The 144,179-nt window shown below is 35.3% G+C and overlaps 9 protein-coding genes across 14 annotated transcripts; 5 read left to right on the forward strand and 4 right to left on the reverse strand.

Annotated features, from left to right (window-relative positions):
- Window positions 1–3,205: 3,205 nt before the first annotated feature.
- On the reverse strand, window positions 3,206–8,696 carry LOC132062651 (carotenoid cleavage dioxygenase 7, chloroplastic). The gene is given in 7 exon segments (XM_059455184.1): window positions 3,206–4,015; window positions 4,533–4,850; window positions 5,425–5,510; window positions 5,644–5,922; window positions 6,266–6,397; window positions 7,382–7,510; window positions 7,895–8,696. Coding segments are annotated over 7 exon segments (1,983 nt in total). The 3' UTR covers window positions 3,206–3,778.
- A 4,410-nt stretch (window positions 8,697–13,106) lies between these two features.
- Window positions 13,107–13,628, forward strand: LOC132062072 (uncharacterized). The gene has a single exon (XM_059454718.1). The coding sequence runs from the start codon at window positions 13,107–13,109 to the stop codon at window positions 13,626–13,628; it is 522 nt and encodes a 173-aa protein (XP_059310701.1).
- Window positions 13,629–43,902: 30,274 nt separating this feature from the next.
- On the forward strand, window positions 43,903–58,256 carry LOC132064110 (probable helicase CHR10). Of its 4 annotated transcripts, none has more exons than XM_059456992.1 (17): window positions 43,909–44,077; window positions 44,681–44,688; window positions 45,217–45,295; window positions 45,393–45,550; window positions 45,756–45,887; window positions 47,452–47,629; window positions 48,780–48,918; window positions 49,092–49,209; window positions 50,371–50,460; window positions 50,699–50,806; window positions 50,892–51,095; window positions 51,805–51,930; window positions 52,001–52,662; window positions 52,957–53,102; window positions 54,050–54,214; window positions 56,518–56,632; window positions 56,984–58,256. In XM_059456992.1, exons 1-17 carry the CDS (start codon window positions 43,909–43,911, stop codon window positions 57,012–57,014), a joined length of 2,628 nt encoding a protein of 875 aa, XP_059312975.1. In that variant the 3' UTR covers window positions 57,015–58,256. The 4 variants fall into 4 exon arrangements, with proteins under 4 accessions (XP_059312973.1, XP_059312975.1, XP_059312972.1 ...); XM_059456989.1 differs by having other exon boundaries at window positions 43,939–44,077; window positions 44,681–45,123; window positions 45,216–45,295; window positions 48,783–48,918; XM_059456990.1 differs by lacking the exon at window positions 44,681–44,688 and having other exon boundaries at window positions 43,903–44,077; window positions 48,783–48,918.
- An 818-nt stretch (window positions 58,257–59,074) lies between these two features.
- Window positions 59,075–63,863, reverse strand: LOC132064111 (2-oxoglutarate-dependent dioxygenase AOP2-like). Its single transcript, XM_059456993.1, has 3 exons — window positions 63,344–63,863; window positions 60,285–60,621; window positions 59,075–59,442 (listed from the first exon to the last, which is right to left on the reverse strand). The coding sequence occupies exons 1-3, from the start codon at window positions 63,715–63,717 to the stop codon at window positions 59,191–59,193; spliced, it is 963 nt and encodes a 320-aa protein (XP_059312976.1). The 5' UTR covers window positions 63,718–63,863; the 3' UTR covers window positions 59,075–59,190.
- A 13,775-nt stretch (window positions 63,864–77,638) lies between these two features.
- Window positions 77,639–78,580, forward strand: LOC132062073 (uncharacterized). Its single transcript, XM_059454719.1, has 2 exons — window positions 77,639–78,081; window positions 78,179–78,580. Exons 1-2 carry the CDS (start codon window positions 77,950–77,952, stop codon window positions 78,578–78,580), a joined length of 534 nt encoding a protein of 177 aa, XP_059310702.1. The 5' UTR covers window positions 77,639–77,949.
- Window positions 78,581–82,221: 3,641 nt separating this feature from the next.
- On the reverse strand, window positions 82,222–83,126 carry LOC132062074 (uncharacterized). Its single transcript, XM_059454720.1, has 2 exons — window positions 82,819–83,126; window positions 82,222–82,737 (listed from the first exon to the last, which is right to left on the reverse strand). The coding sequence occupies exons 1-2, from the start codon at window positions 82,993–82,995 to the stop codon at window positions 82,222–82,224; spliced, it is 693 nt and encodes a 230-aa protein (XP_059310703.1). The 5' UTR covers window positions 82,996–83,126.
- A 1,337-nt stretch (window positions 83,127–84,463) lies between these two features.
- LOC132062652 (type III polyketide synthase A) lies at window positions 84,464–86,414 on the forward strand. The gene is made up of 2 exons (XM_059455185.1): window positions 84,464–84,880; window positions 85,176–86,414. Exons 1-2 carry the CDS (start codon window positions 84,583–84,585, stop codon window positions 86,159–86,161), a joined length of 1,284 nt encoding a protein of 427 aa, XP_059311168.1. The 5' UTR covers window positions 84,464–84,582; the 3' UTR covers window positions 86,162–86,414.
- A 720-nt stretch (window positions 86,415–87,134) lies between these two features.
- LOC132064112 (uncharacterized) lies at window positions 87,135–95,639 on the forward strand. 3 transcript variants are annotated; one of them, XM_059456995.1, is made up of 9 exons: window positions 87,135–87,359; window positions 87,568–87,628; window positions 90,870–91,002; window positions 91,702–91,972; window positions 92,261–92,389; window positions 92,472–92,521; window positions 92,859–92,956; window positions 93,036–93,323; window positions 95,010–95,639. In XM_059456995.1, exons 2-9 carry the CDS (start codon window positions 87,581–87,583, stop codon window positions 95,490–95,492), a joined length of 1,500 nt encoding a protein of 499 aa, XP_059312978.1. In that variant the 5' UTR covers window positions 87,135–87,359; window positions 87,568–87,580; the 3' UTR covers window positions 95,493–95,639. The 3 variants fall into 3 exon arrangements, with proteins under 3 accessions (XP_059312978.1, XP_059312977.1, XP_059312979.1); XM_059456994.1 differs by having other exon boundaries at window positions 87,136–87,359; window positions 87,565–87,628; XM_059456996.1 differs by lacking the exons at window positions 87,135–87,359; window positions 87,568–87,628 and adding an exon at window positions 87,674–87,720.
- Window positions 95,640–118,175: 22,536 nt separating this feature from the next.
- Window positions 118,176–119,212, reverse strand: LOC132062653 (ethylene-responsive transcription factor ERF039-like). The gene has a single exon (XM_059455186.1). The coding sequence runs from the start codon at window positions 119,075–119,077 to the stop codon at window positions 118,235–118,237; it is 843 nt and encodes a 280-aa protein (XP_059311169.1). The 5' UTR covers window positions 119,078–119,212; the 3' UTR covers window positions 118,176–118,234.
- Between the last annotated feature and the right edge of the window lie 24,967 nt (window positions 119,213–144,179).

Below are 144,179 nucleotides of genomic sequence, written 5' to 3' on the forward strand. Positions count from 1 at the left end.
GTATTTTGCTCTTGGTTTAAGCATCTAGTATTTGAACTCATGCACGTCACTTATGACTTAGTTAATAGGGAAGTGATTCCTACTAAAATTTCTTCATTATTGAATCAAGACATCTCTCTCTCTTTCTCTCTATATATAATATAAAGCAGGGCACTAGACCCATCACGCGGCATGTCTCTTTGACCTCAAATGCTATTTATCTTTTTTGTCATTTTTTTGGCCTTTTCCTTTCAAATTTTCTATTAAAAAAATATTTTTTTCCATTCAATGCAAACAATCCGTTGCAACAAAAACTAAACGGTGTCTCCCTTGAACAATGAAACGCATGGGACAGTTGATTGAATTAAAACTCTTCAGTTACAATTACACAATTTTTCATTTCCTAATAACGTTACATAATACATATCAGTGACAAAATAATTCACTGCCCAACACATCTTTCCTTTTTTTCCAGCTCCTCTCCTCTTAAATTCTTCGTCAACCTATTTTTTCTTCTAAACTTTTTCGCTTCAAAAGCGGCAATAGCAATTACGCACAAAATAACTTCTCACCCCAATCCTTATCTTATTAAATCATCACTCTCATCGATCACCCTTCGTACGAAAAAAATAATAATCTATCACTCTTTGTTTCGCATCTCAGTCCACAATCCCGTTTCTTATGCCAAATTAATGTAATAATTACCCAGATTAAAAAAAAAAAAAAAAAAAGACAAATTTAGTAAATTCAAAGTTTTAAACCTCTTCAACAATTCATTTTTACCTTTGAATTTTTCTCTATATTTAGTTAAAACTTTTATTATCGATTTGATTGCTTTAATTCTCTTCTTCTGAAGATTTTTGATGTATGGTGATTGACTTATTTTTAGGAATATGATATTATTATGGAGAAATATTTTAGAAGAATTTTATTGTTTGTTAGAAATTTTTCAGAAGTTTGTTTTGATTTTGGAGCAAGGTGTTTCATCCGTGTTATAATTTATCCACGACGGTTGCCGATCAGTATTGAATTTATATTTATCTATATATATAGCACCTGTGTTGTAGATTGTCCCTAACTTTTTCTCCAGTTATTATTGATTTATTTTTTTACATTCATCCATACATAAATTCAACTGATATTCTTCAAGTTTATGCGCTGTTGCTTTTTACCAGAATGTCAAGTAACTTCCTCAAAACTACTTCATGGATTTAGGTATGAAGATTTCTACATTTTTCTTGATTTCTTATCTTTTGGGTGTTTAAAAATATATCTTAACAACCTTTTGTTTAATTTTGTTTGTAATTGGACTATTTTGAGGGGAAAAGACATTAACTGCATTTGACATTTTTTGCTTTTTTTTTTTGTTGTGTCATCGCGATGTCTTCTTTTTGTTTCCTTAAGATTATGTTTAGAAATTTAAGTTTCTCAAAGTACTTTTCTGTTGTGTTATGAACTTGTGTGGATTGTTCAAAAAAAATGAAAATATATTCTATTTTTGCACCAAAAAAAAAAAAAACTATTTTATGGTTAGTTTAAGATTAGAATATTAGAAAAATAGCATTTCATAAATTAAATTTGTAAGATTCTTAAATTGGTATCACTATGTTGTTATTTCTGATACTTTTTCGTTTTCCAATTCAAACTTGTATAACATGACAAGTATTTTTTTACAACAACATTAATTTCCTTTTTACTCGCAGAATAGTTGAGGTAAAGGATTGATGTAGAAATTGCAAATATAGTGCTTGGTTCCCGCGTCACTTGTGTAAAAATTAATAGAGAAAATGACGTTTTCAGAAGAACCTTTTGTAGTCTTTCTTTTTAATAAAACAATTAACCATTATAGTTTCAACGGGGAAATAACAATTTTTTGTTTGTTTGTATCGTATTAGATATCTTTTATAAGATTTTTTAAAAAGTTATTTTTCCCTCGACAGTTTTATTTTGTAGATATTTGAGAAAATGTTGCCTTTTGAGATATTCTACATGTGATTAATTTTGGTGAACACTTCATGGTGACATAAAAAAAAATTGGATTTTACCTCTTAGGTTTTTGCTTTTTTCCTCTACGAAGTGGAAATAAAATAGAAACTTGAGTTTAAATATACCCTTTTAATTTGAAACCGTGTATTACTTTTACTAATTGTCCGTCCATGCATTAATAATATCATTATCTTCTAAAGATATTAAGTAAAGAGAGTTTTGCTTGCATAATCTTATTACTGTAAGATTGTTACTAACATTTCTAAATAGCATTTAAATAGGAATACAGGGCGAGAAGACTTACATTACATAATTTTTTTTCTCAACGCAATAAGTTCCCTTCCCAATAGGAAATTTTATTTATATGAATGTTTTTTCAATTGTATTTTTTCCTTAAACATTTGAGTTTTTATTTTAATTGTGTTTGTCTTAGATTAAAGTATATTTTTTTATTAATTAAATTAATTACAAAATAAAGTGCCTTACCTCGCGAAGTGCGGGTCAATTAACTAGTTTTAGTTAAAAGTGGAGAGGTCTCGTACATCAAATTGCATCCCGATGATAGTAGGTGTATAAGGTAAAATCTGTCGACACCAAGTGGACGTATTAGAGGATGACACATAGCGATGGTGACATGTCATACTTGAGTCAGCAAGCAAGGAGCTCCGGGAAAGCATAATGACGCTCCAGAGGAGTAACTTGGCAGTCGCTACCGGAGACAGAAAATACAAATGGTCCGGAGAAGCATGCCAACTCACCGGTCAAACGTCATTCAATATGCAACTGTTAGAAGAAACCCCAAGTCTTCCTCCGGTCTTAAATGTGCATTATTGTCCTTCATTGCCATTTATTGTCATAGCATTAAATCTCTTTATTACCTTTTATTACCTCTGGCATTAATATTGGTAATGAAGAGAGCCTGATTTGTGGATCATGCACCATAGCCAAGGCGGAGGGAGGAAGGCCTAAGGGGGTATCCGAACCCCCTTCGGTGGAAAATTGCACTGTTTATACATGATTAAAATTATTTTTTATGTATATATAGTAGACGTTGAACCTCCTTTGACTTCTTCGGGTGTTTACTTTTTCATAGTTTGAACCCGCTTAGTAAAAATCCAGACTCTGTCATTGCCCATAGCTCTAATATAAATAGATGTGCTCATCTCATTGTAAGAATCATCTGAAAATATATACAAGAATTGCCTTGCTTATTTTGCTCTTAGTTCCTAATTTCTTTTGTTCAACTAAGCAAAGATCTGATTGTTCGCTTGCCCGGAGACTCTAGCTCAAAAGCTTCTCCAAGGCTCAGGCTATTGCTTTAAATTCCTTTAGCTCTCTTTATAATTATCTTGCTTAATTTTACATATTATCTCATTATTCGGTCATAGTGATCCACGTGTCCTTGATCATGTACACCAATTCAACTGTAATGATTTTATGTATAAACGGTAGGCATGTCCTTACACAAACATGCATCTTATTCACTATTTTACTATCAAAAGTACCTATTGAAAACAAATCCCCCCTCCAAGAAGAAAAAAAAAGAGAAGCCTGCATTGTTTGGATTTGGAACGTATAAAGTCCTTTATAGGATTACTCCTATTATAGTTTATGCAACTAAATGCTTACTTCTGAAATAAAAGAATCGACATTGTTGGAACTCTTGTGGATGGATCAGGTACACCAATGAACTATGTTACAAAATAATCCTATGAAAAATTCTAAACACTTTTGAATATGCTACATATTAATGGACATGTACGTGAATATACTACTAGACTAGATTATTTAGTAAAAAAAAGGAGAAACTTTTTCAGTTCCCAATATTAACCATAGTGCTATCCTCCAGCACTGACCAAGAATCTTTACATTTGGATTTAAAATTTTGTAAATTGCCTTGTCCAGAGTTATTAGGAGCCCAAAAGCCATGAAAACCAAGTGGGAAATTCAAATGTCTTGGGACTTCAAGTCTTGCAACCACTTCATTCTTCTCTCCAATTCTTTGTGCATCCAAAATTACAAGATAGCACCTTTGTGTTGACACTGCATACTGCAAAATTTTCACAGACAAAATCGTGAGAATACTACAAAAGTAATGCTGAAGTATTTTACAAAATCTAATAAATTAGGTCAACTTCAATGAAATAACACTATCAGATCACCTCAAAGACAACAAATTTAAGTTATATATACTACAATGTAAAAGTTTCTTTTTTATTATCGTCAATGTAGTTTAGTCTATTATAGGATGTCAGAAGCCATTTTTTTTCATGTTACTAATGTTTATTATAGAGATTTACTTGTAATTAGGTTATGAGTAACTTGAGTTTTGGTGAATTAGTAATTTGTATATTTAGTATAGAGTATACTATCAGTGTATATGTATGTATACTATATGTATAGTATATGTATATTTAGTAGTATAAGGTATACGCTAGCTATACACCCTGTACATATTTTGTAAATTAGATGGCCGAATGGTATTTAGCTGTAATTTTCTCCCTTTTTATGTCCAAATGCCTACTAAATTAATTGGAAATATAATTAATGATGATTGAATTGCTTACTTCAACTACAAGTAGGTATCCATCATCTTCTCTAGTTCCTCTTGGGATAAAAACAGGTTCACCAATGAATCTCCTTCTACCAGCTGACCACTTTTGGACTGATTTATCAGCAGTGTTTAGTTTCACAACTGTGTCAAAGGGAAAATGTGGCAATGCTTGGCGATAACCAGAAGAAGTTGCTGCATAAACATATTCATTTTTCCTTCCAGAAAAATCTGGATTCATGGCAGGGAAATCTGCAGCTTTGTTCCATTGAGGATTTAGGTCATTTACTGAACATTTCGTGCAATTCCCATTTGCATCCAAGTTTATAGATACCTGCATAGCCATAATTATTTCAAGAAACTTCAGAAATTGCATCCAAGTCATAAAACTAATTTTGTAACACAAAGATGATTCAACTTTATATATATTACAAAAAATAAAAACGTTGTGAAAAAAGAAATGCTAAATCGATCGGGTCCGGGAACACAAGTAGGTTGTCACTAGTTTAGAATTCACATTACATAATATTCACAGTTAATATGTGTCATCATACGTGTCACGAGATGAAAGATATTAAGTTATTAGCTATGTTGGGTAGAAAATGAGTTTTTTAATTTCTAAAACAGTACCATGTGAACACTATGTAAGATCACCTGTTGATATGACTATATTTACATGCTAATTTTATATACTCATGTGGCAGCTAGTTGTGTTTTTCAGATCGGATTTAGCATATTTTTGGCATTCTTTTAATTATCTATGATTGAGTTACTTTTCTAATTTAAATAGTTAATTTTACAGCTCCTGTTATAATAAATTGAATGTTGAATTAATGAGCATCTATAAAAATTTGGACTACACATCTGGACCACAGAAGAATTCCTAGACAATGGAGGAGGGACAATACCTGAACTAAGTGAGGCAATAGCTTTTCTTCTCCTTCTTCTACATTCATCATGGCAGGATCAAGTTTACCACTTTGCCAATCATAGCCTGAAAATATCAACAAAAAATAAATTAAAAAAAATCCGGTTATCTATATTATTTATGCTAAAACTTTATTTAAACTGTCAGTACACATAATATAAATTCATTTAAATAGGAAGAGTATTAGTATAGTGCTTACCGAACATTTTCTGGAAATTGAACCACTGATAAGAGCAACCAGAAGCCTGAATTTGTATGTTTACATTTCCATTGTCATCACTAATTTCTTCAAAGGCATTTCCAACATGTAATACCCACATTTGTGAAGGAGCTTCTATCGGTTTTTTCCAGTCACTTTGTACTTTAGTTTTCCTATTGGGAAATCTGGGCAGCAAATAAATTGGAGATGTTGGCTTGCTTGGATTTACTGATAATGCAGATATCATTGGAGACAGTCCACATACTGCTGTCATTGACCCTGCACTTCAACGTAATATAATTACTTAGGTAACTATATCGAGTTAGTAGTGTATGCAGAAAATTCGCAAGCGATATCAATATCTCCAGAAGTGAACAAAAGAACAAATGAATAAATCACTATTATAACAAGCGGGGGGTCATTTTTCATATTTATACCCGATATTTTCATTTTGCTTATTATCTTTGTATATTTATTTAGGAAAAAGAAATCGATGAAGCGGAGTACTTAAGGAGTACTTACTGCGGAGTACCTTTGTTTCTTCTAAATTTGACTTCATAATAATTTAAAGACTAAAGTTGTGTAATAAAATTGAAGGTTAATTAACTAAACAATTTATTACCAGGAATATCGAGCTTGATGCGATTGCCAAACAATATGTAGTGAGTATCTGTAAAAGCCCAATCATGGATCATTAAGTGATCTGGAATCTCGAATTCTTGGCTTTGTAACAGCTGGAAGTTGGAATCAAATTCTGGATAATAAAACAAAATCAAAAGTATCTATCAGTAGAGACAAAAACAAAGACTGAAACAAATAACATGAAGCTCTATTTTGGCTTTGTTATTTTTATATTGACTTTGTCATTCTTGTTAACGTAGTACTACATCTACATGTGATGTTGATAAGAACAGACATTTGACATAGAGTTGGATCATTGGAAACATACAATTTTATATATACTAGGATAATGGTTACCTCTTATCTTTCCTCCTTGGTTTAGATTAAATTAAAGGCATTCGTTTAATATTATGCCAATTAAAGATCTAAGAATATTCTATTTATAAGGATTTAACTTTTATGCAACATAATTTTTTATATACTATTAGACCATTACAATTATCCAATATGACTGGAGCTAATTAACAACTTTATTTATTTATATTATCAAAAGAGAAAATCCTACCTTGCACTGGTGACAGACCTAGAGGCATCAGAAAAAAAGAAGGAAAAAGGGGAAGGACCCAAAATAAAATATTACTATAAGGAAAAAGCTTGTTTCTTTAGCATGCCCACATTTTTCTTTTTTCTTTTTCCTTTTTTCACTTTTTACTATTGCTTTAGGCGGGAAGTACTCCGAGAACTAAGCTCCCGCTAGGTCATAGATTTTGGAAGCTTTTCAAAAAAATCGAAACATTCTTTGTTCATGAAATTTGATTAGTTTTTAGCGAAATTTGTCTTCCACTCACAAAACATTAAATTTTTCCAAGTAAAATGCATGTTCAAACACAACTTCAAATTCCAAAAACTATTTTTCAACAAAACTTCAAAAACTCCTTTTTTTCAAATTTCGCAAAATCTATGGTCAAGCGCGAGCTAAACTTTAAAACAAACACTAACGAATACTCCTATATACTAGTGCAATTCTTTTCTTAATTCCTTCCCCACCTATAGACAATTTTTTACTTTCTAAAACTTAAAAAAACAAGAATCAATTAAAGTTCATAAACAATCTTACCATAGAATGTAAAATTACTCCGAGGTAGTAACATATCCTCTGCGTTGCATGACATGATCAAAAGTCTGTTTCTACGAGTATCAATCTTGTAATGAGATAGCAATCTCTTGGGAGTCATCTTGAACACCCCTGCAAATACCCACCAGAAAATATACCAAAAATATTTACAATGAAAGTCAATTTAAAAAATCATTTACCTTATCACTTATCGGTGTATATATAAAATTTAAATCCTGAAAAAAAGTTCGGAACATGCAATGAGCATAACACTATCCTTTTTCCTTCCTTTTCCAGCTCAAAAGAAAATCATAAAAATATGAATTAACTACAAAGTTCGTCGTTAACTATGAATTTTTAATAATCCGCCGTTAAATAAGATCATCGGCCGATTTTCATTATTTAGAAAAGAAGTTATGTGTTACTAGTTCCTTTTTTTTTTTTTTTTTTTTTTTTAATATATATATTGAAAGAAAAGAAGTATAGTACTTTTGTAGCATATTACATAGTACATACCATATAATATGGGCTTCAAGATTTGAGCAGCAACATCCAAAAAATCGCCATTAATTTTTATATCTTCTGGTAATAATTCAGAGTTCTTGATGAGTTCAAATTTCCCAACAGTGTTCAATGTCTTAGAATCAATCTCATAAGGATCACCACCTTCCCACAAGCAAAACAACCTGCCACCCCATTGCAACACACTAGTATTTGCCACATTCTTCATCACCTTAGTATTACCAACCATCTTCCCACCTTTCAGGACCGAAAACGGGCCCCGGTGAGTGAACTTCCACTTCCCTGTCACCGGGTCCCGCTCCTCAGCCTGAGCCTCAGTCTCAATGTACCTAGCCATGAACTTTACCTGGCCCGAACCACCATCAATTTCAAATGTCCTTAAGTAACCGTGCCCATCTAAAGGGTGCACTGTGGACCCATGATCATCAGCGAATAGGCCCGGCCCGGTGAGGTAATACGTCCCCGAGGGGAAATCGGATGGAATGGATCCCTCCACCACCCGAAGGTTGATAGGTTCGGTTGTTTCTGAACGTTGGGACACAAAAAGGAATTGGTAATCCCAAAAGGCAGTAATTGTATCATCAATTTCTGGTGTGTAAACTTCATGAGTTGGTGATGTAGTTATTGTTATGGCATGTGGTACGTGGCTAGGTAATGTTATTTGGCTCACCGTGGACGGGAATTTTGCTGGTGGCAGAAGTTTTGGAGGAATATTAATAATATTATGGCAAGCTTTGGCCTGCATTTTGGCTTTTGTTTTCGAGAGAAGTGGTAGTGATACAAATTAACAAGCCATCGAACTAACTATATATAATATGTAAGTTGACATCATCCTCAACCCCCCTTAATTCCCTGTCCATGTGGCGGATCCAACAATGGTTTCGGGGTGTGGGGCGGATGTACCGTTGAAGTTATAGATTTGGCGGAACTCAAAAGTTTTGATTTAAATTTTGTATTTGTATAAGAAATTCATTTAATATACGTAAATAATCTATCTCGAACCCATGTATTCTGTCCTAGAATTTATAACTCATAAAGTTTAAATTCTTGAGTCAGCCTCCGTTCAGGTTCGACATAATATCCTATGCTTTTGAGCCGAAATTTTTATATGCATATGCATGGAAAAACAAGTATAGATGTATAGAGTTAGATATATATTTCAGAATTCATTGTTTAAAATTATTAGAATCCATCGTGTTTAAATTTTGAATCAGTCACCGTTCCTAGTGGTGGAGCTAGCCACACTCGTCCAAGGGGGTGTTAATTGACACCACTTCGCTGAAAAATTATAATGTGTAGATAGATAAAATATATTTTTTTTATATATATATATATACTATATATTAAATTTTTCGTAACTTCTTCGCATATTTACTTTTTTATATTTGAACTGATCCCCTTATTAAAAATCTTTAACTCTGTCGCTGACCTTACAGCAGAAAGAGAAAAGAAAAAGAAGCCATTTGGAGTGGGTGGTGGGGGAGGAAACAGCCAATAGCTTTCTTTTCGCTTTGTTTGTATTTACTAATATTCTTGGCAATGACGAGTTGTCCTATGCTTTGGTAAGATCGTATGGAATTGAAATATGTGGTGGGACTATGTTACCATATTCAGATTTTGTAACTTACTTGTATAATATTTAGACAATTAAGGTGGTGGGCCTTTTATGCCTCTTACTTTTTCTTCGTTGGAAGACAAGTTCCTATTAGCTTATAGTAGTATACTAGTATGATATGAGTGCAGAAATATTTTTACTGTTTGTTTATTGTTTGCTTCCTTTCCTCAAACTTTGATGGAATATGCCGTCTTAGTTAAATTAAAATTTTCAAATATGATCACTCCTGCGTAATTCCAAAGAACTGCATCAATTTCACCTCTTTTTAGCTTCTCTGTATATAGGTCTATTTGATCTGCAGTTGGTTAAATTTTAAGAGTACCTATTAATAAATTTTAAGAGTACCTATTAATTACGGTTAGAGACGCATTTAAAATTTAAATTTTATGTGTTCAATCTTTGAGTTCTTATTACTAAACTCATAGTATATTTGAAATTATGGATTCAAAATCTCTACTTGTTGAAATTTTAATAATTTTTCACATATATACTTCGTGTAAAAAACGTAGGATTCAGTTGAACCCGATAAATATTCTGTATTCAGTTATTTTACTGTAAACTTAGAATTGTTTTGTGGAGGACCTAAATAAACTGACAAATATCTACGTGGATGAGCGTTCAAATTAAAGATCCTAGGCAAACCAATTAACTTTTGCTATTGTTTTCACTATCCAAGCTTCCTTTACTACATAAGGGGTAACCCATAGCAGCAACCTTTTATATATAAGGTTCGAAATTAAATGGTGAATCGGATACGCGATGGAGATTTGGTTTAATTTGTAGTCCGCTAGAAATGTTATTTTAGTTATAAAAACTTTTTAACAGCAAATTAGTAAACACACACACACACAAAAAAAAAAAAAAAAAAAAAAAATCTATACATAAAACACATAAGATCATTTCATCTGGTTTTATAATGGATATTTCTATGGCACATAGATTATAAATGTGTGCGGATAGGAAATATATTTAGTCTTTTCGTGGTAGAAGAATGAAGTGTCTCACAAATTAGCATCATGTTGTATATGTGTCACGATACATTATATTGGGTAATGATGAATCACTATTATATTGTTGTTATCGTACAAAATCAAAGTTTTGCATGAAAATGATTATAATGATGAATTCCCTCATGATTTCCATTTTTCTTTTCTTTCGGTTGTTTTGAGAGTTAGTCTTCTTTGTCAATTGGTACCACATTCAACCCATGTTGGCCAGCAAACAAAATTCATCCAACCTTACGCAAGTGCAATCATAACTATGTAGAAAATACATAATTCCAATGACCAGTTAATAATATTTACAAGTACCTAGTAGTGATAATAGTAACACTAGTGCACCATATATATAAGCAAAAAGGACAATTGGTTCATGATTATTTCACACTACTAAGTATTATACTAATACTATATGCATAAATATTGATGCCAATATGTGATGTCGTGGTTGATTCCATCAACAAAGTGACAAACGAGGGTCCACATTGTTCGTTTCATGGCCGTCTAATGAGGAATCTTTATGATTTCATGCATTCATCAACTTCCACCATTCTATAATATAATTGTGGATTGAAATTGAACTACCCCCAAAATTATAAAATACATGGGAGTTTTCCAATTTGGGGTTTGTATTGACCAGGGTCCAATCAACTGTATGTTCCAATTGTGTGGATCTTGGGGTGGTGGGTAGGACCCAGGAATGAAGCTACAATATTAGGTACTATTTTGGACGAATTCAGTAGCTTTTGCTTAGACCCAGTATTTGTAATAGAAAATTCATTATCTATGCATATTCAAATTTAGTAAAAATTCATTATATATGCATATTCAAATTTAGTTGTGAGCCCAGCAGTATGTAACTAAAACGAGTTATGAATTCGATGATGAGTTCAGAATCCATAACCTTCAAATCGAGGTTCTAACTCTGGTAGGACCGTTAATTCTTAGGATTCAAGAATCAAGGGCAACCATATTGGAGAGGAAATGCACATTATCATTTGTTTTGCGCAAAGTTGTAATTTGATTTACCCCCTTTGCTTCTTTAATCATACATTTTTTTTTTTTGTGGCAATGAGGAGGTTTGAACATGATGAGGAGAAAATGATTTCACTAATGAGCACACACGCACTTTTCTTTTGGAAAAATATTAGAAAAAGAAAACTACAGCTCATGTATTCCATGTGTTCCCTATTAGCACAAGGTGAGTACTTAAAAAAATTGAAGTTTCTTAAGCAACTTAAAGAAAGTGCAATAGAGAGGAATGAAGGTCTTGAATGTCGAGGGTTAACTCCTTCAAGCAGAGAGGCGGATGCAAATAGAGGCGAATCTAAAATTTAAATATATTATGGGTTCGATTTCATCAGGTCTAACAAGACACATTTAATTTAATTGGTTCAAGAGATTTATAATTTGTACTTATTTAGAGTGTGTGTGTGTGTCTATATATATATATATATATATATATATATATATATATATAAAAAGTTTGAGTTAAAGCTACCCATGAACCTATAAGATGTATGCTAGATGCGCCGCGAGTGCATAGTAATATTATTGCACTCAGTATCTAGCTCTTTGTTACAGTGGTAAAAGCTCATTAATTGTTTAACTTCCAAAACTATTCAACTGTGTATATAGTACTTCTATAGAAAGTCGACATACTGCATACGCCTTACTTGTGTACGCATCTGTTTCATTTTACGTGTTCTGTTTTTGGAGAGAAGATAAAGACGGATGTTTGCTTGGAGTGAGAAGAAAGAAGAGAGAGAGAGAGAATTGTTGGTAACCATAATTAATGTTCTTTGGTTAGTAAAATGAACCTGGTCCATTGGATAAACAATGGGACACATGTAAGCTATACAACACTGCACCGGAGGAACTGGAGGGATTCTCCACTAGAGGGGAACGAAGTCCAAAAAAAATATAATTACAATACTAATACGTAATCAAAGATTAAACACGAGGGTTTTAGGGCTGATGATACTTCCATAAAGTTGTTACTCTATACTTTCAAACACTTTTCAGAGGTTTCAGGCCTATATGCTAATATGGAGAAAAGTTTATTGTATATTGCTGGGGTGCCAGATGATTTCAAGGACCAGATGCTGCCTGACCTCAATCTTACTTTAGGAGAGCTTCCATTCAAATATCTTGGAGTTCCTCTCTCTACTAGAAAGTTGTCCATTCATCAATGCTTGCCTATGGTGGGGAAAATGATAGCAAAAATTAAGTGTTGGTCCTCAAAACTGCTCTCATATAGTGGCAGATTGCAACCTTTCAAAAGTGTACTATTTGAGATGCAAACATACTGGGCAAGGATCTTTCTATTGCCAGAGAAGATCATATCTATGGTAACCACTATCTGTAGAACATTTCTATTGACTAGATGCAACAATTTTTCTAGGAAAGCACTGGTAGCATAGGATACTATATGTAAACTAAAAACTACTGGGGGTCTAAATGTTCTTGATTTTACTTACATGGAATAAAGCAGCAATATACAAGCTACTATGGGCTGTAGAACAGAAAAAGGAAAAAAATTGGGATATGGGCACATACTTTCTACATAAAAGCCAATGACCTGCTGGAAACAATGCAAACTCCAAAGCACGCCTGCTGGATACTTAGAAAGATCTTTGATGCAAGGAAATCAGTAACTGGAAATTCTCCTCTGCCAACAATACTGCACTCTTTGAGTGACTTAGGAGGATTTAGTATAAAAAAAGGCTATGTTTCCATGATGCCTCAATATCCAAAAGCTAATTGGAGCAAACTGGTCCTTGATAAATGGCTTATTCCAAGACATCATCTCATTATATGGATGGCATTACATAATAGATTGTCTACAGTTGACATAGTTACTAAATGGGGCATTTCTGTCCAATCAGACTGCGTACTATGCAACACTCAACTGGAGGAGACATTTGAGCACTTGTTTTGTACTTGTCAATACTCAAATTATGTGTGGTCTACTCTATTGACATGGCTAGGCTACAACAGACTAGTCAGAGAATGGGACCAGAAGGTCTTATGGCTAAACCAGAGAATGAGCAGCAACAAACCAAGAGCATGCATTTTGGGGCTTAGTTTTGCTGCAGCAATATATCAGATATGAGCTGAAAGGAATGGAAGGAGATTTCAAAAGAAAGTCATTGGAAGCACCACAGAATCAGAGATATCATTATTCATGTCACGACCCGACTAGGGCCATGACGGGCACCCGGGGCTAACCATCGAGCACCACTCATTCTACTTCTCATCCGCTATCATTCATACTCTTATGCTCATAATTATGGAAAACTATTATCATTTGAAACATATTTACTTTTATAAACATAAGCCCTTCGGCTATCAAAATAATATATATACATGCATATATATGAAAGCGTGAGACCATACTACCCACATCGCGTGTCTACGAGCTCTCTGCTAGAGTACTAGACATATGGACGGACGGACCCCGTCGTGCCCAAAATATGTGTACACAAGAATCTTGTCTCAAAATAACACCTCCGAATAAAGGAGGGCTCCATAAATCCGCCTAGCTCTCACGGATGCGCACCGTCTCCCCGTCTACTCGCGGGCATGAACACAACATCCAAGGAAAAGGACGTCGGTACGAATGTTGTACTGAGTATGTAAGGCGTAAACAATAATAAGACATCAATGAAATAAGGGAGTATCAAATGAGGAGCAATCTGTAACCGACTGAATCATAAAAGAAAAATACATGCAGGCTTACCCTCATAATCATCATCATGTCATATATGCATAAATGTATAAACTGCCCGACCATATAGGTACGGTGTGATAATCAATAACATTAGCATTAGCCTCCGTCCAGGCCTCCCGCGTCCGGGGTACCGTCTCATGCCGCCCACTAGTGGTGTGCCCGTGCCATCGGCCATGGTGTATAGTTTGCTCGCCTTGGAATCGCCGGCCCGTATAGGCACGGTGTAATATCATTATATGCTCATCATAACATGCTCATCATAATATGCTCATCATAATATACTTATCATAACTCATCATAATGCATGCATAGAGACTCATAGATAATCACACTTTATCGGAGTGACGTAAGGTCGTGGACCCCTGATTCCATTATGGAGCATTCATAAGCATTCTGCCTCACCTTGGAGGAACTAGCATAAGGTGAGTGTATATAAAGATCAACATCACTAGATTTAAAATAGTATCATTAGCTTTAAGGGAATATCATAACATGGACTCTAGAATCTGTAGACTCAAGCTTATCATCATCATTATCGTACTCATCGTGTATCTCTTGTCTCATATAGCTATTCATGAACAAGGACTTGTAGTTTTCTTGAAGATAGGAAATTCATAAGGAAGGAGGAAATTTATGTCATAAGATTCATGCCTTAAAAAGAAAGGACTAGCCTCACATACCTTTGTCGTTTAACTATTCTATCACTTGCTCGCTCTCCTTTAATGCCCACGTTTATACCTTCAAGAGAATTCGTATCGACATTAGCTAAACATTTTTAAAGACGTGCTAACTAAAGCTAAAGAAAATTGGGCAGCATTTCCTTTGTTTTTATGACTTCCGCCATATTCCATATCAACTCCCAAACGTTCATAACAACAATCATCATTCGTTTACATTATCCACATTCACAATTTCACTTCAATTCCACCCTAATCATGACCATAGTTCACTATCGCATTCTTTCACATATAATACCCATTCCATGTTCTAAATGTCATTCGTCACATATTTGTTATATCCGGCATTTTAGCATATTCGGAAAATGCGAAATAATTTCGATTTGTAAAGAATAAGGTCATATGTTGATTGGGATTAAGATATGTGTGTGTTGTTCATGAAAAATAATGGTGTGGAAATACGGAGGGAGGCCAAGGGCAAAATTGGAATTTTGGAAATTAGTTTCGGGAATTACAAAACAAGAATTTTAACCAATTGGGCTCAAAGGAATAAAAGGAAAAATGAGGCCCAAAAGTGAGGGTGGCCGGCCATACATGGCCCAAGCCCATAATTTTAATTAATTTCCATGTGGCAAATTAAGGCAAAGGACTATATATGAGTCATAAACTCATAGAAGATTCAAGAAAAAATTAGAAAGCAAGAACAAGAACAAAGAAGAGAAAAGAAAAGAGCCTATACGGCTTTGGCCATAGAAAAATTGACTCCTTAAAATCTTTCTCCAAAAATTATTTTCTTGTGGTATTTCCACCAATTCAAGGGTCCTTTACAACTTGGTGTAGCTATTTTGGAAGAAAGAGCACTTGGTTCATCAATTTGACAACTTTGTCAAGTGAAGATTGGAGAAAAGGTAAGATTTCTATGTTTTTATGTTATGGAATAAGTATATATGTTGCAAGGATTGAAATTAGAAGAGAATTATAAAGTTGTGATGCATGTGTGTGTGGCTTGGTGTGGGTGTGTGTGGAGTGGTGCATGGCGTGAGCCATGGTGTGGGGAAAGAAGTGAATTAAATTTTATTTAGTTGTTAGTTGTGTTGTTGCGATGTTTGTGATGTAAAGAAAGGTTTAATGAATCAAGTTGGTGTTGAGAATGGTTGTGGGTTATTATGGGGAATTACATGATTTTTATATAGTTTTTATATAATCATGAAAGTAAGATTTTAGAATGTGAATTAGTGTTATGGTTAATGAACTTGGAAGGAGGCAATACAATTTTGTAGTTTTGTTGCATTTGTAGAAGTTTGGGATGAATTATGGTTTGATGAAAATTTTGTATATTTTGTAGAATAATGAGAAATGTGTCCGAATTGTATTTGAATGGCCGTGAATTAGTAGACAAATATGAAAACGTCGATATTGGATTGAAAGTGTGAAGTTAGAATGGAAGTTATTGCATTATGAAGAAAGAAATACTGTTCATGCTAGAATGCGTTTTAATTCGATTATTGATATGGTTGATGTTGTTGTTGGGTTGGTTGTTGCTATTTTGGCCGAGTTTAATTCTCGGGGATGTTGGATTTATAGGGAAGATGCTTTTGCCAAATTTTTGTAGATAAATAAGGGCTAAGAATAAACTTTCAAAGGCATGTGACTTATGTTTGGTAACTTTGACCAATTGTAGATTCTGAAGCAAACGGGATTTGAGTTTAAGCGAGCATAAGGTGTGTGCAAGGTATGTAAAGCCTACATTTCCTTCTTTTGGCATGTCCTAGTCCTACTAGGTTAAGATCGAAACCTCGGGGATAATTCTGCTCTTGGAAATCCGAGTTTCATTTTTGCATACTATTCATTCAGCGCAATTGAACTATAATCCTTATATTTGGTTAAAAGAATGCTTAAACCTTTGTAACTGTTGCAAACGTATCTGGATCGCTCCGAAACTTTTATGGGTGACTTTAGGGAGCCTAATGTTTGTAATTTATGTCCGCCGCCTCGACTTGACCCGAGGTGGGCCCGCAAGTCCCGAGACTTCCCTTATTTGATTTGTTTGATTCATTTCCGTACGATATGAGAAGGAAGTGTTTGCCTATGACTCTAAGGTCCGTTTGAAATGTCCTATAATGTCGTTTGAACGCTCATTACTATGAATGACACTAAATTTTTCCGAGAATGACCTACGATGTGTTTTTGAAAAATTGATAACTAAAAGTCCGTAACTTTGGTATATTAGTTCTGATTAACTCGATACTCATTTTGAGCCTTCTGAGGCTAATGTATAGGTATATGAAATTATGTGTCGAGTCTTGGGACTTACTTTTGATATGCATATGGTTTCTGCACTACTCCGCTCGTGCCAATTATTATGACTTCGTTCGCCGTGCACAGGGCGGGATTCCCGTGATCGTGCGCATTATGACATATTCGGCAGTATGATGTGTTACGGTTTCCGAGACCTCGCCATAGGGCCGATTACCGTTTATGATGTTATGATGTGATATGGCATCTGATATGTTCTGATGATTTGATGTATGTGACGTTATGATGTGTTCGGAGTTTGTACGGAGATTTGAAATCTTCTGGAGTATGATGTGTTGTGGCACCGGCGTCGGGGTGACCACGTTCTGAGCCTTATGCATGACTTTTATTTGCATTCCGTACGTTTGCATTCCGCGCAAAGTTTGATCATTTACTCGTATTTGTTTTTGTATCTTCGACTCCGGTCATGATTTGGATTCTTTGTACCTCTGCTTTACATGCTCGGTACTTCTTTCGTCGACCCCCTTTCTTCGGGGGGTCGCGTTTCATGCCCGCGAGGTACGGACGCTCGATTGGGTGATCCTCGGTTTGGGCTACCTATTCTCACTTTGGAGTGCTCCCCCGATCCGGAGCCCATTTGGTATATATGTTTTGCTATGCATATTCGTACATTTGTGTTGTTCGGCACGGCGGGGCCCGTCCCGTCATATGTTCGTACGTTCGTTCTATTTGTAGAGGCATAGTCATATTTGTGGGTCATGGGTCGTTTGTTCGTATATGATTCCGATTTGCGTCCTTAAGCGGCCCCGTTGTTGCTTGTAGCCGATATGGCCCACATGTTTGTATGTATATATGTATGTCCGGGCGATGTGCATTCCGCCGCCTTTGACTTTGGCATGATGATTACGCACGGGCGACCGCTTGGGATAGCATTCGCTTCGGTATTTGTGTGATGTCTGCGCTATCGGGTACGAATAATATCTGTTAAATCTGGATATGCCCTAATATGACAATCTGGTTCGTAAGTTTGTTTGGGTGCCTAAGTAGGGCACCAGTCACGGCCCACGGGGCTGGGTCGTGACATTATAATCTCAACATATTAATATCCACAACTCAATCCAAACCTCTACTCAACAATGACACTATTTACACTTTTATGACCCATTTTCTATACTCTTCTACAATCCAAGTGTTTCAACTTATTAATACTTCAAACATCATGAAAATGCCATGAAACTTACCTTAGATAGCGTAGAAACAAGCCTTGATTGAAAGTACTCTTCTAGCACCAAAACCCTATTTCAACATCTTGAGATTCTTTAGCTTGGATGAACTTTGATGAGTCTCATACACTTGATTCACTTCAATTCTTGTTGTTGATATTTTATTTCCTTTGCTTTCTTGTGGATGAAATATATGGAATGTTCTAGAGGTCTTGAGAGGTTGAAGAAGTGTATGGAAATGGAATAAATGAAGTTGGGATTACATTTAAAGACTTGGAACATTTCAGCCGTCGGGAGTTCCACGGACTCTTCCACGGTCCGTGGAACCTTGTGTTGGCCGTGGTTCACGACCAGCCAGCCACCATCTCTGCTGGCAGTTCCACGGACCCTTCTACGGTCCGTGAAACATTCCATGGTCCGTGGAACATGGTCGTGAAACTCACAGTTTCACCGAAGTTGTTCCCGTCGTCTCGTTTGATCTCCAATCCTTATGGAACCTTCTTAACACTTGTTTAACACCTCGTTACCATTCTAAGGGATGTTATAACTCTTCCTCAAAGCATCCTTAAAACATCATTAACTCGATACTCGTAATTTTGCCCAACACACACAACTTATAACTCGCTTTCCTTAACAACTTTCTTGCCTTAACCCGAATGTCTTTGGAAATCTTAATTAGGACCATAAAGACTATTTCTTACTTGCCCAAACCTCGTATACGTCATGCCCTTTGATAGTCTATTCACTGTACGCTAAGGGGAAATTTTTCAGGTGTAACATTCTCCCCCCCCCCCCCCCCCCCTTTGGAACATTCGTCCTCGAATGTTAAGTCATCGGGGATTCTATAAACATTTCGCCAGAGTCTCCCCTGTAATATGGCGCTACCATCCTGTCACAACAACCCATAATAACATTGCCTCACAGGGCCACAACACAATAGCAATATAAATTGGCCACACACGACCTATATGCATAAAAGAAAACATACGTACCTCATAATCTCGATGTCTCATCATAGATCTCTTCCGGGGACTGAAATAAATGCAGATATGTGGATTTCATCTTTTCTTCCACTTCCCAAGTCACTTCTTCTTGATTGTTATTCCGCCACAAAACTTTAACTGAAGCCACTTCCTTATTCCGAAGTTTCTGTACTTGCCTGTCTAGTATGACAATAGGCACTTCTTCATAGGCTAGCTTTTCTGTGATCTGAATATCATCTATTGGCACAATCTTTGTAGGATCTCCAACACACTTACGGAGCATTGAGACATGAAAAACTGGATGGACTAGTTCAAGCTCTGAAGGCAAGTCCAATTCATAAGCTACTTGACCCACCTTGCGGATAATCTTATAGGGTCCAATGTATCGAGGACTTAACTTTCCCTTCTTGCCAAATCTCATCACACCTTTTATTGGCGACACTTTCAGAAATACCCAATCATCAATTTGAAATTCTAAATCTCGCCGGCGGTTATCCGCATAAGGCTTTTGGCGACTTTGGGCTGTTAATAATCGGTCTCGGATCACCTTGACTTTTTTTACAGCTTGTTGAATCAACTCGAGGCCTATTAACTGTACCTCTCCTAATTCGAACCACCCAATCGGAGATCTACACTTCCTTCCATACAAAGCTTCATACGGAGCCATCTTGGATGCTAGAATGATAGTTATTATTATATGCAAACTCAATTAGGGGTAGGTGGTCGTCCCAACTACCACCGAAATCTAAAACACATGCTCTTAGCATATCCTCCAAGGTCTAAATGGTACGCTCGGCTTGTCCATCAGTTTGCGGATGAAATGCCGTGCTGAGCTTTACTTATGTACCTAGACCTTTTTGAAAAGATTTCCAGAACTTGGCTGTAAACTGTGCCCCTCTATCTGTGATAATGGATATCGGAACACCATGGAGTCTCACAATCTCCTTGATATACAACCTCGCATAATCTTCTGCTGAGCATGTAGTTCTGACTGGAAGAAAATGAGTTGCTTTCGTTAATCTATCCACAATCACCCATATAGAATAATACTTGCCTCGGGAACGGGGCAATCCCACAATAAAATCCATATTGATCACTTCCCACTTCCAAGTAGGAATTTCTATTGCTTGCAATAATCTTCCTGGCTTCTGATGTTCTATCTTCACTTGCTGGCAATTTGGACATTGTGCTATAAATTCTGCTATGTCTCTTTTCATGCCATCCCACTAATATATCAACTTGAGATCATGATACATCTTTGTCATTCCCGGATGAATAAAATACCGAGAATAATGAGCTTCTTCTAGAATTCGATGACGCAATCCTGCAACGTTCGGAACACATAGCCTGCCTCGGTATCTAAGAATCCCATCTATAGAAGTTTCAAATGGAGACTTCTCTTTTGCATGACATGCATCTCTATAATGACTCAGCTTAGGATCTTCATATTGCCTTTCTTTTACTTCCAGATTCAAGGACGAAACTGTAGGATTATTAACACTAACTCCTGTATCACCTGAGTCAATTAAACGTACTCCAAGATTAGCTAGTTGGTGGAGTTCATGGATCATTTCTTTCTGCTCCGAAGGAACTTCACATAAACTACCCATTGATCGGCGGCTAAGCACATCCGCTACTACATTTGCCTTTTCGGGGTGGTATAAAATATTCGCATCATAATCTTTCAATAATTCTAACCACCGCCTTTGCCGCAGATTCAACTCCGTCTGGTTGAAAATGTATTGGAGACTGCGATCTGTATAAATATCAACATGTACACCATACAAGTAATGTCTCCACATTTTTAATGCATGAATAACTGCAGCCAATTCAAGATCATGAGTTGGGTAGTTCTTTTCATGTTTCCGCAGCTGTCTCGAAGCATAAGTGATGACTTTACCGTGCTGCATCAATACACATCCTAACCCAATGCCAGAAGCATCGCAATACACAACATAGCCCTCTGGCCCTTCTGGGAGTGTTAAGACTGGAGCTGAGGTTAATCTGTCCTTCAACTCGTGGAAGCTACGCTCACAAGCATCATTCCACTGAAATTTTGCTGACTTCTGGATTAGCTTCATCAATGGGGCTGAAATAGATGAAAAGCCCTGCACGAATCTTCTATAATAACTCGCCAATCCCGTAAAACTACGAACTTCTGTAGGCGTCGTAGGCCTTGGCCAAGTCTTCGCAGTTTCAATTTTCTGAGTGTCAACTCGAATGCCATCATTTGAAGTCACATGTCCCAAGAATGTTACAGAATTTAGCCAAAACTCGCACTTTGAAAATTTTGCATACAACTCCCGAGTTCGAAGAATTCTAAGGACAATACGTAAATGATCTCGTATGTTCGATTTTGTCACAGAATACACCAGAATATCATCAATGAATACTATTATGAATAGGTCCAAAAGAGGCCTAAACACATTATTCATCAAATTCATGAACACTGCTGGAGCATTTGTTAGCCCAAATGACATCACCCGAAATTCATAATGGCCATATCTCGTTTTGAAAGCTATCTTGGGAATATCTTCTTCTCTAACTCTAACTTGATGGTAACCCGACCTCAAGTCTATTTTGGAAAACCACTTGGCACCCTGTAGTTGATCAAATAAATCATCAATCCTTGGAAGAGGATATCTGTTCTTTATCGTCACCTTATTCAGCTGTCTATAATCAATGCACATTCGTAGGGAGCCATCTTTCTTTCTCACAAATAAGACTGGTGCTCCCCACGGTGATGAATTGGGCCTAATAAACCCCTTCTCGAGCAAGTCTTTCAACTGTGCCTTTAGCTCCTTCAATTCTGCCGGAGCCATTCGGTAAGGAGGGATAGAAATAGGCTTGGTATCCGGCAACACATCAATAGCGAACTCAATTTCTCTTTCCGGGGGAAGGCCTGGAAGTTCATCTGGGAATACATCCGGGAATTCATTCACCACCGGAACGAATTGGAAAGTTGGCGACTTTGCTTCCGTATCGTGAACTCGGACTAAGTGATAAATGTAGCCCTTAGCTATCATCTTTCTTGCCTTGAGGTAGGAAATAAACCTACCTCTAGGAGATGCTGCATTACCCTTCCATTCAAGCACGGGCTCTCCCGAAAATTGAAATCGGACTACTTTCAATCGGTAATCAACATTAGCATAGCATGAGGCCAACCAATCCATACCCATAATCACGTCGAAATCCAACATTTCTAGCTCAACTAGATCAGCTCTAGTCTGGCGGTCACATATCACAATTATACAATCTTTGTACACTTGTTTAGCTATCACGGGATCACCAGCCGGAGTAGATACCTCAAAAGGTTTGATTGGCTCGGGTTTCACCCCAATACAATTAGCAACATATGGAGTAATGTAAGATAACGTAGATCCCGGATCTATCAATGCATACACATTATGGGAAAATATGAACAATATACCTGTAACCACATCTGGGGAGGACTCAAGATCCTGTCGTCCGGCTAAAGCATACAAGCGGGGCTGAGTAGCACCTGAAGTGGATGTTCCCCCTCGTCCTCTACCTCGATCTGCTGGAATGCGGGAGTCTGCCCTACCGGACGCACTGATGAAGAACCAGCCGCTGATCCTGTGGGCTGGACCCCAACCCTACCGCTCATCGACGGGCAATTTCTCATCATGTGCCCTGCCTGACCACAAGATAACAAGCATCTAAACCCTGGCGGCACTGACCGGAATGTAATCTACCGCACTGGCTGCATCGCGGTACTGGAGGTCTCCTCTGGCTATAGTCTCCCCCAAACTGTGAACTTGAGGCCCTCGAACTCTGACCTTGTCCTGAACGAAAGGAGCGATCAAATCTCCTGCCTGTGAATCGGGGAGGTGCACTAGTCACCGACTGGCCTGAGTGCCTAGAATATGTCTGTCGTGATCCCCCTCTATAATCACTGCCTGCGCCCATAGATCTGGCCCTTTTGCTTTGCCCTCTATCAACATCTCGATCACCCCTTTGCGGAGGTTGTTGTCCTTCTAGATTTTGGGCATGGGCTTGAATACGGGTAATGTCCATCCCATCTTGCAATGAAGCCGTCAAGCAATCTTTAAACAAATACAGCCCTAAGCCACTCACAAACCTATGCACCCGATCTCCCATATCGGCCACCATAGTCGGGGCATATCTAGCCAATGAATTAAACTAAAGGCTATACTCCCGGGCACTCATATTTTCTTGCGTCAAATTTAGAAATCTATCTGCTCTAGCTCGGCGGACCTCGGGTGGTAAATAGTGGCGAATAAAAGCATCTACAAATTCTTGCCAAACGGGAGGAGGCGCATTCTCTTTTCTCGATGCTATCCAATTATTATACCACAATACCGCTACATCTCGGAGTCTATAGGAGGCTAACTCCACGGACTCAGTCTCGGAGGCATGAATGATCTTCAATGTCCTCAACATTTCATCAATAAAGCCTTGCGGATCTTCATCCGGCTTTGACCTAAAGAATTCCGGAGGATTTAAACTCATAAAATCGCGAGCTCTGGTACTAGCTGGCCGATCAATTGGGCCCGTATTTTGCCGCGGCCGGCTCGCGCAACCAACTGTGTCAATAAATGAATGGCCTCGGTCACTTGTTGACCCGAAGTAGCCGGTGGAGGAACTGGAGGCATAGGGGCTGGAACTGATGCCCCTTCTTGTTCTCCCATAATAGGCGGAGTAGTGGAGGCATTAGATAGAGCCTCATGATGTGATTCGCCCTCATCTATATTCATAGCGCTCTTCTCGCCCGCCTTTTCGTCGTAGTCTTGCCCTTTCCGAGCGGCTTTAGCTTTTCCCGCGCATTTCCGAAATCACAACACACTATTAGGGAGGATAAAAGCTTATGCACGGCTGCGTCGGCAGATCTCATAAGAAGAAAGATGGTCATTTTCCTAAGTGCCCCGTAGCCTCCTCGTTTGATTACGTGGCGCGCAACACACCATAAACAAGACTCTACTAGACACGGCTCGTAGACACTTCCTAGAACTGAACTGCTCTGATACCACTTCTATCACGACCCGACTAGGGCCATGACGGGCACTCGGGGCTAACCACCGAGCACCACTCATTCTACTTCTCATCTGCTATCATTCATACTCTTATGCTCATAATTATGGAAAACTATTATCATTTGAAACATATTTACTTTTATAAACATAAGCTCTTCGGCTATCAAAATAATATATATACATGCATATATATGAAAGACTGTGAGACCATACTACCCACACTGCGTATCTACGAGCCTCTACTAGAGTACTAGACATATGGACGGGACAGGACCCCGTCGTGCCCAAAATATGTGTACACAAGAATACTGTCTCAAAATAACACCTCCGGAATAAAGGAGGGCTCCTGTAAATCCGCTGATAGCTCCTATGGATCTGCACCGTCTCTCTATCTACCTGTGGGCATGAACACAGCGTCCAAGGAAAAGGACGTCAGTATGAATATTGTACTGAGTATGTAAGGCATAAATAATAATAAGACATTAATGAAATAAGGGAGTATCAAATGAGGAGCAATCTGTAACCGACTCAATTATAAAAGAAAAATGCATGCTGGCTTACCCTCATAATCATCATCATGTCATATATGCATAAATGTATAAAACCCCCGACCATATAGGTGTGTGATAATCAATAACATTAGCATTAGCTCCGCGTCCGTGCCTCCCGCGTCCGGGGTACCGTCTCATGCCGCCCACTAGTGGTGTCTGCCCATGCCATATGGCCATGGTGTATAGCTGCTCGCCTTGGCGGTGACTGCCCGGCCGTATAGGCACGGTGTAATATCATCATATGCTCATCATAACATGCTCATCATAATATGCTCATCATAATATACTTATCATAACTCATCATAATGCATGCATAGAGACTCATAGATAATCACACTTTATCGGAGTGACGTAAGGTCGTGGACCCCTGATTCCATTATGGAGCATTCGCCAGTTATCTACGCCCTCACCTGAGGAACTAGCATAAGGCGAGTGTATATAATGATCAACATCATTAGATTTTAAATAGTATCATTAGCTTTAAGGGAATATCATATCATGGACTCTAGAATCTGTAGACTCAAGCTTATCATCATCATTATCGTACTCATCGTGTATCTCTTGTCTCATATAGCTATTCATGAACAAGGACTTGTAGTTTTCTTAAAGATAGGAAATTCATAAGGAAGGAGGAAATTTATGCCATAAGATTCATGCCTTAAAAAAAAAGGACTAGCCTCACATACCTTTGTCGTTTAACTATTCTATCACTTGCTCGCTCTCCTTTAATGCCCACGTTTATACCTTCAAGAGAATTCGTATAGACATTAGCTAAACATTTTTAAAGACGTGCTTACTAAAGCTAAAGAAAATTGGGCAAAGATTTCCTTTGTTTTTACGACTTCGCCATATTCCATATCAACTCCCAAACGTTCATAACAACAATCATCATTCGTTTACATTATCCACATTCACAATTTCACTTCAATTCCACCCTAACCATGACCATAGTTCACTATCGCATTCTTTCATATATAATACCCATTCCATGTTCTAAATGTCATTCGTCACATAGTTATAATCTCAACATATTAATATCCACAACTCAATCCAAACCTCTACTCAACAATGACACTATTCACACTTTTATGACCCATTTTCTATACTCTTCTACAATCCAAGTGTTTCAACTTATTAATACTTCAAACATCATGAAAATACCATGAAACTTACCTTAGATAGCGTAGAAACAAGTCTTGAGTGAAAGTATTCTTCTAGCACCAAAACCCTATTTCACTTATCTTGAGATTCTTTAGCTTGGATGAGCTTTGATGAGTCTCATACACTTGATTCACTTCAATTCTTGTTGTTGATCTTTGATTTCCTTTGCTTTCTTGTGGATGAAATATATGGAATGTTCTAGAGGTCTTGAGAGGTTGAAGAAGTGTGTGGAAATGGAATAAATGAAGTTGGGATTACATTTAAAGACTTGGAACATTTCGGGCGTCGGAGTTCCATCGACTTTCCACGGTCCGTGGAACCTTGTGTCGGCCGTGGTTCTAGTCGTGGTTCACGACCAGCCAGCCACCATCTCTCGGCAGTTCCACGGACCCTTCCACGGTCCGTGGAACATGGTCGTGAAAACTCGCGCTTTCACCGAAGTTGTTCACTCGTCCTCGTTTGATCTCCAATCCTTACGGAACCTTCTTAACACTTGTTTAACACCTCGTTACCATTCTAAGGGACGTTATAACTCTTCCTCAAAGCATCCTTAAAACATCATTAACTCGATACTCATAATTTTGCCCGACACACACAACTTATAACTCGTTTTCCTTAACAACTTTCTTGCCTTAACCCGAATGTCTTTGGAAATCTTAATTAGGACCATAAAGACTATTTCTTACTTGCCCAAACCTCGTATACGTCATGCCCTTCGTTAGTCTATTCACTGTACGCTAAGGGGAAATTTCCCAGGTGTAACAATTCAATTGCACATTGAAGGACAAAGACATTGCAAATGGCAGAGTCAGCTGTAGTAGTATAATACTTATCCAGATTGATTTTAGCTCGGCTGATTAGTTGACTAGTGTGATTACAGTTAATAGCACTGGGTGATTTGCAATGTTGCCACTTTTGGTTGAATGAAAATTTTAAATCTTTGTCCAAAAAAAAAAAATACGAGGGTTTTCGTTGAAAAATAATAACCTGTGAAACAAGAATTAGTGAGCAGATCTTGCTTTAACTTTTACCTTAAAAGGTAAGAGAAGCAGTTTGCAATCTTCACAATGTTAGAATAAATAAAATGATTACTGCTTATAAAGCTCCTCTTTTTTCTTTCCCTTCTTTTCAAAGGGATAGGGAACGTCAAAAAAAAGAAACAGTGAGAATCGAAATGAAATTTATCATGTGAAAGATTTCGCTCGATATCATTGAACTATAATAAGGGATCGTTTGGTACGCAGGATAAGGTGGGACGTCCCAAGATTAAGTTTGAGATTAAATTTATATTTTGTTTGATTGAAGGTATAAATTTAATATGTAACTTAGTCCTTGGATATCATATCCTATCCCACCACCTCTCAAGTGGGATAAATTAGTCTCAAAGATTATAATCCCAAGTCCATAATCCCGAAATAACTTAGTCCGCAAACCAAACAATCCCATTATAAGTCTTGGTGGTCTGTTTATTAAATGCTCCTTTAATTTGAGTCCATGGCTACTTGTAGGAAGTAACAAGCCATGTATGTTCTAGTGCAATTCCCAGACCACAAGTAACAAGCCCAATATAATATATAGGTAGATGCTGCTTATGTATGATGGGATTGTTGTCCCTCACTAAAACGCATTCGACCCTAACATATGATAATAGTGTTTACTTTTAAAAAAATACTTGTAGTAAATAAGAATATCATCCAAAGCATGTGACGAAAAAATTAATATTCACAAATATTGAGTTGGTCCACGGTGCACAATTTGGTAAATACTACTTATTCGGAGTAAATTTCCTAAAAGGTCATTCATATATTCAGAATCGCCTTCAGACATCACTTTTGTTTTTTTCAGGACTAGAATATCACTGAACTATCACTATTTTCCTCAGAATCTATTAAACACACAAAATCCTTCTTCTCTCCTAGTTGGCATGCGATGTCACGTAAAATTCTATTTTTTTAATAATAAATTTATTTGACTCATCAAAATTATTTAACCCAGCCCAACTCAAACCCATTTAACCAAACAATTAATATTTCTTCTTTTTAGTTTGATTTTATTTTTTTGGGTCTATATATTGATATTTGTTTACTAGTTAGTAGTATTATTTTAACACTATAAATATCTGAATTCTAGAATATTTTTTATTTTAACACATAAAAACAGTGGATGCACCAAAAAAAGAAGATACAACAACAGTGGACATATATTTGTATGAGATATCTCTAATAATATTTTGTGCCAAAATTAAAATAATTTTTTTATTCCCTATAGAAAGAGAAATAGTAATGTTTAATTAGATTAAATAATTGATAAATTATTAAAGAACGAAAAAATGAAGTTACAATTTGCGGGTTACCGCAAGCAACTCGGAAGAATTAGCTATAGGTGACCTTTTAGTTGTGAAATTAGTATAGGTGACTCATGGGGACCACTTGAAAGCAAAACCCAATTAAATTTGGGATTAAGAAAATTGGGGTCCAAAATGTATTTTTTCAAACTTCCTAATCTTTTATAAAATATAAAAAGACCTCAACTTAATCTAAAAAACCCACCAACCCCCTTCTCCTCCTCCCACCCCTCCACCGCCCCACAACCCCCCCCCCCCCTTCCAATTATTTTTTTTAAAAAAAAGTTTTAAATTTTTTATTTGCTTTTTCACCCACACACCATCCTCCTCCTTCCCCCCCCCCCCCCCCCCCCCCCACCAAAAAAAAATTGAATTTTTTTAATTTATTTTATTTTCTTTTTCACCACGTGCCTCCCTTCTCCTCCTCCCACCCCTCCCCCCCAATTTTTTTTTTTTTTAAGTTTTGATTTTCTTTATTTGTTTTTTCACCCCCTCCTCCTCCTCCCAACCCTCCCACTCCCCCTGCCCCAAAAAAAAAATTAAATTTTTTTTAAAAATAAAATATTTTTTTTAAAAAAATAAATTGATTTTTTTTACCAAATTTCCCCACTCCTCCTCCTTCCACCCCTTCCCCCCTAATTTTTTTAAAAAATTTTGATTTTCTTTATTTATTTTTTTAGCCCACCTCCTCCTCCTCCCAACCCTCCCCCCCCTCCCCCCCCCCACTTCCTTCTCCTCCCTCCATTTTTTTAAAATAAACTTTTTTTTTTAATTTTGATTTTTTTTTACCATCCCCCTCTCCTCTTCCTCACCCCCAATTTTTTTTTTAAAAAAAGATTTTGATTTTCTTTATTTGTTTTTTTTTCCCCCCTCCTCCTTCTCCCCCCCCAACCCCCCCCCCCCCCAAAAAATTTGTTTTTTAAAATTTTGAAAAGTTTTTCTTTTTTTTTTTGCACCCCCCACTTCCAGGAAAAAAAAAATTGTTTTGAAAATTTTTATTTTTTTACACCACCCCCCCCCCCCCCCCAAAATGATTTTTTTATTTTTTTTTTGATTTCTTACTTCCCCCACCCACCCAAAAAATTAATTTTGTTTTAAAAAAAAGTTTTGAAAAGTTTTTATTTTTGGTTTTTCGCAACCCCCCCTCCCCACTCCAAAAAAAAAAATCTTGAAAGGAAGTTTTGAATTATTTTTTTTTTTTTTTTTGGGTTTAGGGAAAGTTTGGATAAAATCAAGGTTATTGTTTTTATGTGTTTGTAGTGAAATAGATGATTTTTCTGTTGTTGTCCTGGTATGGTTCAGGGTTTAGGAAAATATATCCAACAGATAGTTTTTTTGTTCTTGTCCTGGTATTTATCTGGTTCTATTTGTAGAAGATAACCAACAGATTTGTAGTTGTTGCAACAAATTCTACACTTTTTGTAACAAGTAGACAATTCGTTGCAACGACTCATTAATCATTGGACATAGTTTCAATTATTTGCTGTTTAGAAGATATCCAATGATTTTTAGTTGTTGCAACAAGTTCTACACTTGTTGTAACAAGTAGACAATCACGGCAACAACTACAAATCTATTGGACATAGCTTCAGTTATTTGGTTCTGTTTGTAGAAGATATCCAACAGATTTTTAGTTGTTGCAATAAGTTCTACACTTGTTGTCACAAGTAGACAATCTGTTGCAACAACTTCAAATCTATTGGACATAATTTCAGTTATTTGGTTCTGTTTGTAGAGGATATCCTACAGATTTGTAATTGTTGCAACAAGTTTTACACTTGTTGCAACAAGTAGACAATTTATTTATGAATCAGCAAATGTTGAGGAAAGATATAATCAAATTTGTAGCCAAACTGACAATCAATCCTCAGAAAGAGATGAAGAACAGAACCAAGAAGCAGTATATACAAATGAAGAAAGTGAAGAAGAACTAGAAGATGAAGAAACTGATGATGGAAATGAAGGAGATGAAGTAGATCAAGGAAACCTGCTACACCCCAAAAGGTAGTTCTTTGAACAAATTATTACTTAAGTTGTGGTATTTGGAGGTACATTGAACAATTTCTATTTTTTTTTTTTGTTCTTTATGTTATTTGTGAATGATGTTTATGAACTTATTTATTTTGATTAGTTGTGGTATTTGGAGCCAAGGTGGCTGTTGAACAATTTTTATTTATAAACTTATTTATTTTACTTACTAATTCTTGTAATAGATGCATGCAGTAGAATTGCTTAGTTGTTGCAATAAATTACTCACCTTGTTGGAAAAAATCAAACAATTGCTTAAATTATTGTAAAAACTAAAAAATATGTTTAACGTATTGGAGTTAATTGTTGCAACAGATCATACACTTGTTGAAAAAGTTGCAACAAGTTACTAATGTGTTTCAACAGATGGGTTAGTTTAAACATGTCACTAATCTATTTAAACAAGTTGCCTAAATGATTGCAACAGATCATACAGTTGTTGAAGAAGTTGCAATAAGTTACTAATCCGTTCCAACAAGTAACTAATCTATTTAAACAAGTTACTAATCTGTTTAGACAAGTTGCCTAAATGATTGCAACAGATCATACATTTGTTGAAGAAGTTGCAACAAGTTACTAATCCGTTCCAACAAGTAACTAATCTGTTTAAAAAAGTTACTAATCTGTTTAGACAAGTTACCTAAATGATTGCTACCGATCATACAGTTGTTGAAGAAGTTGCAATAAATTACTAATCTGTTTCAACAAGTTACTAATCCGTTCCGATAAGTAACTAATCTGTTTAAACAAGTTACTAATCTGTTGCAACAGATAGTACAGTTGTGGAAGAAGTTGCAACAAATTAATAATATGTTTCAACAAGTTACTAATCGGTTCCAACAGATAACTATCTGTTTAAACAAGTTACTAATCTGTAGCAACAGATCATACAGTTGTGGAAGAAGTTGCAACAAATTACTAATGATTTTAGTAGATATATATATATTGATCGCTAAATATGATTGATTTCCACTGTTTATAATGAAATATGGGTGAATCAAGTAGTTCACTCCAATGATCACTCCATTTAGTGCGTATTGGACTTAGTTGATTATCTATCCCGACCCAAAACACCATCAAATTGCTTAAATATATATATTGATCACTAAATATGGTTGATTTCCATTGTTTATCACTAAATATGGGTGAATCAAGTAGTTCACATCAATTCACTCCAATGATCACTCCGTTTAGTGCATATTGGACTTAGTTAATCACCTATCCTGACCCAAAACACCATCAGATTGCTTAAGTATATATATTGATCAATAAATGTGATTGGTTTCCATTGTTTATCACTAAATATGGGTGAATCAAGTAGTTCACATCAATTCACTCTAATGATCACTTCGCTTAGTGCGTATTGGACTTAGTTGATCATCTATCCTGACCCAAAACACCATCAAATTGCTTAGGTATATATATTGGTCAATAAATATGGTCGATTTCCATTGTTTATCACTAAAGATGGGTGAATCAAGTAGTTCACATCAATTCACTCCAATGATCACTCCGTTTAGTGCGTATTGGACTTAGTTGATCATCTATCCTGACCCAAAACACCATCAAATTGCGCAAGTATATATATTGATCAATAAGTATAGTTGATTTCCATTGTTTATCACTAAATATGACTGATTTCCTTTATTGATCACTAAATATGGGTGAACCAAGTAGTATCTTGTTGCGACAAAGAAGTGTAATATCTTGGAACAATTTGTAGTATCTATTGGATAACCGTGGTATACGTTGCGTTAAAGAATCTGTGAGTATCGTTGCGGCAAGAATCGTGGTATACGTTGCGGCTGAATCGTAGTATCTGTTCTAAGAATACACTTAGAATTGCTCATCTAATCCATGAAATTACTATCTAACCCATTAAGGATGTTAGTGTATATATATATATATTTGTTATACCCCATTTAGACCGGGTCAAATTAGGTACAACATATTGGAGATTCCTATTTTGTTTTATTTTAGGAGTCGTCACCTAATTGATTTTAAGATGAATTAGGGCACCTAATTATTAACTAAGGTAAATCTAACTAAACCTCCGTTAATGGTCTGCTTAATTTCAACTCTAGGTAAGGGTTCTAATTATCCTAAAGGGAAGGGGTTAGGCATCCTCTAGGATCCGTTAACTACGGTTTACCGGCCAAACTTAGGTTAATTAATTAAGGTTAAATAAGGTGCCTGAATTTTAAGAAAATGGCTTATAGTATTACTAAGGTTTTAAAGAAAAATATAATAACGTTGTTTAAAATAAGATTTAAAAAAATATGCTAAGGCGTTAAAATGCCGTTTTAAAACAAGACTTACACAAAAAGGCTTTAAATAAGATTCAAATAAAAATGCCATTTAAAAGTAAAATTTAAAAATATGCCAAGGCTTGAAATAATATTGCTAAACTTTAAATAATAATGTTATTTTGAAAATGAGACTTGCAAAATAAATGATTCGCAAATAAATAGAAGCTTTCAAGAGAAGATCTAGCCAATTTAACTTTAGGATAACATTACATTATATGAGTATAGGGGTGTAGAAAATCTAGACTTATTTTATAAATAGAATGCAAAAGATGAGGAGTTTTCTTTTTCCTTTTACTAATTTATTTAACTATACTCGGCTAAAATATGTATAATTGGATGAATCTTGAAAACAATGTTTAATAAAAATATACTTAAGTTTATATTTGCATATTAGTGACGTTTTGAAATGTATATGATAGTAAGAATAAAATATGATTCCCTTTACTTAAAATATATGGTCATGCTATTTTGCAAATCAATTATTCCAAATAAAATAAATGTTAGATATAACAGATAGTTTTCACATGAAAAGAAGAGAATAAAACTCAAGGAATTAAAAATTTTTAGTCTTCCTTAACCTAACTACCCATTACCGAAATTAAACCTACTAATTCATTAAGGTTCATCTAAACTAGGAAAAACAAAACAAACAAAGGGTTAGTTGCATAATCAAATACACAAAATAAATGACGAATAGAAAATATAAATGGGCTCAGCCCATTTTAAAAGGACTGCTGCAATGGGGCTACTGTTGGGCTTTGGCCCAATATGTTGCTGCGGACTGTTGCTGCGGTTATGGGCTTTGGCCCAGATTTTTTTTTGTTTTGCATAGCTGATGGGCTGACTCGATGAAAATGTTTCGCTGGGCTTCGGCCCAGCATCGAACGCGGGAGGAGACGAGTCCCTCGGACTCACGCGCGGTGGTCATACATAAAATGAAAAGGAAAAGGATTAGCATACGATCAATGGATAATGTTAAACATGTAAAAATATAAACTCAAACAAATCTGCAGATCGTGTATACTTTATGTTTATTTGAAGTATACCTCATGTATACACACTCGCCAGATGTATAGAAGTCAATATCGGGAAGCTTTTGCCCCGTTCTCCCGATGTTGCACAAGTTCCAAGTGATTTCACGAATCCCGTGCATGGCTAACACCGAGGAGGGTTCAAGCTTGGCCCATAATGACCGATCTAGCCTCCCTATCAATGTGTTCTCATAAAGGTTTACCGGTAATATACATAGATATACATGACCAACTGAAATATACTCACAACAGCACACAAAGTTTATGCAACCCCACATTGATAACAAGTTATACCCGAGATTCAAACATACACGTTTACTCACACGAAGCGCATATGATCCAGACTAAGTATACTCGTAACATCCGACTACTTGAAGAATTCAAATAGGACATTTTGTATATGTTACTCGTGCATAGCTAAAGAAGAGGGTATGCTGCCAATTCATGATGCGTACCAAGTCCAGACATGACATACAAATATTTACTGAGTTCAGGAGGGATTTTATAGCATTTAGGCCCATTTACCAACTCATATTCTTATATGAACAAAAGCGGACACTAATATTTGTAGCAAAATATCGTCACCGTCAGTGACTTACCGTACTAAAGCTATAGCAAAACATCATCGTATTTCAGTTCATATTTTAGTTGTTTCCAGGAAGGATCATTTCAGCAGTCATTAAAGCCTAGACAATACCTAATCCCGCAAACCCGACTGAAATCCTACCATTTGAAAGGAAAACGAACAAGCGTTCAAAAATAGGGTGATCTTTGTGTCTTTAAAATTTCCATTTGAGTTAAAGAAGGTTTCAAAATGAGATTCATTTTAATCGACACCGCATTCAAACCATTTAAGCCTTTGTTTTACCCAAATTAAGGCCGAGAGATCGGGCTTAAAATGGCGAGATTTCGGGAAACGACCATATCTTCGACCAAGTTATTATTTCGTCGATTTACCAAACTTTATTCAAAAGCGAGCTTTCAAATTGATCGAAAGAAGCGAATTAAACATAAATATGCTTGATTGGTCCAATTGACAACAACATTGATCCACACACAGCGATGACATTCGACAAAGGTATTCATATTTGCAAATGGACATATTTATAGACATCAAGATGAGATGCTAGGGTCCAATACAGTGGGCTAATTCATTATGCCACATTCTATAATTCAACGTATACTCCGAATTTTTGGGTTAATAGAATTTACGCCTAAGCTTGAAACAGATTTATTTCTTATGTTCTTTATTCCATTTTACTCGGATAAGCAACAAGATAAAGGCGGACTGATTACATTATGGTGCCTAACCAAACTGAATTCAATCATACCTAGCCTTTATTATATAATGATCGACTATTTACTCTTATCATGCTCGTATATTAGCACAGGACATGCATTTAGACTAGACAAAAATGTTCATATAATGCCCAAAGGCATGCTTTAAACGTACCAGGCTAATCAACCAGTCATGCTAAACAGATCAAATGTCTTAAGTCTACTGAACGACAGAAAATGCAACCAAACTTAAAGCATATTAACTGAACCAAAGTAAGAAGACAACTACCAGCAAGAAGCTGAACCAAACAGGGGACTAATTATCACCAATGGTGCTTGGTAAACTTAACAACAACAGGAAACCAACTATTTCAACACATACGCGGTTCGTACTATATACACAAATCACATAACAAAGCAAGATTGAATTAACACGTAACCCCGAGTCGGAAAGTGAAATAAAGACATAAAAGGGAAAGGAGGATCACCTGCTTCGGGTGCAGCGAAGTGAGGCGGAGATCTCGATATCCTCGAAACACCGCAAACCCCGAGTTTGTATATACTCGGATCCGAACCAATACCAAAGGGTGCGAAAACCCACAGGAAAAGATTTAGTACTTCAAATTGATATCAAAATATTATGATTACTAAAAAAAAAACTGATATTTTGAAAGGGAAATTCTTTTTGGGCGACTGAGCAGTTTGTATTTTTAGGGAATTCGATGGCGGCTCCTCCCAAAAAAAAAAACCCTCTCCTCAACGACTCCCTAAACGATTATTTATAGGGATGAACTAGGGTTTTGCTAGGATTCCGAAAACTAAAAAAATGGGCGGGATTTGAGTTGACCTTTTTTCAAATCTGTCTTTGAGACCACGAAGAAGAGAACAAAACTTATTAAAAATCTGTACCCGAGAAATCAAAAGACTGATAAAGAATAGATCTCCCTTCACAAACGGACGAAGTCCATTAAAATGCTTCAGATTGAACGCAGATAGCCAGAGAAACAGAACAACCATCCAAAATTGACCTCTGAACCGAAGAAATCGATTCATTAATTTCTTTCCAAAATTAGCCATGCGAACTCGTTGGGAACGAAAAGGGCTGCGAGATTTCGTTCGTTTCAACGACGAGAGAGGAGGAAGAGAGAAGAGAGAGGAGCGAGGGGTAAGAGAGAGAGAGGAGGGGTGCGCGCGCGAGGGAAACAAGGAAACCCTACTTGTTTCATTAAGAAACGAGATGGGCCGGGGCGGGTCGGACGGATAATGGGTGTGGGGCAATTTTTTAGATTTCTTATGGGCTGGTCCAAAAATAGTATGGGTTGATTGGGTCCGGATTTGGGTTAGATGAATTAAAATATGGACTGAGTAACTTGGCTCCTGAATTTAAATAAAAGACCCATTTTAATTAATTATATGCTAACGTGTGTTAAAATATTACTTTATATAAAACATATGTAATTATCAATCCCCGGATAAAATAAAATTATAAAACGCCATAATAACCGTGTGGTAATATTTTAAAGTTCAACAGTAAATAAAACGCTATTATTTGATTGCGCGAAAATAAATGCGCGTGCATAAGCTGATAAAAATGCTGAAATGCGAATTATAATAATACTGGTCACAATAATAACAAATAATAACAATAATAATAATAATAATAATAATAATAATAATAGTAGTAGTAGTAGCAGTGATAATAAAATAAAAGATAATAACAATTGTGTCTGCCATAGAATAATGAAATGCCGGTATTAATAAAAACTAATAATTATAGTAAAATACAAATAATTATTTTAAAGTCGCCAAAATATCAGAAGCGTAACTAAATATTTTGGGGAAGACGGGACAAAATTAGGTGTCAACAATATTCATCACCAAATATCGTTGATTTCATTTGTTTAACACTAAATATGGGTGAATCAAGTAGTTCACATCAATTCACTTTAATAATCACTCGATTTAATGCATACTGACTTAGTAAATCATCTTTCCTGACTCAAAATACTATCAAATTGATTAAGTATTATATATTGATCACTAAATATCGTTGATTTTATTTTTTTTTATCACTAAATATGGGTGAATCAAGTAGTTCACATCAATTCACTCGATTTAGTGCATACTGACTTAGTAGATCATCTTTCCTGACTCAAAATGCTATCAAATTTATTAAGTATTAGATATTGATCACTAAATATCATTGATTTCATTTGCTTATCATTAAATATGGGTGAATCAAGTAGTTCACATCAATTCACTGTGATGATCATTGGATTTAGTGCATATTCCTGACTCAAATTACCATCAAATTGATTAAGTATTATATACTGATCACTACTTATTATTGATTTTCTTTGTTTATCACTAAATATCATTGATTCTCTTTATTGATCACTAAATATGGGAGAATCAAGTAGCATCCGTTGCAACAGCTGTAATATTTGTTGCAACAACTGTAGTATCTGTTGCAGCAAATGACATAGTTGTTGAACAAATCCTTACTCTTGTTGGACAAAACACAACAAGTTACCCACTTTTGCGCAACAAGTCACTCCACTTGTTAAAAAAACCCTAACATGTAACTTAGTTGTTGCAACAAGGCTGTCGGCTTGTTGTAACATTGCTTATTTCTTGAAATCTTTTAGCAGATTGGATAAAACACAAGTTACTGGTTGTTGCAACAAGTTCTGTTACTTGTTGGATAAAACCCAACAAGTTACAGAAATGTTGCTACAGATTCATTACTTGTTGAAAACTATTCAGCAAGTTATTAACAACAATACACACATTTGTGATTTGAACACGATCAACATATCATATAAACCAAGTTCACAAGCACCAAGAACATAAATTACCATTCTAAAAAAAGAATAACATTAAAATGTCATAAAGTTCCAACAAATAACTATTATTACAACACAAAGGCAATTAACAACTATGGAGCATTTCGGCTTGGGCAACAACTATAAATCTGTTGGATATTTTCTACAAACAGAACCAAATAACTGAAGCTATGTCCAACAGATTTGTAGTTGTTGGAACATATTATCTACTTGTTGCCACAAGTGTAGAACTTGTTACGACAACTATAAATCCGTTGGATATCTTCTATAAACAGAACCAGATAAATACCAGGACAAGAACAAAAAAATCATCTATTGGATATCTTTTTCTAAATCCTGAACCATACCAGGACAACAATAGAAAAACTATCTATTTCACTACAAACACACTACAACAACAACCTGAATTTTATCCAAACTTTTCCTGAACCCCAAAAAAAAAAAATCGAAACTTCTTTTCAATATTCTTTTTGAGTGGGGGAGGGGGGTGGTGCAAAAAAAAAAAAAAAAAAAAAAAAACAAGAACTTTTCAAAACTTTTTTTTTTAAAACAAACTTTTTTTTGGAAGGGTGGGGGGTGCAAAAAAATAAAAAAAAAACTTTTTTAAAAAGTAATTTGGGAAGGGGGGGGGGGGGGTATAGTGAGGGTGAGAGGAGGAGGGGGCTAGTGAAAAAATTAAAAAAAAAATCAAAATTTTTTTAATTTTTTTTTCGGGGGGGGGGGGAGGGATGGGAAGAGGAGGGAGGGTGGTAAGAAAAAATCAAAAAAAAAATTAATTTTTTTTTCGGGGCGAGGGGGGGGGTGGTGAGGGGTGGGGGGAGAGTTGCGGGGAGGAGGAGGAGGAGGGGTGTGAAAAAATAAATAAAGAAAATTAATTTTTTTTTAATTTTTTTGGGGGGTGGGGGGGTAGTGACTAGTGAGGGGTGGGAGGAGGAGGCGGGGGGTACAGGTGAAAAAAAAAAAAAAAAAATATCAAAACGTTTTAATTTTTTTTTTTGGTGGGTGTGGGGGGGGGGGGGGGGGGAGGAGGAGTAGGAGTGGAGGTCGGTAAGAAAAAATCAAAACTTTTAAAAAAAAAATTTTTTTAAGGGGGTGGCGGGAGGGTTGCGAAGAGGAGGAGGAGGAGGGGGGGGGGGGTGAAAAAACAAATAAATAAAATAAAAAATAATTATTTTTTTTGGGGGTGGGGGTGGGGGGTTAGGGGGTTGGGAGGAGGAGGGGGTGAAAAAAAAATAAAGAAAAAAATTGGCAGGGGGTGGGGTGGGGGTGGGGGCGGGGGAGGGGCGTAGGGGGCATGGGGTCCTGGGGGTGGGGTCTGGGGGGGTGGGTCAAAGTATTAAAAATAAAACTTGAGTGCAAAGTGTTAAAAATAAAGTTGAGGGTCAAAGTGTCAAAATGAAAACTTTTGGGCAACTTCAAAACTCCTTAATCACTAATAGAAAATTATCACCTCCACCTAATAATTAAAACTTGAGTCACCTCTCCTAAAATAAAAAACTAAAGAGTCACCAATAATTAAATGCCCCAAGCAACTCCCCCCAAGAATTTTCTTTTGTTCTCTTTTATATTCTTACCGTTAAATAGATAACTTAACTTTGATGTTTTCTTTATGTTTTCTAACCGGTTTAAATGGGTATGAGACATGAGTTGTTTGGTTAAATGAGTTTAGATTGGGTTGAGTTAAATGGATTTGATGATTTAAATAAATTTATTATTAAAAAATAGAATTCTATGTGACATGGCATGCCAATTAGGAGAGAAAGATGATTTTGGGTGTTTAGTATATTCTGAGAAAAATGGTGATAGTTGGATGATAATCTAGTCCTAAAAGAAACAAAAGTGGTATTTGAAGGCAAATTTCAATACATGAATGGCCTTTTAGGGAATTTACTCACTTATTCGCGTCGAATATTTACATCAAACTAATTTAACTTATCATGATTAAATAATTTAATAAAGTAATAATATGTTGGATCGTCGCCCATTGTGCAATGGACTAATTCTATTCTCTTAGGGGGCAGATTGCACTTTCATGTGGTAGATTTACTATTCGATATAGGCTACTCAGGTAATTTATTGGTCTCTTGCACGTTCTCGCGGTGGTCGACTAAATATTGGATCTCTAAAAAATCAAATGAGAGCTTTCCCTTCCTAAAGTAAAAGTGATGAGTAACATGAATCATAACGCAAGGTGTTTACTGTCAATAAGACGGTACCTGTAAATCTACTACAAAGTATTTCAGTTTGCATAGATTGGATAATGTGTGTTTATTCGTCCTTTTATTAATCCTTTTTTATTTGTCTATTCGTCCTTTTATTACTCCTTTTTATTTGTCCATCCTCTCATCCTTTTTTGTGCGTGCTTCTTTCGATGGACGAAATCGTGTTTTGTATTCTCCTATGGACGCTAACACTTACTAGATACTCATTTATCTTGTTTATGATTGGTCATTGAGTGATACTGACGACACTACTGTAACCCAAGAATGGAGATGCATGGCTTCTTTGCTATCCGGTGATTATATGGTGAGCGTGTTCGCCATGTATCACTGTATTATGCTCGAACTCCCGATCTTGCTGCCTTAATAAGTATGTCACTTATGAGTGTTGACTTCCTCTAATGCTCGATCCTGAATAATTTTTACTTCGAGTCACTTGGTTAAGTAAGGTTGAATTTTTTTATTGGTCTTATAAAATGACCGTAAAAAAAGAAGCTTAATGTTCATCTTATACCAAACTTCTATTATCTAGACTCTAGAGAATGAAACAACTTTTCTTTGATTAGAATCTTATAAGTATATTTAATTACAAAATTATGAATTATAACATGACCTTTTTTTTTTTTTTTTTTTTTGCAAAAGGTGTTTATTTGGTGAAAGTTTTGTAAAGAAACCTTTCCTTGAAGTTTAAAAATGTTACACTAATTAACTTTTTTGTGCAATAAGATCTTGAATTTCAAGTCCTCTTTGGGACAGAGTAGTAAAGATTCCAGGACAGAATTTGCTTCAACAACTTGAAGAACAATTCTTTAAAGAATTTAAATAACCTTTTCCTTAGTGAAATCTTGTTGAAACATAATTGTTGCAAACAATATTTCAAAAACAGTCTTTGGGGAAAATCAATTTTCTCAAGTGAATGCCACCTCGATTGAAGAAATTGCACGGTTTGCCCTTCAAATGGGCTGATCTTTAATTTTTCCCTTCAAAATCAAACGTATGCCTAGCAGGACATAAGTTCTTTAAGTGCGTGGACATAACTTGTGGAATATTATAAGGGAAAAGGACACAAATGGCCATCCGGCCCAAACTATCAACAACCGAATGGCCCAAGAAGCTTAAAAGACATTTTTATCCCCTTTTCAATTAATTTCAACATATGTATAGAAATTATATCATTGTTGTAGAGAAAATCCATCATATGTATAGAAACTGTATCATGGTTGTATAGAATATGTATCTTTACGCTACGTGTTTAGAAAATGTATCATTGTTGTATAATTAATATTTAATAAATGTATAATTAACATATACTTACTAATTATACACATATTATACATGTTTTGGATATTTCTTGAAGGCTCAATCAATGTATACTTACTAATTAAACATGTTTTGGGATATTTTTTGAAGGCTCAATAAGATTTTTTTTGTCGATCTTTAGTGGCGACTTTTGATCTTTTGTGGCGACTTGTTTGGTCTTCTTGTAGTGAACCTTTAGTGGCAACTTTTTGCTCTTAAAGTCGCCACCAAAAAAAAGTCTGATCATTTTGTAATGAACTCTTAGTGGCGACGTTTTGATCTTTTTTTGCAGTGAATGGACTGCTGGGCTAGCACCTTGAAATAGTTTGGGCCGAAAGGCCAAATCGCCGTATTAGGCCCGAACATGGGCCAAACAAATTCCTAATGGCTAGGTAGTGTCCTTTTCCCATATTATAATGCGAAAATACAAACTTATGCTCCGCAAAAAGATTGTTTGTTATGAAAGGATAAAACTACCAACACAAAATAGGGGCAAAAGTACTAGACCTGTCAAAATGGGCTAGCCCAGCCCATCCGGGCTAGCACACGCAGACTTTCAAATTTGACGGACCAGGGCGGATTGGCCCATCATTTTGATGGGCCTTAAAACAACCAGCCCACCTTTTAAAAAAAAATCATAATTCATTTAAATTAAAAATGATGACATAAATATTTACAAAACAATATTTATGGCTTCAATTAAAGATTTGGTTGTATGACTTCAATATGAAATCTCTACCATTCTATGCAAATATCTTGGGTCCAACAACACCAAAAAACAATCTTGTTGGACATACAACTTCTGCTAAACTGAATGGCTTTCATCATTAATAACTGATATCCCTAGAATTAAATAGATATATCAATAAATCTATGATGGTTTAAGTAGACTTTGAGTTTGGACTCGTTTTGTTATTTTTATACTCTCTTTTCTTTTTATTTATTTTTTATTAACCTTTTTATTTGGCCCGCAGGTATGTCCAATGTAGACACGCTCAAGCCCACAAGCCAACTGGTTTTTTATGGTCGGGCTAAAAAGCCTTGTTCTTAAACGGGCTCAAAAAATCTTAACCAACGGGCAATTCACACGATTGGCCCTACCTTGGGGTGGTCTTTAATTTTTGTCCCTCAAATCGCTGGTCTTTAATTTTTACCTTTCGGCACTTTAAGTAATAAAAAGTGGCAGAAAATATCCTTGACATTCTGAGTTCGAAAGACAATGTTTCATAGAAACTATGCCTTGTCCAAAGATAATTCTGTGGGATAGCTTAATTTCTACAGGGCTATGCCAGACAAGGCAGATTTTCCATGTAACTTTTCCTGAATAGACATAGTTTCTACGAAATCTTGTCTTGCGAAATTGTGTTTTTTTTTTTTTTTTAACTCTTCTGGGGTTCGAATCCAGAGTCTATGGTTTCGTAGATTAGTGAATAAGCATACTTTAGCTCACAAATTTTCATTAAATGAGAAATAGGAAAAATAAATAAATTAAAGACCAGTGATTTGAGGGGAAAAAAAAGAAGACTAGCGATTTGAGGGACAAAATTTAAAGACCTATCTATGTGAAGGACCATTCGAGCAAAAACCATAACCCAACTCTATCAAATCACAGATTGGGCTGGGGGGCCCAACAATTCAGCCAAATAGCACATATTGACTGCTCTTTTAAAGTACCAATGACCCACCTTTATTAGGGCATCTCCAACCTTGTGCATCATTTTTTATACCAAAATAGTGAAAATTAACTCCAATCCATTACACTATTTTTTATACCAAAAAAGAATATTCCTTCTATATTCTTTTATCTCTTATATATTATATTATTTTCTTTTATTTAAATTTTATTTTTTTATTCAATAAAACAAATTCTTTCTTTTTTTCTTTTTTACATATTCATCCCATGTAATTCATATTCTTTTGTTATATAACCATTTAATATAAAATTATTTTATACAATAAATTTTTAAATAATATAAATTTTGTGATGTTTATATTTTTTCATACAATTATAACTTATAATAAAATTAACTTACAATTTTATATAAAAATAATGTATATGAAAATTAATTTATAAAAATCACACTCCAAAATTAAGATGTAAAATTAATATTATAAAGATATTACATAAAAAATATTTAGGTATGTTAGGGATCTAGATGAAAAAATTAAAATTTATAATATATTAAATTAAAAATGTTATATAATAAAAAAATATTGATGAATAGTAATAGTGTGGATGAATAGTGTTGCACCAAATTATTCACACACCAAAATGGTGCAAGAAAGATTAGAGCTCCAAAATACTATTTTTTACATCAAAATAGCATTTGGTACGAAAAATGGCAGTATTGATTCCCGTTTGAGGGGCATTCTAGTAAATTAACATTCCCCGCGCACGTCTCGAATAAATACTACTCATTTGGCTCTGAAAAAGAGAAAGCGATGAATTACGAGCAGCGATTAATGGCGGCAGCGAAGTTTGTATACGGTGGCGATAATTCAGCGGTCAATACCGTTGACTTGGGAGTGAAAGCGAGTCTTAAACCTCACCAAATAGAAGGAGTGTCATGGCTCATTCGAACATATCTTCTCGGCGTCAACGTCATTCTCGGTATTCTCTTCTTCTACTCTCCTATTGTCTCCTTATACAAACTTATAATTGTTTTCAATTTCTTTCTCTGGTTGTATCAAAATGCCGTTTAATTTTGTGGCCTTAAATTAAATATACGTAGAATATATCAAAATGCTCTTTAATCTTGTGCTCTGAAACGTGCCATGTGGAAAGTTGGAATGAAAGAGTTGTCAAAAAAGAAAAGAGACATTCTTTTTGAAACAGACTAAAAAGGAAAGTTAGAAAAACAAATTGAAACAGAGGGAGTAATTACTTGTATTGCGTTAATTTCGTGGTGTTGCCTCAACAATATAATTTAACTTTAAGATGATTTTTACTACTTCTCTCGAATTGGATTGCTCTGTTTTACATTGCTACTCTATTGAATAAATTTAAATTATATTTGGATTTATAGAGTAGTACAGCTTTTTATGTATGCTCCAAAGATATAAAATTTGATTTCAGAAGAGAAAAGGTCTGAAATAACACTGAATATATGAGTCGAATTTGCCATGTTCTTGGGATGGAGGGAGTATTTATTTCTAGAATTGATTGTGCTAATCTGACATGACTACTGATGTTGTCATTTTATTCTTTTTACAGGGGATGAGGTATGCACATTTGGATATACACAATTGTGCTCAACATTTAACAAGTTCCTTTTTTAGAACTTGCTATAAGTTTTCTATTTCTGGAGTTTTTATGGATCATATCAGAATTTTGTGCAGCAAGTAGTTAAATTTGTTTTAGTAAATTGGATTAGGCTGCAATTAATGGCTTAATTTGTCACCCAAGTTTTGAGTTCTCCTTTATTTGTCTTCTTGATACGATCTTCCTTTTGGATACTCTGAGTTCTGGCTGTGTCCACGGGTGCTTGTTAGACAAAGATTTAAATCCGTAAGAGAACTTCATGTTGATTGGAAGATTTTGGAGCCTTGACTAAACGAAACATAGGTAAAAACTAAGTGGTCTCTGCTAGGCAGAAATCTTTTGCTTACTTGAATCTCCTTCCTCAAGCTTATCTAGGTTGGGCAGTATCTCTAACTGATAATACAAGAAATAGTGATTTGTTAAGTAGCGAATTTGTCGTTAAGGGATAGTGTCTTGATTTCTCTTTGGTATGAATTGTTTATTGGCAGATGGGGTTGGGGAAGACTTTGCAAGCTATATCTTTGCTGAGCTATCTGAAAGTCTATCTAAAGACCCCTGGACCATTCTGTGAGTGGGAAGAATTGTCATTTGATCTAATAAGAGATAGTAGCCTAGACACATCTTAGGTTAACAATCTATGCTTAGCTCTTGCAAAATGTTGCAGTGGTACTCTGTCCTCTTAGCGTGACGGATGGTTGGATCTCTGAAATGGCCAATTTCGCCCCAAAATTGAGAGTGCTATCCTATACTGGAGAAAAGGAGCATCGACGCAACTTACGTAAGAAGATGTATGAGCATGTGAACAAGCAGGCGTTTTCTGATGTAAGTATTGGATTGCGTGGCACTTCACGTTGCTAACGTGTGTCTCTACAGACAATCAAATTTAATTTTAAGTTGGTTCTTATACATTTATATAAGCTCTATATGGACATTGAAAGGCATCGCTGGGGCTTTACAAGTTATTTACTCTTCAAGAAGTCTCATTTTTTATTATTTATGTTACCGTGAATTTCCTCATTTCTTACAGGCAAAAGCACTACCTTTTGATGTGCTGTTGACTACTTACGACATAGTATTACTTGATGAAGATTTTCTATCCCAAGTTCCCTGGCGTTATGCAATAATTGACGAAGCACAGAGGCTCAAGAATCCATCTAGTGTATGTCTGAAATTCTTTTTTTTTTCTTCCATCTAACTTGAGATATCACAACTGATCTTGGGGTTTAATGTATGATTCATATAATTAAAGATCTTTCTTGTTCTTTAACTAGCCTTCCCCCACTTGAAGTCAAGTGAGAAACTCATTCGCTTATATGTCTATTTTGCCTTGAAATGCTATTCCATACATCTAATTCGGAAACCTCCTATAACCAGATTTCCTCATCACTGATGATGAAATGAACCTCTAACTCAACCCCAGAAGCTAGCTCAAGAGGTGAGGATCTCCAAAAACGACATAGGGAGATACTTAACAACCTTCATCGTTTACCATGCCCGGTCTTCACCCTTCACCTAAAAAGAAAACAATAAGAATGCGTGGTATACGTGACTATTGGCATGAAAATGTTCAAATCGAGCTGAATGATTATTAAAGATTCATATTGCTGACTCCATCCAGTATGAGATTGATGCTAGCTGCTGTTGTATGTACAATGTTCAAAAAGTGGTATAAGATACAATATTGACAACTTATGCAGTTATGATGTGTGGTCAATGTGAATAAAGTTAATCCTATAGATTACCTTAAATGTACTAATTAAGTGTAGAACGAACTGGGATTTACCTAGCATTCTAGTAGGGATGTGATAGTGTCCTGCAACTTTACCACGTTTCTGTATAAATATGATTATTATAGCGGAAATGTATGGGTAAGGATTATCTGTTCCATGGATGAATATTTTTTTAGCAAATTTGGCTTACATATTATAATCTACCCCTTAAGAGGAAACATAATATCAGTCTTTTTCTGAACTTTCCAGTCCTTGACCGGAGCTATCTTCCTCTTGAGGGGTAATCTGATGATACATCTTCAATATCATCATTACTTTGAAAATAAAGTTCTTCCTCCAGCTTTCATTGATGCCCAGAAAAAAAATTTAATTATATTATTCCTTTTTGTAGATTTTAATATCATGTAAAATGCAATTTTGAATCTGTAGTAGTATGTTGGAATGATGTGTTATTAATAAAGAGAATTTTTTTACTTGAGCCGAGGGTCTATCGGAAACAGCCTCTCTACTTCCCAAGGTAGGGGTAAGGTATGCGTACACACTACACACTACCCTCCTTATACCCCACTTGTGGGATTACACTAGGTATGTTGTTGTTGTTGATGTACTAAAAGGGTAAGTTTGAGAATTCAAAAGTTGTGATGGAGGATGTCAATGTTATGGTGGAAGTTTGAGTTGGAAGCCATTTTCATATTAAAAAACACTGAAATACAATTACTTATCAAAAAAAAAAAAAAAAAAAAAAAAAAGAACAATGAAATACAATTGCCCTCGAGTGCCCTTTAGACTCCAACTAAAAAGGTGAAAAAGGGGACATGTCTATTTCTTAATGTTCTGGAGCAATTCTAAAATGTCGTTAAACTTTTGGTTGGAGGGGGGGAATGGGACTCAGCATTGACTTTCAACCGATACGGATATGCTGTTTTGGAAGTTCTTCTTACGACCCTATAGCGCACAAATCTTTGTTTGGCTAAGTGTTTGAAATCTTTGCAGGTCCTGTATAATGTGCTCAAAGAGCGTTTTGTTATGCCAAGGAAATTGTTAATGACTGGCACTCCCATACAAAACAACCTTTCAGAGCTTTGGGCTCTCTTACACTTCAGTATGCCTTCAGTTTTTGGAACGCTGGAGCAGTTCCTCTCTTCATTCAAGGAAGCTGGAGATCCTTCATGTAATACTTACACCTGTCATGAGTCATTAGCTTGCCTGTTTTCTTTAAAGATGACCACAGAAATTTTGGACAGTGTTTATTTTCTTTCTGAAGTTTTTAGGCAACTTGATGATTCTGGGCTAGTTGGGGCAGTTTTGCTGTGGCTTATCTTCTTTTTATATGTATATTGAGAATTTGGTGTGTTTTTGTAGTTCTGTTACTTTATGATATTTTATAGCTTTTAGAGAACAATCTACAACCAGTATACTTTGGTCTGTCAATGATCTCTGATCTTTGTTCTGATATATGTCGTGCTTTAGGGACTGATAGAATAGAAAATTCCTGCTTAGTGGCTAATATCATGTGTGATTTTTCGCTTTTAACTGCTGATAGTGACCACTATCTTAGCTGCCCACTGTCTTTCTCTGCAAAATGGATGTGTGTAGGATATTAACCGTTTTCCTGCTCAAAATAAATGTTTTTCAAACTGTTGATTGAACATGGTGCATTCTGGAATCATCTGAAAATTTCAGACCCTTACAACATGCCAAAGCCTCCTCTCTTCTCTTGTACATATTTATCTAACAATTTGTTATGCTTACTGGAAAAGGGGAGGCTATGAATTGGGTGGCAGTGGTTGGGAAGAAGAGAAACATGCTAGTAATAAGCTTCCAATGGCTGAGTCAGAACAACATTCATTTTTTTTTATTTATGAGAAAAGAGTACTTTATTGTTCTTCATTTTTCTCCACACCCACGAAAACAGCCCATGGCTCTTTTAAGGAATTTGTTTGTCCAGTTCTATGTTTTTCCAGTTAACGGGAGCATTGCTCCTATAACTCTTTTGTAACATACTGTAAGTTGGGTTATTGGGACAGACACTGGTCTCTTCTATTTTTTTATAAATCAAAGTTTTTCAACTGTGAATTTAGTCTAGAGGCGAAGAAATGATATTGTGAAAATTCAGAGTGATTCTTCAATATGAAGATGCTACTGTCTGCTGCCTTAGTTCTTGAGTGGGACTTCAGATTTCACTTAACAAGATTGCATTGAATTAAATAGGAGGATCTCTTTAATTCCCGAATGACATGGCCATATCAATTCACCGAAGAGCAATATGACACACTCCGATTCTTACACTCCGATTCTTACTCTAATATGGCTCTGCTGAGCAGGCCCTGATGCAGACAAAGCTAAGGAACAATTCAAAATTTTGAAATATGTGATAGGAGCATTTATGCTCCGAAGAACTAAATCTCAGCTTATCGAGTTGGGGACTCTTGTGCTGCCACCTCTTACTGAGATTACTGTGTAAGTTCATCTTTCTCATGATCACTCATTTGGCAAATGATATATGATTGCTGAAGTTTCACTAGAGCTGGTAGAGGATATATCCAATCTTTATATGGTTGACAATAGTATTTGATGTGGTTTTCTTGGACTTGTGTGTAGCGTTGCTAATATGCCAGTAATTTTGGTTCTAGGATGGCACCTTTGGTTGCCCTGCAAAAGAAGGTGTATATGTCCATATTAAGGAAGGAGCTGACTCAGCTGCTAGCACTTGCTTCTGGAGCTTCCAATACTCGGTCATTACAGAATATGGTATATACCTATCTTTTTGGCAAGGAGTTTCTCATTTTGGGTTTGGTGGCTTCCAGGTTGCTGAGTTTAACTTGTTTTCCATGTGGATCTGGTGGGTGAATCTCGAATGAACTTGTTGTATCAATAAAGTGCAACAAAAGGTTTCTTATTACGCATTTTGAGTGGCTGTAGAAAGCTTCTGAAGGTTATGAGTACTGTTTAATTAGCTAACTTGACGTTTGACAGATACTTTACATTAAGGTGGTGGTTTCTAGTTTACTACATCCTGAGTAGTTAGAGAAGCTATAGAGCTTCTTTTTTAGGTGACTATATGCCAGATTCTTCCCAGGATTATCAGCAGGTAAATAATTGAAGCTGAGTTGCGAAATGGAGGTAAGAATTGAGCTATAAATCTTGGTTCTGGCTAATAGGACGTACTGTTAGTAAACCATGTACAAGTAATGCATATGGAACAGTTACGTGTGGCGATTTTTTTAGAGTAACTAGTCATACTTTAAAGTTGATGATATGTTACTTGTAAAGAATTGGGTTATACTCGTGATATGTTACTTGTAAAGAATTGGGTTATACTCGTGTAAAATATTTAGTTTTTAGGAGTAGTTTTACAGCCTCCTTAATAAAAATGTGAATCTTAGTTGATACTTGAAAAAGCAGCAAATAGAGACTGAAAATTGTCGTGTAATTATGTACTGACTGTATGTACTAATATTTGTAATTCGACTGTAAGGTTTCTGCTTCATGACTGTAAGACAAGTTACTATGACATAAATTGATTGATTATACCTTATAGTCAGTGAGGTAACTTACATATTGGTATTGGTGTTTTAAGAGTTAGCATTTTTACAGTCCGATGCTTGGAGTTTTTGTTATCTGATGGAAGTAAGAGCAGATGCTTGTTGGGACATGTTCTTGCATATTGGGAGAGGTTTATTGGCATTCTTGTTTAATATACTCACAACCTTTATAAGTTGAATTTGCATCCAATGAGATCCCACCAAGTATCTTTTCTGTGGTTCAGCATCTCCACTTCATTTTGTCATAAATATAAAGCTTAGCTGTTTTAGCCTTTAAAGGGTGAGAAAAATGCTTTGGAACTGAAGATCTATTTGTTGGAGCTCAGCTTGTGTCTTCCCCAAAACTAACCTGCAGACTCGCTTCCAGGTAATTCAACTACGAAAAGCATGTAGTCATCCTTACCTTTTTGCCGGTATAGAACCGGAACCATATGAAGAGGGAGAACACCTAGTTCAGGTACTGTATCTGTTGTGCTGATTGCCATTGTTCTTAATTTTGTGTTTGTAGATTTCACTCTGGATATGCACCTTATATAATTGCGATCTACCTGGCAGTTACTTAGTTAAGAGTATGTAGCTGGTAGTTATTTTTAGCATTAAAAGATTATGCTGCATTCTTTTGTATTTATTATTTTAATGTCCCATCGCAAAAAAAGTATGGAATTCTTATCTTCTCACCTGATACTACTGCTCAGGCTAGCGGCAAACTGCTAATTTTAGATCATCTTCTTCAAAAATTTCATGCATATGGGCATAGGGTTCTTCTTTTTGCTCAGATGACTCAAACACTTGATATATTGCAGGTAAATGTTTGTAATGTGGTATCTTTCACAAAAACTATACTAGAAATGTTTGAACTGTTTCTTCTTCCTTGTTAATCTTATGCAGGATTATCTGGAATTGAGGAAATATTCTTATGAGCGTCTTGATGGTTCAATTCGTGCGGAAGAGCGGTTCGCTGCAATCAGGAGCTTCAGTCACCAGTCAGTCAATAAAAGATCAAAGTCTGAAGCCAAACAAAATGCAGCATTTGTTTTCTTGATTTCAACAAGAGCTGGTGGAGTTGGATTGAATCTTGTGGCTGCTGATACAGTGAGTGCCAATTGCTAGTGTAACTTCTATTATCAAATGGTTTAAGGTTATATGCTTGGGTTAATCAACATATTGTGCAAGTATTTTTTTTTCCGGATATATGTTGTACAAGTACTTTTTTCCCGAATATATATCGTACAAGTAAGCACTGCTCGTTTCATCAACTTTTTCTCCTCTTGAGATATGGAAAAAGGTGATATGGACAATTGGATCATACCCGAAAGTGAAGTTGTAATGCAGGAGTAGAACATCTGAACTGTTTCAAGCTTAGACTGGTTCGACGCTTGATCTCAAATTTGTTAAAGAATATTATCCTCATTCATGGATATTGATGCGCTTCTCTTTTCCTAATCATTATCATTGTGACGTTTAGCTCATGAGTTATACCATCAAGGAAAAAGTGCTGATAGCTCGTGTTTGCTGACAACATGTATCACAGTGATGCCAATCGATTCTTACTAGGTGATAGTTGGAGCATATATTAGGAAGTCATAGTTTAACTGGACCTGCCGAAGCTTAATGATGCAATTCTTGCAAGTTAATTGAATAATGTACTTTAGTTCTTCTTTTAAGTTTGATTTCAAGTGCAGAAAAATAGTCATTGCTGTTTCTTTTGGCCACTTGAGTGCGTCTTACTAACATCTGGACCCGTCTTACCCTTATTGGACATCCATTTCTTTCATCTCCTTGACAATTTGTGGTGTTGTAGGTCATATTTTATGAGCAAGATTGGAATCCCCAGGTAGACAAGCAGGCCTTGCAGCGTGCTCACCGAATTGGTCAAACAAACCACGTGTTATCGATAAATTTAGTCACAGAGCAGACAGTTGAGGAGGTGAGAAGAAGATTGAGATTTTACTTCAAAGTTGATATTTAGTTCCTAAAGGAAGGTTCTGACTGTGCAGGTCATCATGCGTAGAGCTCAACGGAAGTTACAGCTTAGCTACAACATTGTAGGAGATGATGTCTTGGAACAGGAAGGGAAAGAGATTGCAGGAGCTGAAGCTAGTGACTTGCGATCTGTTATACTTGGCTTGCATATGCTAGATCCTGAAGAGGTAACCAATGAAGAATCAGATCAACTTGATAGTACTGAATTGACTGCAATGGTAGAAACAATTATTGCATTTCGCAATGAAGAGCGTTCAGTCAAAGATAACAAGTTGGAGGTTAAGCCAGTTAACTTGTTAAGTGAGTTCAATGTTGTTACGAAAAGGGGTCCAGAGTCCGTTAAGCTTGATCAAGTTCTTGATGAAGCTTCATATCTCGAGTGGGTTAAGAAATTCAAGGAGGCAGCACAAACCAACCAAAATACAATTTTCGAGCTGGGAGATAGGAGAAGCTTGCCTGAAGAAAAGCATCTAAAAGCTGAAGCTGCAAAGAGAAAGGCAGAGGAGGAGAAATCGTCAAAATGGGAAGCTCTTGGATACCACTCATTATCGGTCAAAGATCCTATATCAGCTCTGGATACCGATATCTCCTCCGATTCTGGAGCTGTTCACTTTGTCTATGGGGACTGCACCCGTCCTTCTAAAGTGTCTCCATCAGAGCCAACCATTATATTCAGGTGTATATGAAACATTTATCTTTTCTAGTCAAGGTTGTGATGCTTATAGCAGCTTCTATAGAAAGTATTTTTGTGATGCTTATAGCAGCTTCTATAGAAAGTATTTTGACTGTTGTTTTAATCGCATGATTTTATTTTAAGCTTTCATTGTTGGGTTGGAGATGTTTGTGAGTACTTAAATTATTAATTTGGAGATAAACAGAGGACACTTGCATTTGATAATTGCTTAAAAGCACCCAAGCTTGCCAAAATTCATCTATACTGCATGTTCTGATTCCTTATCAATTTTGGCAGCTGTGTTGATACATCAGGAAACTGGGGCCATGGGGGTTTGTTTGATGCATTGGCAAGACTGTCAACTAGTGTACCCGCTGCATATGAGCGAGCTTCTGAATTTGGTGATCTTCATCTAGGCGATCTCCATCTTATAGAGATAACAGGTAAATTTGGGGCTTTTACTAGTCAAGATCATGTGCTTGTTTTCTGTGACATCACTACCACTGTTGTTCAAGGTTCTTAACTTGCCCTATGCTTGTCAGTTCTCTATGCTAATTAAGGAACTCATTGAGTTGTGTTATTCAAGTGTACTTTGATACTTATGAGAGAAGAGGTGCATGTGCGCATGCATTTCTTCCACCTTAATTACCTTTAGATTAGTTCTCTTTAGACGAATGTTTCCTTTCTATGATGTTTATTATTATTTTGCACACATAAGTTTGCTTCTCAGCTAGTTGATTACCTCCCGTGCATTTATAGTTGAGTCAGCCATGGTAATTAATTTGAAATCATGGGACGTTTGTTTAACTTAGCATATCGTGACTTGCCATTAGGAGTCTTTGTAAGTATATAAAATGTTATGGTAGTAGATATGCACACTACATTGATATAAAAGCTTGAGGGTTCACACTAGTTTAAGTGGAAGTTAAGAAAAAAATAGAAATCTAAATCGGTGGAGAACAAAAAGAAATGATAGATTCCACACGGGCTTCCGTTGATTTTGGAGTCTTTGTAAGTATATAAAATGTTATGGTAGTAGATATGCACACTACATTGATAGAAAAGCTTGAGGGTTCACACTAGTTTAAGTGGAAGTTAAGAAAAAAATAGAAATCTAAATCGGCGGAGAACAAAAAGAAATGATAGATTCCACACGGGCTTCCGTTAATTGGTGGCTTCCATGACCTTCAGTACACCTAATGTAAGCTACTGCTGAATTTTTTAAAATCAGAAAGAATATTGCTCAAAATGTACTCGTTCTGTAGTTACCTTTCCTTTTCTGTACTCTCCTCCCCCTGGTCACTTAATCCTGTCAAATTTCTTTTATTGGTCTTATGCTTTGCTTTAATTAATTCTCTTGCTAACTCTCCGCACAATCATTGTGATGTAGAGGATGTAGCTAATGGCAGTGATTCACCTCATGCTCCTCAATGGGTAGCTTTAGCTGCTGTGCAGTCATACAACCCTAGGCGCAAAGTCCCACGTGGCAGTATCTCCATCCCTGACTTGGTGAGATGTCTGTCAAAAGCATCGTATTCAGCTGCTCAGAAGTCTGGTATTTCCAATGTCCATGCTTCAAGAAACATTTCTTCTGCTTTACTTGTGGTTTGAGTTCTCTATGGTTTTGTTTGAGTTCCTAATTTCAATTTTGTCTTTGATAACTGAGTGGAACTTAGTGGAGAATGGTCCCGCCCTTCTACCCTTCTCCACTTACATACCAAACTTTTGTCTATGGCATGGTTCAAACTCACGATGTGCGCCTAACCCAAACATCACGCGCTCTTACTGCTAGACCAAAGCCCAACCTGAGCCTTAGGAGTATAGTATAGCGACAGGTTGAATGGGGGATGTGCTATGGGATGGGTGCCTCAAAAATAAAGAAGATTTCTTATTTTTTTCCTTTGGAATTTGGTGGTTCACAATGCTTCGACGCTTCCCATGATGCGACGGGATGCGTTTCTCCTAATTCCACAAGGTTGCGACAGAGCTTAACGTAAGTCTCGGTTTAGAATGACAATGATTTACGTTCACATGGCACACGATTCCATTAACTTATACTCAAGATCACGATGGAGGACCTAACGTACGATCATTGGCTATGATCCTGCCACATTTGCATTGTGCAATGATGAGAAAACTTTGCCGATCTCTTAGATACAGTGTAGTATCGATCAATGTGATCTCCTCTGGTACATACTAGCATATATTGATCAATCAACTAAGCCTCAATCCTAAATTAATCGGGGCCATGAATTCTCCACATCCATGTCATGTACATTTCATGCCAATAATAACTAATTTGTCATGCCAGACAGATAATTGGTGATATACCTTCTGATGTTGAGATGGATAGAACTACTGGAAGAGAAATACCAGCAGGTGGTAGTTTAAATACTAAAATTGCATTTGTTATTCAAAATTAAGTGAAATAAGCGGCAAAAAATTGAGTATCTTTTGGAGGCAGGTTCCAAGCTGAAATCGATTTCAGTGTTTCTAAGTACAAGAATAGAGAACAAATGCAACAAGTGTTCCTAGAAGAGAACAAATGAAAATCAAGAATACAAAGCTAATCTGTTTCCTCCTCGTTGGATCCGTGAAACAAGGAATATATATGTAATTTAAGTCTCAGAACATCATTTTTCTACTATTAAGTATTACGTTTCAAGCATACTAGTAAAATTGAATAATAAGTAGTGGGACTAATAGCAACCAACTATATATATATATATATATATATATATATATATATATATATATATATATATATATATATATATATATATATATATACAAAGAGTATATTTTGGTAATGGCTGTAACAGCTTTAGTTACAGCGAATTGCAGTAATATACACGTTCGGAAGAATTTTAACTGAAATACAAAGTTACATGTTTTCACTCGTATAATTGATGATTCAAGGTGATCTTTTCTATAATATTATTGGTTGCGACTAATTCCGTTCAATTTTTGTCAAATTTAAAATTTTCTGAGTAGTTTGATTCAATTCTGATGGGTACATTTTAAGAGATTTTTTCGTCATTCATTTTGACGAAGAAAAACTTACATTTTAGATTCCTTCTGTAGAATAACTGTTTGTGGTTATTCATGTTCGACTCCACTGGGAAAATTGGCTGAGATGACACTATAAATTAGAAAAGCTAAACATGACTAGCATCTTAATTGTTAGAATAACAAGAGACTAAATATGTGTTTGGACAATATTTGAGTTGAAGTCGAAAAAAGAGTATTTTAAATTGAAGTTGGAAAAACAATGCGGAAGTTCAATGTGGAAGTTGAAGTTGTTAGGACATGAACTTCACTTGCAAAAGTTGCTTGTGAATGTTGGAAATTTGTGACTGGAATTTGAAGAATTTTCTTGAAATACACCTTCAAATGCACTGATTCAGAATCTCTGTGGATAGAGTTACCCGGTATCTGTGGTGGTGGGAGATAACAGGTGCTGCGTAGAATTAGTCAAGGTGCGCGCAAGTTAGCCCTGACACCACGGTAATAAAAAAATGCTCATCTAGGAATGACGAGCTATGTTATCCCTAGTCAGGAATTTTCTGGAATGTGGCGCGCACATGCGCTGATATGGCAGGTAGGTCTTAGGCTATACCAAGCTATTAGTAAAAATAAGTAGTACAAGAAATTTCTGTAATTTTTGTAATATTTACCAGTTTATTATACTGCCAAAAGCATTTGTTCAAAAGTTTGCTTGGCTATAACACGGTGCATACCCAGCTATTATCATGTTACATTTGGAAGCATTGCTCAAATATCCTCATTGATGGCTACTTTTTTTTTATTCCACTGCAATATCCTAACCGTTTATTTTATGCTTTTTGATATTTCAAGCATCAATCCACATGCCAAGAATCGGTTATCAGGATGGTTCTGATAGGTCAGAATGGTATACAATTGAACGTCTGCTGCGGAAGTACGCTGCTCTCCACGGCATAAATATTTTTGTGTAAGTTCCTCTATTGTTTGTGCTACAATTTTAATCTGTTTGTATGTGTGCATGTATGCTTCAAAAGTTGGTGGTGGTATTAGATTTTGTAATATTGATACCTTTGGATGTTTGTGTCTAGCATGCACATAATAGGGCATGCCTTTGCAGTTTACCTCTTCTCTAAAGGGGAAAGAGCAGCCAAAATCCTCATGCCTTTGCAGTTTACCTCTTCTCTAAAGGGGAAAAAGCAGCCAAAATCCGTTTTCTGAGTTGGTTCAAGTGAAATATTAACTACTGCCACTCTAAAACAAGAACAAGCACTCGTTTTAAGATTCCATAAGCATAATTCCTTATATTTCACGTGTTCAGGTATTATTTCCGACGTTCAGCACAGAGCTAAGAGATGAATACCCTCGGTGTTCCATCAGCAATTGGATAACATCAGGGAACAGTCCCGTAAGTGCAGATTTTGACCTTATGCAGCATGAAGTTGATCAGTCTGGAACATTCTAGATGTCCAAATGGAGAATACCTGTCTCCCTTTGGTCAAGATGTAAGGTAAGCAATGCCAATTTGATGTAGAAACCTCCTTCGTGGAGGTTTATGTTTTCTCAGGCTGTTAGTTATGGTCAAAGCAAATGCCTATACAAGCTAATCCAAGGTTTGGTAGCTAGAAGTTGTTTGTACAAAACACTCGTACTGGGTTACTTTGTAAATAGTTGTAACTTATCACTTAACTATGCTAAATTAATGACTTAACTATGCTAAATTAATGTGCTTTGGCGTAAAAAACTAGTGTGAATTAGTGGTGAGTTATGATATTTCATAGATTTGATGATTTGACAAATACGCCAAGGACCAGGTCCTTGATCAGGTCCCCTGGGCACTGTACGAAACATGACAGCTGTAAAGCTGTGTGCACTGTTCTGACTGGCAGAACTGCAGTAGCACAGGTGCAGCATGCTGGAGGTCAAACCTGTAGCTAAAGGCCAATATGAAAAGATGAAAGGTCCCTATCCATGGTCACATGCTCCCTAGACCCTAATATATATACAACATATTGCTAGGTTAAAGATCAACACTTGCAAATCTGAAAATTATATTTCTCTCAAGTGCAGCCGCCACCCCTCTCAAGGTGCTCTCAAGAACAAAGCCTCAACAAGCCAAAGGACCAGATCCCTGAACTGAAGATGCTTCAAGTCCTTAGGTTGTTGAGTCTTTGTTCCTTTGTTCTATAAATTGTAAACCTACTCTTATCTTTTAAGAAGCTGTTTGTAGGTGCTTGAATTCTCAAGGGCTGCTTGTAAGAAGTTTATCTTCACAAGCTTTTGAGTGGTACACTAGGCTAGAGTTAGTCTAGGTGTATTAGTTTGAATTCTCAGAAGTTGTTTGTAGGCTGTTTACCTACTTAAGCTTTGAGTGGTACACTTGTCTAGAGGTAGGCAAGGTGTATTAGTTTGCTTGGCTAGAGGTAGTCAAGAGTTGCTTACAATAGGGTTATTGTAAGGGTGAGGGATTAAGAGTTTAATTCCTAGGTTGCAATAGGTTGTAATCTGAACATTGCTCAGTTTAGTAAAGTTGGAAATCCTACTGGGGTAGGTCGTGGTTTTTAATCCCTTGAGCAAGGAGTTTTTCACGTAAATATCTTGCCTTATTTACTTTCTGTCATTATCAGAAAACGCCTTCGTGCACCAGGTCCCTTAGACTGTTTTGGTGAACTCTCAGGTTGTGAACTCATAAAGTGTGAACTCATAGGTTCTATCAATTAGTATTTTCTTCTCCTTTGTGACCTGCTAGGGACAGAGATATGAGATCGAGAGAACATTTAGTTTTAATCTTTAGGAACTAGTTTATTATAAAAAATAAATGATTGGTGGCTTGAATGAAATAAGTCGTTAAGTTGACCGGATGGATACAGAGGATTCATTTGACCGGATGGACGCAGAGGATTCATACTTTTGTATTGTACAATCTCACGTTCAAATTCCCTAAGCATGTTTTACAACTTGGATTGCTGTATGGTATGTGTCTAAACATTTTCTTCACATTTCTGTTGAATACTTGATTATAGCTTATAATCTATTTTGTCATGTAATTTAAACTTGGTGACTTAAGTGGTATTCTCGTGTACTTAGTCTATACGTATGAATTTCTTTTCACAATTATTATAGCTTTAGTTTATTCCTCAAAGTTTGTCAATGATATGTTTTATCTTTTTCCAACTTTAGTTTTAAAGAAATTGAATTGGGCAATTTATAGGACTCACACCTTATGTCTTGAGACTAAACATTGATGGAAAGATTTTAGTATGGTATCTGAAAATTAAAAGTGGAAAGCAAGTCATGTAAATTACGCATTGTGGACTTTTGGTGATGGGAGATGGGCTGTTTGGGTACATCAGTTTTTACATAAAGTTGTCCATGACCCCCCCTCTCCTCCCCTTTTTTGCAAGTTTCCACATTAGGAGCTTTAGTAGTAGATAATTCATGATGATGGAACCCATCCACAAATTTATTACATAAGGAGTGTTTCAAAACTATGAAAACTTAGATATAGAAACATGAAATTCAAGCCATTTATCCAGCATTAATGCCACAGTAAGCTTTAGCAGTGCTGTGAATCATGGAGTTAGCACCAGAGAGGTAATACCAAGCTAATCCAAAATTATCGAAAGGCTTGTATTGTAAAGGATGTGTTTCATCCACCAATTCGTCAGGTATATCTGTTATTCCTTTGTTGAATGTGAATAAGGCCAATGTGTACCTCTGCTTATCCCCTTTCAGCAACACTTGGTGCCTTGGTGCATATATTCTTCCATTGCTCCATGCCTACTCCACAAAACAAATTAAGCACACTAGCACAATATTGGTAAATGTTAAGTAGAGTATGCGTTCGATAAAGAATGGCTACGTTTTAAGTATGATGGTTAAACGTTAAATTTTTTGGTGTAAATTTTAAAATGTTGATTTCTTTTTTTGAAAGAAAACACAAAACTTACATATTTGAGACTATATAAAAATATTATAAATCAGAACTTTAAATGGAGAATAATAATATTTTGCATTGTTTTTTACAATTAGATATTTCATAAAAAATAATTTGTCGCACAAATTTTAAAAGTTAAATACCTAATTGTTTTTAACATATGTTGTAGACTTGCAGCAAAAGAGATGTTTTCACGTTTGATCATTGAGCTTTATCTATGATAACAATAAATTTACAAGGCTATTTTTATCTAGCATTAAAAGAACTGATTTTTCCCTATTATATATAACGGTAAAACTATAAATTAGTTTTTGTTACATTTAAATAATTGAGCTACGCGTGACTTTTACCACTAGTATTATGTGACAAAGAAGATCGTTTTTGACTTTATTATTAATGTGAACAAGATTTAACAGTTTAAGTGTGACAAAAATTATTTTGTGACTTTAGTGAATAAACTCAGTGAACATACACACAATTAACAAGCAGAAAAAAGGTTTAGCTAGTCAAATAGTGATTGTATATGAGTTATCATTTATTTGTGCTTGTGGAAGGTAATAGGTACTCATTGAAATAGTTAAGGCGTGCACAAGCTAACTCGAACACCATCGTTTTAAAAATAAATTGTGATAGACTGACGGTATTGTATAAAAAGATAAAGGGTGCAACAAAATAACAACCAAACCTCATAAGCATCACCAGCCATGAAGACAAAGGCAGAAGGAGGGACATCCACAGCAATCCACTCGCCATTCTTGGTCTCAACTTGCAAACCATTTACCTGATTCTGAAAGAGAAGTGTGGAGAAGCTCTTATCTGTGTGTATGTTGGCGCCGACGTTGTCGGTGCTGTCTGCCGTCGCTGGTGGTGGTGCTGTGTACTTGGTAGGGCGGAGGAGGTATGTAGTGGCTGCTATATGTGATTCATAGTGCTTTTCTGGTACTCCGTAGCTTTCGAACACCATCCTGTCCACCAACTGCTCTAGTTCTGCTGCTGCCTTTACGTATGTTGTCACTGTTTCACTAACCCCCACCCACCAAGGAAAAAAGATAAGAAACACAATAAAGAAATATATAGAAGAGTTAGGGGTAATTTTTTCTCATTAACAACGTTGGAGATCATTAATTTTTATATATACTCGGTCAATCATGTCTCAGTGTCAAATTAGTTGTGATTGTCATACGAATTTAGGAGTCCGGAGCCAAAATGGCTTCTTTTTACAGCCATTCCACAAAAATGGTATGTCTTTTTTTTTTTTAAACCAAAATGGGCATTTCGTGCAATGTTGCACGAAATGCAACAAATTTATATATTTTTTTTTATTTCGTTTTTAATATAAAAAACCGACTATATTTGGTTTGGTTTTGGTTTCAGTCTTAAAAAACCGAAAAAAACCGAACCAAACCGACTTTATATATTATGTTAAAAATTAAATTTGTATATATATGTGTATGTATTTTAATTTTTTTATGAAAACATTACAATTTATATTATGTTTTTATACTCTTGGGCCATGCTTTTGAATTAAACTGATTGGGGAATTGCCCTTCGTTTGGGGTGGTCTTTAAATTTTGCCCCTCATATTTGAAATCTTTAAATTTTGCCCTTCGAAATTTAAAACTCATAGGTTCGAGGTTCGAACCCACACGCGATCAAAAATTTAAAAAAAATTCGCAAGCGAGTTAAATTTCGCTATGCCCCACGACGGCCATACACTTGTGAAGGAATTACCAAAGTTATGCTGGACCGGCATACTTATGCCTTATGGGCGACTTGGCATAAGTATCTTGCGGCCCGCATAACTTTGATAATTCCTTCACAAAGTATGCGGGTCGGATAATAGTTTGCCCGTTAAATTTTGCCTTATAAGGCAAACTTTTAGTTATACGTAAGGAAAACTTACGCGCTTATGGGGCATACTTTTAGTTATGTTTTATGGGACGCACTTTTAGCTAAGGCATTACTAAAAGTTTCCCTGAAAAGTTAAAAATATATATATATATATATATATGCTTTCGAGGAAAGTCCGCCCCCTCCGACGGACTTTTAGTTATGTTCAACTAAAAGTCCGGAAATTTGCACTTTTAGTTATAAAGTCCGCCGAGGCGTGACTTTTACTTAAACATAAGTAAAAATCCGCCCTCCGGCGTACTTTTTACTTTACACAACTAAAAAGCCGTTTCCCTCCGTGAATTTTTAGTTGAACATAACTAAAAGTCCGCGGAAAGCGTACTTTCCTTGAAGCATATATATATATATATATATTTTTAACTTTTTTCAAGGAAACTTTTTAGTAATGCCTTAGCTAAAAGTGTGTCCCATAAAACATAACTAAAAGTATGCCCCATAAGGCGTAAGTTTTCCTTAAGGTATAACTAAAAGTTTGCCTTATAAGGCAAAATTTAATGGGCAAACTATTATGCGACCGCATAACTTTGTGAAGGAATTATCAAAGTTATGCCGACCCGCATACTTATGCCAAGTCTCCCATAAGGCATAAGTATGCCGGTCCGGCATAACTTTGGTAATTCCTTCACAAGTGTATGCCGTTGGGGGCATAGCGAAATTTAACTCGCCTTGCGAATTTTTTTTTAAATTTTTGACCGCGTGGGTTCGAACCGGAACCTATGAGTTTTAGCCGAAGGGCAAAAATTTAAAGATTTCAAATGAAAAAAAAATTTAAAGACCACCCCAAACGAAGGGCAATTCCCCAATCAGTTTAATTCAAAAGCATGGCCCAAGAGTATAAAAACATAATATAAATTGTAATGTTTTCATAAAAAAATTAAAATACATACACATATATATACAAATTTAATTTTTAACATAATATATAAAGTCGGTTTGGTTCGGTTTTTTTCGGTTTTTTAAGACTTGAAACCAAAACCAAACCAAATATAGTCGGTTTTTTATATTAAAAACGAAATAAAAAAAAAATATAAATTTGTTGCATTTCGTTGGACAGTGCACGAAATGCAACAAATTTTTATATTTTTTTTTAATTTCGTTTTTAATATAAAAAACGAAATAAAAAAATATATATAAATTTGTTGCATTTCGTGCAACATTGCACGAAATGCCCATTTTGGTTTAAAAAAAAAAAGACATACCATTTTTGTGGAATGGCTGTAAAAAGAAGCCATTTTGGCTCTGGACTCCGAATCATTCTGCTATATTCAAGTCTATATATACTTTATACATATTCGATCGGTTATACATGTCTTAATATCAAATTAGCATGTGATCGTTATATGAATCGTTCTGCTACATACAAGTCCATTTCAACATTTAATAGTTTTTGACTATCTTTTACATTGACCCCTCTATATCCAAATCTTTTCACCCTTTTCACGTAAAAGTTACTACTATTTGGAACCTAGAAGTGTTATGCCAAAAGATTGGTGGGCTAAACGGTCCAAAGATACTCTTAACATGATGTGATATTGTCCGCTTTGGGCCAAGCATAATTAGTGTTAACACTAAATATGTGTATGAAAGACAAATATTCATTCATTTAATTGAATTAGTGTTAACACTGGGTGTAGATAAGTTTTTGTCGTGTTAATTATGTAATACTTTCTTCGTTCTAGCTTGTTTGACACTGTACAGTATTTGGTACAAGGATACTTCGGATATTTTGTTCATATTTTTCTGTGCATCAAAAGGTTGTTTTATTTCTTTTTTAAGTTCCTTATCACATCAAACTACGTCAAATAAACTGAGATAATTAAGGAAACATCTTACCAAAATCTGTAGTTGCCTTGTGGCCACATGAGTGTGGTGAAGCTTTGTAGTGCCTCAATATCAGCTGGATGTACGATCCCCATGCTTTCATGAAGAGGAGCTAACTCCAGTTGACCAACCCATCTATAGAAATAAAAGTCAGAAGAGTTCTTCTTCTTTGTTTCTATGGGTACATCAAATAACTCTCCCATTACATCGAAAATTCCCTTCTCAAGTTCAGCAGAAACCTTATCATAAAGTGCTATAAAATATCCATGTTCTTCAAGTGCATGACGAACATCATTGCACAATGGTACCCAAGAATTTGAGGCATTTGAGTTCTCTAATTTGGTGAGATCAATAATAGAAACCACACTGGAAGGTGCTTGAGGCATAGTTTTTGGTTTAATTTACTTAGCCACGAAGTAGTTTAGAAGCTCAATATATCAAAGAATGTGAGGATTAATGCATGTAGCTCTTTCTAGTTATATAGGAGTTCCATTGACTGATTTTTTGCTTTTCTTTTTAGGTTTGGTGAGGGGGGGGGGGGGGTCGGGGTCGTTATTACTATATGAGAGGATGGCAAGTGAAATATCAATGAGCAGATACCTGGAGATCTGATCTATTCCTTGCAGTTATTCGTGAAGAATTTTCACTCATGTGTGAATAATAACTTTCTTTATAGAAAAACAGTAAGTGTATATACATTATGTCTGGCTCCATATAGAAAATAATTTGGGAGAAAAAAATAGAGTTTTAGAACAACTATTAAATGTGAATTGTGACATAAATCGACAATACTACTTAATAACCCAATGTGGTGAGTAAACTTAAAATTAAAATAACTTATTTAGCAACTTACTGCCAATTATGTGGTGAGTACTGCCTTACTATGACTTAATTTAATAAGGTAATTTCTATTTTGGTTCGAAGAAAATATTTTTCAGAAGGAATTTTATCTTGCTAACATTTTAAAAATTTAGAAGCTATTTCAAATGGACTAAGGGAGAAAAAACAAGCTAAGAAATCGTTTTTCCTCTTTAAATGTAAAATAATTTTGGTTTCTGATCGTACATTGAAATGACTTTTTTAGAAAAAAAATATTTTCTGTAAATATTTCTTTCATACTAAACACACCCCTAATCTCTTTGAGAATATGTTACTTGTCTTTCTCAAAATTAGCGAAATTTGCTGACTAAAATTGTTTTAAGTTATATGACATATAATTCGTACAATCGAAAATGAATTATATATTTAAGATTAAGATTATGACATATAGTTTGTACGATGGAAAACAATGGTAAATAGTAAATATCATCAAAGGAATATGGTGAATACTAAAAGTTTTTCTATCCTTAATAAGAAGTTTAGGTTTAAGTCATGGCAATGCTCCAATGAATCATTTGCTCTAGAGCACTAAAACTTTCCAAGCTTTGTAATTCGGATCAATATGCTCCAAGTACCAAATGATTGAAAAAAAAAAAAGAAACTAATTGGAAATGGATTTGAAGTACAACTGAGATTTGATATGATAATTAGTTTTAATGTGCTCATGCATGAGCTCATGATACATTATATTTATTATGTTAGAGTGCATTAACTTATAAAGAATTAATGAAAGTAGGTATGGTTTTCTTCTGCGGAATTGATTAAACATAAGCATCTGAAAAAGTATATCGAATAGTCATATGAAAATTCCACTTCGCACAAATAATAAATTGAATAAACAGTAAATAAAAGTAGCTTTCAAATGAAGTGAAATCCAAGAAACTGACTTTTGGAGTCTAAATACGTTGTTTTATAGACACAATTATATTTTAATTAACAATATGTTATCAAATAAAATGCGACAGAATCATTTGGTGCATGAGTATTCAATTAATCAAGACATGCCTAAATATATGATTAATAATATCGTACATATGACGTCAAGCAACAAATAATTTTAACAATTATTGATTGAGATAGTTTCAAGTGTATTATCGTAAACAACCTATTTGTGTGTTGTTTTTCTTATATTCTTTTGATCTGCTAATATTAAATTAGCATACATATCTTCGTGAAAGTCTCCCTGGTTAAAAATTTATGTGCTCCACTAATTATTTTTTGGTTCAGTACTGTTCTTTAATTTTTAGTTTGCTTAATCATCGATTCGAATATTTATTAAACAATTATTAATAAATTTTTGACACAAATACGGAGTTTGAGCAAAAATTACTAGATTTTGTCAAACCCGTAACTTGCACCGTGCCTCTGCCCCTATGTATACATACTTGCAGACATGTAATAGCGTAAAAGAATTATTCTAGTTAGTGTACTCAGCATGGAACTAGTTACTATTACCTTATATATATACATCTGTTCCGAAAACATATGTTTTGCATTTCAAAATTTAATTTTAAACGGAATCTTGGAGCAACAATATAAGTCACTAGATGTGACTAGGAGATTACTGGTTTGAAGTTTGAACCATGAAACAACATAAAAATGTAAGGTTAGATTGCATACAATAGAATTAACCTACTCATAGCGGGAGAGCTTAGTGCATTGCATTGCCTTTATCAAGGTTTAATTTAATCAAATACACAGAGCACAATTTAATGTGGATATGTTGGTCACTTGAGCATATATAATATAAATATGTAAGAAATTGCTTGAACATTACTACAACATTCTATTTTTTTCCTCAAATTTTTTAATTAAAGTTCAATACTATTGATTATCAGAAAAGGTAAAGGTGAAAAAACATTCTCGGAGAAAAAAATAGTAACAGTTGTTGTTGTTCTATGGTGCTTTTTTCCACTTTAATGTTTTTTCATATTGATTTTGCAAAGCTCGTACAAGAAGTCATGTCATTTGTCACCACGCGCCAAAATTAATAAAAAGAAAAATATTATAAAATAATAAAACAAGAACAAGAATATTGTAGAGAAAGAGAAGAGAGAGGAGATATCTTTATTTCTCTTGTTAGGGATGTCTTTACAATGAAAGAGAACCTCTGTATTTATAGGGGAAAACTGACTTGATCCCAATGTGCCTCGTTAAAACCTTACTAAAAAAAAACCCAGTGGGAAAAAATCTAGTGAAGGAAAAAGAGTACACATTTCTAATAGTACGCTATTTGGTTGCCTCATTAAAAACCTTACAAGGAAAACCCAATTAGGACAAAACCTTGGGTAAGGGAAAAAGAGTACAACGCGTATTAACTCCCCCTGATGAGACCATCAATTCAAAACTTGAATCTTCGCATTCCAATCTTGTGAACCATCTTCTCGAAAGTTGCAGTTGATAGAGACTTGGTGAACAAATCAACCATATTATCACTTGAATGAATTTGTTGTATGTTGATATCACCATTCTTCTGGAGCTCGTGTGTGAAGAACAACTTTGGTGAAATAAGCTTTGTCCTTTTATGAATCCACTCTTTAGTTGCTCTATGTATGTTGTTGCATGTTCAGTCTTTGGATAGAGTTACATCGGCATATAATATTGTTGAAATCACTCCAAGTGCATTTCTGACTTGCTTTATAATCAGATGTTATCTTTATATGATTTGACTGTCATGTAGAACAACATCGTATGACTGTAATCTCTCATAGTCATAACAGAACATATAAATGCGTCAATTGCATAAAGATATGACACTTCAGGACCAAAGAATTCTGCAAGTTTCTCATTTCAACTTCTTTTAATGAATAATGTACTGCTTTTGAGAACTCTTCAAGAGTTTCGATAATATTCAAGTAATCAACTTGCACCAACAATATGACAGATTTTGATTTTCACAAAGACTTAAGGATAAATACAGTCATTTGTGCCCTTAGTCAGTAAATATTCATTAAGGTGATAAAATCGTGTTCACCTTGCTTAGCTTAATTCATATAAGAATTATGAACAAATTTCTACAACTTGTATATGCTTCAAGCATTTAAAATTCTTCAGGAATTTTCATATAATTTTGTCAAGTAATTTATATAGGTCATGACAACATCTATTTCTATTTAAATGATGTGACATCTTCTGGTGTCTGGACAACAGGTCCTATAAGCTTTACGCTTACCAAGATGCGTCATTTCACTTGATAATAATTTCTGCGTTAGCATGCTTTAATAGACGTAGAATTTAGATCCTCACAATCTTTTACAATATTGTGCTATATTGTACCAAAGATATCGTCGATGATATATCATTTGTATCGGTTCTCAATGTGACATAACTTATTGAGATCTCATCACTTTCATTATTTTTAGGTACCTAAATCTCTCATGAGGTTTCATGAAGTGTTATGTCGTAGGCTCTTCAAGAGCACATTGCTTCCTTAAAATGATCATTAATCATTTGCTCCTCTTTCTTTTCAATGATTATTGCGTTTGGAACCGATTAGTCTACCACGCTTCATGCATGCTATAGACTCTGTCCTTCAGGGACATGAATTTAATAGGAGCATTTTGCAGCTGAAATTAGAAATTAATTTTGGGTCAGCAAATGCTTCTAGCATTTGAGTTGAATTATCCTTTAATGAGGATCATACTAATGATAATTCATAACATATTCCTCAGCTGCTTATTCTCTCCCCCTTATGTTAGAAAAACTAACATATATCCCATCTTCTTTGGGGGAATCCATCTTTGTGCATCATGGTAGATTAATTAATCATATACCACACATAAAAAACTGTTAGATGGAAATATTTGGTTCCTAATCCACGAACGATTGTGAGGAGAGAATTTATCATAATTTATTGGTCTGAAGCATACAAGTGATGTTGTATACAATATATCATATCTTAGACCAGCATATGAAGCTTTGTTCTCATAAGAAATGGTTTAGCTATTTATCAGAGGCATTCAACGTCAAACCAGCTTTGATATAAACCAACATTAATGTCACGCCCCGAACCATGGCCTAGGCGTAACATGACACTCGGTGCCTGACTGCATGTGACCAAGCGAACCACATGGCTTGCTGAATCATCATGAGGCATATATGAGCGAAAATATAACGTGAAGTGCATGATGAGCTTTTATAAAAAATAGTAAGTCATAATATTAAACATAAATACTTGATTAAGTCATGAATGCGGACAATATCATAAATGAGCCAAACCGGCTAACCAACTCTGGAAGTCTAACATGACACTTGTCTTGTCTATGAAACCTCTAACATGAGTCTGAAACTCGTAATATACTTGCTGGGAAAAGGCCCCCGCGCGCGCATACCTTTAGATGCAAAACTAAATAAAGAAAGACAATGCCAAACCGAATGAGATGGGGCTCACCAATAATTTGGTACGTGCGGATCCTAATGAGCGAGGCGTCGTCTGTGTCCGTACTGCGTGTGAAATGCGAACCCCGGGCAATAAAAGGAGACGTCGGCACGTTGAATGTCTTAAGTATGTAAAGCAATGCGAAAGAAATAACATGGGACATGGAATAACATGATAAGAGCGAGCGAAAACACGGACATGAACATGAGCATGAGCATGGGTATATATATATATATATATAACATAAGTAAAACATGATAAGTAGGGAGAGTATTTCATAAACTGATAACATGATATCACCACGTGGATACGTGGAGTCTGATACCTCGCCGGACCAGCAGAGCCCCCATACCTTGCCAGGGTATAAGGTGGTAACGTGCCTGATGGATCCATTCAGTGTAAAATTAAGGAATCGTCCTAACTGGGCGGAGCGATCCTTGTCCTACGACGTAGTTTCAGGCTATCTGAGCCTTCTCGGTAATTCGTGCAACTCCCAAAAACATGAACATGATATAATTGGCTAAGAAGCCCATGATTTTCGTGAATTAACTTGTACTTGACTTGTAATCATGATTTCACGAAATAACTTGTAAACATGATTTCATGAAATAGCTTGTATTTAGCATGTATGTATCTTGTATCATGGCATGAAAGAAATTATATAATATAGTTGCATGAAAACTTGTAGACATGTAGGATATTCATGAAATAATCATTCTTAGTTAAAAACATGCATGCAAGAACCCATGGAATACAAGATATGGGTTTTCATGGATTACGGACTGATTCTCAATAATCATATAGAGTTATTAAGAACACAACGATAGGATAATAGCCATTCATACATAATCTATTCATGGACATGGACCTAGGATTGTCATGAACATGGTGTAGAAACCCTAGTTTTAGTAGAGAATCATAATTTATGGATTATGAGGCGTGGGGAAGAACAATGATGTTCCCACACGTAGATAGTAGCTCTACATACCTGGTAAAGCTCCAAACTTGAATTAAAGATTTTAACTTTGAAGAAGATTTCCAAAATCTTGAATTCTTGAACCTTGAGATGGGTTTTCTTGAAAACCCTAGTTTAGGAACAATGATTTCTTGCTTAGATTATTAGAGTATATGTTAGAATTGAGTTGGAAGGGTTTGGATTGACTTACCTTGATGTTTTGGATTGTTGCTAGGGCTTGGAATTGTGAATAATGAAATAAAAGAACTGAAGGCTTGAATTTATACAAAAGTGAGGTGGAAGTTATTTATACGGTCCATATAAAGTTATACAGTCCGTATAATATGACCATATTTTATCATGGCTGAAAACAGAACGTCGATTTGAAGTTTCATGAAGTATGGACGAGTTATACGGTCCGTATAAAATTATATGGGCCGTATAACAAGTTCGTATAACATGACCAGTGAACGGACTGCTCTGTAATCCTTCAGTAAAATGGCCATAACTTTTTGTACAGATGTCCCCTTGACCCCCATAATATACCGTTGGAAAGGTATTTCAAAGGGATACAACTTTCATTTAGGAAGTTTTCCCAAATTCCTAATTAATAAAGGGGTTATGGTCGTTGGAAGTAAGACCTTCTACAAACTCACTTGCAAACATGCCTCGTAGAGTGGCTTCCAACTTTGCTTTGCCCAAAGACATTCCTTATGACTTGATTAGTTTTCAAAACACTTCCTATAACTCTCATATTGGTTCCATTATATTATCATCTCATGAGTCAAACCTTCGCTCGAAGCTACGAGGTGTTACAATTAACAAGATGAATTATCTTGATTACATAATCTGAAAATTGTGCTCTCAACTCAATTATTTTGAGCAAGTAACTTTGCATATGTCAAACTGCGAGTTGACAATAAACACACATGTGACCGTCTTATCGATGCATCTATTTAAGACATCACATAACAGGTGAACGGGCCCATATTCATCTTTTATATATATATTTTTTTCTTTTCAGAATTTAGGGAATTCAATCCCAACATTAGCCATTATAATCAACTTATCATGAGAACAAGCAACAAAGATAAATTCTTGAAGAATCTTCTAGTTCTTCAATATATGTCAAATACTCAATCATATTTGAATCGGGATGGCCGAACCGCTCATGCCGACTAATAAAATTATTTATACCAGTAAACTTCAAGTTTACCATGCCATGTGATATTTGTTTTAGTAAACTTCTGGTTTACTATGACATGAATTATTTTTTGTACCAATAAACTTCTAGTTTACCGTAACATGTGATTTCATCATGGTTATATTTGTGTAGTACAATTTGGAGAATAAAGAGGGTAACCATTCACAAACATATTTCTTACCTACTATGATTTTGAAAATATTTAATCCTTCAATCATTTATAGCTTTAATATGATAGCCATTTACTTTAGTAAACTTCGGGTTTACTACAACTTGTGTTTCGATCAACTTCATATATTATAATCTAGAAGGAATGCCATAGAGCCTTTAATTTATTCTCCATAATCACACATTGTTGGGACAATACTAGCCCCATGATCTTCTAGACAAATAGTTAGCTCTTCTAGAGCCATTGATCATTAATTTTGTACTACTAAACATTGCTTAGATACTGCTGTTATCATAAAATAAATTTTACTTACACACTGCTGGTGTCATGAAAAAATAGTAATTAAATGGACATGTAAAGACAATAGTGAAGTTCCACATTTGCTATTTCGGGAGCAGATTTCTGAGTTTGCTACTTCGGGAGCAGATCAATTTGCTACTTTAGGAGCAGATTTCTGAGTTTACTACTTCGGAAATAAATCATACAATATTTAGAATATTTGTTCTCAAGGCGTGGTATCTTCACGATCAAGTACATGTTCTTATTATAGGCCTTATTGAATCTTATTCACATTCACTTCAGGGAATTGAAACTGTATTTATAAGTTGTTGCATTCACTTCTGGGAATGAAACAAATCATATGGACGTGCCTCAACCACATCAAATTATAATTATTCATAACTTCTTTTAAGATATTGCTACTTCAGGAGCAAATCGATTCATCATATAATTTGGAGAATTTTTCTCTAACATATCATCCGTTGTAACTACAACAAGCCTATAAAAATATTACCATTTCTGATGGTTAATAAATTTAATTACAATAAAGCACGTGAAATATAATCACTTCTGGTGTCATATTATTCTTTCAAATTGAATTTTCAAAATTCAAGATATGAACTCACCAGGATCTTTGTCTCTTTCAATAAACCTATTATGCGGAAACAGTAAAACAATATAGCATGGGCAAAAAGTTCACCCAAAAGAGCCTGCATAGTAAAATAATTTTCTGTGTTGCACCACTGCCCGAAAATCGATGGCATAATTTCATTGAACTAAGGTTACTGATTACTTATTGTCATATTTTATTCATGCAAATCAATTAAGAGGTAAATCTCATGTAACCATCACATGCTTATTCGTGTAATTACAAAAACTATGGTTATTAGATGATATATGAACGTCACAACGGATTTAAACGAACTTAAAGTATCCAAAAAATCATGTCATTATTTTTGTAACGGAAATATTGTTCATACCTTTTGGCATCTTATTTCAAATATCAAGGAGCCATAGCATTCTTATCTTCATGTATCATGTTTTGTTATGACTTTTTCCTTAACTATGTTGTTCAAAATAACTCAAGAAACCATATGCAAATAGATCTAGTATGAGTGTGATTTCTTTCTTGTTTTCCAGATCTACTATATAAACCCCCAATATAAATGTAAAAATGGACCACATACACATTTTGATCTCCCACTAAATTTGTAACAGAAATTATATTCTCCGATATCTCTTGTTTATTGCCATTTTATTAGCACATAAGCAATACAAAGAAATCTATCTCTTATTTTATTCATAATTCATGATGAAGTGAACGAATAAAACTAAATATAACATGGAGTTTGAAACTACATGATGGTGAGCACACAATGTCATCAGACAGATTATAATTGGTTTGACCATGACATAACTAGACATATATACCCCCCCCCCCCCCCCAACAAATATCCATACAGTGCATATGTGATGGATTAATAGTATATAAACATGATTTCACCGTAAAGAGAATTATTAGTAAGCATACCGCGCGGAGAGGAAAATTGTAAACATACTTGTAGATCATTCTCCTCCGTAAAGACGATATGTCATAGCCTTTCACTGCAACCACTTTATTTCCAATAAAGAGTGTGTAGCGCAATCATGCTCTTAAACACAGTAATACTAATATGGATTAAGCTCCAATAAAAGATTAGAGACTCGTGCTGATAACATATTATAAAATAATAAAACAAGAACAAGAATATTGTAGGGAAAGAGAAGAGAGAGGAGATATCTTTATTTCTCTTGTTAGGGATGTCTTTACAATGAAGGAGAGCCTTTGTATTTATAGAGGAAAACTGACTTGATCCCAAAGTCACTAACCCTACTTTTTCTCTTAAAGATAGACATCCATAATTAAATAATATTTATAACAAAAAAGAAAATAACCATTTTTTGTGCGGATTGCCCCTTTGATTTTTGCCGCTCAAATTGGTGGTCTTTAATTTTTATCTTTCGCCTAATACTCCGAGGTTCTGGTTTCGAACCCAATTTAATAAAAAAAAAAAATTGCCCGAAGTGCAGAGGTTTGCCTTATGACTCACAATAACTTGAGAAGATTTTAGAAATTTGTGTTGGAGATGGGCCTCATTAGTATGGCCCACCATGAGCAGCTTGGGCACAGCCCAATTTTACTTTATTTCACTCTTGGCCCACTCCGTATTATAGTAGTAGGTAGTATTAGTCCAATCAAATTTTATGGTATTCAAATTGTAAATAATTCTATCGGAAAAGGGCCAAATATACCCATATACTATTGGAAAAGAGCCAAATATACCCCCTCGTTATACTTTGAGTTCAAATAGACCCTTGCAGTTATACTATTGATTCAAATAAACCCCTCCTCCGTTAAAGCTGTCGACCTTGAACATCCTATCCTACGTGGCGTGGATGCCACGTGACATTGCCACCTTATCACCCCTAACCCATTTTACTCCTCGTCTCTCCAACCACTAAAATTTCCACCCCCTCCACCACCATTGCCACCGTTACTCTGTCTACTGTGTGCTTAGGAAAGTAGCATAAATTTTTGAATGGTGATGTTCTTACATTGAGAATGTGTATTTCATGACTTCTCGATATTTACTTATCCGTCATGGGTGGGTTTTTCAATCACAATTGAAGACCTTGGGACAAAGTTTGATTTTCCATTTTGAGCTTGTCTTCTGGTGTTTTTATTGGTCGTGCAAATCAGTATAATTGGGTTAGACACAAACACGGTTTAATCTCTCAGCTTGGTTTTAAGTAACATCCTGTTTTACAAGCTGTGTTATTGTGGAACTAATTCTCTAGGCTTGCTTCGTTTTCAGATTGCAAGATCTGTTTGTTACCCTTGCTCTACAACTGCACTTGCCACAATTTGCAGGTAACGATGACAATGGTGGTGGAGGGGGTGGAAATTTTAGTGGTTGAAGAGGGGAGGAGTAAAATGGGTTAGGGGTGATGAGGTGGCAATGCCACTTGGCATCTACGTCAGTGCCACGTAACATAGGATGTCTAAGGTGGACAACTTTAACGGAGGAGGGGTATATTTGAACCAACAGTATAATGACAGGGGTATATTTGAACCCAAAGTATAACGAGGGGTATATTTGACCCTTTTCCACTAGTAAAGGGGTATATTTGGCCCTTTTCCGTAATTCTATAGGTAAACCCAAACCAGAGCTAACTAATATAGTATTTCTTTTGAAATTGATATATCAGAGTTCCGAAAGTTGAACTCTTCTTGAGAATTAATTAGTGAGCTTAATATATTAAATTTGCTATTTGAGGTAAGATAAGGGAACGTAAATGTAAGATAGTATGATCGATGTATGAATTCAGGAAGGTCAATGCGGTGGCAGATTGTCTTGCAGGAAAATTTGTATTTGACATAATTTATTTGGGGATAATGCTATTAAGAATACCCTTCTAGTTATGCTCTCTTAGTTTATCGCAAAGACTATTTGAGGAGTTACGTTGATACTCTGAGATCAATTTCGACATATACTTAGTTTTAATTCAAAAATATTCTCTTTCCAGTTAAAAAAGAGCATTGGACAACATTAAGGAGCAAGTAACTAAAGTTATGGCACAAGAAATATGAACGGAGCAAAACCAAGATATAATCCCATTGAGATTCATTTGACACTACTGTTCTTATCAAAAACCTGGAGAGCGAGCTCTATGCATAGTAAAGCTTGTCAAAATACAATATGTTTAAAATAAATTATATCTGCTCTGTTTTATTTTATTTAGGGAAAATTCCCGAGACCTCCCCTCACGTTTTGCTTCGTTTAACTGACCTCCCCTCACGTTTGCAATATTACGGCTATCTCCCTTTTTTTTTTTTTTTTAACAATTCTTTTATTCTATTTATTACTAATGAAAAAATAACATTCATGGACTGATTTTCCCTCGCTATGATCATGCTCTTTGGATTAATTATTATTTTATTAATATCTCATTTTCGAATAAACTGAAAACAAAAAATGCCAAAGTGTTCTTCAATGGTTCTCTTTTCCTATTCCTCTTCAACCCTCCCAATTGTTCTCATTATATTTTCCGTAAAAAAAAAAATACTGAGTGTTTCTTCAATAAATAAAGGTAATTTACTTGTAATCTTTTTTTGTAAGTAAGTATGTCAAGTGCTCCTCGTATTTTTGCTTCTAGGAATTAAGCAGTATTCTGATGGACTGAATTTGACGAATTGCGTTTAAGAGGTAAAGGTCTCTATACTGCCTCATCATTTTAAAGACGTCTTTTTATCAAAAATTTATCTAGCACGTGTTGTTGGATTTTGCTTGCAATAAGACATATATATTTTTAAGGGATAAGGCACTGTTACCCCCCCCCCCCCCACCACAACTTATACCAAATTTGCTAGGACACACCTTTCCTTTCAAGGGGTCCTATTACCCCTAAACTATATTTTCCCGTAATTATTTGCACCTTTTGTGCTGACCTGGACTAGTGTCCCAGTTATATTACAATCTGTGTTACACACGCACTGTGGGCCCCAAGACAATTCACTTTTCCTTTTAATTTTAATACATTGCTCGTTTGACCAAAAGAGCAGAACCCAAAAATCAGCCAACCTCTTCGATTCTTCAACAAAATTTCCCCAAATCCTTAATTCCTCTTAATTCTCCTGCAGTTCATCATTAATAGAGTGAAAAGAAGTATGTAGTGTAGACTATTAAGTTCTTCAATCAAACGTTCTACCTCCTTTCAGTTCAAAAAAGTATCGTCTAGGGTTTTTTTTGTTTTTTGATCTCTTTGGTGGTACAACTTGTTGATTCACGGTCAGTTGGAAGGTTAAGCTTACATTTCGACTAAAGGTTAGTACTTTACTACATTTAATTGGGTTTGTGTTAGTCTAGGGTTTTAGGGGTTTTTATGTTTGCGATTTTGATGAATTGAATAAAGTAGTATTTTTCTTGAATTGCTGCTAAAATGTTAGAATTTCCACTTGATTTGCATGTCTACACTGCTTTTTTGCTTTAGTGAGTTTTTCTCATTTTTGTCGATTACTTAGTTTGTTGAGAATTATGATGATTTTTTTTTGTTATTTGTGTTTGTTTGCATTTAGGTATGAGTGGGTTTACATTTACCACTGTAAGACTGTATTATGGTGGGGACTTAGTGTATGAAGATGATGAGGATGAAGCAAGATATGTGGGTGGGGTAATGAGTGAATTTACTAATGTTGATGTTGATACACTTTCTTATTTTGAGCTGAAGGGTTATATTACAGATCTAGGGTACAGCTCATGTTGCAACTTTAGTATTAGGCCACCTAACAGTGGCATTTTAGGAAATATTGACAATGATAGGGTTCTTTCAAGAATTGGTAGGACTTTGCAAAGTGGGCAGATTTTGGAAGTATATGTGCACATGGATGAGGGGAATCTCGATTCTTCTCTTTATAAAGGGGTAGGGACCATTAAAGGAAGTGCTAGTCAAAACATTGAAGTTGGTGAGGTATCTTTAAATGCCCCGCCTTCAACCCTAAATACCGCCCTCAAAAAATGCCCTAGATACTTTGCCCAAATACTACTCGTCCATTAGAAGTAGTACTTCAAACACTCAAGATCCAATAGATCTAGCCGTCGCTCCATCGTATTCGAAACAAAGAACTTTCGGTAAAGGCATCGATGAATCAACCGATGAAGTCCGTTCGAAAATGGTGACTTGACCGGAGAGGATGATTATTTTAGTGATGTACATGAGGAGGTACATAGAGCTTAAGAATGAGAGAAGAAAAAGCGACAGGAGGAATAGAAGGGAAAGAATTCCAAAAGACAACGAAGAAGTACCATGTGGTGAAGTAAGTTGGACCGATTTGGGATTTGATGAGGCTGATAGGTAAAAATAATTTAGAAGAGCGGTACTAGGGGTGATGAACCATATTACCCAAGTTCGATCTGGCGACTATGAAACTACGATGATGAATATTGGTTTGAGGAGGGGCAACGAGAGGAGGGTAAAGCTGTCAAAATCTAAAAGAAAAAAAAATCTGGTACAAAGGGTGTGAGATTTGATCCAACTTGTAAAAAATTGTGTGGCAATTGGGAATGACTTTTGTGAGTGTGAAGGAGTTTAGAGATGCGATCACTAGGTATGCAATCCGGAGGAGAGTTCAGATTGAGAAGTATGTTAATGAGCCTAATAGAGTAAGGGTGAGGTGTTGCAAGAAAGGTTGCAAGTGGCTTTTGTTTGCTAGCCTTGACAAAGTAAGTAATAATTTTATTATTAGGACTTACATTCCAGTTCATAAGTGTGAAAAATCCTCCAGAAATTACTTGTGCAATGCTAAATTCTTGGCTCCCTTAAAAAAGAGAATAATTGAACAACCAAACATTAGAGTGTTTAAGTTGCAAGAGATAGTTAGGAAGAAGTTTAAAGTCCATGTTGGTAAGACCACAGCTAGGAGAGCAAGAGCTAAGGTGCTGAAGGAGATAATGGGAGATCATGTTCTTGAGTTTGGGAGAATTCTTGATTATAAGGACGAGTTGTTGAGGACAAACCCTGGAAGTAGTTGTGTTGTTAAACTTGGTGATGCTAATGATCTTGGTCAGCCAGTTTTTGAAGCTTTTTACATCTGTTTTGATGCACTCAAGAAGGCATTCATGGCTGTTAGGAAATGCATAGGATTAGATGGTTGTTTCCTTAAAGGAATTAGTAGGGGCAATTACTATGTCTTGTGGCTAGGGGATGGAATAACCAAATGCTTCCACTTGCTTGGGCGATAGTGGAATATGAGAACAAAAATACTTGGACTTGGTTCTTGACTTTGCTGAAGGAGGACTTGGGATTAGGAGATGGCATAGGCTACACTATTATTTCAGACATGCAAAAGGTATGTTCTTATCATACCTTCTAGTTATTTTCATACTTACTGTTTCTTTATTCTTTATTGTTTCTGTTTTTTCACTCTTTGATGCCAACTGTTGTAGGGACTTGAATCAGCAACTAGGGAACTGTTGCCAGCCTGTGAAGAAAGAAGGTGTGCTAGGCACATTCTTGCTAACTGGTCAAAGGAATGGAGAGGGCTTCAAAGGAAGCAAGTATTTTGGAAGTGTGCTAAAAGCACTTATGAGGCAGAATTTAATGCAAATATGAAGTTATTAGGAAAACTTGGCAATGGAATAGTTGATGATCCACTCTACTATGATAAAGAGTATTGGTGCAAGGTGTTTTTTAACACTGATGTGAAGTGTGATTCAGTTGATAATAATATGTGTGAGAGTTTTAATGCCTGGATTTTGGCAGCTAGGCACAAAACTATCATTAGCATGCTTGAGGACACTACTACAAAATTGGTCTTTAGTGGCAATTATTTAACGGCAATACATTAATTGTCGGTAATCTATTACATAAGGTTAACTATGAGCGGCAATTAAACTACTGCCGAGAATAAACAGTTTTATAGTGGCAATTGAAAGAATTGTCCCTACAGGATATGCCTCTAATACTATTTTTCATTTTCCCTCCATTGTTTTGTTGCACATATCCCTCCAAACAATTAGTACTCTTTTCAAGAATTTTGCCCTAGAAAACCAAAACCTTTCAACCAATCCGATGAACACCTCGACTTTTTTCTCGCAAGCTCTTCGCCATCTCCTCCTACGATTTCATTGTCCCTTTCTCTGCTGAAAATGACTGATAAGTTTCCTTAAATGCGTTCCCTAGTTCTTGATGCAATTGTTGGAGTATCTCTCTCTCTCTCTCGTAATCAATGTGTACAATATTTTAATCGTATTATATGGTGGAAATTAGGGATTTCTCTATTAATACGGAATCAGTAGTAAATTTCAACACCTATTGTCTGATATGATGGAAATTAGAGATCTTTGTGTTATGATATGTAATTACTTATGTGCTTGTGAGGAGCATCTGTGTTGTTGTTTTCATAAATAATTATCAATTAAGTACTTTGCAAGGTTTTTATTTGAAAAAAAATTCAAATATAGTTAAATATGCATGAGGTTTTGCTGGTATTTTATTCCGCTTTGATTCTATGAAGATTTGTGAAGTTTGTTTCCATCAAATAGGCCTCAATTTCAGCTACATGAATTAGTGAATTTGATGTTTGCTTATGTCAAGAAATTTGCTATAGTATGTGAATTCAGAGTTCATTCTTTTTTAGCGAGGATCGACATTTTTAATGTGAGAATCATAAGGAAGTTGGAGGGGCACTTGTAAAAGATGAGCTGGAGATGAATGTTTATACAACCCATGTTAATAGTAGAGGGGTGGGCCCATTAGTCACTGAGTTTTAAACTGTGTGTCACTGGCCCTCAGGATTTCTCCGGAGATAAGAGTAAAGGTTATGACGAGAATTGCTAGGTTAAGTCAATTTGCAAATACTTGGATAGGGGACATTTCTCCAATGGGAATGAAGATATTGGAGGATAATATTGACAAGGCAATGGAGGAATTTAATAGAGAATCGGGATATGAAGTGTTGGATGGAGACAAACAACACTCTGTTTGTCTAAGAAAGAGGGTATGTAGTTGTAGATCATGGATGCTTAGGGGGATACCACGTGCACATGCCATATCTCGCCATGGTTTTTAAACAATATGACCCAACCGAATATGTTGATAGTCGCTACAAAAAAGAGAGATATTTGATGACATATTCTCACTTCATTCAGCCTGTAAATAATATGCCTTTTTGGCCTGATAATAGACATCCTACCGTTGCACCACCAGTGGTGAAACCAATGCCAGGCAGGTCCAAAAAGAATAGAAGGAAAGAGAAAAATGAAACAAAGAAGTGTGGAAAATTACCTAAAGGCGGTATGACTATGACATGTGCTCTGCCATGTTAAGGGTCACAACAGAAGAGGATGTCCTTTGAAAAATGTTGGTTCATCAGTTCCATCAAGTTCAACTGATGCACATGATCATCCTGGTTCATCAATTCCATCAAGTTCAACAACAAGGATGGGCAGACCAAAGGTAATGTACTATTTTATTTTGTGTCTTCTAATATTGGTTGTGTCTTCTAATATATGTGTGTTTGTATGTTAGAAAACAACAACGCTGTTGAAGTTGAGCTTTGCGGTAAAGGGAGAGGGAGAGAGCGACCTAAGAAAAATGCAATTCTTCTTGAAGTTCCAAATGTGGCACATGAAACTTCATCAAGAGCTGCTGAAAGTACAAAAAGAACCAGAGGTACTAGGAAAAGTACAATTGCTGCTAAAGTTCCATCTGCAACTAACACAACACCAAATGTGGCACGTGAAACTTCTTCAAGAGCTGCTGAAAGTACAAAAAGAACCAGAGGTACTAGGAAAAGTACAATTGCTGCTGAAGTTCCATCTGCAACTAACACAACACCAAATGTGGCACATGAAACTTCTTCAGAGGTGGTAGAGGAAGTGGAAGGGGTGTGGGGAGAAATGTGGGAGGAGAAAAAGTTAATCACCTACTTGAAAGTTGGTTCAACTTCTCTAGGAAGTACTACTACACACAGTTCAACAACAAGCACTGGTTAACCGCCGCACCTAGTTCAACTGCCAAGAGTTCAAGCTAACGCAACTAGAGGAAAAAGAAAAAGTGTGGGAAGAAATGTGGGAGGGGATGTTAATCATCCACTTGAAAGTTGGTTTAATCGCTTCCCGAAGTACAACGCACCTAGTTCAACTACGCACCTAGTTCAAGCTACGCAACTAGAGGAAAAGGAAAAGGTGTGGCAAGAACAACACCATATAAAAGGCCAAGAGTGATGGGAGTAGGTGTGTTTCAAGTGAGAATGGCTTCACAACTTTTAATGTAAGTATTCATACATTACTATATTGTCTTGTTCTCTTAATAACAATAACTTATGTTTTTTTTTTTTTTAAATAGCACGGACTCGCCAAGTCAAAGAATAGTATCTCTTGGACCAAAAAAAATAGTAAGATCGAATGTAATGGTGATATTGGTTTCAAACCAACAAGTACACTGAAGTGGAAGGGAGCTAAAGCACTCACAACAAGAAGGCTTCAAGAGATTAGAGATCAAGTAAGGGCTAAAGCAAGGCAAAGCACCAATCCTTCACTGCCAAGAGACCCATGGAAGATCTAATGTTAAGTGCCAGCTGGAAGTGTTGTAATTTGTTTGTTTGAAGCTACATTAAGACTTAAGACTTTGAAGTTACTGCTTTGTTCATGTTGGTATTCAGATGTACCATTTGTTTTTTGTTATGTTGGAAATGAATGCATCAATTACGCTATTTACACCCAATGTTTAAGAATTGTTTTGTTTATATATGGTTCATTTCAGTGACAAAATCTGGTGCATTTTGTCATTCAAAAAATTGTTATTTTTTTATGGCATATGAGAATGCTTTTGAAGCTGAATTCTGGTGCATTTGAGTGACAAATTCTGGTGCATTTTGTCACTCAAAAAACTGTTAGGTTGTTATGGCATTTGAGAATGGTTTTGATGCTGAATTCTGGCACATTTGAGTGACAAATTCTGGTGCACTTTAAAAATGAAAAAAACTGTTAGGTTGTCATGGCATTTGAGAATGGTTTTGTTTGCTGAATTCTGGCACATTTGAGTGACAAATTCTGGTGCACTTTAAAAATGAAAAAAACTGTTAGGTTGTCATGGCATTTGAGAATGGTTTTGTTTCTTTGAAATGCAATGCAATTTGCTGCATTATGTGATCTTATTTTGCCCAACATTTACTCAAACAATACCAAAAGAAAGTTGTCAAAATTTAGTGAAACAACACCAATATGAGAAGTAGGATAAACTAAAACAAGTGTAGGTACAAGACCACCATTAAAATACCAGAACAATGCTTCATTATAATACCAAAATGTACCATCCAACAAAACACATCTAACTTAGCCTATCCGAGATCATTCAAGTACCATTACAACAAACAAAATAAGGTACTATTAACAGACCACTAGCTACTATGGCAACTTCATTTGATTTTTCTTCAAGTTGCCCATTTCGAATAAACTACTAAGATACACAACAAATAAACAAACCATCAAACACCAAAGTAAGTTTCTATTAAACCAACACCTTTGCTTTTCTTTTTTCTGTCATATCCTTCTTTCAAATTATTCTCTTTTGAATCTTCAAGCTCATTCAAATCATCCTTCTCCTCTTTTGTATCTTCAAACTCATTCAATCCATCCTCCTCCTCTTTTGAATCTTGAAGCTCAATCAACTCACCTCCTTCATTTGAATCTTGAAGCTCAATCAACTCACCTCCTTCATTTGACTCTTGAAGCTCAATCAACTCACTAATGTTGAGATTATCATATTGAAGGGTAAGACTTTCAACCTCATCCAACTGAATTTTCTCCTTAGGTTCAAGTGAATTCATGTCGACATTATCATATTTCATCTTAAGACTTTCAAGCTCATGCAAATGCACCCGAACATGCTCGTAATTTTCTTCTAACTCTTTGATTTTGTTCACCAATCTTGGAATAATAAACCTTGATCTTTGATCAACTCTCTCCGTGTCTCTCCATCTGAAAAAATTGCACTTCATTGGCTGAAATTTGAAGAATACAGTCACTTGAAATTAACACTTAACACTAAAATTAATCAACCAAATTAGAATATGAGCACAAACCTCATAGTGAGGACAAGACCAAAATCTCCTTCCGGGATTGCGATCAGACCAAGAAGTCTGCATTTTCAGCAAAATGCCATGTTTGCATCGCACTACGGAATTGAGCATAGGATCTTCTTCGTCCATACACAGCTTATTCAACAAGTTGTTCGCCATTTCTAACCCTAAAAATTTCATACACAGAAATTGGGGAAGAAAATTAAAACCCTAAACTAGAAATTCAACATGAGATGGAGAAAGGATAACGAATTTACACAATAATTTACTTACCTCGTCCAAAAAGATGAGAATTTAGGATCAAAAAAATAATTTGATTCTTAAATTGGGTGTATAATCGGTTGAGCATTTATTAATGAAATGTAGTGCTTTACACGATGGGTCTTCACATAATAAGCTTTGGGAATGATACGTGGCAGTTTCCCATTCGTGAAAAATTATGTTTTTTACCTCCTACGCGCTTCACATATTTGATATCACGCACTAGTCCAGGTCAGCACAAAAGGTGCAAATAATTACGGGAAAATATAGTTTAGGGGGGTAATAAGACCCCCTTGAAAGGAAAGGTGTGTCTGCAAATTTGGCACGCAGTTGGGGGGGGGGGGTAACGATGCCTTATTCCTATTTTTAATATATAAAATTTATTTTCAGAATTTTTCTATATTTTCTTAATCAATCACAGAGTAGTTGGCAAAATACTTTCTCTAAAAAGTTAAAACATGAAGAAACAAAAAGCTCAAATGTTGGGAACGTACGGGTGAACAGCCCATGATAACAATCCTAGGAAATAATTTTTTAAAGGAGAATTGATAAAACATGATCTTAGGGAGTACAAATCAGTCCACATATGTTATTTTTCATTAATAATAAATAGAATAAAAGAGTTGTTACATAAAAAGTTAAAATAAGGGAGGTAGTCGTAATATTGCAAACATGAGGGGAGGTCATTGAAACGAAGTTAAACGTGAGGGAGGTCTCTGAAATTTTCCCTTTTATTTAATAACAGTTTTTTTAGTTACGATTTCGAGCAATTTTTCAAATATTGCTAACTACAGTATGAAGTATATCGCTGTGGATGATTCAGTCGGTGTGCATATGAACGAATGGATTCCACCTCTTTATGGCTTATATGATGCCCTGTTTATCCCCATACCCCTTTTAACAAGGGTTAACGTGGTCTCCAAGAATTTTCTTCCGACTTCTGAGGCGGTTAAGTACACTAGCTTCAGGTAGTTAAAATAAATGCAGGATTCTCTCCTATTTTACTTACCTTTTTTAAAAAAAAAAGAAGAGAGACATCACCCTTCCTGTTCCTAATGAATTGAGTCTGCTGTCTACTTTATTAGTGACTTCTAAAAAGAAATAATTGATGAATATCTTTAATGATATACATGTGTATGCCGTGCAATCTTATATGTACCAGGAGAAGAACAACATAAGAAATGAAAAATAAGAAGGCAACAAAAAATATGTGTATACAATTAACATTTGAACAATATGACTAAGTGGAAAATCTGGAACAACATGAAAGAGTTAGAAAAAGAAAAAAGCAGGTGAAAGAAAGGTAAAGATTACTTTCATTTTATTTATATCTTCACACAAATTAAACCAGCCACAAGAACTCAATCATTAAATATTAAAATGATCTGCATCCCTTAAGCATGTACTAGTTTTAAATTTTGTCATGCCATAAGTTTTCTCCACACAATTATACCAACTTTTCTCCAACAATGAATTTAGCTCTCCATTTATACTTCTTCATCCATCATGTTTGAAACAGTCTCATACCAAAGATCTCATCATAACAGCAGCAATCTCAAGTCACATACTCTCAGCGTAATTGCAAATTTAGCCAATATGTCACAGAACAACAAGAATGTTAATGGTGCATCTAACCACTCTTTTCAACCATCACGGCGCCTTCCTACTCCGGGAAAAGCCACTATTCTTGCAATGGGCAAAGCTTTCCCTCCACAACTTGTCCCTCAGGATTGCTTGGTTGAAGGCTACATTCGCGATACCAACTGTCAAGATTTGGCAATTAAGGAGAAATTAGAGCGCCTTTGTAAGCAAGAATTGCTTTATATTAATTTTTCATGCTTATATTATCCATTTTCTTTGGTAAATTTAACTTATATGCACTGACATCATAAAGAATTTTTACAATGTTAGGGTATTTTAACGTGTTGTAGCAGAAAACTGTCCTATTTTCCAGATTACTAATCTGACGGTTACCTGTAATTATCTTCTGGTGACCTGACAGTACAATGTTAGAGTATATATGAGTTGAACTCTTCCTTAGGAGTAGTATTTTTTAGTCAGTTTTCCATGTTGTTCCTGTTTTGATTATTTTTATGTAGGCAAAACTACTACTGTGAAGACAAGATACACAGTGATGTCAAAGGAAATTTTGGAGAAGTATCCAGAACTAGCAACTGAAGGCACACCAACAATCAGGCAAAGGCTAGAAATTGCGAATCCAGCAGTTGTTGAAATGGCAAAACAAGCAAGCCAAGCTTGCATCAAGGAATGGGGAAGATCAACTGATGAAATCACTCATATTGTTTACGTTTCTTCAAGCGAAATACGCTTACCAGGAGGTGATCTTCACCTTGCTACAGAGCTCGGATTGAGGTGTGACATTGGACGCGTAATGCTATATTTTTTGGGATGTTATGGTGGTGTCACAGGGCTTAGAGTTGCCAAAGATATAGCTGAAAACAATCCAGGAAGCAGAGTTTTGTTGACAACTTCTGAAACTACTATTCTTGGGTTTAGGCCACCAAATAATGCTAGGCCATATGATCTTGTTGGTGCTGCACTTTTCGGGGACGGAGCTGCTGCTGCTATAATTGGAACTGAGCCAATTGTGGGAAAAGAATCCCCTTTCATGGAGCTGAATTTTGCAACTCAGCAATTCTTGCCAGGGACAAAGAACGTGATCGATGGGCGACTTACTGAAGAAGGGATAAACTTCAAGTTAGGGAGGGACCTTCCTGAGAAAATTCAGGACAACATTGAGGAATTCTGCAAGAAATTGATAGCAAAAAAAGGTGATCAAAAAGGGGAAACTAAGTACAATGACTTGTTTTGGGCTGTACATCCGGGCGGACCGGCTATACTTAACAGATTGGAGAACACACTGAAGTTACAAAGTGATAAATTGGATTGTAGCAGAAGGGCATTGATGGATTTTGGGAATGTGAGTAGCAATACTATATTCTATGTGATGGAGTATATGAGGGAAGAGTTGAAGAATAAGAAACATGGTGGTGAAGAATGGGGACTTGCTTTAGCATTTGGTCCTGGAATTACCTTTGAAGGCATCCTCCTTAGGAGTCTCTAAGACTATAATATCATGTTATGACTTAATAAGTTTGTTTAACTTTTAAGATATTAGGTTGTTCATTTTCTTTGTATTGTCTTTAGACAGAACAAAGATGTTTCACTTTTTATTTTTATTTTTATTTCTATATGAAGCTGAAATAAGAAAGACATGAGTTCATAACTCATGCAATTTTTAAGTTGTTGGAACTATGGAAGAATGTCACGTGACAAATGAAAGAAAACTAATGGAGAAAGTTTGTTAAATTTGTCCATTTTGGTGTTTAACAATGTTTACATGCTTGTTTACTTGTTCAGTATAATTTTATTGGCTTTTATTGGCTCCAACATGTTACTTAGCTTTTCTTAAGGTTATTAATTTATTATCCTATACTCCATCCATTTCATAATAAGTGATGTTTTTAGCTTGAACACATTTCTTAAGAAAACTACGCAATCCTAGAAAGTAAGAAATGTTCTTACTAACTTAGCCTTAATCAAATGCTTTGAAAAAGTAGATCTGTAATGATTTCTTGGTTATGTAAAATTTTAATTATTTAAATAAGGGTAAAATTAGAAGAAAAAAATTCAATGCTTTCTTGATTTTGTGAAACACCACTTATCATGAACAGGAGTAAATATGTAATATATATGTTATGTTAACTAGTTTATGAATGATGATTTAAATGTAAATCAAAACATCCTGATACAAATTAAAATTGATTAAATTAACATATAAATTTTTATTTATAATAATTAACATCTCTCTTTTTATTCTTTTGGAAGTGGTATTCAATAAGAAAAAATGAAAAATTAATATTTACAAGGGATTTTTTTTTTTTTTTAAAAGAAAAGAAAGTCAAATAAGTGGATGAAGATGTATGTTTGATTTGAAGATTAGTCCAACTACCACAGGCATAGGCCCAGCCCAAAAATAGGGCGGTGCATGATCTTCATTCCGTCAACCGTCGTTTTGTTCATAATTTGAAAGAAATGACCATATACGACGACGTTTAATGAGTTGTTTTTCATCTCTCTGTTTAATGGAGTGTTCGGTTAACTTTGGCATTGCTTTGCAATTAAGCAATTTATTTACCCTTTCTCTATCAGCCTCCTATTTTGAATTTTTATTTTGTGGTTAAAAGCAATTAAAATACTATTTGTTTTTTCAGAATCGTAAAATTGCCAAATCTCATTTCAATCTCTTCTGCTAATTAAAGGTACTACTTCTGTTGATATACTCTGAATTTGAGTTTTTTTAAAATTTTAACTTTACTAACAAAGTTTAAGATTTTGTTCATTAAAGATAGAATTTTCGGAAGTTTTATGTTGGAATTGTCCGCCTCCTTTTAATTAATGGGTTTCCATATTTGTTACTTAAATTTTGGTTGTGGCATCAATTTAATTTGTTTTTCTTATTATTAGCAGTGAGTTTTATAATATGGACAGACGTAACAACACAACACAGGAGTCGAGAGAGCCCTTTGTGGTAAGATGCTTTCACCCATTATTTTAATGGTAGGATTTGTTGGGACAGTTTTATGCTAAATACAAGTATTAATGTTTAAATCCTTCAAAAAGGTACATTTTGAGTAGAACAGTATGTGTAGTCTAAACCTGAGTATGGTGATATTGCATTTCATCTAGTTTGTTTGAAACTTAAGTGCAAAAAAGGAAAGTCTTTATGGTTCAGTGGTTCTTGGATCAGTTAATGGTACTTCGCATATGCATTTGCTGTGATGTTTGCGTATATGGAATGTTTTTGTAATTTGCCCCTGGCAGGGGTAGAAGTTTTTTGATATATTCAGTATCATACAATGCCCTCCTGGTGTGGATATTCATTATATCAATCTTTACTTGAGTAATGGAATGTAGAGTCAAATTTTACACCATTTCGAGTTGCAGAGCTCTAGATCACACTTCATCACTTTGCTCTCTGCGTTAAAGGGGTTGAATGTGCTTTAATAATTTTCCATATAGCATCCCTTATAATTCCTCCTCCAGCACATTTTCTTGCAATCCCAAAAACAACGCCCATCACATTTTTTGTCTAGCGATTCAAGCTTGTTCCATCTGATAAGTCTATTTCAAAATGTCGCTCCTTTTGATCACACCTTTCTAGTAAGATAGTGTTTCGACCGGAGATTATTACTCCGTCCGTCTCAATTTATGTGACATTATTCCTTTCTTAGTCGGTCTAAAAGAGAATGACACCTTTCTATATTTAGTAATAATTTAATTTTAAACTTCGATTTTACCCTCAATGAGTTGATTTATAGCCACACAAATAGTTATGGCTTGTTTTAGGCTACAAGTTTCTAAAGTCTTCCTTTTATTCTTATACTTTGTGCCCAGCCAAACACCTTCACATAAATTGGAAAGGAGGGAGTAGCTGTTTGTAGGTTTCCTAGTACATCCATGTAATCTTTTTTTGATATATGTAGTACATCCATGTGATTTTTTTCTTTAAGAGTATTCAAGTCACTGTAATTCAGATGACCTTTTAACTTAGGTTTCGTATCGTGGCAGTGAATTTGAATGTGTTGGTTTGGCTTCTTTCAGCTTCAATTAACATATTTCTCGTGGCATTCCTTCGCTGCTCTCTCAATTTGTTGAAGAATGTATTAGTTGTTGAACTCTTTAAGTATTTGCATTACCGATGGACAAATCTTCTGTTCCGCCTACCTATTCAATTCTGGAATCAGACCTGCTATTAATGTGGGTATCTCTTTGTTCCTATTCCGACTAGCGCGGTTCTTTTTCTCGACCAATTTGAATTCCATTTCATTTTTGATTTGTTGTTAAGTAGAGTAGTAAGTAGCTAGGCGGATTTCAGCGCATGCTGCATTGAGAATCTCCAAAGAAATTAGAAGCGCCTATGATAGCGGATGATTATTCCCATTTGTGACCGATGGTTGCTTGCAAGAGGTGGCGATCGGCAGTGTTCCAAAGCGCCATAACGACGAATATGCCTTTTATGCTCCGATGTCAGATGATTGGCTGCAGGTTAACTAACCTGATATTTTTTGGTTACTAGCACATCCACTTGAACGTCCTCTAGATTTCTAGTACCAGGGTTGTTTGGGATTGTCACCCGCAAGGACCGTGTCATGGATGGAGTTACAATGTTATGTGAGTCTTCTTTAAGTCTGAGTTTTTTTTTTTTTTTTTTTCCGACAATGCATGGACAGGGTTTCTGGTTGGTCATTATCAAATTATTGAATCATAATTAGTGGCTTGTCCACCTTATCAGTTTTTACTTCTTCCTCGAAGGGTAGCTATATAAAGTCAATTAAGTGGGAAAACAAACTTCTACCCAAGAGTCCAGATCAGACAGCCACAGATCAACCAAGACATCTGACACTCGGAACACGTCTCTGAGTTTAGTGGCCATCAGATAGAAGCTCAGTCTTGACCTCCATTCTTTCACAAATTTTTAAAATAATATTCAGTGCCGCTAATAAACAGAGTATATGGAGAACAGTGAAGATAGTTAGGGGCGGATTTTAGACTTCAAGTGATGGAAACTTATGAGGTGGGAGAAAGTAAGGATGAGAAGTATATTGTCTGATTAAATTTTTAATTCTTGAACCTGTATTTATAGCTGCTACGTGGAAAAACCTTTGCGCCTTGTGATAAGACATTTCTGTGGTTTCTGCTCAATAATTTGTAAGCAATCTTGTATTAACTTGCTCCTTTCAGGAAAGCATTAAAAGATTATTGGTGGTAAGGAATGCTAATGCTTTCATACATTGCATAGTTGTACTTCATATTTGATCGGAGATGGTAACGGGGAGCGAGAGGAAGCGTAATAACACTCCTAAGTTTGTTCAGAAAATTAAAACAACTGAAGTACTTGAAATTTAAGTGCATAGCAAGTGTTCTAAATATCTGAACTGAAGGGTGAAGGAATCAAATATATTAAGGAATTATATTGTGTAGTTACTTCTCAAAGAAAAGAGGAAATATATTGTGTCCCTTGTAAATGGTTGATAAACATACGGACATCTGGTTGTTTCATTCACACACTCCATTTTTCACCATGTTTGGGGTTAGCCTCCAGTAATTTATGCAGAACCACTGGCTAACTTCTTAGGGGTTGCGTGCCGTGAAAAAAATAGTTTCTGATATTAGGCAGGTGACGTTACAAGCTTCAACTAATACTTAAGCCATGCAGGCAATGTAACCTAAGGCCAATCCTGTATACCCAACCCCCTGTATTGATGTGAAATTAGGTCAAACAAGATTTGCAACAGAACGGAAAAACTGTGGTGGAGGACTGAGTGGTTAAGAATTCCAACAGTGCCCACACATCCTCTTTATTGCCAAATACACATTTCTACTCACACCAACCCCTATACGTAGGCAGCCTAGATAAGCATAACTGCAAAAGTTTGGCCCATTATCATCCCTACGGCCCTACCTGCGTTTGACATTTCTGATTTTTCTTCCAGTCATGTTGCTCCATGAATTAATATCTCAAATACATGGCAAGGTCACTGTCATTTATGCGAACTTGTACTATGATCGGATATCAACAATTTGTCCAAGAACTAAGGGCTAAAGTTTACTTCTATCAGATATAACTTGTATTTTATCTTCTTTTCTAAGTGCACATGTCTATTGATAATCCTCTACCTACTGTTCTGAAGCATTTGGTCCCTTACCTTCTAAAAGTTTTTTCGTGTCTTTTATTATTTGAACTTCATGCGGTCCCCTTTTTATGGCAGGCTAATGACAGTTCTTTAAGAAACAATAGGGTTATGCCCCAGCTACTTACCTCTGTGCCGGCTCTCAATGATGCTGCTTCCTATCTTTCCGAGACGACATCTTTATTTACTCGTTGTTTCATGGATTCTTCTGGTGAGCTTCATGAACTTTTTCATGCATTCCTTTTCTTTGCCCTAATTAAGTTTATTTCCCGAAATCATTTAGTGATGATTGGTTGAGATAGGTTGTTGGGTCATTTTTGATCCATCAATATTTTGCATACTCCATGTGTTTTAGAATATTTACTTTTAAAAGTCTTCTATTTTGTTGTTTTAGAATATTAAGAAAAAGTTCCCTTTCTGAATTTGTTGCCAATTGTATCCAAGGAATATCTTCCAGGTTAGACTTCCCATGCGAATTATATGGAAAAAGCTAATGGGACATGTGAAACTGTTGATTATAACTACTTAAGAGATGCCTTGATTTGTGGTGTGACATGATTGAAAGGTGTTGTTTATCTTTTAAGTGAGCGAGAAATGAGTGTCCTATTCTTTTGCTTGCATACTTGGTTCATATCCGTTTTGAATTGGAACAGTGTGTCTTAGTACCACTAAATTTTTAGGTTGAGGCTTTAGAAATTAGGAATTGAGATTTTAAACTTTTCTTTCCTTTTTTGTTTTCCCCTTCCACATAAGATGCAACATGGTCATATATATTAATGACATGATATTAACTCTGACCTGTGGTGTGAGCAAATATTTTCCTTTCTGGTTCTCCTAGAATTTGATGAGCTGTTAGAGGTTATCAATTTAGTGCTTGTATGATGTTTTTTCCTGCTTCCAACTGTAACAGAACCTGCCTCCAGAGGCTTAGGTGGCCAGGAGATGATTACATTTGGTTCTGCAGAAACTAGAGGATCCCCGGCCTTCAATGCTGCTTCTTCAAGTGGAAGTGAATCATCTGTTGATGCTCCACTTCTCCATGAAGGATTAAGCAGGACCTTATCTAGAAAATCTTCCCAAAGTGGTAATGCAGCCACGAACTCAGAGGACCTATCTGAGGGTTCCAGTACGCAGGTTCTATCAACGAATACCAGCTCAAATGGCATTTCCATTTTCCAAGGGTATGATTATCTGAATGGATTCATATTTGGTATGTTAAATTGCCAGATCATATGATTGTTATACATACTCATGTATGTATAACTGAAACTACATAGAAGCTGCTGGTTTTCCATAAAACTCAACTTAGAGAACCTTGGAAGCTGTCATGTTCGTTTCTTGCAGTCAAGAATTTTTCTATTTTTTGTTTTACTGATTTTATAGAACAGTTGATATTGGTGGTACTACCTGTAGGTATAATCGTGTGCGTATTGAAGTACTTTTTCATGATTTTTGCATTTTATTTTTAGCCTTATAGAGAGGGTGAGAAGGACAGTTCGTGGGTCAGCTGATGATATTGGATGGCTACAACGTGCTTCACATATGCCTCCGGTTGAAGATCAAACTGATAGATTTGTGGAAATCATTGATGATATTAGGTAAAAACACGACTTGATGTGCAAATTTAATGCAACTGCCAACTCAGACACAGTTAGACCTGTTCTGATCTTTTTATTTCAGGCATGGACTACATGGATTACCAAACTCAATGGTTTACTTGTTAGTTCCAGGTAAAAGCCCTTTCTTCCGATCAATAGTGATAGTAAACAACCAAAATGGTTAAAGTTTGAAACTAGATCTGCCTCATATATGGAAAGCGTATCAGTTGTACTGTGCCAACAGTCTCTTGTATCAGTACTATTATGTGAATTGTTTTCCCCTGATTTGCCTGCACTTGTCTTTGACCCTATTTAGGGTCATGCTTTATTCAGGATCTTTTAATTATTAGTTATTAGGGGATATTGGAAAATTGATCTTATCGTTCAAGGTGTCTTGAAGTTATGAGCAAGCTAGTCATCTTTAGTAGCATATGTTCTGATATTTGCTGGTCTTCTCTTCTCTATGCAGGTCTCTTTAGCAATCATGGACCACTTTACTTTGTCAATACAAAAACAAGCTTTTCAAAAATGGGACTCACTTGTCATATAGCCAAAATTCATAGCGAGGTATAGGTATCCCTCTTATTTGTAAACCATGTGTGCAGTTTACTGCTTTCTCTAATACCACCAAACATAAAATAAGCAGGCCTCTGTGGAGAAGAATGCAAGAGAAATTAAAGATTACATTGAAGAAATTTATTGGGGCTCTAGGAAACGTGTCTTGCTTCTTGGACACAGTAAAGGAGGAGTGGATGCAGCAGCTGCTCTTTCCATGTATTGGACTGATCTGAAAGATAAGGTTGGGGGGCTGGTTTTAGCACAGAGTCCATATGGTGGAAGTCCAATTGCTTCAGACATTTTACGAGAAGGTCAGCTTGGTGATTATGTAAACATTCGCAAGCTTATGGAGACCCTCATCTGTAAAGTAATCAAGGTATATCCTCTAGTTGGTGCTTGTCTGTTATTGATCTGCATCTGTTGTTCTGGTGTAGGATAGTCTTGTTTTCTGTTCCAGTATCGTACAATCAGATGAAATTTCTCTGTCATACCTAAAACCATCAATAGTTCTAGGGTAATTTTCTGTTTCACGCTGTGTGTCAACATGTTCAAAGAAGAGTAATAAGATTCCCACGATAAGCATTTGTTTTCTTTCAAAGATTGCTTGGACTTTGTTTTTTGGGAAACAGAAGAAATTAAAGATAAGAGACTGTTGAAAACTGAAGAAAATAGTTGGAACGGCAGCCCGGAAGACTATGATGGAAGTACGGCTGGATGTTCAATGAAAGTTCAAAGTTGGGATTCAGAATGTTTCCCCTTTTTGCGGAGGTATTTGTGGGTGTGTAATGATTTCGTTGTAGATCTCTACTGAAGTTAGGTCGTCAAACTACGAAATTTGAAAAAGCACTAAGGCACTTACGGAATATCAAATATTCATCCAAGATAACCTCGCGGTCTGCCTTTACTCTTGCTGTTATTAGGCGGGGATTAGTTATAGTTACTCCGGAAGAGGAGATCTTAGTGGTTCCTTTAGGCCAGGTAAGTAAAGGGAGATCCCATTTGAAGGCTTTTTATCGTGTGTGTGGAATGTGATAAAAAAGTCTTGTATGGTTCCTTGCGTATGCATATACAGTTACCTTCTGCAGCATAGTAGCAGCGAGGAGCTAAATTTTGTGTTTATACGATTCAGGGATGTTAGGCTTTCAGTGAAAAGTGTGTACAACAAGTGATGGGAAAAAGCGAAAAAGGGGTTGTGGTGGTTTTAAAACTTGACATGACAGCAGAAGTAATTATGTGTTGTATGTTGTGTATGAGAGAGAGAGAGGGAGAGAGAGAGGGGGAGGGGGGAGAGACGCCGGGGGGGGGGGGGGGGGGGGGTGAGGGAGGGAGAGGATTTACAATGATTCTGTGCTACTCTACCAACTACTTTCATGTTTTGGGTTGGATAGCTTAGATTCATTTCCATGTTGGTACAGTCAAACTTGGTGAACTTGTTTTAGGACTGTCTTCTCTCTGTTTGTTATATTTCTCTGGGTTTTTCTTTCTCAATTCAGCCCATCAAGTCGGTAACTTACTCTCGGCTCATTTCTTATCCTGTTGAGATTACTCTGCATATCTGCTGCACGTCTACTGTTCAGTCGTCTCTGGGGACTCCAAGCGTCTTCATTAGCCTCGCGACTCATACCTCCTAGAAAAGAGGCGTAAAATTTTCAAATCCAAAAAAAAAAAAAAAAAAAAAAAAATGTAATAAAATTTTACCTTATCAAAAAATATAAATTCAATCAGATTACACATGTGGGAGAGTGTTATATCAACTATCCTAATCGGGTGTATAAGAATTTATAAATGGGTTTATAATAGCTTAAGCTACTCTACTCGTTGCCGTTTATGGGTTGAATGTCCAGATTCTTTTGCATCAAGACATACATTGGTGTCCTGAAACATACCTATCTCTTGACTTGGATGTTCTTAGCATTTTTGCTTTTATGGTTCTCACAAAGCAAAGCGGTAAAGGAAAAATTCCAAACATGCCACGCTCCATGTGTCAGATATATGAGGAATTGTTTCTTGCAAAGTGTTGCCTTTTGTGTTAGGTATTCTAATATCCACTGTTGTTTTGAAGGGGGACATGCAAGCTTTGGAAGATTTGACTTATGAGAGGAGGAAGAAATTCTTGAGCAAATACCATTTGCCAAGGGAGCTTCCTGTTGTTTCCTTCCGAACGGAGGCCAGCATTTCTCCAGCGGTTTTGGCCACGTTATCCCGTGTGGCACATGCTGAACTTCCCACATTTTCTGCTGCCCAACCTGCTGCTAAGTTTCCCGTGGTGATGCCTCTTGGTGCTGCGATGGCTGCATGTGCCCAGCTTCTTCAGATCAGGTATGGTGAGAAGAGTGATGGGCTTGTCACTTGTCGTGATGCAGAAGTCCCTGGCTCAGTGGTGGTTAGGCCAAAACGGAAACTGGATCATGCTTGGATGGTATATTCTGAATTAAATGATAACCCAACGGAGGCTGATGCATCTCAAGTTTGTGAAGCTCTTCTAACTTTACTAGTAGAAGTAGGACAGAAGAAAAGACATGAACTATCTAACAAAGATGAATGAAGTGTAAACGAGAACGTCCTCCGGCCTATGAATATTGATGCTTAACCTGTTCTCGCGGGGCGCTTCATCTTTCATGTCATGATATGATATGTTTCTTATTTTTGTTGAAAACTTCTGGTGAACAGAATACAGAAAAATATTCCACGATGATTGCCCGCCCCCTCCCCTCTTTTTTAAAACAGGAAAAAAAAAAAAGGGAAGAAATGTGGCTGGAAAAGAAGGTGAAGAATGAAGCAGATCCCTGCAACATATGATGTGTATACGAACTTCTATGATGTGTGGAGTTTGCTTCATGTCTCCAAGTTCTCATGTCTCTTTTTCTTTTAGCCTTGTCTAATTATTTTTACTTTTTTGCATTTCTCCTCTTGAAGTCATGTGCTTATAAGTCTAACACCAGACTTATAAGTAAATCAATTTATCAAGTTGTTTCACACTTTGACTAACCCCTCGAGTCGCAATAATTAAGGAGACAAGGAAGAGACTGGATCGAAGTTGCAATTTAGATTGTGTGATCATCCCTTCTTCAAGCCTACATTTTGACAGAGGGTACGTATAATCGAAAGTTACGCTTAGATCGATTAACACTCAACTGAGCATCAACAAATGTGAAGAGATGGTTCGGGTGAATGTAGTATTTCCGGCCTTTAATTAAAAATTTCGAGCTCGAACCCTAGGAACGGATTTTTGTTGGTAATGGACGCTTGTAACGGAAATTCGAATTAATATGGCTCACGGTTAAAGAGACACTGAAGCACAGTTGTGCAAAGACTGCACATGAGGGTCAAGATCCCCCTGTTTATGGGAAACTGACCACCCCAGTCCCCAAAGAATGGGATGAGTTATATGACAAACAAATGCTGAATGATAGATGAAAGTGACAATACAATAAATCTCCAATAAGTAACAAACGAAAAATCATTGTTTTCATGGTAGAGAACAAAATATCATAAATATTCACAAATTAATTAAGCAGCAATTGCTAGCGTTTGCAAGTTTGTCTGAACATGCATCGTGCATTGCGTGTCTCTCATATTGTATCAGCGTTTGTTCAAAAATGATAATCAAATAAAAGAAGAATCGTCCTCTTTTGTATATGATTGCTAACTTTAGTTCAAGAAACCACTTACTTAGGTCAATTTCTTGTCTCCTTAACTTTTACTACCTCTATCATATCACGGATTGCATTTTATCCTTTGATGATCACTACTTCCACTCAGATTTTTAAGAATGAAGCCCCCCTATCTCCGTTCCATTCAAAGTTTATCCGTATCGTATCACTTAATCATAGTTAATTACTATCTCCGTTCATTTTTACTTGTCATGTATACTAAAAATAGTTGTTCATTTCTACTTGTCTAGTTTCGAAAATCAAGAGATAATTTACCATTTTATACCTATTTTACCCTTATTATTAATTATTGAGTTGGAAAGTTAAATTTAACTTGGTGAATTTAATGCACAACTTTTAAAAAAGATGTCTTATTGATTTCAATCATTAGGTTATTGAGCAATAATTAGGGGTAATATAGTAAAATTGTCATTCTTTTTTTGGCTCCTTAATATGCGTACCAATTCAATACATGACAAGTAAAAATGAACGGAGGGAGTAATAAATTTTTGGACTTTAAGAATCACTTAACTATAGTTAAATTGATTGTGATATAAACACCAGTACGGTAAGTATTTACCGATCAAAAGTGTGCCATAAGGTGAGCTTTATAGACTAGTGTTGTATCCGATTCCACAAGTTACTTCATACATGTAAGTTGTAACACTTTATAATTAAATTGATTGACAACATGCAAAATATGATAAATTAGCCGCTATAATAAGTTAAATTTTACTGATAATGTAAAAACATTACATTACCAGTGTATACAATTAACTTAGATGCATATTAGCTTATTCCCTTCTACTTCATCCCCTCAAAATATCTACGGTAAGATATGCATGTATATAACTTTCGATTCATTCTAGGAGAGATGTTAATTAAGGTTTCTAATACTATTTGGATTTTCACCCTTTCGTACCTCAATTAAGACAACTAAATCACATTGTAGAAATTCATAATACTGATATTGATATTTGATCCCTGAAAAAAAAAGTATTATAAGTGTAAAACAGATAATAAATTAAGATAAATGAATCACGTTAGTGTGTTACCCATTCAAAAAACAGCTAGAGAGACACCACATGATTTATATAGAATACCTTGGTGGACATGCTCCCCCTTCTCCTTGAGAAATTAATTGAAACGTTGCTTACCACAGGCCACAATTTTTGTAGCCAAAATACAATGTGAAGAGGACAAAGAGACAATTCACTCAAGTCTTTGGATTCCTCCATGTTCATGTGTTTTCAATCACCAAAACACTTGGTACTGATCTTACCCTTATATGCATGGTACTGATCTTACCCTTATATGCATGTTCTTTGGGGTTTTAAGCATCCAGTATTTCAAACTTATTAACTCTTTCTAGAGATTTGCACTTTTTTTTTTTTTTTTTTTTTTTTTTTTGGAATAGAGAAATGGGGAGGGGATTACAAGGTGAGAAATCGAACCCTCACCAACAAGGTGAAAGTTCACGTAGCCAACCAACTGAGCTACTAAGATTCTTCTAGAGATTTGCACTGAATAGGCTTTTACCAAAATATTTTTCATTGTCAAAGCTCGAACTTGAAATTTCTAATTAAAGGTGAAAAAATCTTAATTAACCATCTTCCCGCAACCCATTATGGTCGATATATGCATCTTTTTATTCAGGGAGAAATACCGAACTCAAAACTCTCGCTCTTACGAAATTAAATCAAAAGAACTTATTCATTAGCTCACAAATGTATTTACTTGCACTACGTGTGATTTTTGGTTTTGGTACATTGGAGGAAAGCCTACTATCAAAGTGCAAGAGCGATTAATGCCTAAAATATTTGTCAATTTTTTTTTTGTAATGTAGATGAAGAAGGACGAAGGCAGGAGAAGATTAAAAAAAAGTTTAATGACTAACGATAAAACATATACAACGTGTTTTATCAGTTAGCTTTAGCTTAATTCTTGAGATAACTCGTTTCATCGAAAAATCAACTACATAGTGTTTACTCCATTTATTTAAGTAAACGTAACTATCAGCACCTACCAATGCTTTTCATTATTATTGTTATTATTATTATTATTATTATTATTATTATTATTATTATAGGTTAATTAACAGCCAAAATAAATTGGGAGAAACTTAGCTAGCACAACTACACAAGGATCTTTAGTTTTACTATTAAATGAAGACACCTTGCCCCTCACTGTTATTTGTATCTAGTATTACTACCGTACTATATAGGTACAAAAAAGAGAGTCCGGAACTTAAATGACCCAATAAAAAACGAATTGAATCAAAATACCCCACAAAAAAAAAAAAAGAAAAAGCAAAGTACCTTTAGCGCATGTTTTTTATGCGTTATGTAAAAATGTGCTAACGTTGCCCGTTTACATCCGTTACCCGAGCTTTTAAAAAAAATAAAAAAAGAACAAAAAATTACATAACTCAACATTTTGCTGCGCTATGCTGCTTTACTAATAGATTGTGTTATTATACTTAACCAACTTCTACTTCTACTCTAACTTTCACTTTTTTAGTTTTACTTCTAATATCCTATAGAATTTTGTTAAATTTAATATTCTAAATATTAGTTAAAGTTTTAAATGTTACTACAGTTTTATCCAACATTGAAATACATTTTCAAGAAAAAATTTAATTTTCAAAGGGCATAAAAGGCGATCAACATTTTGAGGATATTTTTGCCGTTCAATATTTAGTGTTTCAACATTCATGTTAATTAATTTTAGAAATTTTTATAAAATAAAAGAAAGTAAGACACTTAAATTGGTGTTGAGGGGATATTATTTTTCTTAAGCATAAGCTAAATCTTATATATAAGTATATATTTTTAAAATAATTATAATTATTTTCTATAAAAAGAAAGTAATACACTTAAATCGATACCGAAGAGATATTGTTGTTCCTAAGCATAAGCTAGGTATTCTATTTTTGTTTTCTTAGAAAAGATTATAGTTATTTATAAATACTATATTTTCGGTTGCCTTAAAATATAATTATAATTATTTTCTAAAAAGAAAAGTAAGACACTTAAATTGAAACGAAGGGGATATTATCTTTCGTAAGCATGATCTAAGTCTTATATTTTTGGCTATCTTAGAAAATGATTATGATTATTTTAAAAAAAAAATGTAAGACACTTAAATTGATACGAAGATGATATTATTTTCTTAAGCATAAGCTAAAACTCACATGTTTGGTTATCTTAAAAAATAATTATAATTATTTTTTATAAGAAAAGTAAGACACTTAAATTGACACCGAGAGATATTATTTTTTCAAAGCATCAGCTAAGTATTATATTTTTGTTGTTATATTTTCGTAAGAAAGTGAGACACTAATCATTTTCTAAGACAACCAAAAATATAAGACATAGCTTATGCTTACGAAAAATAATATCCCCTTCGTATCAAATTAAGTGTTTTACTTTCTTTTTTAGAAAATAATTATAATTATTTTTTGAGGCAACCAAAAATAATATTCAGAAAATAATTATAATCATTTTCTAAGACAAGAAAAATATAAAACTTAGCATAAGCTTTAGAAAAACAATATCCGTCTTAACAAATGCTTCGAAAAAATAATATCTCTCGGTGTCAATTTAAGTGTCTTACTTTTCTTATAAAAAATAATTATAATTATTTTTTAAGATAACCAAACATGTAAGTTTTAGCTTATGCTTAAGAAAATAATATCATCTTCGTATCAATTTAAGTGTCTTACATTTTTTTTTTTTAAATAATCACAATCATTTTCTAAGACAGCCAAAAATATAAGACTTAGATCATGCTTACGAAAGATAATATCCCCTTCGCATCAATTTAAGTATCTTACTTTTCTTTTTAGAAAATAATTAATTATATTTTAAGGCAACCGAAAATATAGTATTTATAAATAATTATAATCATTTCTAAGAAAACAAAAATAGAATACCTAGCTTATGCTTAGGAACAGCAATATCTCTTCGGTATCAATTTAAGTGTATTCTTTTTTATAGAAAATAATTATAATTATTTTAAAAATATATACTTATATATAAGATTTAGCTTATGCTTAAGAAAAATAATATCCCCTCAACACCAATTTAAGTGTCTTACTTTCTTTTATTTTATAAAAATTTCTAAAATTAATTAACATGAATGTTGAAACGCTAAATATTGAGCGACAAAAATATCCTCAAAATGTTGATCGCCTTTTATGCCCTTTGAAAATTAAATTTTTTCTTGAAAATGTATTTCAATGTTGGATAAGACTGTAGTAACATTTAAAACTTTAACTAATATTTAGAATATTAAATTCTATAGGGCTGCGTTTTGTAATTTTTTTTTTTTTAATTTTTTTATAAGCTCGGGTAACGGATGTAAACGGGCAACGTTAACACATTTTTACATAACGCATAAAAAACATGCGTTAAAGGTACTTTGGTAACATTTTTTTTTCGTGAGATATTTTGGTTCAATTCATTTTTTATTGGGTCATTTAGGTTCCGGACTCTAAAAAAGAAACCCCAACAATTAGATCAATTATTTTTCGCACTAAAATATTGTGAAGATCTACTCGAAATGACAACTTGTTATAGATATCGTACATCAGCATCGGATGACTTCAAAAAGTTCATTAATTATGACTTATGTTCTTTTGAAAGCGTTCATTACTGTTAGCCGATATTCTTTAATTTCTAAGTAGGGTTCTTCACTTGGACTTCTTGATTACTACTTCAGGAGTGCCTAGTCTATGTTCATAGCTCGAATAGGAGTTAGGGTAAACAATATAATATAAATTAAGTTTCTTTTTCCAATATAATACTAGTATTATATAGTAGCTAATCACTTTTTCTTTTCTTTTGCCTTGTGGCAGAATTGACCTCCATCGTTAAGTCTATGTTTCTTTTGTTCTTTATTTCCACCTCTAGGACGGAGCTATAATACTGCTTACGTATTCAAAAAATTTGATGTTGTGTTTGAACGTGAAAATTCACTTAATATGGATAAATAATTTATCTATAATTTAGTAAGTCACATTTACTAGAATTCAAAATTCATAAACTTGAAATCGCAATTCCACCTTTGTGCCCCTCTGCGCCCCCCCCCCCCACCCTAACACCCCCTAATGAAGGCATTAATTAATTAGTCACGGTCAAGTATGGTTGTTAATTAACCTCAATCAATTAGCGTACATAATTTTGGACCCACTCACTTATTCTAAACAAATGATTACTGACCAGGGTATCTAAATGACCATGTTCAACGCGTATGTACATCTCATGTTTGAGATTTTGGATTACCTAATAACATTATTAACAAATTAAATCACTATCAACGATTTTAAGCTCATGATGTCTGGTTCCCGCCGACCAATCACATTTTGATGTAACACATAAAACGCGTCTGATCATGCTTGCTGTTATTATGGGTTGCGTTTTAGATATGGATCCAGCTCCCTTCCTATCTCTCCATTTGGTCCAGTCCCATCTTAAATAGCTTACACGTGTCTCCATAATTTTTCAATGGACCAGATTTGTTTTGTTAACTAAATAATGTACTACAATATTAACTCTAGTTAGCAGTTCTTTCTCTTCACCCTTTTCTCCTTTCTGCCAGCACCAGCCTTTCCCTCTAGCAAATATCTCCATGAAATCATCAGACAATGGCTACGTTTTTCCCTCCTAAAACAAAAAAAAGAGTAGAACAAAATTCAAAGGATATATAGTTTAGTTATATTTCACAGATCCAAGTAGGGAGAGTGGATTCAAGGAAATCTAACTGCACAAAATTCTAAGGAAATCTAAAAAAAATTCCTTTTTTTTTTTTTGGCTGGAATAGCCGAAAATGGATGCGGATTGTAGATAGCTGGGGGAGGAAAAAGGGAAAAAATTGCATGTCCAAACGTTGATTTCATCTCATGGTTTCAAATCGCATGTCCAAACGCCTACTTAGCAAAAAACACACTTATTAAGAAACCAATAATGCAATGTGAAGTTTACTAAAATACTCTTATATAATAAAAATAAATTACTTTTTCCTCTTGATTAGAGCATACACAAGTAGTAAACCTTTTGACGTTGGGAATCCAACAATACCAAGTTACTATGTAACTTTTCCAATCATCATCTAGATGTTACTTTAACTTGTCACTTTTTGTCTAAGGGTAGAGTTGGGAAAACTAGTCAATTTATGTCTCGATTTCCTAAGGTGACACTTATTATGGGACAACTTTTTTGGGCTAAAGTGACACTTATTGTGAGCGTGGGCGATTGATGATGATGCCGCACATCGTATTGGTGCGGGCTGGACAAAATGGATATTCACCTCTAGAGTCTTGTGTGTGATAAGAAAGTGAAACCAAAACTTAAAGGTAAGTTCTACAGAATGATGGTTAGACCTACCATGTTGTATGGGCGGAGTGTTGACTTGTTAACAGTTCTCATGTGCAGAAGATGAAAGTTGCGAAAATGAGGATAATGTTGAATTAGATGTGTGGGTATACCAAAAAGGATAAGATTAGGAATGAAGATATCCAGGATAAGGTGGGAGTGTCCTCAGTGGTGGACAAGATGAGGGAGGTGAGGCTGAGATGGTTTGGGCTTGTGAAGAAGTGCATAGATGCCCAAGTGAGGAGGTGCGAGAGATCGGCATTGGTGGGTGTGAGAAGAGGTAGAGGTAAACCGTAGAAGTATTGGGGGATGTGATTAGATAGGGCATCTTCAACTTACGGAGGACATGACCGTAGATAGGAGGGTGTGGAGGTCTCGAATCAGGGTAGAAGGTTAGTAGGTAGTTGAGCATTGCCTCGCTTTTTCAGCGGATAAGGTTGATGACAGTTTAGAGCACTATATATATATATATATATATATATATATGTTTTCACTTTATTATAGCAGTATTAACATTATTCTTTTATCTTCGATTTTATGTTACTACATGTATTTCTTGTTGTACTATTTCACCGTTGTCACTGTTTCTTTTTCTGAATCCTATGTACTGCTTTCCTTTTTGTTTGTCATTCATGTCTGCTTCGTTTCCGTATTCTCTTTTTCAAAACGCTTTGAAATGTTTTTCTTGAAGCCGGTCTTATCGGAAACAACCTCTCTAACTACACTCCACGAGGTAGGGGTAAGGTATTCGTACACGCTATTCTCACTAGACCCCACCTGTAAAATTACATTGAGTATATTGTTATTTTTTTTTTGTTCGGGCCAAGCGTGTGCACTAGTGCTACTTATCACTCGCACAAATACTGAATAATTATGTTGATCAAAATTTAGGTAAATAAGAAGAATCACATAGTAGTATTTTTTATCTCTGAATTTGAAACCTTGTCTCCTAGAGAAATTTATTAGACACAATAGGTCATACTCTTGAGTACACGCTATGAAATGAAATAATGATATTTGTTTTTGTTTTTACTTTTTTTGTTTTCTTTTATTGGTGGGGGCCAGGTGAATGGTCAATTAAGTTGAAGAGTCGAGAAAGAGGTGATACCACGAGAAACAGGTGGGAGGGAAAGAAAAGAATCCAACTTTCTTCAACTTTTTCATGTTTCCAGAAAACAAAAGGAGAAAAGGAAATAAATGCATCCATTGCTTTTTCTCTCCACAAAATTAAAGGAGTGAATAGTTGAACGCTTTTGTTTCATGTTTCCTTTAATGCATTTTTCTTTTTTAGGTTCCTTTATTGTTCTTTATGTTAAAAATCACAAGAACAATCCATCCCAATCTCAAGGTCAGGGGGGAAGGAGTAAGAACTCATGCATATTGGTGTTTACATTGAACCAATTAATTTAATATTAACAATTAAAAATTAAATTAAGAATATGTATGATTCAGTGATAAAGACTTATATAAAAGACATGTATCTTGCATTTATTAATTTAATATAAATACCAGTGCGAATAATATTAGGGACGAGAGGTAAGGTGTGTGAAGTGAGGCAGGGCACAGATCACCTTATATGGACTATGGAGTATAAAGAATAAATTGGTTTCTTTCTTTTTCAACCTTGGAATATAATGCTTTGTAAAATTTGACTTAAAAGTTATAACAGTAAACAAGGAATTTAAATTCTCATAATCTAAACTAAAGCTTGTCAAATTGGTAAGAAAAAATAAAATAAAAAAGTAGCACAAACAGTAGATATTCTTAATTATTTGGCGTGATGATTGACAGCGGTAGAGACAATGACAATGTTTTACAGCTAGACGTCGTAAAATTTCACTGCTTAAGTAAAGTACTCACTTCTACTATGTTTTAATTTAACTTGGATTTTGCTTATTTATACTGAAAATGTAAAAATTTAGCCTGTTGTTCATTTTACTAATTAATTACTTTTATTATGGAATTTATCTATAATTATCTTTTAAATAACCTACTAGGGTAAACTAACTTTAAATTACCGGGCTAAACCCCAAATTTTAATATTTTTCGTTAACAGAGGACATTCGAAGTCATTATTCTTATATAACATACAGAAATAATATATACGACGATGATTCATTTTGCTTAATTTCCCAGCTGCTTCCATTAGTTTTTTATACTAGTCTTTTTTTTTTTTTTTTTTTTTTTTTTTTTTTGGGGGGGGGGGGGGGGTTTCCACGCGATGTTTGATTAGCACATTGGAGCCTCGATTAATCTGAATTCGTGACGCGCAAAACTCATTTAAAATGGGAAGTGTTCTCAAATAAAATAAAAAAATTCCACAATCAGGATTCGAACACAAAATTTCTGATTAAGAATCGAAGGATCATATTCATCCCACAACCCTTATTTAACTAGTCTTTCATCATTTCCTCTTGTCAGTTCTGCTCGTGGGAACTATTAAGTAGTCCCTCCGGATAAAAAAAAAAATTAAAACAGCGTTGCGCCTTTGACACCCTAAGAAACTACCCAAGAGAAAAAAATATGTAAATTGACTAAACTAACTCTAATTAAATAGTCATTGAGATTTGATCACATAACACTTAATAGGAGCAAATCTGGAAAGATAAGGTTAATTATTTCTGAATTTAATAAGCGGACACTTTTTTTGACTAAAAAAAAAAAAAAGTTAAGTGGACACTTTTTTTTTTTTATCCGGAGGGAGTACTATTAATAACGACAATTTCTGCAAGACCGCTTCCACATCAAATGGTCAAATTGGACAGATATTCCGATGCAGAAAGTAACATTTCTAATCCTTCATTCATCACTACTTTAATTTCTGTTCTTTCCTTCTTTTTCTCCTATGGAAAAAAAGAAATTAAAACTAATTCCACAATTATAGCGCAATTACCTAGAAGTGTTCACCTTTTCCCTTAAATTAGAGGAATTACTTTTATTGTAGCTTTGACTAATTCCTTGATCGAGAGGATATTTAGGTCTCGTGTTTCATCTTAGCAACAACTATAATACGGTAGATGTGAATTATCTTGCTAAATAGTCAGAAATTATTTCGAGTTTTTATTCTAAACCAATCAATCTAATTATAACAATCACATATTTGACGAGAAAAGATCTTAAGTATGTTAATTTATAAATTATTCCTATATCGCTAGTGATGAAAATCAATGCATTATGCATATTCTATCATTCAAGTTTGAACCATAATTAAATGATACATATACGCAATATACACGTCCATGCATTAGTCTGAGCAATGCAAATAATTACTGATACGAATAAGTTTTTTGGTTAGGTAAAGTACTTTTTGTTCATATAATTATTTGCATTGCTTTACGAACTAATGCATGGACGCAGTGTATATATGATAAGTATCATTTAATTATGGTTCAAATCAATGATAGAATATGCATAATGCATTGATTTTCATCACTAGCGATATAGGAATAATTTATAAATTAACATACTTAAGATCTTTTCTCGTCAAATATGTGATTGTTATAATTAAATTGATTGGTTTAGAATAAAAACTGATACGAATAAGTTTTTTGGTTAGGTAAAGTACTTTTTGTTCATATAATACCTCGAGCAAATTTGCATGCGCAAAAATGGGGAAAAAAAAAAAAAAAAACGAACCACTATTATTCAAGCTTACGTAATAAGATCGATAGCAACATAAAATTAAATTAGAACGTTGAATATTAAAAATGTTGATGTCGGACAACTTCCAATAACTTGTAATTACACTGAGCAAATCTCAAATGATGCCAGAATATTTTGTCTTCTTTTAATACCCTAGCATCTACTTACGTATATACGGGGCGATTTTAGGTGTAAAAAATGGACACGTGAACACACAGGGGCAGATCTAGCCTATTAATTGGGGTTCAATTGAACCCCTAACTTTAAGTAATTATTAAAATTGTAATATATAGTAGATATGAACCCATAACTTTTAGAATATAAAGGGTTCAATACTAAAAATCTTAAAATTGAACCCACAAGATCTAAATTCTGGATCCGCCTCTGTGAACACATGGTCTCTCCGTAAAATTAGGTATTTTGTGTATATTTCCTACAATTAGTATAATATATCTGCTGGAACACATTCTATAAAAAAAAAGTAAATTGTGCATTTCGTTGAAGGTCGAGTATATACCTAGAGGTTACATTTTTTCCCCTTTTTTTTTTTTTTTTTTGGTGAACCCATGTTCTAGAAATTTAGATTCGTCTCTGCATATATAATACTCCCTCATGATAAAAAAAAAAAAAAAAAAAAGAGTCCACTTAGTTTCGCGTACATCCTTGAAAATACTAACTCCTAGAAAAAAATAGGTAATTTGACTAAATTATCTCTAATTAAATAGGCATTGAGATTTGATCATATAACACTTAATAGGGGCAAATATAAAAAAATAAGGTTAATTCTTTCTTAATTTGATAAGTGAACACTTTTTTTGATTAAAAAAATGATTAAATGGACACTTTTTTTTATTTGGAGGGAGTATAATAAAGAAAAAAGATGCTGATTTTCTTGAGACATAATCATTAAGATGCATCTCGACCCCATCAAACAAAAATGATTAACAATACTAAAATAAACACTGTTTCTTGCCCATATTATTTCTTTTTAAAGATTTTTGCACACCCTTAAGAAGATATTTAATAGCTTAACACTTCATCAATAGGAAAGATAAGGTAGATCTGAAAGAAAGGAAGAGAAAAACAGCGTAATAAATTAATTTCTTATTTTGCGGAAAGATAAAACATTTTGACTTTTTTGTAAAATATTTTTTTCTGATTAAAAAGAGTGTTCACTTAGTTTTTTTTTTTTTGGGTCAAAAAGTGTGTCTACTTACCAAATCAAGAAAGAATTAACCTTATTTTTCCAGATATGTCCCTATTAAGTGCTTTGTGATCAAATCTCACCTATTTAATTAGCAGCAGTTTAATCAAATTACTTATTTTTTTTCTAGAAGTTAGTGTTTTCTTAAGGGGTGTACATATAACTAAGTGGATACTCTTTTTAATCCGGAGAGAGTAACTAATAGTATTTGGGACGAAAGAGTAATAAGCCATAAGAAGATTAAAAACAAAAAACAAAAGAGGTGTCCTTGGGAAAATTTCTTGGTATTCCATCAATCACTTGAGTTTTTTTGGGAATTGTTCATTCAACAAATGGGACCTTTCAAAAGGAGTTTTGGAGAATCAACTAGTACATTTTTTCATAAGATTCCAAGTTCTCCAAACTTTTTCCTTTATTTATTCATTGGATTCGACATGTATTTCGTGAAAATTAGGTTGGCCCCGCGAGCCTACTCTCTTTCATGATGAGTACTTTCAATTTTATATTCACTAAATGCTGCTCATATATTAATTAGATGGGTCCTTAATTACACAAACAAAAAAGAGAATAAAGAAAAAGGAAAAACAAATGAATTGGGAATTAATTTTATAAACTTATGAAGATTTGCTTGGGTCCAAGAGATTAGATTTGTCTCTTTCTCTGCCACTCCTTCCAATAACCCAAAGAAATGTGTCCAAATTATGGAGTAATAGACTATGAATAGGAGATAATGACTTGACCCAAAAATTATTAATTAAGAGATATCGACGTTGAGGTCACGTTACACTACTGAATAGTGGCTTAGCTTATACACCGCCAATTGAACAAATAAAACGTTTATTTTTCTCTCCTCAATAATATTCATTCTATTTTCAACCAGGCCATTTTACTAATTACTCTCTGTACGTAATGTCAAAAATTAGTTGTTTTTAGAAAATTGAATTTATTTTAAAATATTTAACATTTAAGAAGAAAAAGAAGTCATTTATTATTATTATTATTGTCCAAATCTACGTCTGTTATTGTTCAAATTAGTATAGTTTTAATGAAATACGACATTTAAAAAAAAATAAACGATAGTTTAGAAGTATAATCTTTTGATTAGACTATTAAATATCTTTAAAAATATATAAAAATCTTGATTGAATGATATTAGAAATATTTATTGAACTTGTGATATCCTTATAAGGACGCAACCAAATTAACTATAAGGTGATGTAACTAAAATCACAATCTATTATGGGATTTCAAGAACTACCGTCTTTTACTGCTACCTCCGTCTCAAATTATCTTTCGTGTTTCTTTCTTACATGTCCCTTAAGAGAGATTTTGACTATATTATCCTTATTTATGTCTTAAGATATAATCTCTCTTTATTTAATATTTACGTTCTTTATGTGTCATCTCCCATGATTGAGGTGTTTGTAGTCTCCAAGAATAATTACTACTAATGATAAAATGAAAAAAGAATAATGAATTTTGTCTTGAACTTCTAAAATAACAATTAATTTGAGACAATTATTGTAGAAAGCACGACAGATAATTTGAGATGAGGGAAGTTTTCTTTTGGTTACATTTTAGTATTTTACTACTCCCTCGAGTCCACTTTACTTGTTGTCCTTACTAAAAATAGATGGTCCAAAATAATTGTCATTTTAGAAAATCAGGATATAATTAACTACTCCCTCCGTTTTATTTTACTTGGCCCTTGTTCACTTGATACTCCCTTCAAAAAATTCTTTATTGGTGGTTTCTTTTACTAAATTGTCCCTATTATGCTTTGTAAATCTAAGTTTGAATTACTATTACATTATATAGTTATTTAATGATAACGATAGTATTGGAAGAAAATAATAAATATCTCTTGATTTGTTAAAAAGAATAATGAAAAAGAAAAAAAAATAGTACTCCCTCCGTTCACTTTTACTTGTCCAGTATTTCAAAAATAGATTTTCACTTTTACTTGTCACTTTTAGCATATCAAAATAAGACAATTTGTTTTTTTTTTCTTTTTCTGTTTTACCCATAGTATTAATTACTCACTTCAAAATATTTTTGAAATCCAATAAAAATATGCATCAATTAATATGGGTACATTGGTAAATTATGCACTTCATTTATTATTTCTTAAACATCGTGAAAAGTCCAAAGTGGGTAAAGAAACGGAGGGAGCTGACCTTTACCCTTATTTAATAAATGTAGAAAGAGATTAATGTGGTGAAAAGGAAGAGTATTAAATCGAGACGAAAGAATAAATAAGGATAATTTGACTAAATTATCTTTTTAATTTAATTAATGTTTTTTTAAGAAGTGTGAAGAAAAAAACACGACAAGTAAAATGTACCGGAGGGAGTATTATTTTCACTTTATTGATAACGTCTGTTTTAACTCGATTTTTGTTATTTTTGTGTAATAACCATAAATGAAATTACAAGGACAATAATACACTCTCTATGACTTTGCTTTCTAAGGAGATCTCCCAACACAGAGGTTAAAAAATTAATTAAGCGATAATGACTAACTAATTAATTAATTACCATTATCATATGCTATGGAAAAGAGCTAGTACACTTTTACTGAATCTGGATTCTAATTGTCCTCTAAATCCATACTATATGTTACTATCAAGAGATCAAAAGCTTAACCAAAGGTGAATGAAGTGACTTTGCCTTTTCTAAACTTTTCTTTTAATCTTACAACAGTGATACAAGATGATTTTGACTCATACAGAAAAAGTTGCAATCTTTTAGTCGCATCGATTGTCAAGTAAATCCACAAGCAAGCAATTTTAAGAACAGACGTACACGTTAATAGATGTCACTCTTTTATTGATCGGATTATCTATCTAATTAAACATTACTACCTACTAAGTTATGTGTATATATATTGTAGTTATGTTAGTGTCTGATATTTTGGTCTTGGTTCCTTAATTGGAGGGTGGGGTGAGGGGTTGGGTAATTGAAGCCAACTACCAGTATACAGTAAAGAGGGTAACTCTTAGGAAAATGACTTGTCCCCTTAAAACCCTCCAAAGAAAAAGAGACAAAATCTGGTATTGGATCTTATTCTAATTTTCGGTATGTATCATTTAAAAAAGGCCAAACCATCGGAAGCACCTTTTATGGTTACAACATCTTTCAAGAAACCTTTCCAATAGCATTGTTCGTCCATTTAAGCACTCAGACTACTCAAAATTTGTATTATTAGACACTTTTCACCCAATCAGCTAAAATTGCAATGTGTGTGTATACACTCGCGTGTGATGTGGTACGGTGGCTAATTAAAAGATGACATGTGGAATTTGTGTGCAAATATTAATTTAAAGATAAATTAAAAGAAAAAAAGAAAAGAAAAAACTAGTACTAGTATTTTTTTACCCCCACCTACCCCACCATTCCTTCACCACTTTCTTCTTAAACACTCATAGCCATTACCCCGAAACCCCACCTTTATCTTCTTCTTCTTCTTCTTTTTATTTTTTTTTTATTTTTTTTATTTCATTATATTCATACATTTGATTAGGGCATTAAGAAAATCAAGTTTGCTAGCTCTTGAATCTAAAGAAAGAGAGAAGTTTGGGTCATTGGAGTGTGTGAGAAAGAAATTGGTAAACCGTAATCCACCATTTCCTGAGCTCAAACACCACCAACTACATCTAAACAATCTCTCCACTTCGGTTTTTTCCCCTAAAGTCTAAGAAATGCGAAGAAGAAATAATAATTGATTTCTTCAAAAACCCGACTATTTGATTCTTTTGTGTTTTCTGTTCATTTATTGAACTTGAGAGGATGAGAAGTGACGTTTGTTTGGGGAATTCTCTTGCGGAAGTTGGTTTGTTTTTTGAAATTGAGAGCATAATTTGAACAAAAGTGACGGTGGTTTCCATTTTTTCCGGCAAACAAAGTAATAATAGTGACAGTTATTGGATTTAAAGAAAAAGGAGGAGGAGATGACGCAGCAGTGATTTCCAGATGTAAAAAAAGATGATAAACATTAATTATTACAGTTGTACTAGCATCAACGACGATGGTGGCAGCGGCGGCGGGTTGGTGGTGTATGGTGGATGAAATAATGGCAAAGAAGAATGAAGAAGAAGAGATTTTAATTTATTTTTTTTTGGGCTAAATTAAGAAGTTCACGCGCTGAGAGCGAGTGTATTGCACTCACTATGCCAAGTTAGCGAACAGTGTTCAAATGACACAATCAGGCCCTATCACAGGTGTCTAAATGGAACAAGGCTTAGTTGGGGTATCTAAGTGAAAGATGTTGTCAATCACAGGTGTCTCTCGATGGGTTTGGCCTTTAAAAAAACTATGTGCACACATAAGCATACGAAATCAACAATACACAGTCAGTTACCTTTACATTTTTACTCCAGGGCATTACAGGGTTTGAATTAGTCGGATCAATGATATTGAATATCTGATGATTATACAGAAAGAAAGAAGAAGGTAATTGTATATTTTTTGAAGCTGCACAACAACAATGACTGATGAAAATAGACAAAACTCAAATATATATGTGTTATATGAACATGGTTTCACATTCTGGGCTTTGCAATTATGATGTTGAGAATACACACACATGATGGATGTTTTGTGACTTTTTGTCAGTGTGTTGGAAACACAAAGAAAACGAGAGACAGAAAAGAAGAAAACGAGAGAGAGAAAAGAAGAAGACAACTATGATGTACAAAGAAAACGAGAGAGAGAAGAAAGAAAAAAGAGAGAGAGAGAAAGAAAGAGAGACGACTATGATGTACAAAGAAAACGAGAGAGAGAAGAGAGAGAAAGAGAGAGAGAGAAAAGAAAGAAACGTTTGTGACGTTTAGGAGAATTAATGTCTGGCCAGGTGGATTAATCTCACACATACAACACACACACATGATAGATCAATCTTCCACCCTTAGATTAGAATCATGGCAGATTTAAATATGGTCGTGACCAACACGAGAAAGAATAAAATTTGTTATACAATGGACAAATTAGAATAGGACGAGTGTAATTAGTTTTGTCCATTTCCTCTTCTTTTTTACATTACGTTAGACAGTTTTGTGTATAAAGAGAGAGTACATGCTTTGATGAATAAAATTTACACGAGAGAAAATTCCCAAATACGGTGTCTTCGTCTTGATTTTAACATGGTATCGGAAGCGTCTCTAAGCTCTCGATCCGGATACGTATCAAAAACATCAAAATCATCTTCAAATTCAGGTAAACCAAAATGCCCGAAACAAATGAAACGAGAATCGAGCGGTGGAGAGAAAGGAATCACATATGAAAATGGACATCCTTATCACCTAAACAATTCGATTCACTGGTATGACTCTAGTCAACAACGTTTTTGATGGAAGAGGATACTTAGGTTGGAGGAGATCTATTCTCTATCTCTATCGACGAGGAAACTTGGCTTTATCAATGGAGCTTGTAAAGCACCGGATACGAAGTCTCTGACGAATTTGAGCAATGGAGTTGTGTCAATGATATGGTTATATCTTTTAGGATATCAAATGCATTATCTAAGGATATTGCGAGACGGTGTGATGAATTCAGGCTGAAAAAAAGAACTTTGGGACGATGCAGAACGGAGATTTGGCAAGTCAAATGGTGCCAAACTCTACCATCTACAAAAGGAATTGACGGACTAGTACAAGGTAATAGTGACATTCTTTGGTACTTCACCAAACTTAAGAGATTATGGGATGAATTAGATGGGATAAATGTGATTGTTTTTGTTCGTATGAATGCACTTGTGAGGGAAAGCAAAATTAACAAAATCCCTGGAAGATCAGAGGTTAATTCAATTCCTAATGGGACTAAATGATGTGTATGCTCGAGCGAGGGAAATATACTTATGATGAATCCTTTGCACAGGTATAGATGTTGCATATTCCTTGCTTTTGCGGGATGAGAACCGGAGGAAGTATATGCAAATGCACGCTTCGCCTACGATTACGGATCATTTATGGCGATTGGACAAGCAAAACAACCAAACAACACATTATTTGCTGAGTTTGCGACGTTCGTAGCTAATGGACGGGGAAGAAATGCACAAAAACTTAAAAGTCAAGCAATGAGAGGGCGGCACATATCGAAATATAATAACTCAAATCGAGGGGCTATGAAAAGCCACGGAACAAATTTAGAGGCAAGAAGAAATATGATCCAAATGTATCTTGCACATATTGTGGAAAAATAGGACATGTGCATGATGATTGCTACGGCGTGGATTTCTGCGGTTTTGAGTTCACTAATCCCGGGAACTATCAACCCCGGATTAAAGCAAATGCAAGTCTAACTCGTGAGGCGGAGAGGAAAACATGGGAGGACAAGATTTTGGAGTCAATGATGGCAATTTTCAAGAGCAATTTAGCAAGGAGCAGTTGCGAAAATGATGCAAATGTACAAGCAAAGTAAATTGACACGAAAGCGGGGAAAGATGGGAATCGATGCAAATGCGGTGGCTGGTACCATTCTTAAATACTCAGTTACTCGTGTTCACTAGTCTTAAACAAAACACTTGGATCATTGATTCGGGAGCTTGAGCAACACGTGTGTTTTGACCCCCGATTCTTTCTATTTTTAATTCCTCTCCCCGTGCCTTTGAATATCAATTTGCCTAATTCTTTCGAGGTAAGTGTAACTCGCATAGGGGTGTCTCATCTTACCAGTCGTATATGCTTGATGTCTTACTTGTGCAGTTTTTAAGTATAATCTCCCCCGTCGGTCCACAAATTTTGTGTCCGGTTTGATATGATGTCCTATTCTATTCTTGGATGTTTGTTGCGGGACCTTTCAATGAAGAGTCCTCGAAGCTTTTGGTGAAGTTAGAGAGGGACTCTTTATTGGAGCCTAATAGTGCCAAATCTAGAAGTATTTTCAATTCCAATGATGTATTTTCAATTCCAAAGGAAGAAATTCCATTTCACAATCGAGTTTCGGCCTCTGTGCGATGCATGTTAATGCTTTGTTCCTAATGTAAAGCTTTGGCATGTAAGGTTGGGACACCTTCCATTTCGACGATGAAACATTTAAGTTTTCTTCCTTATGATTTCAATTCGATTTTATTTGTGATGTAAATCTGTGCTGAGCTAAACAAACTAGACAACCTTTCCCTCTTAGTAGCATAAAGTCCACACACATTTTTGATCTCATCCATATAGACACAGGGACCACTGGTGTAATACTTATAATGGATTCGGTTCTTTCTCACCATAGTAGATGATTTCGGTAGAGGAACATGGACATTCTTACTAAGCACTAAGAGTAATGCTTTTCTGTCTTAAAGAGCTTTTTATCTATGGTAGAGAGACGATTCAATGTGAAAGTTAAAATGATCGAGGTCGATAATGCCTTGGAGTTGGGAAGAGGCACACGAGAATCGGCTTTCCTAGCCTCGCGAGGGATTCTCGCATCAATCGTAACTTGTGTAGCTACCCTCACAAAATGGAATTGTTGAGAGGAAGCATAGACACCTCTTAGAGATTGCTAGAGGATTGATGCTCCAATCAAATTACTATGTCTGCGGGAGAGTCTATTCGGCCTACACACGTCGTTAATCGTTGCCATCTAGTGTGCTCGAAGGGGCAAACACCTTATGAAGTATTGTTTAGACAAAAGCCTACTTATGATCATTTGAGGAATTTTGGATGTTTGTGCTATGCTTCCTTTGGGACAAGGAAGGAACAAGTTTGATGAAAGAGCTACTCTTTTGTGTTTTCTAGGCTATCCTTTACGGCGAAAGGATATACTGTTCTTGTCCCGATACAAAAGTGTTTGTATCCGGAGATGTGAGATTTCATGAATCACACTTTCCTTTCAACTCGTCGATAACTCGCACACACCTATTTTCCTCGAATTCCATTCCTTAGATGATCATTCGATTGTCCATTTCGAGCACAATCAACACCACGATCCATGATCTTTTTCAAAATAGTTACACCACGGAACCTCACATACTACCCGATCATCGGAGAAGTTCGATTCTACACTCTCTCATCCGCCACTAAGTTCCCCTCACCAAATGAATTACACGGATCGGCTATATTACCCCACTTGACCTGTTTATCCAAGTTCTCTACACCAAGTAAAACTCTCTTCTATTCCTACTTACCCGTCCCTATAACCAATCCACCAAGAAGGTCTAGCGGATATCTCGCCAAAGACCGTTATCTAAAAGACTACATTTGCAATAGTGTGATATTCACCGATGCAAAGGAAAACTTGTTTTGATCGCTCTCACAAGCCAGGAGTTATGCTTTTCTCTCCTTATCTCTCAACAATCGCTGCCACTTTTCACCTGCTAACTTGTCCCGAGCCTTTCTCTTCATACCGAGCTTCCCAAACGTCCGTGTTGGAGAGAAGCCATGAACTCGAAAATTAAGGCTTTGGAAAAACAATCAAACACAGGAAGTTGTCAACTGTTACCTAAAGGGAAAAGAGCCTTACCTTGCAAATGGGTATACAAGATAAAGCATCTCTCAGATGGGAGTATTGAAAGACTAAAGGCAAGACTAGTGGTGAGGGGGGATATCCAAAGAGAAGGTATAGATTATGGAGAAACTTTTTCACCTGTTGTGAAAATGACCACTATCCAATGCCCTACTTACCATTGCGGCTAAAAGCGGTGGTCATTTCCAAGCCCAGATGTCAACAATGCGTTTTACGCATGGTGATCTCCGAAAGGGTTTTATGAAGTTTCCCGCGGAGTGACACCTCACCAAAGTCCTAACCGTATACAAATTACGAAAAAGTCCTTATACGGTTTAAAACAAGCTTCGCGCGCGGTGTATGCTCGACTTGCGGGAAAATTAGCTTTCAAAGGTTATTCAATCTTCCTTAAACGATTATTCTCATTTTTTAAACGGTAGGTCACTAATTTCCATCTGGCGATCTATGTGGACGATATTCTCCTCGGGGGATGATTTGAGTGAGCTCGAGAATATCAAATATTTTCTCAATACGAGTTCAAAGTTAAGAACTTGGGAGAAATTCACTATTTTCTTGGCATGGAAATTTTACGAGAAGAGCGTGGCTTTATTGTCGATCCACGAAAATTTACCTCGGATGCGCTTCGTGAGTTCGATGTTTCTCGTTTGCACCAACGGTTGGTTCTCGCTGGATCCCTCTTCCAAACTTCGAGCGGATGATAGTCCTCGTTTGGATAACCCGCGCTTTATCGTCATGGTCGACGAAGTTGAATTATTTGACCTTTCGCCGGATACATCTTTCTTTGTTCTTGCTCTAGTCGTACATACGGCGACCATGTTTGTCACGTTTCTCGGTACAACTTTACGAGTTTTACGATACCTCGGCTCGGATGCGGGTCGAGGCGTATTACTATCTTCGATCCATGCTTTTTCTTTACTTGCTTTTGCGATGCGGGTGGGCGTCGTGTAAGGTCACGTAAATCGGTTAGTGGATTTTTCATTACCATGCGGTGCTCGATTTCTTGGAAATCGAAGAAACAAATCTCGATCTCTTTGTCCTCCCATGAAGCGGGGGGGGGAATATCGTCCGTGCAGGTGTTCTTCTTGAACTCACTTGGTTGATTCGTGCTTGAGGATCTTTCTGCTCCAATTTCACTCCCGATTCCGCTCCACTCCGACGGTCAAAGGCCATCCGTATAGCTCGTAATCCGGTCTTCACGGCGCGCAGAACATGTTGAATTGGACTGTCCACTTTGTGCGTCAACAGTTCAATCCACGGTCTAATTACTCTTTCGTTTGTTCCCTCTAAAGATCGAACTTGCCAGAATCTCTTTCTTTAACCCCTTTCAAGGGGTTTCTCACAGAGCGATTTTGTCCCGAGTTGGGGTCGTGACTCTCACTCCCGACTTGAGGGGGATGTTGACTCAAAGAAAACGAGAGACAGAAGAAAGAAAGAAAACGAGAGAGAGAAAGAAGAAGCCACTATGATGTACAAAGAAGAGAGAGAGAGAGAAAGAGAGAGAGAGAAAAGAAAGAGAGAAGGCATGATGTACAAAGAAAGAGAGAGAGAGAAAGAAAACGAGAGAGAGAAAAGAAGAAACAGCTGTGACGTTTAGGTGAATTAATGTCTGGCCAGGTGGATTAATCTCGCACACTACAACACACACACATGATAGATCAATCTTCCACCTTAGATTAGAATCATGGTGATTTAAATATGGTCATGCGACCAACACGAGAAAGAATAAAATTTGTTATACAATGGACAAATTAGAATAGGACGGGTGTAATTAGTTTTGTCCATTTCTAACTTCTTTCTGTTACATTCTGTTAGACAGTTTTGTGTATAAAGAGAGGTACATACTGATGAATAAAATTTACACAGAGAAAATTCCCAAATACAGTGTCTTCATCTTCAATTTTAACACAGTGTAAAAAAAGAAAAGAAAAGAAACATGTCTAAAGAGTACAATCCCATTTTTTGCTCTAATAGCACTCCCACAAAAACGGCTCCTCGAGCCGAAATATTCCACTATCGGCTCCAGCCAGCTGCCACGTCGAAATTGGGTACTGATATCGGTCATTTTGATCCACTCTATCAATAGTAAGATCGGGTAGATCGAAAAATGTGTCATCATGGTCCATTGTTGGAGAGTTAAGTAATTCTTGCGTGTTCTCCGAGGCTAAATTCGTCGATGAATGTGAACTGTGTAGCTCGGTCAATTGGCTAGACTCAGCTTCATCTCTGATGGAATTTTCCTCGAGAGACGTGCTAGTTGCAGCCTTAGCAGCTGCGGCTTGGATGTCCTTAGGGGAAGTGGAGGCCGGTCGGGGGAGTTGATCAGCTAAATGAGGGAAATTAAGGTAAGCCGCGTCACCCTTGATGGCTAAAGCCGCGACATCATGAGCTCGAGCAGCCATTTCGGCCGTGGCATAAGTCCCTAGCCAAATTCTTGATTTTTTCCTAGGCTGTCTAATTTCGGACACCCATTTTCCCCAATTCCTCTTACGAACTCCTCTATAAGTTGGATGTTTTTCATCAACAACACCTTCATTTTTTCTCCTAATTTTCTTGTTCTCCTCATTCCTGTGACAATTCCCATTTTTTGTGAAATCCTGAACTTTTAGTGAGCTTTTCTTGGATTTGCAATAGTAGTCTTTTGATGGGGTTTTCGCAATGCCCTCATGGGAAGAAGATGATGAAGTAGAAGTAGAAGATGTGGTGGTTGAAGGAGAATTTAAGCAATTAGAAGAACTTGTAAATGATGAGGAAGTTGTAGAAGAAGAACTAGAGATGGAGAATTCTTGATGAAGATGATGATATTCCATTATAGTGGTACTCTAAAGATGCTTCTAGCTTATGGTTTTTCTTCTTAATTAGAACTATAGTAGTAGCAAGAAAAAGGAGTGTAGCAACTGATTACTTTTAAAATAGAAATGTAGGTTTACTTAACTTCTATGGTTGTGTTTGTTTGGTTTAAATAAGGAGAGGGGAGAAAAAGGAAATAAAGAACAATGGGACCTTATTGCCATAAGGGTATCTACAGTTAAGCTATTTTGTTACCCATGTGGCAATTTGCTTTGCTTGTATTTATTCATTCATTATTCTTATTTTATCTTCTCTCTTTTTTCCTTTTTGTATTAATAAGTAGGAGTATTACTTACCTCTTTCTAAAGAAAGGAAGGAAATCATAGTAGTAATATTTTCATTTTTCATAATCAAGCGGTGTTTTGGCACCATGCACACTTTAACATAGGCCATAGCAGCCACATACTAGAAAAATTTGTCCTCGTTAAAAATCATACAATTCACATGAAACTTGACCTAGCTAGGGCCCTTGTAGGGTATCCCTCTCTCTCATTGAGTATCTTGTGTTGCACAAACTAGGTTAATTCACTCAGAGCAGAAATTTCGTATGTTTCAACATCGAAATAATCATTCTAATAGGATGATGATATACCTAATTAGCAAGAAATTGAATGGCCTCGTTAAAGAATAATTGGCCACTGACAAAATTATCAACGGTCGTTATTCTTGTTTACTATTCAACAACGCGTGAATAGTTCCTGAAGATTGATTAAGAGATTGTTGAATTTGCATTATTCAAAATGACACTTTCACTTCTAATTCGTTCATCTCAGCTCGCGCTTCTCACTAAGGCAGAATGCTCTACTGATTACTGGTGTACTTTTACCTCTCACAACTTCAGCAGTTGCTTAATCTCATTTATCTTCATCGTAAGAGCGTTTGATCGGTAAGCTTCCACAAATTAGTAAATCCAATATGAATGTCTATTTATAATCACTCATGGTTACTGACTGAATTTTAGTAAAAATATATATTTTCCATTTTTTCTTTTTCTTAATTTTACGGTATGATACGTACGTGATAAATTAAAAAGGCCAAACCCATTGGGAGACACCTGTGGTTGGCGGGATTTTTCACTTAGATACCTCAACTAAACGTTATACCTATTGAGCACTCAGACTACATCAAATTTGTTCCAATCAGACATTTTTTGCTGACATGGCATGGTGAATGTAATACACCCAAAATCGGCGCGTGAGGCTTTATTGACCAAATTTTATTTTTATTTTCAACTTCGTCTTCTCCATTTCTTCAGCCATTTCCCCCGAGCTTATTAAACCCCTTCAATGGAGATCGAAATTGATCTCTTCAGTTGCAGACTTGCAGTAGCCAAATTGAAAGAGGATGGATCATTCTATTGTTAAAATTAACATATTAATATTGTAAGCTAAATCTCAACGTCTTTTTTCTAAAGGATAGAGAATAAAATCAAAGGGGAAAAAACAATTTGAGCTCTGTTCAATTTTTTGGTGAAGTCTTTTTCCAATCTTGGTTCACCTGCAGAAAAAACAAACATTATAGAACGGGCAAAAGGGGATGGGGAGGCTGTGGTAAAAACAACAGATTTCAAAAGAACACAAATCAAGAAAGTATAGTTTGGGCATTTTGGGTCCATTTTGAAGAGACTCAAAGATCGAAATAGCAACAAAAATGGTAACAATAGTGGAAGGATCTCAACAACTGCAGAAGCAAGATATGCAAATGACAACTCTAATTTTTCTTGCTCTTGCAATGAAGAGAAGTCCATGGATTTGGAGACTTCTAGAAATAATGGTGATTTTAGATTTGTGCCTTTTTACTTTCGTCATTAACTATCCGTGAGTCATTGGTTGGAGTTCGTCGGAGCAAGTGGCGGTGGTGGTTCGCGGCAGTGGTTTGTGGGAGGCCAAGGTGGGGTGGGATTTAAAAAATAAGATTATTTATTTATTTATTTCTTTGATAAGCTTTTCTTTTTGTTTATTTTAAATTAACATTGTTATTTACAACCAAATGCCACGTGTCCTCATTTAATTAGTCATCATGCCACATCACCCTCAAGTGTATTACAAACACTTTGTAATTTTGGCTGATGGTCGAAAAAGTGTCTAATTGGAACAAATTTGATGTGGTACGGTGGCCCCGATAGGTATAACGTTTAGTTGAGTGTCTGAAAGTGAAAAATGCTCGCCCGTAAATATCTCCCGATAGGTTTGGCCAATTAAAAACTAGAAATATACTTACTTATGGTTGGCAATGTCAGGCTATTCAACTGGAGGCTAAGAATATTGCCATTTTCTTCCACTCTGGCAAACTATGAGATTTACCTAATCACTTTTTGTTCTTTTCTATCAATTGATTTCATTGTAAATTCGAGAAACATGAAATCAAATGTATAACTACTGCTGGAAACAGAGGTTGGCCAATCAAACGCGCATAGAAGAATAAAAATTCTTTTATTAGCATTATTGAGCAACAAAATTCTTCCATGTTGCAATAAAAATACTTAAAATGTGATTTATATTTAGGAAAAAGACAACAAACGGAACATCGATACACATGACCTTCATTAACATATTGTGTTTTGTGAAAACATTGAATCAATTAATCAGATTTTTTGGAACTTTTCAAGAACACGTGGATCTGAAAATGAATAAAATTTCTTAAATTAGAAATTAAAAAAAAAAAAAAAAAAGGACCACACATGGGTCACATGCTAGTGGCTCTAAACTCCAAACCAGTTCAAAAAGTGGGTCCTCCCACCAGATTTTGCTTACTCAATTAGCTTGTTAATTGGAACAAGCAATTTGAATTTTCTTTTAATTTATCTCTGATTTATAGTAAAATGGTTTGATTGAATTTCTAAGGTTTACTTTCTACTGTTTTTCACTTTTCACGTTTGATAATGACTCAATGGATAGGGAAATAATTAGTTGTTATTAGAATTTTATGGTGTTGTAAATATCTACCTACTTTTTCTGACACTAGGGCTACGCTCCACTAGTAGTAAGTACTTCATTGTCTTTAGTTGTGAATTTATATGTACCTTTCATATTCCATCAAAACTGACAGAATCGGACATGGCGCCTCTCCGGTGAGCCATCTCTCCAGTACACCCCTGAATATCTTACACGTGTCTACTCCAAAATTTAAAGGACAAGATTTGCTTGAATTAACTTTACCCTTTTAACCCACGGCAAACTTTTCATGCCAAATTTCCACGCCACTCTCCAAACTCCTCTTTGCTCTTAGTGTAATCATCATCGCACTTTTAAGAAAAAAAATATTTTTCTTCGGATCCTTGGAATGCTAATAAATGCTGATGTGAATTTTTCTAACTTGAATGTACAGCCGAATTCCTAATTTTCTCATCTCTGATATTTATAGCACAGTGAAATCAGACGGTAATGGAGAAATCCAAGTTAAAAGTTGTACTAAATCTGGTGTCTTCGATTAGAAGTTTGAGGCGGCAAAGTTGATAGCATGAATTGATTTCTTCTTTTTCAAAGTCGCGAGAAAGTACAATTTTTAACTTGGATTTTAGAGGACGCTGGGTTCTTTGATTGTTCACAGCCGATGGGAAGAATGGAGATGAGAGAGAATGCTAATGCTAATATTAACCTGGTTTAAAGGGTGGAATTAATTCAAGTAAATCTTGTCCCTTCAATTTTGGATGAGACACGTGTAAGATATTCAGGGGTGTACTGAGGGAAATGGAGAGACGGCTCACTGGAGAGGAGCCAAATCCGACAGAATCGTCATGATTCATTAGCTGATATGGAAAATTTTCGTTTCATGCTATTTCGAAACTTAGTTTTACCCCATTAAGTTCAAGAATCTGCCAAAAAAGTTCATCGCTAAAGACCACCATAGTCCATATGTAAGGACTTAAGGAAGGTACATTAAGGGAAACCCTCCCTCCCGCCCGCAAAAAAAAAATATGTAAGAATAAATGTGGAAGAAGAGTTTCTGTACTTACATGAATAATTATTATATAAAATACTTCAGCGCTAAAATAATCATAATACAAGTTTAATTAATATAACACAGGGATAATTAAATGGTGGAACGATTAATAATTTTGAAAAATTATGAATATAACTAAGTGCCTAGTCAAATATTACAAAGACTAAAATGAGATCTTATCAATAATGGAGGGATCAAAAGTGCTAACCCGTGTTATATATTTGGGAGATAAATTTTCTACCTCGGAAATACTGTGACAAGTTTTAATATTCTTATCTTCTCATTTTTCTGCCATCACAACACTAATGTTCAAGGATTCTAGTCAACAGTGTTGGGTTTAATTGATAGGTTGACTGGGAAATGGAGGGAAAAGAAGTGGAGGGAAAATGAATTTTTATAACTTGTTTTTATGAAATAAACGATTTGTCCCTTATTGGTAGTGGAAAGAAAAGTTCTCTACTTAAAAGTAGAAGACACTCCTTCTTGTTGCTAAAGGGTTAAGAAGTAGGGTCTCCTGCTTGGCGTCGCTCGCTCGGCTTAAACTTCGGTCAAATGATTTGATTGATTGATAATCTTGTTTTGGCTTCGGATTCGGTCAAATGATCTGATTGATTGATAATATTTTTGGACCAAATTTTCTTTAATTTTAACTATTTAATTAATAATTATTTATTTAATTAATTAATTAATTAAATTATCTGTTTCTTTCTCGGATTTTATTTAAAATTCTCGCCCGTTTTTAAGTGACTGTTTTGAAGGGTTGCAAACTTTCAGAAACAGTACTTTCATGGATATAAATTCGTTTGATTCCTCAGGTTTTTTCCTTACGAATTTTCTGAACTTCAAAACTTCTTCTTCTTCTGCACAAATAAATTCTAGTGTAATTTACTGCCATTGAGTGGTTCTTGATACCGTGGTTTTAGGTACCGATACACTGGTGAGTAACATCATTCTATCCTGGGAGGATGTATTCCATTAACCTCGGGTACTTGAGGGGAATAATTTTCTTAAGGACACACTGTGCATTCAGTGGCCTCGATTTTCTTCCTTAAAAATATTTTTCGGATCTTCGTTTTGATATTTTCAGTTTCGATTTTACAAAGTTCTTGTTTTAATTTTTTACAAAGTTACTGTTTCAAAATATTAGAAAATACAGATTAGTAACAAACAATACTCTATTTCGATTACTCTTATATATTGGTCGGGTAAGTACTTATTCGCACCTGGTATTTGCACTAATTACTATATAAATTTATATAGTTAAGTAATTTAATAAGATGAGAGTGTATGTTAATTAATTATGATTATGCTCTAAAAGTCTGTGTGCAAATTAATACATGTCATTTATCAATTGATTTGATATAAATACTGGTAAGTTATTACCGGTTGGTACCATGGAGTTCTGGAATTTGTAATTATGCATGTTTTGTTGGCTTTTATTAATCAAAAGTTCTGGAATTTGTAATTGTGCATGTTTTTTTGGCTTTTATTAATCAAAAGTCTTTCAAAAATGTCGAGTAAGGCCAAAATGTGGTGATATTGGACAAAGAATATCGAGTACTGCCCTTTGCCCATGGGTGTGATTCTCATACTTTCCTCCAAAAATATATCAACAATTCCCTTACACATTGCACTTATCCTTCCTTTAATTTGATGTATATGCAAGCTAAGTGGTCCTCATATATGAAGCACAAGTTCAACCTCCTGACTCAATGCTTGCGTTGCCCCTTTTAAAGAATTTAATAGTAATGTCTAAACTAGGAGGATATATATATATAGATATATACATACATAGGAAAGGGAATCAAGTTGCCGTTGGACCAGCTAGCAAAAATAAGAGTAATGAAGAATGAAGAAGTGAAGGTGACATTTATGTACCATAGCAAATACCCCTCATCTTTTGTAATGAATCTTACTTACATGCCTCAAATAGACAGAATTCACTAGAAGTGGCTACATATGTAATATGATGCAATAATTAATCCTCACTCTGTTTCATTTTATGTGACTTAATTTGTCCGGATGTTATATGAAAAAATACAGCTGAATCTTATGGTCTTAAATTAAAGAGAAGGGTAATGTGCCAAAATACCCTGTGAATTTTATGGGCTTAAAGTAAAAATGTGTTTAATGTATCAAAATACCCTTTGAATCTTTTATTCGTGAACTTGTCATTTGGGTTCAAAGGTGGAGCTAGATCATTAATTAGCTACGGGTTTGGACGAATCCCTAATAATTTTTACTTAGACTCTGTATTTGTAGGAATCTTTAAGTATGTATAAATATTTGTGAACCCCATAACTAATTAAGACAAGTTATCTATTAAATGTCAATTTTAGAATCATAAACTACAAATTCTGGCTCTGTTTCTGTTTGGCATGTTGGCATTAAAGAACGACTAAATATAGACAGAGATATTCTTTCTTGAACGGACTAAAAAAGAAAAGTAGCACATAGAAATTAAAACAAAGGAGAGTATATGCTCCATCTTTTGATACAAACGAAAAGGGTAATGTCTAAAATCAAAATTCTTATAGAGGTTCTAATAAAATTCTTTTAGGTTCATCACAAAAAATAACTCTATGCATGATATATAGCAACGAGTCCTTCAAATCTTAATAAGTGACTTATGAAATCTTGATATATAGTTTATAAACATAAAGTATCTATGGCAATTGAGTTATAGGGAAATGGTGGTTGGAGAGAAATTAATTATGGAATAATAATTCCACCATCAAAGGGAACTGCAGACATCCTTAACTTGGGCATGGGAGGTTATGGACCCCTCCGTATATAAGATTAGGCAATACTTCTAGTTGGTTCAAAATGAGAGGGTGATATAAGTGAAGAAATGACATGTTTGTCTCTTGCCCCTAAATAATCAAGAGATAATTATATAGTATGTCCCTCACCTAAATAATCAAGAGATAATTATATAGTATGTCCCTACTCTAGTGAATCCCCTCTTGAACAATGCCAACAAAGAGAGGGAAACTAGACAATCGTCATGGATTTATTTGATCTTCTAGCTAGGTTTCACACACACATTGACACACACACCCAACTACGGGCCACACAACATATATATATATATACCAACTCATTTATGTTCATAACCTAACTACGGGCCACACAATATATACCAAGGGCCGCCCTAGTTGATACATTTACACACGGATGGAATTTTTGATATGTGTCGTTGCTTGATTTCCTAATATCTTCATTTTGTCCTATTCTTTCTGTTTTTTTTTGTTTTTGAGAGAGCTTGTCTATCTGGTAAATTCGCTAACTGTAATAGCATTAATTTCTTAGTTAATTAAATTCTATTCATCCAACAGTGTAAAATATTATTCGATATACTCTCAATCACTTAAAAGATAATTATGGGTTAAAACAGTCTATGATATGAGATAGGTAAAGTGTTACAAGTTCAAAACTGGTTAAAATACATTAATAGTGTAAAATTTCACTGTATTGTTATCTTCTTCAGACTTTTCACTAATACATTCTTCTGTGTAACCAATGGAGCCCTCTGCCTACAGATTCATACTGAATTAAGTATATCTAATTTGGGTTTTTTTGCTCTGCAATGTTCTGTAAATTTGACTTGAGAAACAAAGAAAGGAAAGAACCAAAAAACTAACGAGTCCCAACTTATATATCCAAGGGGCTTCACTGTTTTGAACATTCTAAAGGGAAAAATTTTCTTTTTCTTTCTTTGATTTATTTTGAGGGTTAAAACTACGTCATTCAATAGCATTAAAGGACAATATGTAGTAGTGACGCGCGGTACACTGCAAAAGAGGATCCTTCTGGACTCTACAGTAAGTCAGTAGTTGCCTTTTTATTTTTATTTTTAATGGATAGTCTTAAGAAAGGGGGCCTCTGATAGTCGTTTTCACCTTTTAGCCGGGGGAAAACCTGCGTGCCCGCGAGATCAATTGTCAATGTTTTTACGAGATCAATAGTAAATTTGAGTCATTTCTAATACGCTAAGGGCATATGTATTTATTAGATCATAATTTGCAGAGCACGTTAAGAATATAGTGTAATATTATCTATTAATGCAAAATACAGTAACTTCTTTCAAAGACTACATCTTAGAAAACGGGATCGTGAGATAGCAATACAAAGTATTGTGCGGCTAGACAAATCAATTGGTATTAGGCTAGACAAATCAATTGGTATTATGTATACTAAATCGCGGAAATATAGTAGCTGAAAGCTGTATCACTAGCATAACCTCTGATTTGAGGAGGTAATAACACAGAAGGTCACCTAACTCTCAGTAATGATTTCCCAAAGTCATGTTTCTTAACATTTTTGTAACAATAAGGTCATTCAAATTTCCTTATGTCACATCACAAGTCACCCAATAAATATTTGGGCAACAAAATATGACATGGCATTTAATTTAGTCCACATGAACTTTTTCTTTTTTTCAGTCCACATGGCAAAAAGATTCGACCCGATCCAAGCCCAAATTAACCCTTATTAAACCTATTCTCTCTTAATTAAAATAGAGTTTCACTCTCTCTGGAAAAAAATTGGCTCATCATTTTATTAAAATCGTGTCGTCTTCTTTTTTCTTCTCTCAAGCGAAGTCCATAACGATTTTTTAACGACATTAAGTAAATGTAGTTCCTGAAGTCTGGACATTCCTTCTGACCCATAAATTGTATTTCCTATCCTATATTGGCAGCACTAATAGTTAATCAGAATAAGAGCACACTGATGAATTTATTTTGCAAGCTATAACATATTTATTAAGTCTTAAGAATGCAAAGACTTAATCGATTTCCTAATTAACTACTTATTCACTGCTATGTATGAGTTAGAATTTGTAGTATTAATAGTTGGTGGGTTTTCACTGGTTTTGATATCTAGCTCTAGAGCCACGATGAGCTAGTTGTACTTAATTTGTTCCGTTGGTTGAATAAAATTGTTCTGTTTGACCAAAAAAAAATGAATCCAAAACTTGATGTATTTTTCCATGTGGACTGAGAAAAAAAATAAGAAAAAGTCCATGTGGATTACATTTAAATGTCAAATATTTATTGGGTGACTTTTGATGTGATATATGGAAAGTTGGGTGACACTGTTGTTACAAAACAAAGAAACATGACTTTGTGAGATCATTACCCATAATTGGGTGACTTTTGTGTTACTATCTCCTCTTGATTAGAGTGTACTTTCTCCGACATTAAAAAATGGATTAGCTATTCAATCCAAATGTAACTGAACGTGCATAGTTTCTTATCGAAATAAGAAAGGTGGCAAGATTCAAACCAGTGGCAAGATTCAAACCTATGAACGACTTGCATCCCTTGACCGGCTTTGATGGGTTGTGGATTTAGCAACCATATGTCACGACCCAACCCGATAAGCCGTGACGGGAGCCTGACCTCTAGCGACCAAACACCCCTAAATACTCATCTGAAACATACTGAACATCAAAGGCCCATGAATGGCACAAACTAATCTCATAAAGGAAACATCGAACTTCGCGCCTGTCTAGCATACATATATACACAACATGCGGAAGAACGGTCATGCCGAGCTTGACTGGTTGCTACATATATTGTACACAAGAATAGAAGGCCGACAAGGCTGCCCATCCGACTACTATATACAATGCGGCAGACTCTACTAGAACGAAAGCTATAGAAAGAATGGGACAGGGCCCCGTCATACCCATATGCATACACATCTCAAAAGGGGTATACCAAAACTGACTGTAGCTCTGGATTGAATTGAGCGTACCGACCGGCGCTAGATCTAGAGGTCCCTACGGAGCGGGACCACTGTCATGCCCCTGTGCACAGGCATGAACGCAGCCCCCCGAGCAACCGAGAGTTAGTACGGATAATGTGCGAGCATGTAAAGCATAAGAAAGCAACATCATATATATATATATATATATATATACACATGGGAATCATGGATGAGATGCGAACTCGTGGGCGAAATGATCGACGAGCATGTACTTGTATGAACTAGTATACGTACGTATACGTAAATACGGATATCTAACAATGCCTCTCGCGGGCACATAACGTATGCATGCTTTCGTACTGTCGTGAAGGTCATACATACGTATATATGTGTGTATATAACGCACGATATATGCTCGTATATAACGCACATCTCTTTTCTCGTATCATATCGGCCTCTACGCGGCCATCATATATACGTTCTTTGCGATACTTGCAGCCTGATTCTCATATCGTCTTCATAGTGCACCAGCTGATCAGGTGGTATGCGTATAATGCCTACTCCTTTCCATACCCCATATACCTATAATACTTGCGTATATAACGCCTTCTGGTCACGGGTCAACATACATATATATATGAATGAATGTAATGCATGAATAACTGTATACATAAAGCGGACCCGTGAACGGAAGGAATAATCATAACGGGCGCTCGAATGTCAAAAAGCCGAAACACTTCTAATGCTTCTAAGAGTAGAGTAATATGGACTCGCTTACTCGCTTATTGGATCATATCATAGGATCATGCCAAAAGAAGGAAAGAATAGCCTTAACATACCTCGACGTATACCAAATCCTCCAACTCCTACTTCTCGACTTGTAAATCTACAATTAAGATAACATAGACCTTCATTAGACTAGGTACTTCATTTGCTAACCTCCTTTAGATGCATAGAAAGCTTGAATCATGAACAACATTTCTCTCATAAGCTTAATAACTCTTCAACTTCTCATTCACTTTAATACCAACCCTAACAACAATAACAACACTTATATATTCAAATCCATCCCCAATCCTCTCTTAATACAACTCTAAGTCACTATTTTGTCTTTCATCAATTTACTACTTTCACAACTACCCCCTCTTTACTTAGAATCACTAAAACTCTTGATACTCAACTTAAATACAAAGGTAGAAATCATTTTCATACCTTGAGGGCTCAAGAATCCCAAGAATCACTTCAACTTCAACTCCCTAAACTCCACAACTTGAAGAAACCCTAGAAGCAACCTTTCTTCTTCATCATCTCGGGTTTACGGGGTCCAGGTCTTGTCAAATCCTCACTAATATGATGAAAAATATTGGGAGAGAATATATCAGGGTTTTCTGATTTTGGAAGGAGGAAAATATGAAATAAATCGTGACCCACATTTTTATACTTGGATGCCAAAAAGGCTATAGCGGTCCGGTTTGACGAGCGGGTCGACGGCCCGTCGACATGTCGACGGTCCGTCGACTTGCCCATCGACCTGCGCCTGCAAAAGCATATATAGCTGCGGGATCCCATCGACGCCACACGTCGACGGTCCGTCGAACATGTCGACGACCCGTTGACGTTGACTAGTGTCTTGCAGATTTTTTTTCTGGTTCAGTTCCGATCGCGTCGACTTGATTCGCTCAACTTCTAACTGCGCAAATTACCCTAACACATGCGGTACTCTTGTACATGGGGTAAGACATTTCCTATCTCCAAACTCGGGCTCAGGTCTCTATTCCAAGGGCATACCCGTCTAGGAACCCATAGGTTCTACTACTACGAAGACGAGGGTGGTAACATTCTACCACCTTTGTAAGTACGAAACATATGCGTTGCGCTATTGTTAAGTCGGCACATCGTTATTGGGAGGTGTAATTTGGTCTCTTTAAGTACGTTTTTGGGCAATTCTCACCCATGAACTAATTGGGGTTTAGTTATGTTCAATGTTCATTTTTTTGTTTTGTTATTATGGTATCAAAATCATGTTCCCGATTCTTGTTTTACTTACCTCTACATCATATTGTTCACGTTTCAGATGTTCATTTCTGAACATAGAGGAGGATCTTGAGTCCTGTATCGGCGTGGGAGGTGCAATTTGATCTCTTTATATAATTTTATACATTTTACTATGAACTAACTTTTGAAGTTAATGAGGTCAATATTCATTTTCTTGTCGGCTATTGCGCGGAACTTTGTTTCCCCTGTTATTCCTCTAGTTGTGTTACTAGTAGCCGGTTACCATGCTGCCATGGTCAGGATGATATCATCCACTTAAGTACTAATAAATTTAGTTCAAATTTTGATAAATCATCATATTATACCTGAATCCTCTATTATAATTTTTTTGTTCACTTTTTGACATAAAGTAGTTTTTAACTCCAAATTATTAGAGTGCCTCAACGCACAATCATTACCATTTCAACTCATTTTATGCAATTATGATTTTATATTTATTTCAATTAGAAACACCAAGTGGATGCCTATGGCCTATATAACTATGGTGCTTCATATCAATGAAAAACAAAAGGTCTAAGGGACCTATTTGGATTTTGGACTAGATTATTTTTCATCCTTCAAAATGTCTTCTAAGGAATTCATGCCCATTTGTGACATAAAAAAGAAAATTCTATTCCCCCAACACCATGTACGAATAAATAGTCCAAACAAGTTACTAATAATAAAAGAATGGAATTTTAGAGCAACTTTTAACCTAATCCTATTAAGGCAGATTCATGATGTTTAATTTAACCTTATCCAATTAACTAACAATTTTTAATGTGCTAACAAGTTAGTAAATATGGAATTTCAGATCAACTTCCAACCTTATCCAATTAATTAACCATTTTTGAATGCACTAACAAGTTAACAATATAAATATGAAATTTCAGATCAACTTCCAACATTATCCAATTAATTAACCATTTTGAATGTACTAACAAGTTAATAAACAATGGAATTTCTGATCAACTCCTAACCTTATCCAATTAAGGCAAATGATGTTACCAATTATTAAAGAAAAGAGTGCACTTTTTCACAATCTGTTTTTTCTTAGAGTGCACTTTTTCACAATCTGTTTTTTCTTAGTATTTCTTTTTAAATGTTTTGGTTGTCTTCTTCCTTAGTATTCTAGCAGCCTTTTGATCCACGAAAAGAGGTTAAAATATTTTGCTTAGTTAAAGAAGTTTCTTGAAGAAAGAATGATAATTTGGTGAATTTTCCAGCAATACTCAAGTCATGAGCCCTAGTGTGCCATCTCAATCTAATCAGATAATTAAGAAGAGTCTTAATTACAAGAATGTGGATTAGTTGACCTACTAATGCAGTTAGGTATGTATTTCTATATACGAAAACTCTTCATTTGCCACATCACTTTATTCTTCATGCTGAATAAATACAAAATATTTTTACTCTTCTTTTATTTCTTCAAAATATAGGTTTTAGCAGACATGCTTACCTAAATTCCTTTTGTTCTGATATTACGTTAGCTCAAGATTCTTAATAATAGTCATTATTAAATTTAATTGGTACTGCGGTACTGGTATTGTACCCAAAATTAGGCTAGGACAACACTAATTATACACTTTTTTTACATTTCGTTATACATGAAAATACGAAAAGATAGTAATGATTCATTAATGCACGTTATACGAAAAAAAGCTCTCCGTACAAGTACACGTTGAACCACAACGGTAACACCTCCAACTCTCCTACCTAATGACACCACCGGCGGCCGGATTACCGGCACGTATAGATCAACCCAAAGACCCTACCACAAAGGCGACCACCTCTATGGTACCAAAAACAAAGAAGATCGATTATAAGGGAGCAATTGAAGAACACCCACCTCCTTTCATCCCTATTAATAACGATCCAGTGGTGGTCAGGCAAACAGTCCATAACGGCACTCCGGCGGCGATTTTCGATGCTGATAATTACTATGGGGTAATGACTGAACAGTGTAAATGGACTCTAGTGGGCAAATACACGTATGGCAGACCCCAAATCGACTTGATTAGAACTAAATTCAAAGAGCAGATTCCTCTAAAAGGTAAAGTGCGTATAGGCGTGTATGATTATCGCCATATTTTTCTAGATTTTGATAATGAAGCCGACCTAAATGATGTCTACTTTAGGAGATTTATTTCTACTGATAATGCTTTGATGAGAATGTTCAAGTGGTCTCCGGATTTCGACCCAAACGAGGAAACTTCTTTAGCCCCAATTTGGGTCTTATTACCGGAATTGAAGTATCACTTGTTCCAATGGAATTATCTTAGCCAAATTCTTCAGCAAATAGGAACTCCATTAAAAGAAGATCTTGCTACTAATCTAAGAACTAGGCCAAACTTAGCCGAAGTAAGGATAAAGGTGGATCTGGAAACAAATCTCCCAAATTCTATTTTTGTTGGTATAGAAAAGAAAGGGGCTGGTTTGAAAGGTTATTACCAAAAATTGGAATACGAAGGAGTCCCGGCATTTTGCAGAATCTGTAGATTACAAGGACATGACCAAATTAATTGTAAAGTGGCAGCTAGAAAGAATGTTAATCAACAGGAAGGAAAACAGGTTGTTACAGAGGAAGGGCCGAGCAAGCAAAAACAGGGGGAACAAGGAGAAGCACAACAATTAAAGGGAGAAGGAGTGGTTACAAAAAAGCAAGATGATGATGGTTTCATAGAGGTCACCAGGAGGAAAAATAAGAAGGCTTTTGTTAAGCCAACAAATCAACAAAATGATAAACAAGGTACTAGAGAAACTGGGAACAATTTAGCCTGGAACAAAACCAACAATACCAACAAGGAAGAACAAAATGCTCCTGGAAATGCTAAGGAATCCAATGCAAACAGTTCCAACAAAGACGTGAAAGAAGGTCGAGGAAACTACAAGCAAACCACGGTTACTAAACAACATAAGCATGATCGACAGGTTAAGAAACAAACTAACACACAGATGGTCGATCAAGGAAAATAGAAATTTCAGCGGCATGTGCCAAATGTGCAACGAATGATGCGACGCTTACGGTATGAAAATGTGCGGAAGACGGCAAGATGATACGTACTAAATGTGTGGCAAAGCGTGTGCAGTACAAAATAGAGACCAAAATATCAAGGGTGTTGTACCTAAAGGATAGAAAAAGAAACAAAAGAGAAGAAAAAAAAAACATACTTGCAGCTAGATTCCTCAAGAACATGCTATGGGTGAAACAGAAATCAAAACAGGCCCATATCAAGGATAATCTTGATAAACCAGAGCAATCTAGGAGCAAAGAGATACCTGAAAACAGCACAGCAAAGGAGGTAGCTCAGAACAGCATGGAGGTTAATCGAGGGATAAATGAAAATGAGGATCCTTACAGCCAAGGCAGCAGCTCTGAGGGAGTTCATAAGGGACATATGTCCCCTATCACTGCAGACACTGAGTGTTTGCAACAAAAAGGTGGTACTTTGGTGATAGATTTGGGACGTCATGAGTTCATTCCCCCTGGAAAACAAAACAGACATGGCCCAGATATAGAATATGACTCTGATCAGGAGCATTGCTATGACACTAGTGAGGATCAAATAGAAGGAATATCGTCGATGAAGAAGTGCCGAACGAGTTTTTAGATGTTGCGAAGAAGAAGAGGCACAGATTCTAGACAGTTTGACGGAAATATTTGCTCCAAGCCCTAAGGACATTAAAATCCTATCACACACGAAAGGGAACAAATCATACAACAACAAGCTTTGTCTCCAAGAGGTAACAAAAACAAAAAAGGTAAGAACACAAATAAGGGAGACAATACTGTACTCCCAGAAAATTTTGAACAATCTGGAAAGGTTGTTCCACCACCTAAGATTTCTTTATGATTAAGTTCATAATATGGAATATTAGGGGATAACCTCGAAGGTGCACTTGAAAGACTAACCAAGGTAGTCAATCTTTATAAAATTGATTTTGTTGCTTTGCAAGAACATTTTTTTAAAAGCAATAAAGTTGATAAGTTTAGGAGAAGGTTAGGATTTGACCATGCCATCTCCAATTCACATAGTAAAGTCTGGATTTTCTGGAATTCTAACATTGTTTGTTCAGTGATTTCCAAGACTAGACAACAGGTTACTTTGCAGGTTAACTGGCAGGGAAGCACAGATATGTCTTGGATAACTATTGTATATGCTAGATCAAAAGCTAACAAGAGGAAACATCTTTGGCAGAAATTAAGAGACTTAAATTCTATCATTGATGGTCCATGGGTCATTGGTGGGGATTTCAACTCTATAATGGAAGCTGAAGAGAAAAAAAGGGGTGCCCCTTTTAGATTAAGTACTTGTCTAGATTTTATAAATTGTATGGATGATTATGGTATGACTGATGTTGGTTTTGTAGGTAATATTCACACTTGGTGTAACGGCAGAGGAGGTACTGAAAGAATCCATATGAGACTAGACAGGCTTTTTCACAATGAGGAATGGGCTACTAGATTCACAAATATCACTGTGGAGCACCTCTTAAAGACTGGCTCGGACCATAACCTTCTATTGGTCAAAACACTAATGATAACCAACCGGTAATCAAATACTTTAAGTTTCTTAATTTTTGGACTGACCAAGAAGATTTTCTCCCATTGGTTAAAACAGTTTGGGAGACTGAAGTATATGGTAATCCTATGTGGAGATTTCATCAAAAGCTTAAAATGGTGGCCAAGGAACTTAGTTACTGGTCTAGAGACAGTATTGGAGATGTGTTTCAGAGAGTCAAGGAAATGGAGAATGAAGTCTCCGCTGCTGAAACTACATACTTGACCTCAGACTCTGATACTGACAGAATGCTTCTCAATAAGTCCAAAGCTGAATACATCAAGTGGTTGAAAATGGAAGACTCCATCATCAGGCAGAAAGCAAGAATAAAATGGGCTGAGGATGGAGACTCCAACACAAAATACTTTCATAGCACTATAAGGGCTAGAAGAAGAAGAGCCCAGATTTACAAAATCAAGGACCAGCAGGGTCAGTGGGTAGAAGGAAATGCTAACATTTCACAGGCTGCGATTGACTACTTCAGTGATATCTTCAGAAAATCCATGGGTTGTGAACTTTGGACTTTGTAAGAGACTGTGATAATTTGATCAATGCTGAGGACAACTCTCATTTGACTAAAATCCCAACAGAAGAGGAAATCAAGATAGCTATAGATTAGATGGATCCAAACAGTTGTGCAGGTCCAGATGGATTTAATGGCCATTTTTTTCAACATTGCTGGGATATCATCAGAAGAGAGGTAGTATCTTTTGTGCTTTCTTTCTTTCACGGAGCTGATCTTACTAAGTTCTATACTCATTCCTGTTTAACTCTAATTCCTAAGGTTACTTCTCGAATTTGTTTTCTAAACTTAGACCTATCGGTTTAAGTAATTTCTCTAACAAGATTTTATCAAAAATCCTTGCTTTGAGAATCAACACCATTTTGCCTAAGATCATTTACGAAAATCAATGCGGCTTTGTCAAAGGTAGACGGATGTGAGAATATTCTCCTAACACAAGAGATTATTCATGGTATTAGATCTAAATACGACGATTGCAATGTTGTTATCAAACTTGACATGTCTAAAGCTTATGATAAACTTTCTTGGAATTTCCTTACTTCTGTCCTTAAGAAGATGGGATTTGCCCAGTTTTTTATAAAAATGGTTTTTAGATTGATTTCTAACAATTGGTACTCAGTAATCATTAATGGTATTAGATATAGTTTTTTCAAATCTTCTAGAGGTTTAAAACAAGGTGATCCTTTATCTCCTGCTCTTTTTATAATTGCTGCTAAAACTCTTTCCAGAGCCTTGAATTATCTTCATCATAATAATAGGTTCATTAGCTTCTCTATACATAAAAAAGGACCACTATTAATCATCTAAGCTATGCAGATGACCTTGTATTGTTCACCTCTGCTGATAAATACTCTATTAAGCTTATTATGAAACAGCTGAAGTTGTATCAACAGGCATCAGGACAGGTAATCAACAATGAAAACACTTTCTTTCTCACTCATAGTAAGACCGACAGAATTTATAACAGGAGGATTAGAAGGTGGATTGGTTACAAGCAAGCTTTCTTCCCCTTTACTTATTTAGGCTGTCCTATATACTGTGGTAGAAAGAGAATTTCTTATTTCTCTGACATTTCAAAAAAGATTCTTAATAAGATTACAGGTTGGAAAGGTAGATTTCTATCCCCTGGAGGTAAGGCTGTGCTTATTAAACACGTTTTACAATCTCAGGCTTTACATATATTTTTGCCACAATGCCTCTTGTTACGAGTTCTTTATAAGATTGAAATGAAATTTGCTAATTTTTTAAGGGAGAAAAAGATGGTAAAAATAGCTATCATTGGTCTCTGCGGGAGAAAATGAGTTTTCCAACCAAAGAAGGGGGATTGGGGTTCAAGAGCGTTTTGGATATACGCTACACTTTTCTTGCTAAAAGATGGTGGAGATTAAGGACGAACCATCGCTATAGGCCTAGTTCTAAAAGCTAAATATTGTCAAAGAAGTAATCCCAACTCTAAGGTGATAGCTTAAAGACTCTGCTTGCTGGAAGGATTTGCTTCACATCGGGGATAAAATAGAGACCAATATCAGTTGGCATATTAACTGCGAGGTAATATTTTATTTTGGTGGGATATTTGGACCTTCCAAGGGTCCATTTATCAGGATGATTAACCCAACTCCCAAACTTTAGTAATATAAAAGTCAAGAATTTTTTATGGAACCAACAATGGGAGTTGGATAATATGGAGCCTTCTATACCAAGGGATATCTTGAATCTCGTCGGGAATATCCCTATTGGCAATGAAGGTAAAAAGGATGAGGCTATTTGGAATTTGAGTAGTGATGGTAATTTTAGTTGCTCAAGCGCTGCCTTTGAATTCCTCGAAACAAACGGTGGCTGCCTTTTATTTATAATTTCATTTGGATAAAAGAAATCCTTTCAAGATTTCTTTTTTCATGTGGAAACTTTTAAAGAAAAATCTTCCCTTGGATACTTCTTTATTGAGATTTCACGTTGATAAAGGTCTAGTTGTTGTTGTTGCGGGATAGCGTGCATCGAAACGGGAGATCATGTTTTTGTAGCAAGTGAACTAGCCAAACAAACTTGGCAAATTATTACAAGACCTTTGGGAATGAACATCATTGGAAACAACTTCCCGAAATCATTCATATGGCAATGGTGGAGACAACAACCAAGAAATATAGTGCACAAATTCCTTCTACTAATCACACCAGTGATAGTATGTTGGGAGATTTGGAAAGCAAAATGTACAATAAAATGAAAAGAAAAAGATCACGCCTCTCTAATATATGCTTTCAATCTACTTGTTTCGGATCGAGGTGGCCATTGGAAAGAAGTTCAAATTCATTGATTACACATGGAACTAGCAAAAAGTACGTCTTATGGCGAGAAAATTTCAAGGCGATCATTACAAGCAAGATGATCGGATGGGTCGAACGACCAGACACTTGGAAACTCAACATTGATGGAAGCTATATGAAGAATCAAAACAAAGTTGGTGCGGTGGTATTGTTAGGAATAGAATTGGGAACATGATAATGGCTTTCTCATATCCTTCTCAATTCTGCACTAACAATTACGGTGAAGCCTATGCGGCTCTAATTGGAATATCTTGGTGTGTTAATCATCAATTCGAGGCACTTGAAGTAGAATTGGATTCCATGCTAGTGGTTCAAATGCTAAATGGTACTCTTAAACCTCCATGGAGGATACAAAGCATCATTGATGAAATAAAGACAAAGATGAATCATAGAAACATCTCTATCAAGCATTGCTATAGGGAAGGAAATGAGGTGGCGGATGCTCTAGCCAAACATGCTACACAAATTCAGGTCCCAATGATTTTTTTGAATGAAGGAGACCTACCCACTGAGGTTAGAGGTGCCTTAAGGATGAATAAACTCGACTTCCCATCTTTCAGAAGATGAGTAAAGAAGAATACCAGTTGGTACTTTGAACCTCCTTAAGGTATTCACCTGAAGGATGCATTAGCTTATGATAAGTTTCAATGCATTAGCATAGGATCTATTTGTAAGATCTTCGGATCAAAATGGCAAAATGGATGTTTATGCTGTCCTAAAAATCAAAGGAGGTAAGGTATTACGTCCCCCTCCAATATGGTGTAACTGTTTATTAAATCAATGGACGAGGTAGGGGTCTTGCCAAAATCAATCATCACCGTAGTGGATTTTGGTTTTAAAAAAAAAAAAAAGTTAGATTGTCCAAAGGGTTACCGAACTCTATTTTTGTGGATTACTCCAACTACAGCTGTTTCTTAAGTATTTCTTTTACTTTGGACAAATATATATATATATATATATATATATATATCACTTGTCAAATTGAATTAAGTAATATAATCAGTACCTTTCAGAGTAGTTAAGTTGAATAACTATAGAGCCAAGAAAGTAAAAACATGCGTCAAAATCAAGAGTGACAGCTACTCCTTCCTTTCACTTTTACTTATCTTGTCATTTATGGTGTTTACCTCTTAAGAAATAATAAATGAAATGTATATTTCACTATAATACCCATATTAATTGGTGTATAATTGTATTGGATATGATTTGAAAAATGATTTGGAATGAGTAATTAATCCTAAGGGTAAAATAGAAAAAACAAATTATTTTTAACGATATGCGAAAGTGGACAAATAAAAGTGAAAATCTATTTTTGAAATAGTGGACAAGTAAAAGTGAACGGATGGACTACGAATAAACTTTTGGTAAAATTGTGGCCATTTAATTACAACACATGAAACATGACACAGATTAATTAAGAGACAATTAGCGGTGGGTGTGTGAATGCGTGTGTCAGAAAGAGAGAGCGCGCTCATGGACAACCTCTTTCTTTTGGTTTCTTCTGTTAAAAAAAAATAAAAATTGGGGTGATGGTGGAGGGTGGGGAAGGATTAAGAATAATGATAAAAGATTTTTTGCCTGATATCTGTGGTAGCCATTATCATATTCCTAGCAAAAAGTTAAAACAGGTTGATCAAGACAACACTGACTGCATCACTGGGGAATGTATCAGATCAAATCTTGAAAATTAAAATTTTTTATTAAGTAGAGAGTGATTTCTCCTTAAATGGATTTTATACGGCACGAATTTGAATTAATCGGATGAATAAAAAACTGGATACCGAATGGTTAAATAAAATAAAATCATACAAGTGGTAGCTCCCATCTTTCTTCAAGCGTGTTTTTTTTTTTTTTTTGTGAGCCATGATGCATGCCAGTTCATGCTAAATTAATTTGTACATTTACCAAAATTTATTGAGGAAGAATACAATGAAATGAAATAGAGCTATAATTTATCCAAAGGATCTTATGTGTAGTCTTTTAGAAATAAAATTAATACAACACGAAGAAGTGGTTAAGTTGTAAATAGATTGTACTAATGGAACAACATGAGGTGTCCCTTCAATCTAAACAGCTCTACCGTGCTAAGCAGATAACAAATTACTACTAAAAAAAAAATATACTAACTTTTAGTATAAGTGGCTTCAAAATTCTCATATTCTAGCTTTATGACCAAGTTTTCACTTCAAATACTTATCGTTCTTCCTTTTTTTTTTTTTTTTTTTTTGCCGTACTCGAGTATTACTTCAAGCTACTTTAATGATTCAGATATCAGTCGAATTTTATTCACAATGTGGTAAAACAAAATCTACTTTCCATTTTTAAAAACGTTCACAAAGGCAGCTTCCTATATCTTCTCATTACAGAAGTTGCATGCCATCGATCAACTGATAAAATTTTTGTTACCATTCGTAGGACCTAAGTAGGAGCATCTTCGAAAATGTACTTTATGTTTGATTCATGCACCAGACATATCTCATCAGCACAAAACATTTATGTGTTTAAGTTTTGTCCACTAACGTTGCAAAGATATTCCACTTCATCAAATTAAATCGACCTATATATAACAACAGTTAACTCTTTCTAGAAAATTTGACATGATAACATGACGAATAGAGTAATAACCTAGCATACAACAAGTTACAATGTATTGATAGTGTAAATATTGCTCTCGCCGTCATAACTTAAATCTAAAACAAACACAATGACAAAGAATTCAACTACTAAATGTTTAACATGAATTCATCATTTTGGAAATTCCTGTGACATTCTTTCAATCTAGCGATGATGGTTCTCTAGAATTTGGAAACTTTCAAAACCCTAGTTATATACATATTTCCAAAAAAAGATGACCTTCTTAGGTAGTGTTAGGAGCTGTTTGGCACTAGGGGATGCACTTTTTAAAAGGTAAATCCTTCCATCTTTTCATCCACTCTCCCAACTCTTATAGAACACACACTATCAACATGTTTGAGAAAATAATGATCCATCCCCTTTTTGCAACGATTAACAGTGATTCAAACAGACATATCATTTCAGTCTCAAAAATGATGGTACACCACGACTTCTTCAAAAAGTTGGCCACTTAATTAGTGGATGATTGGAATGTTAAAACTATTTGAATAGGAAAGGGAAGAAAAAGATTACAAAAGAACTTTTTTGAGTGCAATACCTTTTTTCCTTTTTTATGGGCTTTATTTTTGAAATAATATATAAAACTAAGCCGCCCCGCTCAATTTGGAGTCCGGAACCAAAATGACTCAATAAAAAACCAAGTGAACCAAAATACCCCAACAAAAAAAAAAAGTTACAAAACTAACTTTAGCGCAGTAAAGTACTACGCTAAAAACGTTCCACGGAGACGGAGCGTTAATCGCTTTAGCGCGATTTTTCTTGCTCTAAAGATTTTTTTTTTTCATAGCGCGAGATTTTCTTGCTATAGCTAGCACTAAAAAAAAAAATTTGGTAAACTTTTTTTTTTTTTTTTGCAACACTTAGTGTGTTTTTTCATACTTTGACCAATGATCAGTCGTGTGTCAAGACTCCGAAACGTCAATATTTTATATAGACCCTGATATTTTTTTGCGTACAATAATGTAGGCTCGATACATCAGGATACGTAGACGTTCGGATCGTCATTTTAGGGGTTGAAAAGGTGTCAAGTAAGTTTTGTTTGAAAAAACTTAGCATTTTTTCCATACTTTGACCAACGATTAGTCGTGTATGAAGACCTCGAAACGTCAATATTTTATATAGAACCTGATATTTTTTTCTGCGTACAATAATGTAGGCTCAATACATCACAGATACGTAGACGTTTGGATCGTCATTTTAGGGGTTGAAAAGGTGCCCGTAGTAAGTTTTGTTTGAAAAAACTTAGTGGTTTTTCCATACTTTGACCAACGATTAATCGTGTGTGAAGACTCGAAAACGTCAATATTTTATATAGAACACGATATTTTTTTGCGTACATAATGTAGGCTCAATACATCACGGATACGTAGACGTTCGGATCGTCATTTTAGGGGTTGAAAAGGTGTCCAAAGTAAGTTTTGTTTGAACTTAGTGTTTGACTGTAAGGTTATTTTAGTCAACTTTATATGTCGAGAAAATTAGTCAGCTTTATTTTCAAAAATTGAAACCACAGAAGTGAAATTGACATTCACAGCTACATTACCCCGGGATTTTTACGTTGAAATCTATTGCGTATCATCATATTATAAGTAAATAAAACTGAAAATTTCATGGCAATTTGGGGGAAAATTTTAAATTGAATGGGATAAAAGGTGTTTTTTTTAAAATCGGCTCGGACAAACCGCCTTGGGGCCGTTTGTCCGCATAGATCTCAGAAAAATACCCAAAATCAAAAAAAAAAATCGCGTAAATCGGACGTCTGAGCGCAAAGTTATGAGCATCTAAAGTTTGACCACTTTACAACTAGTTTTTCTCCCTATATTTTTTAGAATTATATTTATATTCAAAATAAAGTTATGTCTTGATTAAAAAATAACGCGCTTAAATCAAAATCTTAAAAAATAAAACACCCTAAAGTTTCCAAACAAAACTTACTTCTAGTACCTTTTCAACCCTAAAATGACTATCCGAACGTCTACGTATCCTGATGTATTGAGCCTACATTATTGTACGTAAAAAATATCGGTTCTATATAAAATATTGACGTTTCGGAGTCTTGACACACGACTAATCGTTGGTCAAAGTATGAAAAAAACACTAAGTTTTTTTAAACAAAACTTACTTCTAGCACCTTTTTCAACCCCTAAAATGACTATCCGAACGTCTACGTATCCTTGATGTATTGGGCCTACATTATTGTACGCAAGAAAAAAATATCGTGTTCTATATAAAATATTGACGTTTAGTCTTGACACACGACTAATCATTGGTCAAAGTCCGAAAAAACACTAAGTTTTTTCAAACAAAACTTACTTTCGGACTTTTTCAACCCCTAAAATGACGATCCGAACGTCTACGTATCCTTGATGTATTAGCCTACATTATTGTACGTAAAAAATAATCGTATATATATAAAATATTGACATTTCGGAGTCTTGACACACGACTAATCATTGGTCAAAGTATGAAAAAACACAATAAGTGTTGCAAAAAAAAAAAAAAGTTTACCAAAAATTTTTTTTAGCGCTCGCTATAGCGCAGTATTTTACTGTGCTATGCAAAAAAACAAAAAAATTCTTTAGCGCAGTATTAAAGATTAACGCTCCGTCTCCATGGCCGCTTTAGCTGGAGCTTTTTATCGCGCTTAAAGGTAGTTTTGTAACTTTTTTTTTTGTTGGGTATTTTTATTCACTCGATTTTTTATTGAGTCATTTTGGTTGGGACTCAATTTGCAACTCGCACACCAAAAATATGTTGTGCTTATATTAATAACCTCCTCAAAATTCTTTTGTCGGTGTCTATTACTACCCCTGGACCAACATTTGCTGGTGAGAGGTGCTTTATGTACAATAAGCAAGATCTCAGATTATTCTTCCTCAATAAATTTGGGTCCAATCAATTAAAACAATAGTTACGGAGTACAGTATCTTAAATTATTGTTTCATACAAATCTAGTAAGACGTAAAATAGGAGTGCAGCGATACCTGGTATGAAAAAACAAAAGTAACTAAAATTGGATCTACTCGTAGATTGGCCACAACCACACGTGTAGTCTCCTTAAAAGAAGCTCGATTGGTTGACGTATATGTGTATCAAGTATCTACAACAAAACACACCCAATTTTTTTGAAAGGCTACATCAATTATTTTCTCCAAATTTAATGAGAGATATAATTCAACATGTTCTATAAATAATAAAGTGGTCCATTTTGCCTGTTAAATAGGAGTAGCAGAAAGGTCTCTTTTCATCATAAATTTCTTTACAGCTAGCAAGCGTTAAGCGCCAATTAATGGTGTACTTCAAAATTGAATTAGACAGTTAGATGAATGAA

The sequence above is a fragment of the Lycium ferocissimum genome, chromosome 7, assembly GCF_029784015.1.
Source record: "Lycium ferocissimum isolate CSIRO_LF1 chromosome 7, AGI_CSIRO_Lferr_CH_V1, whole genome shotgun sequence".
In the NCBI taxonomy this organism is placed as follows: Eukaryota; Viridiplantae; Streptophyta; class Magnoliopsida; order Solanales; family Solanaceae; genus Lycium; species Lycium ferocissimum.

Excerpts from the sequence above, each read along its gene's own strand:
- LOC132062652 (XM_059455185.1), top strand. The coding sequence starts at position 84,583 with ATGTTTGAAACAGTCTCATACCAAAGATCTCATCATAACAGCAGCAAT. Across the intron at positions 84,881-85,175 it reads GGAGAAATTAGAGCGCCTTT|GCAAAACTACTACTGTGAAG; the intron begins GTAAGCAAGAAT and ends ATTTTTATGTAG.
- LOC132064112 (XM_059456995.1), top strand. The coding sequence starts at position 87,581 with ATGGACAGACGTAACAACACAACACAGGAGTCGAGAGAGCCCTTTGTG. Across the intron at positions 92,522-92,858 it reads GGTTTACTTGTTAGTTCCAG|GTCTCTTTAGCAATCATGGA; the intron begins GTAAAAGCCCTT and ends TTCTCTATGCAG. Across the intron at positions 93,324-95,009 it reads TCATCTGTAAAGTAATCAAG|GGGGACATGCAAGCTTTGGA; the intron begins GTATATCCTCTA and ends GTTGTTTTGAAG.
- LOC132064110 (XM_059456992.1), top strand. The coding sequence starts at position 43,909 with ATGAATTACGAGCAGCGATTAATGGCGGCAGCGAAGTTTGTATACGGT. Across the intron at positions 45,296-45,392 it reads AAAGACCCCTGGACCATTCT|TGGTACTCTGTCCTCTTAGC; the intron begins GTGAGTGGGAAG and ends AAAATGTTGCAG. Across the intron at positions 51,931-52,000 it reads CAGAGCAGACAGTTGAGGAG|GTCATCATGCGTAGAGCTCA; the intron begins GTGAGAAGAAGA and ends CTGACTGTGCAG.
- LOC132062073 (XM_059454719.1), top strand. The coding sequence starts at position 77,950 with ATGCTTCCACTTGCTTGGGCGATAGTGGAATATGAGAACAAAAATACT. Across the intron at positions 78,082-78,178 it reads TTATTTCAGACATGCAAAAG|GGACTTGAATCAGCAACTAG; the intron begins GTATGTTCTTAT and ends CAACTGTTGTAG.
- LOC132064111 (XM_059456993.1), bottom strand. The coding sequence starts at position 63,717 with ATGCCTCAAGCACCTTCCAGTGTGGTTTCTATTATTGATCTCACCAAA. Across the intron at positions 60,622-63,343 it reads CAAGGCAACTACAGATTTTG|TGAAACAGTGACAACATACG; the intron begins GTAAGATGTTTC and ends GGTGGGGGTTAG. Across the intron at positions 59,443-60,284 it reads TGGCTGGTGATGCTTATGAG|GCATGGAGCAATGGAAGAAT; the intron begins GTTTGGTTGTTA and ends TTTGTGGAGTAG.
- LOC132062072 (XM_059454718.1), top strand. The coding sequence starts at position 13,107 with ATGCAAACTCCAAAGCACGCCTGCTGGATACTTAGAAAGATCTTTGAT.
- LOC132062074 (XM_059454720.1), bottom strand. The coding sequence starts at position 82,995 with ATGAAATTTTTAGGGTTAGAAATGGCGAACAACTTGTTGAATAAGCTG. Across the intron at positions 82,738-82,818 it reads GGTCTTGTCCTCACTATGAG|CCAATGAAGTGCAATTTTTT; the intron begins GTTTGTGCTCAT and ends TTCAAATTTCAG.
- LOC132062653 (XM_059455186.1), bottom strand. The coding sequence starts at position 119,077 with ATGGAATATCATCATCTTCATCAAGAATTCTCCATCTCTAGTTCTTCT.